Source organism: Molossus molossus, unplaced genomic scaffold (assembly GCF_014108415.1).
Source record: "Molossus molossus isolate mMolMol1 unplaced genomic scaffold, mMolMol1.p scaffold_m16_p_17, whole genome shotgun sequence".
Taxonomy (NCBI): domain Eukaryota; kingdom Metazoa; phylum Chordata; class Mammalia; order Chiroptera; family Molossidae; genus Molossus; species Molossus molossus.
Genome location: NW_023425352.1, coordinates 33235885 through 33380063, shown reverse-complemented (window position 1 = coordinate 33380063; position 144179 = coordinate 33235885). Strand labels below are relative to the sequence as shown.

At 40.8% G+C, this 144179-nt stretch overlaps 2 protein-coding genes, 1 non-coding gene and 2 pseudogenes across 3 annotated transcripts in view; 3 read left to right on the top strand and 2 right to left on the bottom strand.

The window, feature by feature from the left end:
- Window positions 1–15038, bottom strand: part of ACTA2 (actin alpha 2, smooth muscle) — a 17662-nt gene extending 2624 nt beyond the window's left edge. Inside the window, exons 1-8 of the mRNA XM_036265293.1 lie at window positions 15003–15038; window positions 10241–10395; window positions 8773–8901; window positions 5909–6019; window positions 3800–3884; window positions 3304–3465; window positions 1707–1898; window positions 132–313 (exon numbers count right to left, since the gene is read on the bottom strand). Coding sequence (XP_036121186.1) covers window positions 132–313; window positions 1707–1898; window positions 3304–3465; window positions 3800–3884; window positions 5909–6019; window positions 8773–8901; window positions 10241–10369 — 990 coding nt within the window. The 5' untranslated portion in view covers window positions 10370–10395; window positions 15003–15038. The remainder of the gene's footprint in view (window positions 1–131; window positions 314–1706; window positions 1899–3303; window positions 3466–3799; window positions 3885–5908; window positions 6020–8772; window positions 8902–10240; window positions 10396–15002) is intronic.
- Window positions 15039–60673: 45635 nt separating this feature from the next.
- FAS (Fas cell surface death receptor) lies at window positions 60674–87273 on the top strand. Its single transcript, XM_036265785.1, has 9 exons — window positions 60674–61104; window positions 76901–77066; window positions 81159–81296; window positions 82362–82470; window positions 83528–83586; window positions 83999–84064; window positions 85224–85282; window positions 86168–86192; window positions 86936–87273. Exons 1-9 carry the CDS (start codon window positions 61069–61071, stop codon window positions 87271–87273), a joined length of 996 nt encoding a protein of 331 aa, XP_036121678.1. The 5' UTR covers window positions 60674–61068.
- LOC118632574 lies at window positions 63066–63794 on the bottom strand (annotated as a pseudogene).
- Window positions 87274–94507: 7234 nt separating the features above from the next.
- LOC118632720 lies at window positions 94508–114155 on the top strand (annotated as a pseudogene).
- A 6924-nt stretch (window positions 114156–121079) lies between these two features.
- Window positions 121080–121204, top strand: LOC118632830. Its single transcript, XR_004960089.1, has one exon. It is a non-coding gene; the product is annotated as a U4atac minor spliceosomal RNA (small nuclear RNA).
- The last annotated feature ends 22975 nt before the right edge of the window (window positions 121205–144179 follow it).

Here is a 144179-nt window from a genome sequence, read left to right as displayed (position 1 = left end):
CCTGTGGACTCGGACCCACTGTGAGCCCTATACCCCGTGGACCCACGTGGCCAAGGCGGGGCCTCCACAGAGCCCTGCACGTCTGGTGAGAGGTGGGCACCAGCAGGACCAGGCCTGTCCCTGAGCTGTACCTTGATCTTCATGGTGCTGGGCGCCAGGGCCGTGATCTCCTTCTGCATGCGGTCAGCAATGCCGGGGTACATGGTGGTGCCCCCGGACAGGACGTTGTTGGCATAGAGGTCCTTCCTGATGTCAATGTCACACTTCATGATGCTGTTGTAGGTGGTTTCGTGGATGCCAGCCGACTCCATCCCTGGAAAAGAGACACGGGCATGGTCCTGGGTTGGTGGGTAGACCCGCTCAGACATGGACGATCTACGTGGACGATCTCACACTGACTGCAGCTAAGCAGACGTCATAACCGCGGAGGCTCCCATCAGAGACCAAAGGCCCCTGCACTGCTCCGTGGCCTCCCACCTCTTGTCTAGTGCGGAGGCCCAGTGGTGGCACCTCTGGGAGGATAGGGGGCTGCAACATCATGCCGCCGGTTTTAATAGACTCACTACTACGTGTGGCTTGAATCGGGGGCAAAGCCCTGAGACCCCTGTAGGAGGTTCCCACAGAGCCAGCGTTGCAGCCATTGCCCAGGCCCTCTCCCTGCCCCCGGCTGCTGCCTCAAAGCGACATGATGTTGAACCATCATAAAAGCGCTTCTTCATTCGATTTGGACAAAGACTCATTTTTCTTCCATGTTTATAATATTTCTTTATCCGAATGTTTTGTTAATTTCTGATGTGGATCTTTTTGAGAGGGAGTGAGGGAGAGAGAGAAACATTGATGTGAGCGGGACACACTGACTGGCTGCCTCTGCACGACCCCGACCAAGGCCGGGACCGAACCGCAACCAAGGTACGTGCCTTTGACCGGAATCGGACCCGCGACTCTTTGGTCCTCAGGCCCACGCTCCAACCGCTGAGCCAAACCGGCCAGGGCTGATGTGGGTCTTTTGAAAAGAACCTCTTTTTTGCAGTGTGGTGATGAATAATACTAAAAATAGTAAGAGTAATAATAATAACACCTAACTATTCATTGCTGCCAATATCTGATAATCATTGCGTGCTTATTTTGGCCATCCCCTGGGTTAAGTGATCCACACATATAATTCTCACAGCCACTCTGTGACATAGACACTGTTACAATCTTCTTTTTATACATGAGGGCATGGGGCTTGGGGAAGTTAAGTGACTTTCCCAAGAATATGAAAGTAGAACTAACGCAGGCTCAAACCTCCCAGAGCCTGCCCTCTGTAAACAGCTATGCTGACCTTTCCCCCAAGGTCAGTGCTACTGTAGGAAGGGGCTGTTCCATTTTTCTGTCCCCTTCCCACCCCCAGACTCTCAGCATTCAGCACTCCCTCCATCCACCCAGTGGCTCCACTGTGTCCTAAGCATGAATATTTGGCTTTCGACCTAAACCACACGCCGAGAATGCTTCTGGCTTAACTACAACAGGCTGTTTTCTTGGAAAGACTACTCCCTTCCTGGCCTTCTTAAGTCTTCTCACTTGAAAAATGGGGCACCCTCTGCCTTGCCCTGGTGTAGAAATGGGTTTGGTCTTACGGCCCCATCACATATCCCCACGTGTGACCAAAGGCTGGTGGGGGAGGGGCGGCTGGGTGATGGCCCCTTCCCAGGACTCTTGCCTACCGATGAAGGAAGGCTGGAACAGGGTCTCCGGGCAGCGGAAGCGCTCATTCCCAATGGTGATCACTTGCCCATCCGGCAGCTCGTAGCTCTTTTCCAGGGAGGAGGAGGACGCAGCAGTGGCCATCTCGTTTTCAAAGTCCAGAGCTACATAGCACAGTTTCTCCTTGATGTCTCGGACGATCTCACGCTCAGCTGTTGAGATACAAGCATTAGGGTTTGCACAGGTGGTAAAAATCCACCTGTCCTACCTCAGTCCCTCCCGCAACACTGGATATTCTGGGACCACAAATCCTTGATGTAATCAAATTGCGGGTCCGCTAGAACCACTTCTGTTCTGAGCAGAGTCCGCACACACGGTGCACCCTAGTAAATGCTGTCTGCAAACGCAGGACGCGCGTGACACGGGCTAGCAAAGGCCCAGAGCAGGGGGTCCTTTTGTGTGTTGTGTTTTTGCAGGATTAACTGATCACTCTCTGTTATCATCTTTTTTTATAACAGTTAGTTACACTGGATTTTTCAGTTGACCTGGAAGTCTTATGCTAATGCAGCCCCTTTGGGCCCCTCCCAAGCTCTGGAGAGCCGTGTCACCTGGTCCAGGAAGATTCCAGTTCAAACCCTGGGCATATTCATTGCCTTCTAGAGAGAGGCGGGCCCTGGCTCAGGTCCAGTCCTGTCCGGAAGTCTCCGGGTATGGAATATGGGTAGGCAGGTCCCTTTCAGCCTCCTGCATTCTGCCACTGATTCCATCTGGGCCCCTGGGGACCTTTTGGAGGTATCGTGGGGGGTGTTTGTTGAGCACAGAGTCAGAAACAAAATTATTTAACTCCCTACTCCTACAGGAGACTTTAACATCGTCAGGGCTCAGACTTGGAGTCTAGTATAAACCATAGACATACCCAGAAACCTAAACATGTAGACACTAGCAAACGGGCAAGGGGAGGGCAGGCAGCTAGGGCTGAGGGCACCGAGGACGTCCCATCTCCATAACATCTGCCTCTGCCTCTCGTGGGTGGAGACCAGGTGGCACCAGTTCCAAGTTCAAAGACACGTGTATCACTGCCTGCCGGGTTGGTCTTAGTGCTGGCTACTAGCTATCGCATGCTCACTCTGTGCTGGGTATTTCCAGTGCATTATCTGATTTAACACTCACAACCATCATGTGAGAGATGGTCCATGATCATCCCTATTTTACAGATGAAGAGACTATGGCCAGAAAGGTTGGGAAACTTGTTTAAGATCACACAGCAAGTGGGTGGCAGAATCGGTCCCCAAGCCCTGTCTAGATGTCTCCAAAGATTGCCCATCACCACAGCCTACCGTCTTCAGCCTCTGCACTCGCTCTTCTATTTGCGAATGGAGGGGATTAAAAAGTGTTCAGAAAATACAGCTCTGGCTAGCTGATCATACTAGATGGTTCTTACTGTTCTACTCAAGGAAACAGTGTAACTATTTTGCAATGTCATCTAGTTTAAAAAAAAAAAAAAAGCCATCTGCAACACTGCCTCCCATTGTTTCCCTGGCTAGTCACTGCGGTCCTGTGAATTCCTAGGAAGAACACAGGCCCCCGACCCTCTTCCGGTCATTGCCGCGGCCTCACCTGTAGTCACGAAGGAATAGCCACGCTCCGTCAGGATCTTCATGAGGTAGTCGGTGAGATCGCGGCCAGCCAGGTCCAGGCGCATGATGGCGTGGGGCAGGGCGTAGCCCTCGTAGATGGGCACGTTGTGGGTGACGCCATCTCCCGAGTCCAGCACAATGCCTGGGGACAAGTGGGCACAGTAAAAGTCACCATGGCCGCTGGTCACTTGCTGGTCTAAAAGGGGGGATTTCTAAGCTTCTTTTTTGAAAAGAAAGCATTTGGTAGGATAGGAGAAGGGGACAGGGCTTGGGGAAAAGAAAAAGTAGGAAGACAGAATCAATAGAAGTCCTGTTCAAGGGCTCATCTTTAAAGGTGATGAAAGAACTGTTAGGGCTGGAATTAGCCCTGTCAAGTCTCAGTAACCCTCGGTCATCACAACACATGAATTTATAACCATCAACTCCTATAACTGATGGTGTACCCAGTGAAGGCTCCCATTCCTCCCGGCACCTACCAGTTGTACGTCCAGAGGCGTAGAGGGACAGCACCGCCTGGATGGCCACGTACATGGCTGGGACATTGAACGTCTCAAACATAATCTGCAAAGCAACCCAAAGAGCTAAGTTAGTGACGCTGCCGGTCTTACCAAGAATGTTCAAGCCCTGGCTGGTATGCTCAGTGGTTGGAGCATCATCCCATGCACCAAAAGTTTGCAGGTTCGATTCTCGGTCAGGGCACATACCCAGGTTGTGGGGTCAATCCCCAGACAGGGCACATGTGTGAGGCAACCAATGGATGTTTCTTTCTCTCTCCCTCTTCCTTCCTCTCTCTAGAATTAATCAAAAACATGGTCTCAGGTGAGAATTAAAAAGAAAAAGATGTTCAAGAAAGTGTCTTCTTGCTGATAAATGCCAATCTTGACTTCTCTGACATAAGAAAAGAGACGTTTTAACCCGAAGCTCAGATTGGTTGTGATTAGCCTAGTTCTGTGGTTTGTCTGCGGTTCCATGTAGTCGGTTTGATTTTTTTTCATGTAGTTGCTGGGTCATCGCCAGCCCTAGATTCTGAGGTTCTCTGGCTGTGGTGTAAGAAGCCCTGCTTCTTGGAAGATGGGAACTGCCTGCTGGTAATCAAAGACCACATATGAAGGCAGCACCCAGCTCACACAGCCCAGGGGCAAGATCAGAACCAGAGCCCCTCTCGGTCTGTGTGGCAAGTTCGTGCACACTGAGATGCCCACCGACCTCCGTTTCTCCATCTGCAGGCCCTCCCAGCTCTGACTGTTCACTAGAATGTCTGACATCATTGCCAGGGAGCCATAATCTCGACTGTTTTTCTGTCTTGACACCACTGAGGAACAGTAATGCCCATCGTAAAGAACATCTCTTGCTCCACGGAGCGATTCCCGGCACACAGATGCTTCCCTGCAGAGAGTAACTGCTAGTGTGTTGGGGTTGCACCTGGAACTCCTCCCAGGAAAAGGCCTTGCAGTCTTTACATTTATTGTTCTTCAAGCCCAAAAGATTAAGGGTCAATTCCAGGCTCTGCCACCTCCAGCGGTTTGACTTTGGGACATTCACCTACTGTATTTGAGCCTAGATGCCTTCCTTTACATAATTAGGGTGATAATAGGCCCTGTTTCACACATTGCTAAGATTTAAAAAAGATAAGGTTCAGCAGTTAGAACACCAGCCCGCAGACCAGAGAGTCCCAGGTTCGGTTCCCGCTTAGGGCACGTACCTCGGTTGTAGTACGTCCCCGGCCCCGGTTGGGGTCATGTGGGTGGTAACCACTCGATGTGTCTCTCTCACATCGATGTTTCTCTCTCTGTCTTCCTCCCTCTTTCCCTCCCGCTCTATCTGAAAATAAATGCAAAAAAAAAAAAAAAAAATGTCCTCGGGTAAGGATAAAAAAAGAAATAAAAAGATGATGCTTGTAAAATGCCTAGCTCAGTGCTGAACCACGGTGAGCATGAAGTTGATATTAGAGGCTTTGATTACATAGCTCATCCAAACTGGGACCCTTGTCTGGCTGGTGGAATGGCTGGCTTCCTGCTGCGAGGTCCTCGAGCTTCAGTGACAATAACGACAATAATAACTATTACTCATTGAATGTGTATTATACCAAACACGAAGGTGCACATTGAACATTTTCCTCATTAATCTTCACATCAAGCATTTAAAAAATCATGGTACTAACATTCCCAAGTTTTAAACTTGGGAAGCAGGCTCTGGGAAATTCAGAGGACGGTTGAAAGGCACCTGGCTAATAAGTGACAGATCCAGTCACTGAGGCCTGTCTGACTCCAGAACCAAATTCTCCGCTGGACATTGGCGTGCACTTTGAAATGACTTCGCCTTAGAAGTTTTTCACCTAAACGTGTCACTTTTTCAATGAAATCTTTTAAATGTCCTATTGTTCTTGGAGGTCAAAGGCAGTAGCCCCTGCAGGAAGAATGGGGTACCATTAGGAGGTCCCTGTCCTTCGGAATCCCCGAGTTCCTGGAGGGTGCCAGTCTGTGAGGGGACTGCTGGCCGGGCCAGCTCTCTGCTGTTCTGTCCAAGCCCCTTCCAAACGGACTTTCCCCAAACCCGAAGTGCTGGGTCCCGGAGTGGGTATTTACCTGGGTCATTTTCTCCCTGTTGGCCTTGGGGTTCAGGGGGGCCTCGGTGAGCAGGGTTGGGTGCTCTTCAGGGGCGACACGGAGCTCGTTGTAGAAAGAGTGGTGCCAAATCTAGGGGTGACAAAGGAGAAGCACAATGGTGTGATGTTGTGGGGGCACTGCAGACCCCGAAAGGGACCAGAATGAGCCACACCAGACAAGGACCAAATAAAATGGGACAAGTACTTATTATGTGTCCACATTTGTACCAATGCAGGCTGAAGCTCCAATCCTGAGAAAGTTACCCACGGATTTATGGCCACTAGATGAATATACAAAAACCCGAACCCAGGTCTGTGAGGCAGGATGGCGCAGTGGTTAAGGCCACAGGCTTTGGAGTCAAATCTGAGTTTAAATCCCAGCTCAACCCCTTCGTGGTTGTGTGAGCTTAGGAAAGTGTTAACCCCTTCAGCTCCAGTCTCACCGCAGCGAATATGACAATTATTAGTGTGTCTTTGTGAGACTCAAGGAAACCCTAGAGTTACTGGTTAGCCCAGTGCAAAAGTTCTTCTTCTTCTTTTCACCCCTTACTTCTATTTTAGTTTCACGTTCATGGGGAAATAACTATGCTTATTTAAGTAGAAGGACAAATGAATGAAAATATGAATGGATGGATGACGTTGACCTGAAGACCTAGTGGGCATTTTTAATTCTTTAGGAAAATGCCCTGCAGGGTATATATTAAGAGAAGGCAGGTGCCCTGTTTCCAGTCTCCATCCCACCACCACCTGGTTTGCTCTGCAGGCCGGAGAAGTCTGCCCCACTGGCATACGCCGGGCCGTCCATTTACGGGCCCGCGTTTGGCCTTCAGGTGTCTTCAAAGTCAGTGCCTATTGTGTGAATGTACTTTGAACATAAACGTGTTTCACTTCCTCTTTAATCCCTGAATGCCACAAAGAACAAATCATTGTACAAAGGGCTAAGCTGATTAGTTTTAAATGCATGGAACTTCTCCACTGACATCAGGAATATTCGATGTAGCCAGAATTAAAACAAGAACTGCTGGCGAAAGACTCTCGATTAACAAAAGCAAGGACAACTTTATACACTCTTCATTTGCTCCGGTGTCTTTGGTTTTGAATTCGTGGTTTCTGGAAAGGAAATGAGACTTCTGCAAGTTTTTTTTTGTTTTTTTTGTTTTTTTTTTTATGGAGTAAAAGAATGAGTTTGCTCATGAAATACTTCCAGTCATATTACATACTGTGGTTATCTGAAACATCATTTAAAAACATCCTCTCTCTCTCTCTAAAAGACACTTTGAATTTAAATTTTAGAAAAGATGAAATGCTTTATTTGTTCTAAAGAACCTTCTTCAGGGGCATACATTCTGAGATGCTGGCAGCTCCATGGAGAAAAACCTAAAGAATATTTTCGAACTGCTATTAATATCCTTTCCTCAGTACAAATCATGGTATTAACCACATCCAGAATCTTAGACCAAGCAAACCCAATGAAACGCAATTTTTGTAGAGAAGCCGAGGTTCCAGCATTATTACTGATAATTCTAGCACCTCAATTTTTTTAAACCGATAAGCGCATGTTTGTGTGCAATTGTGTGTGTGTGCGTGGGGCTGATAAATAAAAGTCCAGGTGTTGTGGTTCTAATATATTTTGCTGCATTAAAAAAAATTATGTCACTAACCCATGGACACTGACATCAATGCGGTGAAGGTGGGAGGGAAGGGGTCCGGGAGTGGGGAGGGGGTGTCAATGGGGGTAAAAAAAAAAAAAGGGAAGAACATCTGTGATACCTTCAACAATAAAGATATATCCAAAAAAAAATTTTTATGTCACTTTCTCATTATTCCTTCTACTTTTTCTCTAATTGCTTGTGTTTCTATGACGTCTAGGATTTAACTTGTCTCCTCATAAGCTGGGCCTGGGAGATAAAATCTTCACTTAAATGCAACACAGAGAGATACTGTTTAAAATATTTATTGCAAAACTTTGTCAGCTGTGGCTTCAACATGTTGAGGGACATTCAGGAATGTACCAAATCCTCAATGTCACAGCCCTCTTTTCTGCAATGAAACTAAAGAATTTTTTTTTCTTAATACTCAGGTGAGTTCATGAAAAGCTTTCAAGAATGGGTGGGGTGAGGCTACAGCAGCTCTGCAACTGCCCTTTCGCTGAGTTGCACGGAGAGGCAGAGCCATGTAGCCTGTGATGAGAGAAGGGCATCCGCCTGGATGCTGCTCAGACCTTGCGGGTCCTGGGAGGTAACCCACTGCCCTGAGCAATAACTGTTTATTCCCATTGCTGGCAAAGGATGACTGTTCTCACCTATAGAACTGCCTTCTTCTGCTCAGTTTATAATCCCTGTTGGGCAAGGAATTTTTAAAAAAGAAATACTCCAGGATGTATTTTCTCAGGTAGTGGTAATCTAGAAGAAGCATCAACCAGTTGAGACTACATGGAGGGACCTGGAAAGTATCATCCTAAGTGAAACAAGCCAAACAGAGAAAGACAAATTTCATATGATCTCACTGATTTGTGGAATATAATGAACATAACAGTTTGAGGACAATCCCCTAAGGAGTGGGGAGGTGAGAGAGGGATGAACCACAGAACTTATATGCATGTATGCATGAACAGTGGACATGGACAACAATCTGGGGAAGGGGCAGGGAGGGAAGGGGGAGGGGGGAATCAGTGGGGGAAAAAAGGAGAATCATTTGTAACAAAAATTAATCAATAAAAAAAAAAATACAAAAAAAAAAAAAAAAAAAAAGAGGACACTTGGGCCGATTGTAGCAGGTGTTTTGAACCAGGGCCCACAGGCGTTATGCAGCCCGAGGCCTCAGCCCGCAGCACAGTGCCAGTACCTTCTCCATGTCGTCCCAGTTGGTGATGATGCCGTGTTCTATAGGGTACTTCAAGGTCAGGATGCCTCTTTTGCTCTGTGCTTCGTCACCCACGTAGCTGTCTTTTTGTCCCATTCCCACCATCACTCCCTAAAAAGAGACAACAAATTCCCAGTCAGCCTCTGCTACTTATGAATTGATGACAGGCCAATGCCAAAGGGTGAAATTACTGCAGAACAACAATATGCTGGGTCTTATGACCACGATGTTCTTAAGCAACATCCCTCAGTCGGTCAGAAATGGATCCGAATCGGCCTCCAGATGGCAGAGGACCCTGTGGGTAATGCCACTTTACATGTGCCGTGGCTTCTGTGTTTCGCTCTGTTGGGGCAGAGGTTGTGTTTGTCTGGGTTGTCACTATGACAAATTGCCTGGCACATATTTGTCATGCAATATATTGAATGAATGAATGTATAAAGTTTTACATAAAAGTTCAATGGCATCTTGCTTCTCATCAACTGTACTTTTAAAGCTGTTGTCTACTCAAGAGTATATAAATATTATTTTCTAATCTTTATGAGCAAAAGCATTATGTCTACAAATGACCATTCAGTGCTTGATTTCTGATGGATAAACCCATACCAATTAACATTAGGACATTTGTCAGATTTTTTTTTTTAATCAGTAAGGTGATGTTTAAAAAAAGAAAAGAAAGAATCCTCATTACTGGAATTTTAAATTGCACAAGAGTGACTGCTTTCGAGTTGTGTAACAGTCAGCTACTCTGGATCTATAAATAGTGGTTGTGTGATACATCTTCACTACACAAAGTTCCATAAAGAGACAGTTCACTCATTGAGAGAGGCTTCTGTTATCTGTTCTTGAGAATGTACACCAAGCGAAGAGCCATAAATATCAGTGTGCAAAGTATATTTCTGATGTGAAGGAGAATTTCTGAGATGAAACTCTCAGTTTTTACCATGTGGCTGCCACCAACATTTTGTTTATACATATTATGTAAAAAAATTACCACGCGGCTGTCCAGATGTATCTTGTTGACAGCTAACAACATGTAAAATTACAGTTGGTAACAAAGCTTACTTTCATCTAACATCAAGCTCTTTGAGAATGAATGACCTGGGCTTTTAGTGTGGTTTCTCTCTAAAGAACAGGTATGACATGCATCAGGGAACTCAGAAGTATCCCTGATATTGATGATGATGATGATAATGGCAATAATTATATTTACAAAAAAGAATTTATGAAAAAGGGGCAGACATATCTGGTAGAAACCCCCCAGATAATCTATTTTGCATATGAAATTGGCACTTATTCCTTGACATTAATCATCAGGGGTATATTTTTAGCAAGGTTACATAATTTGGGGGCGGCAATCAACAGACAATCTGTGGACACCATTGACACTCAGACATAGAGGGACCTAATCTGTAGCCCTGTTTCTCTCTGTTCCAAACAGGATCGTGCTCACCTGATGTCTGGGACGCCCCACAATGGATGGGAAAACAGCCCTGGGAGCATCATCCCCAGCAAAGCCGGCCTTACAGAGCCCAGAGCCATTGTCACACACCAGGGCAGTGCTGTCCTCTTCTTCACACATCTTGGCTGGGGCTGGGTCACAAGGTCCTGCAGGGAACAGGGAGGAAGCGGCTCCAGCTGTAATCCAGCAGTTGTCACCCTTCCCTGACCACTCCCAGCTTCCAGGCTGGGTTTGCAGGCCCCCTCTGGGCTCCTGGAGCACTCACCGCTGAGCCTTATTTAACACTGAGTCCATCTCAAAGTCCTTTTTTTTTTTTATATACTCACCCGAGGACATTTTTCCATTTTTTTGTTCAGATAGAGTGGGAGGAAGAGAGAGAGAGAGAGAAACACCAACGTGAAAGGGACACATCGAGTGACTGCCACCCACACGACCAACCAGGGCCGGGGACAAACTGCAACTGAGGTACACACCCTTAGCGGGAACCAAACCTGAGTCTCTCTGGACCACAGGCCGATGCTCTAACCGCTGAGCCAAACTGACAAGGGCCATCTCAAGGTCCTTTAATTAGAGGGCTAGCTTCCTATAAATCAAAACTCTGAATTTCCTGTTCATACAACTGGCTTCCCGCACAGAGGCTGGCATGTGTCCTGGGCTCATAAGCACATTAAACACGGACTGAACGAGCAGATGAATGGACAGCTATAGAGCCCAGATGGAAATATCAGACTATGAGGCCAAATCTTCAGAGGGACAAGTCACTCGTCATATGTTAAAGAAGTATTTGACATTTACTGTCAGTATCCACCCAAATTCACATTTTTTTTACATATAACTTTAAAATTCTTTAAATAATGTAGATTTTAAGGGACGAGCAGCACATAAAAATTTGGAAATGTTGAAAGGTTGAAATGTTTAATGTAAAATGTTTAAAAGGAAAATCTATCGAATCCTGAGGACCTTTATTTTATCTTTAGAAAAACATTAGACCAATCACCCTGGCTGGTTTGGCTCAGCGGTTAGTCACAGTCCGTGGACCAAAGAGTCATGGTTTGATTCTGGTCAAGGGCACATACCTGGATTGGTACCTCAGATGTGATTCGATCCCCAGTTTTGCAAGAGGCAACCAATCAATGTGTCTCTTTATCAATGTTTCGCTCTCTCGTTCCCTCCCTGCCTCCCACTTTATCTGAAAATCAATGGGAAAATATTCTCAGGTGAGGATTAAAAACAAAAATTAGACCAATGAAAGCATTCTAATAAGAGGTCCGCAGTTATTCTCCATTAAGAAAAATCCAACAAATGAGGGAGAATCCAATACATTACACATTATGCAGTAGAGCACTTTGCTGCCATTAAGAAAGATAAGCAAAAGGACAAGCTACAGGTATATTCTTATGTAGGAGCAATAGGTTAGAGGAAGTACCATTGATGCTCCCATTGAAGAGTATTTTTATACTTTATAGAAAGATTAATCATATTTACCAAGATGCTGATGGGGGTTATTTTGAAGTAGTAGGTTTTGTAGGTGTTTTTAATCATCTTCCCTGTGGTCTATAACATTTTCTAAATTTAACATGTATTCTTTAAGTAATAAAAATATCTTACTCTTAAGCCCGGATCCTATGATGAACTTGGAAAGGCGGAAGCCAAGGTAACAACAATTTGCAGACATAGGAAATTGAAGGCCTATTAGAGAATATTTTCATCCAGTGCCCTTATTTTTATAAATGAGAAAACCAGGGCAGTGATTTGCTCAAGGGCACATAAGACCTTAGAGGCAGAGTTGAATCAGGGCTACCCCTTGGCTTTCCATCCCAACTCCCTTCCACTTTCTCCACACAGAATTAGGTGGAAACGTCCTGTAGAGAAAGGAACACCCAGCACTCTCTGCCTGACTTTGGGATCCTAGGATTCAAGTTGAGGAAGATTCTTCTAAGTTGGTGAACTCGTTGTACGCCCAGACCTAGATATGAAAGGCAACTCTTGTAAGGAAATTTCTGGGAGGTAAGGAAAGACTAAGCTATGACGACTGGAGTTCCGCCAGGCCGTTCCCACAAAATCAGTGCTGCCTCTTTCCAAAGGCCTAGAAGTTCCACAGCAGGGTCTCAAGTCACATGCCCCTTTGCAAAGAACATGAACCTCAGTCGAGGCATTGCATATTAAAATGCAGGGCATGCACTATTCGTCTCCAACTGACACGCAAGGAAACCAAGAGCCAAGGAATTGAAGTGACTTGTCCAAGATCCTCAAACTGGTCGGGTTAGACTGCAGAGCGCAGTGCAGACTAATGCCTGGGTTGGGGTCCCAGTTTCTCCACCTAGAAGCTGTGCGGCCTAGTAAATTATTCAACATCTTGAAATAACAGTTTCTTTTATTTATTTATTTATTTATTTATTTATTTATTTATTTATTTAGCTTTATTGATGTTATAGAGAGAGAGGAAGGGAGAGAGAGATAGAAACGTCAATGAGAGAGAACATCGATTGACTGCTTCCTGCACTCCCCCCCCTTACTGGGGATCAGGCCCACAACCTGGGCATGTGCCCTGACCGGGAATGGAACCAGTGACCTCTTGGTGCCTGGGTCGATGCTCAACCACTGAGCCAGACAGGCCGAGCAACAGTTTCCTTATCTGTAAAACAGCAGTAATGTCAGTACCTACCACACAGAGTTCTTATGGGGATTAGATTTTTTTTTAACATTACAGTCCTGGCCGGTGTGACTCAGTTGGAGCATTGTCCTGTGCACCAAAAGATGGATGTCTGGTCAGCGTACATACCCCGGTTTCGAAGTTGATCCCTGGTGGGGGGCACATACTCTAAGGCAACCGATGTAATCAATGTTTCTCTCTCACATCGATGTTTCTCTCACCCCTCCTCTCTCTAAAATCAATAAAAAAACATATCCTTGGGTGAGGATTAAAAAAAAAACACACACACATTAAAAATAATTTATGGTGTCATATACATGAAGTTTTCAATAAATATTTGTTTTTATAATTATTATAATTATTGTTATTATGTAATTATTATCATTATCTCGATCTTTTGATTGCTAGTCTCTGCTTCCTTTCCACACTCCTCTGGGCTTAGGATGGACACCCTCAACTTGTGGATTCCACTGGTAAGAATGGAACACCCTTCCCTCTCCTCTCCAGACACTGTGCGGGACATTCCTGCGACCCGGCTTCTTTCCTAGCGGATTAAGAAGCTGGAACCGAGGTGAGAAATGAATGTAAAGGAGGCAAATCAGAAAGGCAGTGAAGAGACCAAGGCATGAGGCGAGGCGCCAGAACCAGGCTCACAGGCTCTCTTTGGATGTGCTAAGCAGACTCTCCAAACCAAAAGAGCTGAAAACAGGATTAAATATGTGGAATAGCGCATTCTAAAAATGTGACGGGTGGTTCAGCATGCATACGCGTCCTTAACGAGCCTTTTGTTGGGCAGAAAGGGCTGGAGGGAGTGTTTGAATACACTGCAGAAAAAGTAGGCTGCCCCTCAGCATCAGCTCGCATGCAGGCAAAGAGGCTCAAAATTCAGTAAATGTACTTGTATTTAGCAAAAAAATGTCCCAGAAGGATTTGGTCATCTCTGGAAGAAGCACTGTCTTTGCAGAAGAAGTCTCTGTGTCTCTCTGTCCCCAGAATGGAGGGCTCAGTGGTTTCCAACTCTTATCTAACCTGCCTGAGCAAGACGGTTTGGAGCACAGCATTTCCTAATTAGGTAAAACACACGCGAAAGTCTGCTTTTGGAACTGCAGCCGGGTCAGGGGGTGCAGTTGCTCCGACCCAGTGCATCTTGTGCCAAAAATGAGTCGCTAGTGGGAGGGGAGTGGGGGGAAGGGGAGAGAATGTTGCAGTTCCCAGCTCCTCCGTCTTGAAAAGCAAACCATATTTAGTCATGAGTTACAAAATGGAAGGGAAAATCTCAGCGTGAAAACTCCCAGTTTTGAGCCGAAGCTGCCAAGCCCTGACTGACAGCGAAGTTCAGCCTGGCTGCACGTCCCCCGGCCCCAGCGGGCGGAGAGGAACGCAGACCAGCGTCCAGCAGTTGGAGGCAGAAGCAGCTGTCATCTGCTCGCTCTGCTCCCTCCCTCTTTCTTTGCAGAAAAGGATTCGGTTGGTTTCCTGCTGCACTCTGCTGCAACCGACCCAGCAACCGATCATCTTCACATCCTGACATGTAAACTCACAGACACACTCAGGAGACATACCTTTCCCACAGAAAATACTACCAGTTAGAGCCAGAGGAACCCAGAGTCAAAGACACAAATACCAAAGACCAGGCAACTAAAATCCACTTCCAGACACCTTCGCTGCACCAAAAACCCACTCCAGTGAAGACTCCCATTCCCAGTCCAAACCCCAAATACTGCTGTTTCCAGTGCCTAAAAATAAGTAAATGTGTAACATATGCAAATTATGAAAATGCAAACAGCTAGACTGCATCCCTGAAACGTGTTACAAGATCTGGGCTGTTGGGTTAGTATAAACAGATTTTACTGGTGACACAGAGACTTCATTTCATTTTCTTTCCCCTCTCCTCCCCCATACCAAGCTGCTTCTTAGCCTTCTTGTTAGTGTTAGGTAATTAGAGCTCAAAGCTACACTCATTTTCAGTAGTACAATCTTCATTCAAAACTTTCAGAGTACATGAGCCCAGCCAAATCCCTGTGGACGACGTCTGATGATACTGGGTAACATCAGAGCTGCTGGAATCTGTAAGTCAACTTCCTGGGCAGTGTCACTTACCCTGACAGTGCTGGCTGGGCTTCTGGGCTCTGGGTGATGTTCCGAGAAGCCCGGCACTGAAGGGTTATATAGCCCCTTGGCCTGCTCCCCTCCCACTTGCTTCCCAAACAAGGAACAAAGACAGACTTGAGCCAGTCGTACATGCTAACACAACCATATAGGGACCTCAGCACAAAACTCTCTAATCTGGGTGGCCAGAGGCCTGGGTCTCTTCCACTGCATTCCACGGCTCTGCTCATGAAATGGGAGGCAGCTCAGCTGCCTGTGGGAGATAAACACCCCAAGCCTTCGGAACAACTGCTGAACCTCCCAGCGGCACCGAGCTGGTGGAAGGGGCAGAGGCAGGCGCGGATTGCACCTTCCCCAGAAATTGCCAGCCTACTGTCCTGCTGGTGTTGTCTAATGAGCCGAGAACAGAAAGAAGTGGCCTTTTAAGAGCTCTCCAACAAAGGTGGCCAGCAATAAAGAAAGTATTGCTTCCATTGTTCATAAACAGATGCAGGGAGTGACGATTTTATGGTAGTCAAGGCTGTGTTTATAGACTGAGTCCGTGAGTAGTGTTTATGGAATAGGAACTGAAGTGGACACAGGGCTGATGGGCTGTATGTTGAGGAGCTTGGCAGTCTGCATCACCAGAACCACTTTAGTCCTTTGATACATTAGATATGTCCACTAATTTGAGCAATTTAGCAGCACGATTAGGGAATATCCTTTGAGTTGAGTGTCCATGCAGCATCCTGTCACAGAAGCAGTTTGAGAGAGAAAAGAGCATGTTTAAGGGAAGTCTCTCTGATCCTCGTTTCTCTCTGCTGACCCATTTGACAGGAGACAGAGCAGGTAAGCCAGAGATTTCTCAAAGGTAGGTATTGAATGAATGCAAATCTGGCCTTCAGCTCTCATTCCCAATGGTCAATGGTCAGCTTTCGTGGTTTTACATTGGTTTGCTCTGCTTGCTCCTCCAAGCTAAGGTTTTAACTCAATTCATGATAAACATACTTTTGATGGATACCTTGAGTATTTTCAGACTGCTGACATCTGACATGTGAAAAACAATCCCAGAAGGAATGGTTTTATTTACAGCTGTGACCATCTATTCATCATGGTACTGCACCAGATGTTTGATTTATGGTACACACACATACACATGCACACACACACATACATGCACACACATACACATATACATACACACACCTTACACACACACACCTCACACACACACCTACCCACACACACATACCTACATACACACACACACAAACCCACACCTACACACACATACACACACCTATATAAATACACATACACATAAGCACGCACACACACACCTACACATACATACACACACACACACACAAACCTGCACATACACATACACACCCACATACACATACACGTACATGTATTTCTCTTGGAGAAATTGTACTGTTGATTATTTAAAAATTTCAAATAGCTTAAGACTAAATGATGACAGATTTCGCTGTGTTTTTCAGAAAGTTGTCAACTGTGTCTAGTTTTTATCAATTGGAAAACACCACTGTCCAGATGTTCAAATATGAAGATGACAGCAATACAACATAAAATTGAACATTTGGGATTAAGCCAATGGTTTTTCTAACAGGGGTCATATGAAGTAAAAACTTTGTATTTTCCTGATTAAGAGGCAATTCGAGTAGAGGCGGGATCCCTCTCCCCCTACTTCTGTCTCAAGTAGTGTCTATGAAGCCCCTAGTAACTTTATAAAGTGAAAGTTCTGCCCAGCTGGTGTGGCTCAGTCGTTGAGCATCGACTCATGCAGTAGGAGGTCACTGGTTCGATTCCTGGTCAGGGCACATGCCCAAGTTGTGGGCCAAATCCCCAGTGGGGGACATGCAGGAGGCAGCCAATTGATGTTCTCCCATCAATATTTTTATCTGTCTCTCCCTCTCCCTTCCTCTGTCTCTCTAATATATCAATCAAGAAAAAAATAAATAAATAAAGTGAATGTTCCTTTAAATACCAAAAAAAAAAAAAAAAATGTTTTGGTATTTACCTCTGTGATTCTTACGTCATTTTCCTCCTTGATTTCAGGGTGTACCCTCAGCCCTGACAGTCATCAGACTATGACAACATACACAGACATACAAGAAGACACCTCAAGACTTAGTTTTCCTTACAAGCTTTTCTCCCCTTCTTCTTTCCTCCCTCCTCCTTTTCCCAATCTTTCTCTCTATTCTCCTTTTCTCCCTCTCTCCCTGTCTTTCTTTCTCTTTCCTCCCTTCTCTCTAAAAATAAATTTATGAGCAGATGATTAAATGGTCTCATTGTCCGGGTTTGAGGTTTATACTTTCCTATCCCATCCAGTGTCTCCAGTGAAAGAAAGCAGCCCTGGATGAGTGTGTGCATGTACAAGGATCCCTTGTCGAGTGGCCAGATATTCTCTGGGGCTGTCGGCCACGTATCCAAGGAGCCGTGGAGCAGTTAGGCAAACAGTAGTGTCTGATGACTTGGTTGCAGTTCAGAAAAACTATAAAATAAATTCTGAACTATAAGCACATAGTCAAGAAGCAGCTCCAGATGTGTTGTTCTACAAACATCATATACCATCTTGGGAACATTATTCAGTGATGATTTATTGTAAATTCCTTGAGATCTGGGACAGTTTTAAACTCTTCTGGGGCCCAGTCCAGAGCTGAGTAAGCAGTGACTGCTCAACAATTGCCTAACAATTTCTTAACCATGCTTTATCCCCAGCCCCTGTACATTTAAATTAGTCCATGCCAAGACAGACACCTCCTTTAATACGAATGTCTGGTAAGGAAAATGATTTGCGGCTGCTGTTGAATATGTGGGCTGTAGGAGTTGTTTCCTCCAGACTGATCACATTCATTCGCTATTTTGCTCAGCTCATAAAATTCATTTTGTCTGAGAAGATGGAGTGAGAGCCCAGGTGTCTTTCCCATCCCCCATTGTTGAAATTCTCCAGGTTCTGCAATTCTCAGAACCAAAGGCTGAGTTCTCCTAAGGGAGCCCAAGCAGATAAACTCATCAAACCCATGTTGGTGCAATGATCACTCGAACCACAGCTGCGAGGCTGTGCCAGGCTCTGTTCTGTTCTTCGCTTGAGCATAACTGAGACTCTTCATGGTGATGTTGATTTGATGCCTCCTATGGGGATGTGAGGACTGGTATTTGGGAAATGTGCTAATTCTCAGTAGATGGTGTTTATTTTCATTTATTTCAAAATCTGAGACACTCACAGAAACCCCGTAAGAGAAGACACTTGGAATGCTAAATGCAAGAGAAACGCGCATATAAGGAAGAAATGCGGCGGCCATTGGCCCTCACAACTCGTCTTTGTATAAAGGCAGAACCTTTTAGATCAATGCATAAAGGATTTTGGTTCAGGGTTCAAGTTCTAGATCTACTACTTACTAGCTTCATATCCTCTCCCTGCCTTAACTTTTTGGAGAAATGGGGTTAATAATTATACCTTACCGCAAGATGGTAATAAGATGTGAAGAGATAATAAGTAAGAAATACTTAGAACACTGCCTAGCCAGTGAGGAAGACTATGTAATTATTACATATTATCATTGAGTATCCTCTAAGAGGAAGTTCCATCTAGTGTGTGAAAAACACTTTCTCAGACAATGAAAGTGCAGAGGTAAACACTTAACCAGAAGAATGTGACACCCCAGCTCATTTCCTGTTGCTGCTGTAACAAACTGCAACAAACTTGCTGGCTTCAAACAAGAAAAGTTTATTACATTACAGTTCTTGTGGTCAGAAGTCCACAGGAGGTTTCACTGGGCTAACATCAAAGTGGTGTCCTTTCTTCTGGAAGCTCTAGGAGAATATCTGTTTCCTTGTCTTTTCTACTTTCTAGAGGCCGCCTGCATTCCTGGGCTTAAGGTCCCTTTCTCCATCGGCAAAGCCAGCAGCGTGGCATCTTCAAACCTCTCTTCCTGACTCTGAGCATTGTGCCTCCCTCTTAGAAAGACCACTGGGCTCTGCTGGATAATCCAGGATAATTTTTCCATCTTAAAATCATTAACTTAATCATGTCTGCAAGTTTCTTTAAAATAAAAAAATCTGTGTTAGATAACACCGACAGGCTCTGGGGGTTAAGATGTTGAGGAGGCTGGTATTCAGTATACCACATATGCCCATCACATCACAACAAATGCATTTCCTGTTACATGTCAAGGCATTTATAACAGTTTCTCAGTTAAAATTTTTTTTCACCGGGGCACTGACATTAGATATGTTTACTAACATTTAATAGACACTTCAGAAATAGCGTACAAGTGCTATCTTAGGAAAGAGATCAGAAAACTAAAACTGTCCATCTGTCCATGGTTTCATACAGGACACACAGGAAAGGAAAGGAAACTTGTTCACTTCTTGAATCTCTCGGAGTGTCTAGAATATGCCATGTATTTCAAGATTAAAAGGGCAACTTTAAGTGCTTTATTTTATTTTATTTTATTTATTTGTACAAGAACAAAATGTGCATTGGATTGCAGAATAGTACGTTGGTAGATTTTGGAGCCAGAAAACCTCTTAGCATCTTTTTTTTTTTTTTTTCTTTTTTTCACAAAAAGAAAACTTGGGAAATTAGATTGAACGGAGAAGAACAGAGAGCTTTGAAAGCTGAGTTAAATTCCCGGGGGACAGGGGCAATATTTATTGTCCTTTTGTTAACAGCGATTACATTTTTGCCTGCTTCTTTCACCTTATCTACTCTCACTCAGTAGATAGAGCATTGGCCCATGCACCGAAGGGTCGAGGGTTCGACTCCTGATTAAGGGCATGTATCTGGGTTGCAGTTGCCTTCCCCTGCCCCAGTCAGGCACATGCAGGAGGCAGCTAATTGATGTGTCTCTCTCACATCCATGTTTCTCTCTTGCTCTCTTTCCCCTTCCCCCTCTCTTCCACTCTCTCAAAAAAAAAAAAAAAAAAAAATTCAACAGAAAAAATATTCTCCGGTGAGGATTGATTAACAACAATAATAAAAAAGTAGTGTGCTCCAACATTTGCTCAATGGTACTGAACAATGGACTTTTGCACTAGCAAATCAGACTAACTCACAGCTTAGGACTTTGCTCATGCCGTTCCTCTGCCTGGAACAATCTTTCCCTGATCACCTCTCTAACTGCTGGCATGCTTCACTCATCCTCAACTCAGTTAGGTGTCACCACCCCCCAGTACGCCTTCCCTGCCCACCTCCACTCCCAATTTTGATTAAGTGGCCCTCTTCTGTTGGCGTAGACCACACTGTGTTCACCTCTCTCATAGAACTTACTACGTTGTTCTATAGTAATACTTCTAACTTCCAGGCTACACTATAATTCATATATTTGAGGGCAGCCCGGCCAGTGTGGCTCAGTGGTTGAGGGTCGATCCATGCACCAGGAAGTTGCCGTTCAATTCCCAGTCAGGGCACATGCTCAATTTGTGGGCCCAATCCCCAGTGGGGGGCATGCAGGAGGCAGCCAATTGATGTTCTCTCTCATCAATGTTTCTATATCTTCTTCTCCTTTCCTTTTTCTCTAAAATCAATAAAGAAATTTTTTTTTTTTTTTTTTAATTTGAGGGCAAAGGCTAAACTGATTTCACCTTTGCATTCCTAGAGTCTAGAATATGCAGTAAATGTTTATTGCACTGAACTGCATCAAACACAGAGAATCTTTAACAGGTGGTTTTTAAACAATAAAGGTCAAGGGTATTCTGAAGAAAGGGTAAATAATACTATCAATTACTATTTATCAAATAGTACCATGAGCTATTCTTTCTACACACAAGAGCTCATTTGGTCTTCGCCACAACCATAAGAGAAAATATTACTCTTTTTTACAGGTGAGGAAATGGAGGCTTGGATAAGCTAATGTCTTGCAAAAAGTGTCATAGCTAGTAAGAGGTAGAGCAGGGATTCAAACCCAGACATGTCTGAGTTTGAGCAGAGACTGAATTCAAGCACAGACACAGGTGTGTGTAGTGGCCTGGGTGTCAACATCCACCAAATTAGCAGGGAGCAAAAGGTTAAACCATCATGCAAAGGCAGGTGACTTCACCTTTCAACATCCCTGCCTCATGAAATTCTAGGCCCACGAGACAACGCTGGCACCAGCTGGCTTAAGTTCAAGAAAACATCCCCAGTATCAGTCCCTCCCTTCTACCCCGACTGGACCCAGACCCCCCAGCTTCCTGCTGGTGGAAGTTCTCCTTCACAAAGGCCTGGGTCTCTACGGTGACGGTCACGGTCTGCCTATGACTGAGGGGTATCCTGGGACATGAGACTTCCAGTGATTGAGGCTAAGTTGGTTATTCTTCACCCGTGATAAGAGTGGCCTGTCCTATGTATTATTCACAGGGGATGTTTAGGGGGTTCTTCCTTTCAGAGGCTCTTGGAGAAGACCATAAATATCTCCTCCACACCGATGACATAGACCAGTTCATAGTTCGTCCAATAGAACTCTCTGCAGTGATGAAAATGCTCAGTATCTGGACTGTCCAGTACAGTAGCCACCACCCACATGTGAATACAGATCACTGCACTGTGGGTAGAATGAAATTTTTTATTTTACTCAATTTTAATTAAACTTATATAGCTACAGGTGGCTAGTGGTTACCATATTGGACAACACAGGTATAGAAAATAATTTTTAAACTTGACTGCAACTCAAAAATCACCGAAGGGGATTTAAAATTTTTCAATGCCCAGGTCACGCTTCAGATCAATTAAATCAGAGCATCTGGGATGGAACACAGGCATCAAAAGTGCACCCAACTATGAGAACCTTCAGAGTAGACCAGGGTTCTCAAATCATGGTCTGTGAATTGATTGCATTGGAATCAACACAAGAGTGTGTTAATAATACAGAAAGCTGAACCCCTCCCCACCCACACCTCCTGAATCAAAATCCCTGGGGAAGATCCCAGGTTAATTTTTTTACAATAGACTTTTCATCTTAGAATAGATTCAGGTTTACAAAAAAGTTGTAAAGATAGTACTGTCTCCACATACCCCACATCCAGTTTCTCCTAATATTAACATCTTACATTACTATGGTACATTTGCCATGAATAATGAACCAATAGTGATACGTTGTTATTAACTGAAGTCCATACATTACTCGGATTTCCTTAGGTTTTTGTTCCAGGATCCCTCCCAGGACACCACATTACATTAGTTGTCATGTCTGCTTAGATTCATCTTGGCCATGACAGTTTCTTAGGCTTTCCTCATTTTTAGTGACCTTTACAGTTTTGAGAAGTACTTGTCAGGTATTTTGTAAAATGGCCCCCAATGGGGAATGGTCTGATGTTTTTCATGTGATCAGACTGAGATTGCATGGTTTGGTGAGGAAGACCCCAGAGGCAAAGTGCCACTCATATGCCTTCATTTCAAGTGTACATGCTATCTACATGAATTACCACTACTCACCCGGCTAAGGTTTGTCAGGTTTCCCTACTATAAAGTTCACTCGGCCCCTTCCATACTGAAATTTGGGCCGAAGGGGTAGAATCACATGATGTCCGGGGGTTCTTTCCAACGTGATGACACTCTGACGCTGAGTGCGGATGCCATGGTGAATGGGTGGATTTGTTGGGTCCCTGTGGAGACTAACTGATAGTCACTTATTTAGTCTAGAAATCAAACTACGGATCTTCTAGACGCGTATCAGTGAATAAATATAGAAATGTTGATATTACCACGATGGAGTGTTTGGGAATTGGAACCCAGTATGTCAGAGGAGAAAAAAAGCCGTACCAAGAAGGCTATATATAATGCTTTGGACCAGAGTCATGGACATAACTGAGGAGTCAGCTAAAGAAGAGAATCAACTAGAGAAGTGATGTTGTGGTAGAGCAAAGGAGCCTGGGATATACAGTCATGTGAGGAGGGTCACATGGCCATGAGCGGTAGGCACTTCAGAGCTACAACAGCATTACTAGAAACAACAATGGTTTATTACTCTGTGAGCACGTGTTAGGCATCAGTTGTACTATAATATATCCATTCTTTAAATTAGGAAACTGAGGGTGACTTATCTGAGGTCATCCCATTACTTAGTGATGGGTTTAGGACTCAAACTCAGGTCTGTATGACTTTGAACCTGATGGTAAAGCGAAGGATTGACCAGCTGTATTCTTAGAGGGACAGTGCATTGCCAAAGGTACCCAAAGGATGTACTTATTGCACATACAGCTGTTGAGAAGCAGAAATGTTCCCACTCAGGAGGGTAGAACAATGAAGGACCTTTATTAAAGTCACTGACTTCAAAGAAACACCATAGGAAAGGCAAGCTGAAGATGAAACCATCAGCAAGCATTTGGGCACATGAACTCTGGAGCGAGTTTATGGTGTACAAGGTAACTCCGAAACTCATTTATCACTAATGGAAGCCTTGAAGTAGTGGCAAAGCTAAAAGGGGAGATTGGTTTATTATTGCCATTTATAAGCCACAGAAAGTCTCTGCAACCTGGACCCCTGTTTGGCTTTAGCAAAGCTGCAGTTCAAGACTTGACTTCTTGGTTTCTTAAGGCATCGATCAGCAGTGTTACATTGTAATAGTCAAGGAAACGGCTGGTGATGTGTGGTGAGGATTGCGAGAGGCCCGGAAGCCTGGCCACACACAGGAACAGCTCTGAGTAACTGAGAAGGTTCAATCAGAAGTAAGAACTGGGGAGACAGGAGGTTGCCCGATGCACTGAAGTGATATGAGGCAGAGAAGTGGGTGTCTTTCATGTTCTTGTGGAAGTATAACTTGTGGGTTACATTCCCAAGGAAACAGATTTCATTCACCTGCACCTAGAAACCTAGGTTAAAGTTTCTAACAACCCAGTGGGAGGACGAATTGCTGTGTGGGATAGAGTGCCTTGTCCACTGAATTAAGTAATTGAAAGCACGATGGTTTCAGAGTTATTAGAATGGCTTCCTGTACCATGTGGGAAGTTTGAAAAGACTGTTAAGTGCCCTTTAATTGTTTGACTCCCGACCTTTTGATACGGTATGAGTGACACCATCCTGTGTCTTGGATGAAGTTACTGCCCATCTCTGTTCCTTAAAAAAATTAGAGACATCAAAATTTGCTATTACAAATGTGCAATATACAGCTATAAAAGTGTGATGCTTTTCCCGATATGGCTGATTTATACACATCAGAGGAAAACTTTATACAGGTCAGCAGAGAACAGCCACAGTGTTTAAGACAGACCCCTGAAGTGGGAATTGAACGGTTCTGGCTCTGCCACTAAGAAGCTGTTGAGATTTGCACAAAACCTTCACATCCTGGGTCTCTACCTTACTTCTAAAATGAAAGTTTGAGCTGCTTTGCCTCCCAGTTGTCTTCTAGCTCTGACATGCTGTGCGAGCTTTCCTTGGTCCTTATCTTCAAACAGTGATGAAATCTCAATGAGAAAGTATGGAGGGTTGGGGGGCTGGGGGGACTGGGTGAAAAGGTGAAAGGATTAAGAAGTACAGATTGGTAGTTACAAAAGAACCACAGGAAAGTAAAGTGCAGCACAGGGAATACAGTCAATAATATTGTAATAACTATGTATGGGGCCAGGTGGGTACTGAAAATATCAGGGGGAACACTTTGTGAAGTATATAATTATCTAACCACTAGGTTGTGCACCTGAAATTAATACAAAATAATATTGAATGTAAACTGTAATTTTGAAAAATTTTTTTTAAAAAAGGAAGTACCAGGCTTTACCACTCAGTGAAAATCACAGTTCTTGAGATCAGGGTTTGGCTGGTGGTGCTCCAGAAATGTAAGTGACAGGATTACTACCACTGGATTCATTGACCGTTCTACTTCTTAACTTTTTTCAGTGAGCATAGCCTACATATGACATTTTTGCCATATGTTGGGCATCTGTATCCCAAAATACAGGGCAAGTTTTGCAAATCTACTTCAGACGCAGAAAGGACTGAAAAGACCAAGTGATATCTAGGATCACCAGGGACCCAGGGACCCCATAAAGGGGTCAGCTGCCATTCAGCTCCTGTCTATGGTTGACATGCTAGTTCAGAGTTGCTCGATTTTTTTTTTTTTTTTATCCTCGCCCGAGGACATTTTTTGATATTTTGTTCAGATAGAGTGGGAGGGAGAGAGAGAGAGAGAGAGAGAGAAACATCGATGTGAAAGGGACACATCGAGTGGCTGCCACCCACACAACCCAACCAGGGCCGGGGACAAACTGCAACCGAGGTACGTGCCCTTAGCGGGAACTGAACCCGGGTCTCTCGGGACCGCAGGCTGATGCTCTAACCGCTGAGCCAAACCGGCCAGGGCCAGAGTTGCTCGATTTTCTGCTTTTTAAAAGAAGGCAGAAATTTCCATTTTTATGTGCAATTCCCTCATTTTTAAATGATGGCAATTATCACATGAAAAGAAACCTAAAGAGGCTAAATCAATCCTTTTCCGTGGGCCGTCAGTTTGTAAACTTTGATGTCCAAATGATAACAATGACAAGTCCCACCACAGCCCCAGTGCTTCCAGACTCCGCCCCACAGCATTTTAGTAGATCATTCATCATAAAGCCGGAGGAGCAGAAATAGCAAGTGTTAGCAAGGGTTACTGTTAAAAAATGCTTTCTATGATATAACAGAATAGGGGCTAAAATGGCAACACATTCAGTGAAGGGGGAGTCTCAGTGAAGAATATTTTAATAATACAAAAGATGTGGATGTGGATGTGGAATATAAACACTAATTGAAAAATAAAAATTAAAAAGAAGAATATTTCAGATAAGCATTCTCCTGCCTGCTTTTATTATCAGTTTTTTTAGATGTGATTCTGCCACTTTTATTTAGGAAGAAAGTAATAACAAAAACTCTTAGGTCAGTGTCTTTGATGATAGTATCACATGTGGTATCCACCCTGAGGGTGCAAACATGAAAGTTTTACACACTAATTTGGTGTCTAAAATAAGGAAAAAAATGACCATTCAACCAGAAAGTGAAACCAATTTTATAAGGAAATCTGGGGACACAGCTAGGAAGTCAGCCCTCTGGGCAGTTTTTGAGGAGCATAGGATTTAAAGCAAATGTTCAATAATGTTTTAGGTGGTATGAATTTAATTCCAAAGATTCACAGGGGAATAGAATTTACATTTAGTTCCTGGCATGTCCTCAAGCATAGTACTTATTCCAGAGAAAATAAGATGCATGAAATAGTTTCTTACCTTTCTGAAGTAAGGGATTAAACAGCCAGTCTGAATTATAAGAAGTATGATTACAATCTAATGATAATTTTTGTTTTTTTCACACTCACCTGAGTTGATACAGGCAAGCAATGTTTGCCCCTTTCCTAGAAGTCACCTTGGAGAGTTAAATTATTGCCTACCATTGCTCAGATCTTCCAGACCTATGAACTCAACCAATAGCAAATTCTTTTGGATTACTACAGTATCGGGAAAACTCTGTCCTTTCAGGGTGGATTTGTCATCTGTCTGCAGCTAAGTGTCATTCTCAGTGGTAAAGAAGGTGAATGAGCAAGCTTAAGTATTACTATTTTTGGTCAAAATGGAGGTCAATTCTGGAGTAATCACACTAATATCCTTGTATGACTTGTAAAGAACAAGGTTGTATAATATACATTCAGCTATACATTTTTGCAGATTTTCTTGAAGGCCTCTCTTTTCTGCATGTCCATACCTTATTACAATGCCGTAGACTCTACTTTCCAGCTAGACTTAAAATTTCTTTCACTCTGCCGTCTCACTTCTGATCTCTGTTTGTTCCAACAAGCCCTCTCTAAGTCTAGACTATGCATTCATCTATTTTGCATATAATATCTACATATTTAAAAATATATATTTTTATTTTTAGAGAGAGAGGAAGGGAGAGATAGAATCAGCTGTTTCCTAAAAGGCCCCTTCTGGGGATTGGGCCTGAAACCTGGGCATGTGCCCTGACTAGGAATCGAACTGGGACCTCTCAGTCCATGGGACAATGCTCAGTCCACTGAGCCAGACCAGCTGGGCTTCTCAAACATTTTTCATGTTGTAACTTTTCCTTTCCCCACAGCACACAAGCCCTCGTGTATCCCATTTCTGGAGCTTGAGGTACTTCTCCACTTATTCTGCTAAACCATGTTCCTGTCTGATTTCAAAAGCCTGCCTTAATAAATCTTCTTAGGTTAACTTTTCCATGTGTAGAACGCTCTAACAATCCAGTGATTTCTTTTTTATTTTTAGATGTATCTTTATTGTTGAATGTATTACAGATGTCCCTCCATTTTCCCCCCTTAACCTCCTCCTCCTCAATCCCGGTCCATTCCTGCCTTCCCCACACTATTGTCTGTGTTACGCATATGTGCATATACGTTCTTTGATTTCTCTCTTGCCTCCCCACTTCCCCCTTCCTATTGAGGTTCACCAGTCTAACAACCAATTTGTACTTCTTAAGCCCTTCATTTTTTTCACCCATTTCTTCAACTCCCCTCCCAACAAAATGTTCTCTGTATCTATGAGTCTGTTTCTGTTCTGCTTGCTCATTTTGTCTGTAGATTCAATTGATGATTGATATGTATTTATTGCCATTTTATTGTTCATATTTTTTTATCTTCTTCTTCTTCAAGAAGACCCATCAACATTTTATATAATACTAGTTTGGTGGTGATGAACTCCTTTAGCTTTTTTCTTGTCTGGGAAACTTTTTGTATGGTCACTGATTCTAAATGATAGCTTTGCAGGATAGAGTAATCTTGGTTGTAGGTTCTTGCTCTTCATCACTTTAAATATTTCTTCCCACTCCCTTCTGGCCTGCAAAGTTTCTTTTGAGAAATCAGCTGACAGTCTAATGGGAGCTCTGTTGTAGGTAACTAACTGACTATTCTCTTGCTGCTTTTATATCTCTTTGTCTTGAAACTTTTGCATTTTGATGATGATGTGTCTTGGTGTGGACCTCTTTGGGTTCATCTTGTTTGGGACTCTCTGTGCTTATTGGACTTGTATGCCCATTTCCTTCACTAAGTTAGCGAAGTTTTCTGTCATTATTTTTCCAAATAGTTTTTCAATTTTTTGCTCTCTCTCTTCTCCTTCTGGCATTCCCATGATGCAAATGTTGGTACACTTGAAATTGTCTCACAGGCTCCTTATACCATCCTAATTTTTTTTTATTCTTTTTTGTTGTTGTTGTTCTGATTGGGTGTTTCTTGCTTCCTTATATTCCAAATCGATGGTTTGCTTCTTGGCTTCACCTACTCTATTAATTCCCTGTAAATTATTCTTTATTTCAGTTAGTGCATCCTTCATTTCTGACTGGTCCTTTATTATGCTCTTGAGGTCCTCATTAAGTTCCTTGACATTCTCGTGAAGTTCCTTGAGCACCCTTATAAGCAGTGTTCTGAACTCCGCATCTGTTTATCTCCATTTCATTTAGTTCATGTGCTGGGCTTGGAGGTGTCCAGGCAAAGCCAAGATGTGAACCAAGGCTGGCTGCTTCTAGTGCCAGGCCTGGGACCACTTAGTGAGAGGTATGGGGCTCGCTGAGACCAGATGCTGCTTGTTTGAGAGAAATCTGAAGCAGGAGCCAAGACAGGCTAATCCTATAGTAAAGCAATAGATTGGGTGAGCCCAAAAGTTGGGCGGGGCAGGGCCTCAGGGAATCACCAGGGTGGGGAAAACTATGTGAGCCAGGTTGCTGGAGTCCCAGATATGGCAGCTGTCTGCCTGCCCCGTGGGGGAAGGGCTCACCAAAGGAACAATGGCCTCCAACATCAGGCCTGTCTGGGAGAAAGCTGCCTCTTCAGCCCTTGCCCCAATGCCAAACAACTCAGTTCTTCCCTGTATGTTTCTGGTGCCTTTCAAACTGCCTCCCCAATGCTGGAGCCCAGAAGGAGCAAGTCTGAGTAAGTCTGTGTGCGGGCCCTTTAAGAGGAGCTGCCTGGGGCTCCAGCTGCCTCAGTCTCCTTCAGCCTCAACTCTTGTTGGTTTTACAGCCAGAAGTGATGAGGATTCTCACCCTGGCACTGGAACCCTGAGCTGGGGGCCTGGTTTGGGACAGAGACTCCTTGCTAATCAGGGAGGACCTTCCCAGATGAGGGCTCCTCCTGATTTTATCTGCCACACGTGGGTGTGGGACCAGCCCACCGTGCCTCCACCCCTCCTACCAGTCTTCATGTGACTTCTTTTTTTTTTTTTTTAATCCTCATCCGAGGACATTTTTCCATTTTTTGTACAGACAGAGTAGGAGGGAGAGAGAGGAAGAGAGAGAGAGGGAAACATCGATGTGAAAGGGACACATCGAGTGGCTGCCACCCGCACGACCAACCAGGGCCGGGGACAAACTGCAACCGAGGTACGTGCCCTTAGCGGGAACCGAACCCGGGTCTTTACGGACCGCAGGCCGACGCTCTAACCGCTGAGCCAAACCGGCCAGGGCGACTTCTTTAATTTCATAGTTGTAGGACTCCCATTCAGCTCGATTTCAGGCGGTTCTGAATCATGGTTGTTCTGTAGTTTAGTTGTAATTTTAGTGTGGTGGTGGAAGGAGACGATACCGCGTTTACCTACGCTATCGTCTTGACTGGAACCCACTCCAGTGATTTTTCTCATCACTTTTCCCTATTGTAAGCGCTTGTATTTTTTCACATGTGCCCTCCACTCTCCATTAGATTGCAAACTTTAGGAGGCAGCTGGTGTGATGGTATTGCCTTAGGACTTACTACGCTTCCACACACAGTGGAAACTCGGGAATACAATTAGTCACGCAGTTTCGCTTTTTCCCCAAACCTTAAAAGAGCTGCAGTGACTGCCCGGCCGATGTGGCTCAGTGGATTGAGCGTCGTCCCATGAACTGAGAGGTCCCAGTTCGATTCCTGGTCAGGGCACATGCCCGGGTTGTGGGCTCAATGCCCACTGGTGGGTGTGCGAGAGGTGGCCAATCTCTGTTTCTCTCTCACATTAATTGATGTTTCTATCTATCTCTCTCTTAAAAAAAGTCAATAAAAACATAAAAAAAAAAAACTGCAGTGACCATCTCAGACACTGTTATGTTCAGGAAGTTTTCCTGGTTTATTTTAAGAAAAGAACGGATAAAATGTACAAAATAAGGAAGTTCTCTGGCTCTAGGCTTTCTTTAGCACATTTCAGAATTATTACAATATGACAGCTTTGTCTTCTTTCCTTAAACAGAGTGTGGTTATCTAGTAGCCTGGCTTCAGTAGGTCACTAGGTATATCAATAGACATCTACTGGCTCTGGCTGGGTAGTCAGCAGGTTAGAGCATTGTCCCAGTATGCTAAGGTTATGGGTTCTATCCTCGGTCAGGGCACATACAAGAATCAACCAATGAATGCATTAATAAGTGGAACAACAAATCAATGTTTCTCTCTTTCCCTTTCTCTCTCTAAAAAAGGGGGCATATACTGCCAAAACCAGTTCACAGACTGAGCCCCTGGCCAGCAGGCTAGAACAGTGTGCAGACAGAGCCCTGGCCAGCAGGCTGAACCAGTGCATGGACAGAGGCCCTGGCCAGCAGGCTAGAACACAGACAGAGCCCTGGCCAGCAGGCTGAACCAGTGCATGGACAGAATCCTTGGCCAGCAGGCTAGAACAGTGTGCAGACAGAGCCCTGGCCAGCAGGCTGAACAAGTGCATGGACAGAGGCCCTGGCCAGCAGGCTGAACCAGTGCATGGACAGAGGCCCTGGCCAGCAGGCTAGAACAGTTTGGGAAATCAGGTGATTAGGCAAAGCAGCCAAGGGTGGAAATCATGCTTCTGTTTGCACTTCTGCAAAGGGAAGATTTTTCTAGCGTTTTTTTTTTTCTTTCTTTCCTTGTGTTTTGTTTTGTTTTTTGAGTCTACATGTTTTTTATTTGTTTATTTTTATAGACTTTATTGGGGTGACATTGGTTCGCAAAACCATACAGGTTTCAAATGTGCAACTCAACAAACATCATCTGCGCACTGCTTCTGCTCCCAAGCAAGGTCTCGTTCCATCCCTGTTCCCTACCCCCTGTGCCCACCTCCACCTAGCCCCTCCCCTCTGGCTATCACCACACTGTTGTCTGTGTCTATGTGTTAGGTAAGTATATTTTTGGTTAATCCCTTCATCTTCTTACATCGAGTCCCACCCCCCGACGGGTGTCAGTCTGTTTCACGCATCTGTGCCCGTTTCTATTTTGTTTGTCAGTTTGTTTTGCTCATTAGATTACCCATATAAGTGAGATCATATGGTATTTGTCTTTCTCTGACTGGCTTATTTCACTTTCTGAGGAAGGGGTCACTTAGAAATGAAATAGCAGGCTCCTTGGACGAGTCTCTGCCTTAGGATATTCTGCTGTTCTGGCGGAGTTTCTGCTAACCTGTTACCAGTCACCATTATGGCTGGTATCTGGGACAGCCTTACAAAAAAAAAAAAAAATTGTTCCTTAAGTGTAATTAACCAATGTTTCCCCCACCCCAGTCCTTGAAAAGAGTGAGTTAGAACAGAGTTTCTTACAACGTGGCCTAAACTTACAGGACCATAGTCATCGGATCATGTGAGCAGTTTGTCAAACGTGGGTTCCTGGGGCTCACCCACGCCAGAGTCTCTGGTGTGCACCCAGGAGATGGGTGTGTAAACAAAAGCCACCCGGAAGCGCCGGAAAAGAGGGCCAGAGGATAATCTGACAGAAGACTCTCTAAAGTGTAGAAAAGAGAGGACTGGTTCACCGTCATTACCATCTTCTCCCAGTAGACTATGGGTCTGGAGCACAGGTCCTCAGAGAGCCAAGTGGATGGCAGACACGCAGGCCGGGGAGGGCAACCGAGCAAGACTGAAGGCCTTGGTTCTACTTTGGCTCTTCCATGAATTGTCTGTGTGGCTTTGGACAGTCCATGAACTCCTCTGGCCTTGGTTTTGTCATCGTAGCTATCAATGTGTGGGCCTATATATTTTATGCCCTTTTACCTCTACCTATCTCTGATTAAAATACTAAATTTGGAACTATAAACTCTCCTGATGGCATCTATAAGGCACCAGGCCAAAGGGGTTGGTAGTTTTCACAAAAAGAAAGGGAGACTTGGATACAGCGCTTGGAATTCTGCCGCAGGCGTCAGCACCTCGTCACGACTGGCTGTGTGTGTGGCTGGCACCTCAGTTTCCCCATTTGCAAAATGACAATGACACCTTCACAGGGTCCCTGAGCTTGCGGGATTTGTAGAAAGACATCAACTTCGCCAGCGTCTTGAAAACTATAAAGTGCCAGTCAAGGGGTCATATGATCAGTTGTTGCCTGAATTATGATGAATCCAGGTGGGTATCAGGTGTCCGGGAGATGCTTCAATGCTTCTTGTCCAGAGTGATGTGGGAAGCCCTCGCGACTTAGGTTTCCGTTAGGAGATTCTGAGGCTCGAGTCAGAAGATGCCACAGAGGCCTGAGGGCACTGAGGGAGGGCAGGCGGTGTGCCAAGTTCGGCCCGGGAGTTTACACAACACTCTCTTTAGCCTCAGACATACTTCAGCCCCTAGAAAAGAAAGGGCCCGGTGAGATATCTTTGGATGCTTCAAGAATTCTAAAAGCTGCCACTTGGAATTTGAGGCATTCACTTCCTTCTCCAATAAAACTGAGACCCTGTAGGGTAATTTCCTACTGAGGAGCTCCCACTTCTTTAAAAGCTGATTGGAATTTGAGATCGTTGGGAGAGGTCAAGGCTCTTATTCTCATCATAAAGTAGGAGCAAGAGTGTCAGCTTTGGAGTCAGGTTGGATTCAGGTGCCAGTTTTTCAACAACTCACTCTGCAGTTGGGCAGCTCACCCAGCATCTCAGCTCCTCCGTGTTCTCATCTGTAAAACGGGGGTGGGGTCACATCTACGTGATCGGGTTGTTGCTGTGGACTGATGAGAGAGCACCGTGGAATACTGAATTCTGGTGGCTTTCAGTATTATGTTCCTCAGCATTGGTCCATTCTTACATGCATTGTACCATAGCACGTATTGCCTGAACACCAATTGCAAAACACAGCACCTCCTGGTTACCTTCAAACAAACACAAATAAGCATAAGAGCCCTCGTGTCTTAAACTTTCAAAGAAGAAAGGCAAACATATAGAGTAGAACATATTGTTTCATACTTTTCTTACTATAAGCCATGTCTTAAGGCCAAATAAAAAACAAAAACAGGCTGAATCTCCATGAATTACTCCAGTCCAGAGCAATGAAGGTTCACACACTTGACCTCATTTTAATCATCACTAAATTAAAAACAAGAGAACAGTTGACAAAGTTTGCCTTCTCCCACCCCCACCCTCCACCTGGGGACACTACTTGGAATAAATATAAATTTGAGGGTTTTTTTTAAATGAATGATATCTCAAGATTTTGTTGGTATGATCATCATACTACAAACTTATATTTTATCCAGAATTAAAACAACTGCAGAGTCAAGATAACAATTGCTTTTCTGCTGTAACATATAATAACAATTGAGATTTTTCAGTTGTGACCTTAAGGTGTGTCATGTGCTGACATTTTCTCAGAAGTAAAATATTCAATTCAGTATATATATATATATATATATATATATCTCACCTATATGTTGTATATTAAATTTGTATTTAAGTCTTGGAAAACTTATAACTCATATATGTTAGATTTAGCAACTCGTACTTATCCAGACCATCTGACTAAGCACCATATTTATGCATTTAATGGTCTTCCTTATTTTGCAGCAAATTTCTGATGTGTAACATAGGTGATTCATTTCAAGTATAGAAACTCAGCAAAACTACATGCAGGGTCTCTGGTCACCTTGGGTTTAAAACTCATAACGAAAGAATTGAAAACATGTTTGTTTTCCCGAATCCATGACGACGAGAACTCTATCCAGAACCCAGCTGGGGCTGCTGGTAACCCGGGCACACCACTGACCTGAAAGAATGCAGGCAAGGTCTGCTCTTTGCACACATATTTGGCCGTGGAGGACTTTTTTTGGTAGAGGAACAGAAAATTCTGGCTTCTTCAAAGAACTGGTGCAGGCAATCCCTCCTCCAAAAGTAGTCAAAATACCACTCCAGAGAACCTTGACTTTATAAGGGAAGGCAGCTTCTGAGTCACAAAAAGTCTGTTCCTGCTTAATTCTCACTGGCTAGCCTGGAATGAGGCTCTGCTAAAAATGTTACAGGCAACTGTTGATTTAGGAATTTCCGTCCTCTTTTCTAGTAACAGAATGTGTGCGTGTTGTGGAGATTCTGGAGGTTCCTCTACCTCACTCGCCCCTTTTAAAGTCTTCTTCTTGGAAAAATGCATGTGGTGGAAAAAGTCCCAGACTTTGAGAAGGGAAAGTTTCAGTTTGTCAGAACTTTGTAGAGGTTTGGTATTTTAGGTAAAACACTGCATTATTTTATTTTTTTCCCCCAGACTACACACAGATGGATTAGGAGTAGATTCTTCTGAATCAAGAGAAACATCCTAGAAAACATAATTGTTAAGGGTTTGGAAAGCTATTTCTGTGTTGTATTAGGACTTGGCTTTTTCCTCTCCCACACTGAAAAGCACTTCAGACGGTTTTAGAGGTAGGACCATGATTGTTGAACCAGGAAGTTTCTCCCTAAGTGGTGGGAGTGGGGAGCATTGGAACATGTTGTTTACATAAGATTAAAATAAATATTTCTAGTGCTCTGTTTGCCTTGCCACTTCTTTCATCTCCCTCCCCCCAGATTTACTGACTTTAGTGTCAATATTCCATCTTAGAAAAACTGCTTTGGAAGAAACGAGCATTTTCACATTCTGGTATGTTTGGGGTATTAGTTGTGCCTGAACCCATGTTGGGACCTGCCTCGTGTAACTCTGATGTCTCCATTTGGAAGGAAAAATCTCGCCCAGAATGGCCTACTGTCTGTCATGTACAGGAGAGTCTCAGAGTTAAGGCTTCATCTGTTGGGATCATTTTGGGGCTGGTTTATTCCTGCTCAGGTTTTTCAGATCTCCTAAAAGAAGCCTTCCCTGCCAGCACATACCCTCTGAGCTAGATCTTGTTACAAATTTTAATAACACTCCACTTTCCCCTTACCCGTGTTTGTAATATGATTATTTCATGACCATCCTCCTTTCTCATTAGGCTGGGGATCTGACCGCTCACCACCGCATCTCCAGTGTCCACCACAATGCCTAGGGCCTAACAGGTGCTCAGTCAACGTCCTGCTTGTGGCTGCTGGTAAATTATAAACTCCACCTGGGCCTTTCTGATGAATACATGCCTCTAACCGTTCAGGAAATCGGCCCTTTTTGAAAAACACTCTACCAGCTTCTTCTCCACTCACAGACAAAGACAACACTCCATTTAAGTAGAACTATTTCTCCAGGAAGTGTCCCTCCAGTCCCCACCCCCGATTCCACTTTCCAGATGCACCCTGAAACCCCAGTAGTCCTGTTGCCCAGCTTGTTCTCTCCACTAAGTTCCCTTTGACTCCCATCACTACCTTTATAACAACGTTTCCTGGGAGCTCAAACCCCAGCTCGTCAGAGAGGGCGTTCAGTTAGCAGTGCCGGGACCATCTGAATAGATCTGGTTCTAGCCAAGCATGCTCAGACCAGCAGTGAGGACGAGGGGGCTAGGAAACGTAATACCAGAACACTAAAATTGCATTTGGATAGTTCAGAAGTTAGTCTGCACAGCTCTAGAATTTCTCATTTGATGTTGATAAATCCAACATCTTCAGAGACACGTGGCGATCTCCTCCTGCCCTTGCTGCACATTTTCCTCTAGGACAGAGCCAAGACGGGGTGTTTGGAGGGCGGCATTTATGTGGTGAGCTGATCTGCAGCGTCTCCAACAGTTTATTTAAGCCAGATCGATAGTTTCTGGAGGACTAGAAAGTTCCTGCCAGTGGAACCACTTATTAATTATCCATTTTTATTGAAATGAAGCAACGTTATTGCTAACAATTAAAAGGGGAGAAATTTAAATTCAGCTACTGGCTGGTCTTCAGCAGAAAAAGAAGGGATTGGCTGGTGTTATTTTTATTTTAAAGAGTTTTAAAATATGTTTTTACTGATGTTTTAGAGAAAGAGAAGAAACATTGATGTGAGAGAGAGACATTGATCAGCTGCCTCCTGCACACCCCCTTCTGGGGACCCAACCTGCAACCCGGGCATGTGTCCGGACTAGAAATCGTACTGGGACTTCTCAGTCCATGGGATGAAGCTCAGTCCACTGAACCACACCTGCTGGGCATCTACTACTGCTGATTTTAATAGTTACTGCTCCGAGATTACAATAAATTTTCAGTCAACTTAGACTTACTATTGTACCACTTCATGGAAAATGTTGAAACCCAACAAGTGTATTTACTGCTCTTTTTTTTGCAATGTACATTGTAAATCCCATACAATGGTATAATCTTTGCATTATTTCTATTTTAGTATATGTGCTGTGGGAATGAGCAGCCCCTTATCTTTTGATCTATTTCTGATCCATTTCCCCAATAACTATTTGAACTGAGAATCCTAAAGGCAATTTCATAAAATTCGAGGTATTTTACATGGCAAAGACTCTGTGTGTGTGTGTGTGTGTGTGTGTGTGTGTGTGTGTGTATGCTGAGCTATTGAAAATAGCCATGAAGAATACTAAAGCAGATTGAACCCATATGGATTTTGTGGTTGTTTTATTTCAAAAGCTAACTTTGTAAGTCTCAAGTCTTTCCAAAAATAAATTGTAACTTCTAAATTTTATTCTTCTATTTTCGTTTTGCCTGGACCTTCCCTTCCATCCCCCTCCTCCTTTCTTCTGGGTGACCTGTAAAGTCAGAAATCCCTTAGCACTGGGCTAATTTCTGGCACTGCTTTGGCAATGGAGGCCATGAAGATTGACCCTGGAGATCCCTGCCTGGACCTAATGGATTGCCACCCTCAGGGACCTCCAGGTCATCATCACCGGCCAAACAGCTTTAAGGGACACAGGAAGTGGAATGTCCTAATGGAGAGAGTGATAGGGCAGTTCCAGGGGTCCATAGGGGGGCATTAAGAAATCTCTTTATAGAGTTCACAATAAAGAGAACATTCTTTTATTAGAAATTCTGTCTTCCTTCCCTTTTCTAATCATCCTGATTCATCAATTTATCGAGAACTCATGGATGCAAGGTAATGATCCCAGTAGGCCCTGTTTGGGGTGCAATGCTGTGCTTATCCCCCATCCCCTTGTCTCAAAGCCTCTTCAAAATGGACCATTCTTTCTTCAGGTACAAAGTGCTTCACTGAACGAATCTCAAATGGTCCTCATTAATTTACAGACATTTGAACAAAATTTGTTCATTTTTGCAGCTGAACCAGTCACTTGGCAAACTAGTTTTTGTCAGGCCAAGTATAAACAAATGTACATACACATGCATACATAATTGCCAGTTTGTTTTTCATATTTCTTTAAGCATACTTTCAGAGCTATACGTTTCTGTTAAATTTTAAAACTAGGACTAAACCAGGCATTGAGATCAACTGTAAATATAGTTTGCATAAAGTGATATTTCATTTGGCTTGAATCTTTGCTAAAGAAGCCAGGCTCTCCAACCCCCTATTTAGGAAACCAACAGCAAATAGAAAAATATCCTTGGTATTTTCCCCCAAAATAGATGTCCAAAGAAATTGCACTTTAAATTGGATGCTTTATGTATTAAAAGATTGAAGGTGAAGCCCTACCCAATTAATTTGAAAATATGGGAACAGCAATTGCCATAGCATGTAATTTGTTAAATATTGGTGATCTTTTTTAAACCAAATTCCTCCGGTAGTCAGATCAGTTTATGGTTATTAAGTTAACAAAAATATTTTCGTGGATTCCACCTGACCATTGGCCTTGGCGCAGCTCACTTAAGACTCTGTTTGGTAAAATAAATCTTTCTTTCTAATTAGGAAACATTCTAGGGAACCTAACTAATGGAATGTGGCCCCTCCTTTAGGTATTATTTTCAGTGATTGGCAGGAGCGGGGCAACCTTCTGGGATAAGCAGCCGAGGGTTATAAATGGTCTAGCACTCGGTCTCTGGAGTTGGCTGAGTGACCTGCAGGCTTTGTGGCCCTGGACAATTTGCTTCACCTCTCAAAACTGCATCTTTAAAGGGGTGCGGGGGGTGATAAGATGATTTTGGCAATTAAATGAGATAATGCAAAATGTTTAGTGCGATGCCCAGCATGTAATTAGTGCTCGTGCTTTTAACTATTATTACAGATTGTATTAGTATCACATTAAGTTAGCAAATGAAGTCAAAGTGAAACAGTGTTTTAAGTCACCAATTAAAAAAGACAACTCTCAAACAAGAGCAAGCAATGACATCGCCTCTGCATTTTCTAATCTTTGATCATTTGGCTATTTTAAGGGTTGTGAAGAAGGTTGCTGAATTGATAAAAGGGTGATAACAAGTCAGAGGTAGTGAGAAGGCTCCTGTGGATGAGCTTTTAGGCTGCAGGGAGGTACAAATGTTCTGTGATTTTTATGAAGGAAATTGATCATATGACACGTGTTTGTTTTTTGTTTGTTACAGAGTAGACATAAAATATTTTCCATCATTTTTAGTTTCCCAGAACTCCGACTCGTCAAGAATCTCAGGTGGACAGGCAGGGAGAAGGCAGGAAGCAGCATGGACAGAGACAAGGGAGCCATCGGAAAACAAATCTGTGGGTTCTGGACTCTGTCAAGCCTGGGCCAGGCCTGCTTTCCCCCTGGACTGTAAGATGCATAAAGATAGGATTTTTTTTCATTCCTTCATCTCCAGGACATAAAACAGCGCCTGGCACACAGTGTGCTCTCAATAAATATTCTAGGATAAAAGCAAGGACATAAACTGGGAGATGCTGAACTGTTCAGGTAGTAAGAGCTTGTCTTCTCCCCTTAGATTTAGTGAATGTTTAGTGTAGTATTAGTGTGCACTTGACCTAATACCACAGTGATACACCCCAGTACTATACAGCTATAATTCAATGAGTGTAATTTAAAATCGGTATTTGTGACAGAGGCCTCATTTAGCCCCTTTGCATTAGATTCTTTAATTAATTATTGCCATAGGCTGTGGTCCCTCTCAAGTGTGAGGCTGGGGCCAAATGGCCCAGCCGGCGCATCTTTTGCCCTTTCTAGATTAGGACTCAATCACAGATTATTATTATGAACTTTTATTAATAAATGATTATAGTAATTATATAATGTGATTGATAATATGTAATTACTATATTAATAGATAATATGACTAATATTATCAAACGTGCCAGAACAAATGGGAGGGCAGTATTTAGTCTCAAACAAAGTGGTTGATAAGGTTGAGGTCAATGTATTGGTTCATTTTGGGAGTCATGCAAAATGTAGAGACAATCAGTCATATTTAAATATTCCTTTCATTGCACTGATCTAATTCAAGTGTTTTTGACTCTCAAATATTTTGTAATTTTATAGCTAAAATCTAATTCCTCTTCAGTGATTTAAAAATGACTAACATGTGTAAATAATCTTACATATAATAAGCAACAATTCAGTGATATTATATTATTGAAAAATATATGCTAAGTATTGAAACTGATTATAATTCCAAATCAATACAGTTGTATTCTATTGACATTTGAAACTGTGTATCTATAATTAAGAAGGCTATGATAGTAAGAAAATGTTGATCAGAATTTCTTAAAAATATTATATTGAATAAAGCAAAATGTAAATGTCCAGGTACTTGGATAAAGCTGAGGTCTTGAAAATTGAAAAATTCTTTCTTTTAGTAAACATCATTAGACGTGATTATGCCAGTGTTTGAAGAGGTTGTTTACATTGTTTCAGGTGCATAAGTCTGGTTTAGGGAATGTTGCCTAGGTCCCAGACTCCTTTGGATAAACAGCAAAATCTATTCCAATGGATCCCAAAGAAGAAATGTAATCCCTGCATATCTGGCATCTAATGAATCGATACTTTTGTGGGCTGGATTATTTAAAAAATCTTTTAAAAAAAACTCTTACTCTTCCTTTCACATGAATAGGTAAAACTGAGAAAACATAACTGTCAATGTATCTGTGGTAACTCGACAAATCTCACACCATCCTGTTTTCTGGGACCCTGGGAGAGCTTCGGTCATGCCTGCTTAAGTGGTAGGAGAGGGACAAGATTCTGTGAACCTAACCACAAAGTAAAGAGGAAATGACAACCAGCCAGGCTCATGCTGAGAGCTGGATCTAGTCACTGGCCATGCTCAGTCTGTACACTGGGGTGCCAGCTCACCCTACTGCCGGGAACCTAGGAGACCACCCTGGGGGAGCAGGTTATTAAAGTGAGTCCTTCTCCTCCATCATGCATGCTAAATTGTCCTAACCCCAGTGACAGCCCTCCATAAAGCCCTCTATGATACTTGAAGTTTGAAGCCACCTTCTTGTCCCTCTTAATAATTTTGCCTCTCACACTAGTAATAACACTAATAGGAACTAATATTTGTCAAGAAATGATTATGTGTCAAACACTGTGCAACACTCCTGCCACGTACTGCTGACACCCTCCTAACAAGCACACAAAGAACATTCTGTTGTTATCATCTTCTTTATACAGATCAGATAAAAATATCAGCAAAACTAAGTAACTGCTCCACAGAACTCATGTGTGTGGAGCCAGAATGTGAATTCCCAAGTCCATGCTGTGAACACACAGATTATTCAGACCTGCCTGTGTCCTTCCAGGGGACAGGACCCAGATCCTGCTCACTTCTGGATCCTAAATCTCCCTTTTCTTCTGTCAGTGCAAAGATAGTGACTTGTCAAAAATCCAATAAATATTTTTAGAAGTAAAGCCCAGGAGTGAATTGCTCCTCAAGTTCACTTCTGGGCCAGGACAGACTGGCTTGCTGTGGCTCCCTCCTTGAGGGATACAGAGGTGGTATGTAGGACTGGGAGCTATAAGAGTTCAGAACTGAAGGTGAAAACGTTGTCTGCATGGACCACATACCTTCAGAATTATAAATCAAGTGAACCGTGATAACCTAGAAGGTTCCTCTTCTCCCTCATCCTGTTTAATAAGCCAAATCTGTTTTCACTTGGCCACTCCACTGTATACACCCAGAATCCTACCATCTTTGTAAAATACCAGTAGAGAAAGATGCTTCCATTCCAGGGAGCCTTTGAAAGCAGGGAGTGGCTCACACAGAGGCGGGTCCTTCGAGGATGCCGGCCCTCACAACCTCCCAGCGGAGACATGTGCACACAGTTCTGACCTACACGCACACCAAACACGTCCCTCTGTCACCTCTGTTTATTGGAGGGGAAAGGAGGGTGACCAGAAGCAGGAGAAACAAAAAAATAAAGAAGAAATGTGTATAAAAAATGGCATTGGTGCAAAAAATAGTAATACCCTGTTGTTTTATATTTAAAGACATGGTCCACTGCTGTTAAGCTGGCTCTAATGGGTTGCACTGGTGTGTGTGTGTGTGTGTGTGTGTAGCAGAGGAAGGAAGGGGAGAGCTGAGATACAGAAAGAAAACTACAAGGTAAGCAGGTTCGCACACTCAGAGAAGGGTTCTCCGGCAGCCTTGGCTCCTAAGGAAACTGGGCCTTTTGATTCATCCCGGCCCAGATTCCTGCTGACTTCAAAGAGAGATATTCACCAGGAGAAGATGCCAGCATTCAGGAGGGATGAGAGTCTGGCCAAATAATTGTCGAGAACTTAAAAAATATATGCTACTCAACTTGGGGTGATATTAAACTCTGGTGCAGCAATAGCCCTGAAAAGAAGGGGAAAACGAACATGATGGTCATAATGTGTGCATCTCTGGGCTGCAAGACCAACAGCTCTTTTTGAAGGAACTGACCACTGCTTTATCCTTTGTCACTGTTGTTGACGGACTTTTGCACAACATGGAAAAAAGGTAGAAAATTCTATTTTGGGTGAGGGCCAGGTTAGTATTCGAGGAAAGAAAAGGAGATTGAAGAGATGCGATCTTAGGGTATGAGGAGGTGCCTGGGAAGGCAAGAGAGAGGCATTTTCTAACTGCATCCCATGTCGCCGGTGTTGCTAGAACCACAGAGAGGTTCACGGGCAGGGGTGGCAGACATGGTGTCGTAGGAAGAGGGAACTGTGAGAGCGGCAGAAAGGCGAGATGGGAGAAAGGGCAGGAGAAGGTTAGGCACGGTATTTAGACCAATTCAGAAAGTGTCCCAGGCCTGGATAATATGCGTTCTAAGCTATGCTCGTGTATGCAAAGGTTTCTAATTGACTCTCTATTTAACAAACAAGAGACACCAGAAAAACTGTCTTATTCACCTAAAAAAGCAGGAGATATCAAAATATTATCTTAAAAAAACACCCAGGCTTTAGATGCAGACACACCTGGCTCCCTTACTTGCCTCAGAAACTTGATCAAGGTAGCTATTTATGTGAATAAGAAAAGTTACTCTTTCCTCATAGATGTGGGTATGAAAATGAAATGAAATAACATGTAAAAAGGTCTAACACATCATGAATGTTTAATTAGCTAGTATGTGCTGGGTCGGAAAGAGGGTAGCACATTGTTAGAAGCAAGAAGCAATTGTTTGGTTTGAATCCCAGCTCTGTAACATACATGCTGTATGACTAAGGCAAGACCCTTCATTGCTTGAAGCCTCAGTTATTGCACCTATGTAATGGGTATAAGAAGACCTACCTCGCAGGATTTTTATGAGCATGAAATGAAATCCTATTTAGAAAGCCCTTACTTTAATGCCTGGCTCATAGTAAGTGCTCTAAATGTGTTTGGTATTATTAAAAGTTCATCAAAAGCTGCATGTATACTAAGTTAATAGCTTTTAACATAAAAGACAATAGATTTTTAGATGAGAGGTCTCACCAAGCTTAATTTCCTTTCTTTCTTTTTTTTTTTTCTGAGAAAGGGAAAGTTAGACATAAAAGGCAGAGTATGTGCACAGGGCTGTAGGCTACACAGCCCCACGACAGAAATAAAGAAGGCAGAGATTCACCGAGGGGGGAATTCATGGACATTTATGGTCACATTATTCTGATTGGCTGAGGGGATCAGCAAGCTTCTGGCCAGTTTTCTTTCTGTTCACGGAAATAAAAGCTCAGTGTGTTTCAAAATGAACCTAGTTTATATTTCTTTTTCCCTGGACAGGAAGAATTTCTTTATGTAGTCAAGGCAGACTTCTTTCTGCTGAGTGAAAATTAGGCCTAAGAAGTAAGCTAAACCGACACTGGATAAAAATGTGTTTATTGTGGCATGATTTAGTTTGTTGACTTTCCTACATTTCCTATCTACTACCATAAAAGAGATGCTTGAATAATCATACAACTGGCCAAAATGTTGAAAGTCGAGCCAGCTGGTTTCTATCTCTGTGAGATTAAACTGGACTGATGCATGGTTTCCCCGAGCTGCCTAGACCCTTGCCAACAGAGTCCTCTCCAGATGGCACCGTCCGCATCACATGGGAGCTCATGAGAAACACAGGCTCTCACGCTTTTCTTCAGACCTACTGAGTCAGAATAGGAACTTCAATAACATCACCGAGAGATTTATCTGCGCATGAAAGCTTGGAAAGTTAGAGTGTGCAGTTACGGCCACACAATCTGAATTATTACAGTCTTTATCTCAATCCAATTTTCGTAGGCGAGATTGTGAGAAGGGAGACTGAATAGAAACGACAGTTGCTCCCTCACTAGGATTGCTCAGTGCAATAAAGAGTTTCTTTAGCTCCCAAAATTACAATCTTAAAGTAAGTATGATATTCATCAATAATAGTAAAGCACATGTTCAATGGGACAACAAAAACAATTAGGTTTGGTACTTCCTTAGGGAGTTTACCACTTCTTATCATAAGGACACTGATGCAATTTTTTTGAAGAGGAAGTGGATTCAGCCTTCAGAAATTCACTTCCGTCGCCTAGTATCTACGGCCTTTGGGCAGGTCGCTACACAGTTTTCATCTGTCAGGTGAGGTGGGGACAGGACCTATTGCATGAGGTAGTTAAGAGGCTGAGATGAGTTAACAGGTATTATATAAGCATTAGCTATTATTATTAAGGATTCTTGATTTGTGTTTGATTTGACAATTCTATCTCCTTAAATGACTCCTCCCAACGTATTTCCAAATAAATTTGAAGAAAAATGTAAAAGAATTTTGCTCTACTCCATGAATAACGTAGACACGCCGAGGGGGTTTCACAGCTGCTTTGGAGCTTCCCTCCGTGTGGAGGCTGCTAGAAAAGTTTCAGTTCCCCTCGTTTACCGTGATCAGAGTCAGGCTGACTCAATATCCTTGTGGCCCGGATTAGACAAACTCTAATCCAGACACAGGTTTGTGAAGGACAAGGGGGAGGTGTTAGATAGCAAAAAATGGCTCTTCCAACTCGGGATTGAGGGGAGAGTGACTGTTTTCCAGGGGCTGTTTTAGTTCTGTTTATAAGCAGTGTTCTTTGCATAGTGAGTGTTGAACCAACACTTGTCAAGCTTCGGGGAGTTATGACATCAGGGAGAATACCTAACCACTGAAAGTGTTACAAGACAGAGTGAACCCCCTTGCATGGCAGTGGGGACTAGTGATGGGGGAACTTAAGCTAAGGCTGGTGCTCGGCTTCGGGGGCTGGTAGAACAGAGTCCGGTTTAAAGTGGGAGGTGTCGAGCTGATGGCCCCAGTGATGTCTCCCCCCCAAGATTCTGCAGTTGTAGGTCAGAGGCTATCAGGAGTGGGTCAGAATGGCTCAGGTCTCACATTCCTGAAGGGCCTTAAAAATAGACTCTAGACTGTAGACCCACATGAGATTTTGCATTGACGTTTTAAGTGTTAAAAGCATCAATTTGCTAAGTGGAGGCACTTAAGACATACCCCACAGTTCTCGTCAACCCATTTGGATATTTGCATTGGGTTTAATGAACCAGAAGAACGTCAAAAGCCAGATCTAGCCGAATTCTCTGAGCCAGGTCTCTTGAGCTCCGGCAGGTCTCGTTCTGAGTGTATATAAATCTCTGAGGTCTGCGGCCTCCTCACTCCATGCTTCTGTTGACCCCTTCACCCTTCCCAAGAAATCCAGTCCAATCAAGTGTATTGTGATTGTCCACAGAGAGAAGACCCTCTCTCCAAACAGAGCACAACAAAGAGCATTTCTTTGGGAAAAAATTCTATAACACAGGTTCTTCCATAAGTCATTCCTCCTGACCCCACATTGACATGACCTCCCTGGCTCCTGCCTCAACCCACCACCCTTACCCCACCCATAGATCTGAATCCTCACTCTAAATCCCCCACCCCTTTCTCAGACAGGGACATTCTGTTCAGCACCAGCCACTCGATACCTACAGTGATGCTTAGGAGAGTCCTCTAGAGAACCACAGAAGGCGGTGTGTATATAGAAGGAGAGTGCTTAGGAACTAAAGACAATTTTAAATTGTATATCCATGCCACGCTCCTTTTGCCGGGTATTTCTTATTATATTTTTGAACAATGCAGTTTGCATTTAGTTATTCTTGAAATCACTGGGCCTATCTAAATGGCCAAGTTATGTATGGAGAGGGAGAGAGAGACCTCACCTTCAGACCACACAACACACATGATCAGAAGCAACAACAGATAATTATGGGACTGAAAAGCTTGATCTAATGATTCCATTTTAGTTCTTTTCCAGAAAAGTTTTAAAGTCCTGTTTTCTTTGTGGAGAAGATGATGCAGCGCAGACGTTGTTTACATGCTCTAACCTAGCACAGGAGGGAAGCAATACAGGTATTGGTACTGATGCTGGTAGCTATGGGCAGGGCCCCTCTGTATCATCATTTATAACAGGTATTGGTGGTTCACGTGGCCTTGAGAGGATCATTTGCAAATTGTAAAAATGAGATAAAATAAAATTATGAAATGCAAGACTAACTCCCAGGCAAATCACTGCTGCTGAGAGGGCTGATGTTTACCAGGCGAGAAAACTGTGTCTGAAGGAGGTTAAGTATTATGCAAAGCTTTTCCCAGCTGGGGAAGTAACTGAACTAGGGTTAAAAATCTGTGTGTCTGTTCTTCTCACTATTCTGTATTAGTTAACTAAGGTCATCTTCTGCAGAAAACTATCTACATCTCTGTTCTATCCAAGTACTCTGTGCTCTAAATCAGCCTCCAGCTCCCTTGCCCTCTCTCCTCCAACACCCTACTCTGCATTCTCTCCTTAGCTCTGCACAAGCCCTCCCCTCTCCCCCACCTACCACCTCCCTTAAGCTGTCACTCAGCCGGTTTGAATAGCGAGAAGCTGGTGTCACGGTGGCGGGCTCCCACCCCCAACCCCACTCTTTCAGCTCTACATGGCGCATCGGAGACAATGACCACTCTGACATCTTCTCTTGCTTTTATTCAGCACCTCTTTTCCATCTCCTGGGAAAGGTCTGAAGCCCAGGTTTGTTGGTCTTTACTCTGGTGGTCATTTGGGGGCAGAAAGGAAGGCTCAAAAGAGAACAGACATGCCTTAAGTCAACCATTCCAGAAGTATAGTGCCCTTACCACTGGTGGCCTGGGAAACAGTTTTAGAGGTTTACAGGCAAATATTTTGTTTCAATAGATGTGCATTTTTTTAAAATACTTTCTATCTTGGGTAAGGAATGCCATTTTTTCATTTACAATTATAATGTAATGTTTATTTAAACATAACATTGGTTAGAAACAAAGTAAGCCGACTTAAATATATATATATATATATATATATATATATATATATATATATACACACACACACACGCCCTGGCTGGTGTAGCTCAGTTGGTTGGGCACCGTCCTGGGCAACAAAAGGTTTGATTTTCGGGCTCATGCCCAGGTTGCAGGCTCGCTCCCTCATAGGAGGTGTGCAGGGTGCACCGCATCAATGTTTCGCTCTCACACCCACGTTTCTCTCTCTTTACGTCTCTTTTTCTAGAAATCAATAAAATAAATAAAATATATTTTTTAGTTAAATGAAAGTACAAGTGGACCACAAAAATTGCAAAACATTGCCTTAAGCACAGCTTTAAATCTTATTTGCCTCAAATGAGCACTTTCTGAAAAGCGGTCCCTGTCTCTTCATGTGTCAGTTCTGAACACCTGGGGAGAGGCATACTTCTCATATGTGGATTCACAGATAATCTGTGTGTTCAGAGCACTCAGGGAAGGGGCACTTAATTGGATTACAATAGCAGGGCCTACAGAACAGCAATTTTATCTAAATCCTTGCTGCTCAGAATGCTCTCTGTATCCCAGCTGCTCCAGTCTAGGTGCTATTCCATCCACTGTCTTCTTCAGGTTCTTGCTCAAGAGGTAGGTTCGTGTACCAGTTTTGACAGTGGGAGAAATTGGGAGATTGAATTTGTTCCACATCTTGGTGGCCAACCTTTGCAGCCCTGGTCAGCCAGGCTTCAAGCCCTTTCCATTGGTAGTAACTTCTGGCCCAGGAACACATTCACACAGGAAGTGGTACAGGAAAGGTGTTGTAAGCTATTTAACTTATCTTTCTTCCCATCTGAACTGTGATCTAAAATTAGCAACCTGTCCTGTGAAGGCACCTTATTTAGGATGAGCAATGCAAAAGTAGTGGCTAACATTTACTGAGTGTGCGAGGTGCTTTGCATGTAAGAAATATATTCTCAAAAAAAAAAAAAGAAATGAAATGAAATATATTTTCAGAGAGATGAAAATGTCTCTGTGATCAAGAGTCACAGATGATCTGCCTGTAGAAAGCTCTTCCTCTTTTCCCTTCCTTTTATTAAGAAGCAAACTATATTTCTATTTGTTGATAGAAATTAAATTATTCCATTTTCTTCCTTACTTAGCTGATGCAGTATCTAGCACCCTCTAGTGATAGAAAAATTCTTTGGTAGCAGTAATGTCCCTAGTTCTTTGCCATCTCTACAGGCTTATTATGTAGGCGGTTACACTTACTTTAGGCTGAAACAGTAATAGTTAACTCGTAACAAATAGTTTTGGTAACAGAGGATTTCTTATGCTGATCATAAACTCTGATGATATGCAAGTTAGGATTCTATTAGTTGTAAGAATGAAGCTTAAGCAAAAATTGAGACTGTATTGAATTGGGTAACTGTAGGAGTCCAGGGTTTAATTTTAAGATGAAAACTATCCAAGACTCAGATGACACTATCAGGCTTTGCCCCTCAGTGAGGTTTCCTCTCAGCAGGGGAGGACTCTGTCTTCAGCAGTGGCAAGTCCACAAACTTTCTTCACAACCACATCATTTTCACAGTTCCCATATTCCCACTTCAGATCCAGTGGAGAAGGATAGTGTCCTCCTGCTTCCAGCAAAAATTGCAATGTTGACTCCAATTGAGTGCAATGTGCTAATTGTATTAACCAAATGGAGCTCCCCGTCCTCCTTGTCCTACAAACAAAAGCCTTAGGATCAGTGCCAATGCTCCTGTCATGGTCAACTTTGCTAGGGCATAGGACCCAAATATTTGGTACTACTTTAGATGTTTCTGTGAAGGTATTTTTGGATGGGATTAATAAATAAGAGCTTCCTTGAGAGAGAGGGAATTCAGGCAGTAGACTGACTTTGGACTCAAACTGCAGTTCTTCCCTAGATCTCCAGCCTGCCAGCCTACCTGGCAGTTATTTACTTACCAGGCTCCACAGCCACACAAACCAATTCCTTAAAATACATCTATCTATCTATCTATCTATCTATCTATCTATCTATCTATCTATCTATCTATCTCTCTCTCTCTATCATCTATCATCTATCTAACAATCTATCTATCATCTATCTATCCATATACCTACCTATCTATCATGCATATCTCTATATCTCTATATTTATCTCTCTCTCTCTATCTATCCTATTGGTTCTGTTTTTCTGAAACTGACTAATACAGTCAGCCACACCAAATAGTTAAAAAGAGGGAAGAGGGGCATTTTTTTCCCCAAAGGCAACTTGGAAGTGCTGTTACCAATAAGAAGGGGAAAAGATGTAGGAAAAACAGTCATAGATGCTCGCCAGAGTTGGGGATTAATAAAGTCAACAGATTGCTATAGAATTGGGTTGACAAAAATTTTAAAACATTAGATCCACGGGGAGTGGAAATAAACACAAACTTGGTGGTGAAAAGATGCTGAAAGTTTTCTTCCCCCAGCTTTTTACATATTTAGACGTGTGTTTCAATGTTTTTCAGAATGAGACAGTCAGTGGCGAGGGTATCTTTAGAGTAGAAGTTGGCTTTAACTTATATGGCATGGTTCGAGTACTATCAGAATGGTTGGGTCCAAAATAGTTCCCACATGTGGTAGAGTGCCTGGAATTCTATTATTAAAATTGTATTTTTGTTTGTTTCTTTGTTTGCCCCGGTTGGTTTGGCTCAGAGGTTAGAGCGTTGGCCCGCGGATCAAAGAGTCTCGGGTTCCATTCAGGCAAAGGGCACATACCTCGGTTTCGGTTCATCCCCGCCCTGTTTGAGGTCTTGAGGGCAGCAACCAATTGATGGTTCTCTCTCACATCGATGTTTCTCGCTCTCTTCCTCTATCCTCCCTCCCTCCTGCTCTATCTGAAGACAAATGGAAAAATATCCTCCGGTGAGGATTACAATAAATAAACAAACAAAAAAATAAATAAATAGTATTTTTTGCTCTTGAAGGATTGGAGTCCTTAGGAATGTGTTATAAAAATTAAAATGACCCTTGCCCTGGCTGGGTGGCTTGGATAGTTGGAGCATAGTCCTGTACACCAAAAGGTTGTGGATTCGATTCCTGGTCAGGGCACATACCTAGGTGTCCGGTTCAGTATGGGAGGCAATCCATGTTTCTCTCTTAAATTGAGGTTTCTCTTTCTCTCTCTCTCCCTTCCTCACTCTCTAAAATCAATAGAAACATAACCTCAGGTGAGAATAAATAATAAAAATAATAAAAATGACCTTTAAAGATGTCCAAACTGTTTTCCCCAGAACACCAGCATTCATGAAGTGATCATTCAATAGGTCCTCTTCAAAAAACTCCATAAAGAAGACAAAGAAGTTTTGGGGAAAACTAATATCATAGCTCCCTATTCACAATGCATATTAGCATATTAAGAGCTCTGAGAGTTTTTGGATTAAGAGGCCCTTTTAATGAAATTAACCCCAAATTTTCTAAACTCATATAATGATGAAACATTTCCCCCAACAAAGCACCTATTACTATCTCATTGAACTTGAGGAAAATTAGGTATCAGAGTCGGGGGTGGTTAGAAAGGCCAGGGCCTCAGGAGCTAAAATATCAAAGTCTAATTCCTGGCTCTGTTGTTTATTAACTAACCAACTTTGCCAGTGTTGCTTAAACTTTTTTGGCTACAATTCTTATTTCTAAAGTAAGTTTAATAGTCCCTCACCTCACTGGGCTAAAATGATAAATATTAAGTAAGAAGGAACCATTTGTGAAAGTTGCTGGTTCATAATTCACTCTCAAGATATATTGATTTTTGTAAATTCTCTCTCTCTTCTCTTCCCTTCCATCCTTCTTTTTCTTTCTTTTATTAAAAATTTTTGTTCTTTATTGATTTTAGAGAGAGAGGAAGGGAGAGGGAGAGAGAGAAAAACATCCATGAGAGAGAACATCAATTGATCACCTCCTGCATGCCCCCTATTGGGCATTTGGCCCACAACCTGGGCAGGTGCCTTGACCGGAGTCAAACTTATGCACTCGGTGCATGGGTCCAAGCTCAACCACTGAGCCACACTGGTCAGGCCTTCTTTAAACATTTGTTTTATTGCAATGAACTTTTAAATTTTAGAATAGCTTTAGATTTACAGAAAAGTTGCAGAGATAATATATCATTAGCCCTATCCCCATTCACTTCCTTTTGTATTTGTTATGTGCTGGGAATGGTAGGAATAGGACTGGCACAGCCAGGGTCTGCCTCACAGCACTTACTAACATCTACCGGAAGAAGAGGCAGAGACAAGCAAATCAACACCTACAAGACTGGCCACACATGCAGTGCAAAACACAAGTCATCACACAAACTTCCCCTTCTCTACAATTCTTGCAAACAGATCTACTTTTCCAAAACAATCGTGAATTTGAGCAGTGTTAACCAGAGCACCAAAGAATTACCTTTTTTTTTCCCCCCCAGAAAACTGACCAGGAAATAAATAATGAATAACAAAGAGGGGAAGTAATTGTACACCTTTAATATAGCTGGAGCTATGTGATTTGTCATAAGCAGGACAGCTCCGTTGTCCTCTTGAGAAATAAAAACTAAGGGGATCCTCCCCTTCCAGATTCCCCATAGCACAATATGTGAATCTTCTCCATTGATAACTGTCACTTCATACACTTGCCGGGACTCCTGCGATCTCTCATGTCACAGCTGCCTGAAGGCCAAGTCTTCCTCAGCAATTGGCAAGGCTCCTCCACCCTGGCAGGACTTGTGCGTTTAGAGCGCCCCCAGAGTCCAACTCCGCCGTCCCATTTAGAACTTCAGAGGAATTTCCATAGGGCCGCAAGCCGCTCTCAGGGTCCTCGTCGGAGCGGGAACCGCAGGCGACTGCGGAAACACCCCTGAATGGGGAATGCCCAAATGTGCAATAAACCCTGACTCTTCACTTGCCACTGTGGCACGTTCACCCCAGCCCCCCCGCAGGCCGAGTAGCTGAATCAAAGGCGCGCTCCCCGAACCCGGAGTTCCCCAGCGGAGCTCCCCCGCCCCTCCACCCCCCTGCCTGGCCCAGGGGGTGCGGGGGTGCGAGGGACGGCGCGGGGAGCATTTCCTTAGGTCGACTCGGTAGTCTCCGAGCTGCAACACACAGGTGCTCAACCTTTCGGGAGAAAGGGGAAAGGGCAAAAGAGTCTGAGTCACCTCCCTTGCGCCCGGGGCGGGCCCTGGCGGGGTGCACACCCAGATCTTCGGGAGGGGCTTTATTTCATTGGAAGCAGCTGACCTGAGCTGCTGGGAATTTAGCTCCTCACTTTGTCGGCTGCATCCCAGCCATGTCCAGGATCTGGGTTCTCCTGGTGAGTCCTCCTCCGCCCGCGTTGGGGTCCTCCGAGCGGGTCCCGGGCGGGTGCTGAGGGGCGGGGGGCGGCTGCGCCCCGGGTTGGCGGCCCCGGGTTGGTGGCTCCGTGATGCGCGCGTGGGGGTCCCTAGCCTCCCCGCCTGCTAGGACTCTTTTTCAGGGCCAGGTCTCAGGAAACCGGGAACTCGCTTTTCTTGGGGCTTGAGGAGGGGCGGAGGGAACAGCTCCGGTGCTTTAGGGGAATCGCTGTGCGCCGCGCCGAGAGGTGGGCGCCGGGAACCGCAGGGACCTGGTGGGTCTGGGGGTTGCTGGAGGGACTGCTGGGCAGGAGAGACGAGGGGATCTTCTGGACAAGTCCATACACGTCCAGCCAGAGGTCCGTTTGTGGGCTGGTGGGTGTGTGCGCGCCCCGCCCCGGAGGCGGCGGACCAGGGGCTCGCTGGGACGACTGCTCCTTTGCCCGCACTTACCAACTGTAGGGAATAAACTGGCCCCAGGCAGCGGTTGTACTTGAGGCTTCGGATAGTACCGTTTCTTTCTTGCAAAACTTACCTTGGTGCTGCTTGGGCCGGAGGCTCCCTCTTCAGTCTTTTATCGCGACACAGAAAAAGAAACTGTTTTTGTTTCCCTTCCGGAAACCCCTGTCCTTAAAACTGCGAAGTCACTGTCTCGGGTTTTTTTCTTTTAATTCTTCCTTTTTCTTTTCCTGCTCTTCGTTTTCTTCTTGGAATCTCTCTTAGCTTGCACTCCTAGTATTTTCTGAACTCCCGCCGCTCGGCGGGTACCTGCTCCCACGGCGCATGCGCCCTGCCGTCTTTTCTTGGCCTGTCTGAGCGGTACCCAAATCTTTCCGAGAGCCCGTTTCTCAGAAAAGCCCGCTTGGCGTGGCTAATGGAAGAATATTGGCCTCAGGAGGCTCGCTGAGTCCCGATGCCTCTGAAAACCAATGAATTCTTATTATATTGGATCCCACCGAAGTTTCAGGCACTGTGTTAGGAGTGTTAATAAATGTCATCAGTCAATTCTCACAGCAGCCGTGTAGGGAGGAAAAAGTCCTCTCATCTCTCCATTTTACAAGTGGCGAAATGGGGTTCAGAAAATTTAAGTGATTCAACTAAGATCACACAGCTAGTAGGTGACAGGGCTGGGATTTAATTTAGATTTAATTCCAGAGCCCTGAAGTTTGTTCATTGCACCCATTTACAGAAAAACCAAGAAATGAAAGAAAACAACACAGTAATGCCTGGCACCATCTTATGATCAGAAAAAAATATTCTCCCTGGTCCCTTCAGAAATAAGGTGCAATAATTGGATTCCTTTAGAAACATCCTTAGAGAAAATTTAAGTTTCAAAACTGAGAAACCATTTATACAGTTCCAAACTACATCCTTCTTAGAACATCATCCGGATACACCAAAGGCATGGGTTTGATCCGCCCTCCGTGCACATAACAAGAATCAACCAGTGGATGCATAAATAAGTGGAACAACAAATCCATGTTTCTCTCCCTTCCTTCCTCTCTAAAGTCAATAAATTAAAAAAACAAAACAAAACAAAACAAAAAACCTCCTTCTCTTCCTTATAATTAACAAAATTATTGCAGTGTTGTTTGCTTTAGAAATCTCTCCTAGCCCTGGCCAGTTTGGCTCAGCGGTTGGAGCATCTATCGGCCTGGGGACCAGAGAGTCTAGGTTTGGCCCCCACTAGGGGCACGTACCAAAAAAAAAAAAAAAAAGATATCTCTCCTTGCTCTAGGGACAGCAATACGAGTACCTGTAGCAAAATTATCTAAGCCAGGAGCTACGCTTATTTAACCTTATACCACAGCACCTTTACCAGAGGTGCATATTTAAAGCATAAGGGAAACCTTGCTTTTCTGAAAGAATGTGTGCACACGCATACACACATTAATCTACATACATACATTTACATATACATATTATAATATCTATAATATAAATACAATTTATTTATTATATTTATATGACATATGGCCTAGAAAATTAAGCTCTATTACATAAAATTTATAAATGCAGATGAGTAAAATGAAAAAATAAAACTGACATAATTCTGTCACCTAGATAATCATTGTTTACATTCTGGAGTCTGTCCTTTATTTCTCCCTTCTAAAGTGACTCTTTTAAATTTAGTTACAGAGAGTCCTGCCTTGCACCTGCCACTTGCTCAGTTAGAAGTTTCTTTAAAAAATTTTTTGTTGTTGTTCTGGGATGAGACTTCTTAGATTTTTATTTGTTATATACAGTTTTATGCTATATAATGTTTTATCTCTTAAGCTTTGTGAATTTATGCTAATTAGCTAATTTATTTGTAACTTTTACTTTGATTATTGTACGGCTGTTAACTCTATATTTTAATTCTGACATTTTCTTTAAAAAAATTCTTTTTTCTTTATTGATATTAGAGAAAGAGAGGAAAGGAGAGGGAGAGAGAGAGAGAGAAATATTGATGAAAGAGAACATCGATTGGCCGCCTCCTGCATGCCCCCCCATTGGAGATCAGGCCCAAAACCTGGGCATGTGCCCTGAATGGGAATCGAACCAGCGACCTCTTGGTGCATGGGTCAATGCTCAGCCACTGAGCCACACCAGCTGGGCATTTAAAAAAAAAAAAAAAAAAAAAAAGTCGCCCTGGCCAGTTTGGCTTAGTGGTTGGAGCATCGGCCTGAGGACCAGATAGTCCCAGGTTTGGTTCCCACTAGGGGCATGTACCAAAAAAAAAAAAAAAAAAAAAAAGTCTTTATTGATTTTAGAGAAAGAGGAAGGGAGAGGGAGAGAGAGATTGAAACATCATTGAAAGAAAAACATCGATTGGCTACCTCCATGAGCCCCTCACTGGGGATTGAGCCTGCAACCCTGGCATCTGCCCTGGAATCGAACACATGACTTCTTGGTGCCCAGGAGGACGCTCTCCCACTGAACCACACTGGCCAGTAATTTTGACATTTTCTGTGTTTATACTTCTCTCGTATCTCCTCAGACATCTAGATTTGCCAGCTTTCTCTCATCTTTGCAGCATTTACAGTCTCTTTTATTCCTTCTACTCTGATCCACAAACCTTTATCCTTCACTGGGAATAAAATACTTTATTTTGTGTTGGCACCAGACCCTAAGCTTCCCTAGTGGAAATGAAACTACTTTCATTAGTCATTTAAAAATAATTTTTCGTGAGAACTACTCAAATATTAAGTGCCATTTTCTCTAGACCTTCAATTTAGTTTTCCTCTTGCATTAAGACAGTGTAGTTGGCTAGTAAAGCATAGACATTTATAATATTAAAGCACCTATAATATATATTAATCTTAACGATTAATTTATACTTGAGTTAGTTTTTTTTTTAGTTGAATTTATTTGGGTGACATTGGTTAATTAAATTATATAAGTTTTACATGTACAATTCTATATATAATACATCATCTGTACATTGTATTATGTGTTCACCACCCCAAGTTAAGTCTCCTTCCATCACCATTTATCTCCCCTTTACCCTCTTGTACCTCCCCCACCCTCTTTCCCTTTAGTAATCATCATAGTGTTGTCAGTGTCTGTGAGTTCTTTTTTTAGCTTAACCCCTTTACCTTTTTCACCCAGCCCCTCCAACCTCCCTCCCTTCTGACAGCTGTCAGTCTGTTTTCGGTGTCTATCAGTCTCTTTCTTTTTTGTTTGTTTATATTGTTCTTAGGTTCCATATATAAGTGAAATCACGTGGTACTTGTCTTTCTCTGACTTCCTTATTTCTCCAGGTCCATCCATGCTTTTTGCAACAGATAAGGTCCCCCCCCCCCCTTTTTAAATCCTTACCCGAGGACATTTTTTCATTTTTTATTCAGATAGAGTAGGGGAGAGAGAGACAGAGAAACATCAACATGAAAGGGACACATCGAGTGGCTGCCACCCACACAACCCAACCAGGGCCGGGACAAACTGCAACCAAGGTACGTGCCCTTAGTGGGAACCGAACCCAGGTCTCTCTGGACCGCAGGTCGATGTTCTAACCTCTGAGCCAAACCGGCCAGGGCAAGATTTCCCTTTTTTTTAAGGCCAAGTAGTCTTCTGTTGTGTAAATGTACTACAGTTATTTAGTTTTTTTATCCACTCATCTACTGATGGGCACTTGGCTGCTTCTAAATCTTGGCGATTGAAAGTAATACTGTAGTCAACATAGGAGTGCATATACATTTTGAATTAGTATTTCAGGTTTCTTCAGATATATTCCCAGAGTAACTCCATACTGCTTTCCATGGTGACTGCACGAATCTGCATCCCCACCAATAGTGCACAAGGGTTCCTTTTCCCCCATATCCTTGTCAACACTTGTTGTTATTCATTGATTTATTGATGATAACTATTCTGACAGGTGTGAGGTGTTATCTCATTGTGGTTTTAATTTGCATTTCTCTGATAATTAGTGATGTTGAGCATTTATTAATATGTCTGTGGCCATCTATATGTCCTCTTTCGAGAAGTGTCTATTCAGGTCTTTTGCACATTTTTAAATTAGATTTTAAAATTAAATTAGATTGTTTGTGTTTGGATGTTGAATTATATAAGTTCTTTATAAATTTTGCATATAGCCCCTTATCACTTGTATCATTGGAGAACATGTTCTCCCAGTCAGTGGGTTGTATTTTTATTTTGTTGATGGTTTCCTTTGCTGTGCAAAAACTTGTAGATTGATATAGTTCCATTTGTTTATTTTTTCTTTTGTTTCCCTTGCCCAAGGAGACATATCAGAGAAAATATTACTATGAGAAATGACTAAGATTTATTGCCTATATTTTCTTCTAAAATGTTTTATGGTTTTGAGTCTTACATTTAAATCTTTAATCCACTTTGAGTTTATTCTGAATGGTGTAAGAAAGTGGTCTAATTTTACTTTTGTGCATATATCTATCCAATTTTCCCAACACCATTTATTGAATAGACTATCACTACCCCATTGTATGTTCTTGCCTCCTTTGCCAACTTATTTCTGGATATTTTTTTGTGTGCCCTGATACTTGACTGAATTCATTGATCAGTTCTAGTAATTTTTTTTGTAGAATCTTTAGAATTCTCTATATACAGTATCATGTCATCTGCAAATAATGACAGTTTTACTTCTTCCCTTCCAATTTGGATGCCTTTTGTTTCTTCTTGTCTGATTGCTATGGCTAGGACTTCCAGTACTATGTTAAATAAGAGCAGTGAAAGCAGACATCTCTGTCTTGTTTCAGATCTTAAGGAAAATGCTTTTAGTTTTGCCCATTGACTATGATATTGATTGAGTTTGTCATATATGGCCTTCTTTATGTTAAAGAATGTTCCCTCTATTTGCACTTTGCTGAGAGTTTTATCATAAACGGGTGCTGGATTTTATCAAATGATTTTTCTGTATCCATTGATATAATCATGTGATTTTTGTATCTTTCATTTTGTTTTTGTGATGTATGATGTTTATCGATTTGGGGATATTATATCAACCTTGCCTCCCTGAAATAAATCCCACTTGCTCATAGTGTATAATCTTTTGAATGTATCCTGGATCATGTTTGCTAATATTTTGTTGAAGATTTTGGCATCTATGTTCATCAGGGATATTGGCCTATAATTTTCTTTCTTTGTCGTTTCCTTTTCTGGCTTTGAATTAGGATAATGGTGTCCTCATAAAGTAAGCTTGGGAGTCTTCTCTCCTATTGAACTTTTTGGAATAGTTTGAGAAGAATAGTTGTCAGTTCTTCTTTGAATGTTTGGTAAAGTTTACCTGTGAAGCCGGGGCTGGTTTGGCTCAGTGGTTAGAGCATTGACCTGTGGTCCAGAGAGACCTGGGTTTGGTTCCCGCTAAGGTCACATACCTCGGTTGTAGTTTGTCCCCAGCCCTGGTTGGGTCGTGTGGGTGGTAACCACTCGATGTGTCCCTTTCACGTTGATGTTTCTCTTTCTCTCCCTCCCTCCCACTCTATCTGAACAAAATATCGAAAAATGTCTCTCTCTTAAGTCAGTGTTTCTCTCTCTTCCTCCCTCTCTTCCTCCCGCTCTATCTCAAGATAAATGCAAAAATGTCCTTGGGTAAGGATAAAAAAAAAAAAACTCCCAACCAAAAATGTCCTGAACCAGATAATTTTTTTTTTATCCTCACCCGAGGACATTTTTCGATATTTTTTTCAGCTAGAGTGGGAGGGAGAGAGAGGAACAGACAGAGAGAGAAACATCGATGTGAAAGGGACACATCGAGTGGCTGTCACCCACACGACCCCAACCAGTGTGGGGATAAACTGCAACCAAAGTACGTGCCCTTAGCGGGAACCGAACCTGGGCCTCTCTGGTCCACAGGCCAATGCTTTAACCACTGAGCTAAACCAACCAGTGTGGAAGAGTTTTGTTTTGCTTTTTCTTTTTATTACTGTTTCAATTTCATTACTTGTAATCAGTTTATTCAGATTTTCTTATTTTGCCTGATTCAATTTTGGAATATTGTATGTTTTTAGGAATTTATCCATTTTCTCCAGATTATCCAATTTGTTAGCACATAGTTGTTCATAACATTTTCTTATAATTTTTTGTATTTCTTTGATGTCAGTCATTACTTCTCCTCTTTCATTTCTGATTATTTATTTGGGTCCTCTCTCTGTTTTTCACGATGACTCTGGTTAAAGATTTATCAATCTTGTTTATCTTTTCAAAGAACCAGCTCTTGGTGTTATTGATATTTTGTATTGTTGTTTTTTTTAACTCTATTTTGTTTATTTCTGTTGTTATCTTTATTATTTTTCTTCTACTTACTTAGAGCTTTGTTTGTTGTTATTTTTCTAGTTCCTTTAAGTGTAAAGTTAGTTTGTTTATTTGAGATTTTTATAATTTCTTGATGTCGACTTATAATAGTAAGGATTTTCCTCTTAGGACTGCTTTCTCTGTGTCCCATAGATTTGGGGTTGTTGTGTGTTTATTTTTATTTGTTTCAAGATATCTTTTGATTTCTTCCTGGATCTCATTGTTAACCCATTCATTGTTTAGTAACATGTTATTTAGCCTTCACGTCTTTGTGTATTTTTTAGTTTTCTACTTGTGATTGATTTATAGTTTCATGCCCTTATGGTCAAAAGAAGATTCTTGATATAATTTCAGTCTTCTTAAATTTACTGAGACTTGTTTTGTGTCTTAACATGTGGTCTATCCTAGAAAATGTTTTGTGTACACTGAAAAAGAATGTATATTCTGTTTCCTTGGGGTGAAATGCTTTGAAACTATCAATTAAATCCATCTGATCTAGTATGTCATCTAAAGTCACTGTTTCCTTGTGGATTTTCTTTCTGGAAAACCTATTCGTTGAGATCAATGGGTGATAAAATCACCTACCATGACTGTATCATTGTTGATTTCTTCCTTTATGTCCATCAACATTTGCTATATATATATTATATATATTATATTATATATATGTTGTATAAATGTTTACAAGTGTTATATTCTCTTGTTGCATTGCTCTCTTTATCAATTTGTAGTGTCCTTCTTTGTCTCTCATTATAGCCTTTGTTTTAAAGTCTGTTTTATCAGATATAAGTATTGCTACCCTAGTTTTTTTCCCTTTCCACTTGCATGAAATATCTCTATCCATCCCTTTGCTTTTAGTCTGTGTATATCTTTTGTTCTGAGGTGAGTCTCTTGTAGACAGCATATATATGGGCCTTGTTTTCTTATCTATTCAGCCACCCTATGTTTTTGATTTGGAGCATTTAATCCATCTCAATTTAAAGTGATTATTAATAGATACGTATTTATTTTCATTTTATTTGCTTAACTATGTTCCTTAGCTTTTTGCTTTTTCCTCTTCGTATTAAAGAAGAACCTTTAACATTTCTTGTAGTAATGTTTTGGTGGAAATGAGATACTTTAGTTTTTTCTTATCAGGGAAGCGCTGTATTTATCTTTCAATTTTAAATGGTAGCCTTGCTGGGTAAAGTAGTCTTGATTGTAGGGCCTGACTTTTATCATCATTGTGAATGTTTCATGCCAATACCTCTGGCCTGAAAAGTTTCTGTTGAGAAATCAGCTGACAATCTTATGGGAACTCCCTTGTAGGTAGCTAACTACTTTTCTCTTGCTGCTTTTAAAATTCTTTGTCTTTAACCTTTACCATTTTAATTATGATGTGTCTTGGTGTGATCCTCTTTGTCTGGGATTCATCTTGTCTGGGACTCTCTGCGCTTCCTGGACTTGTATGTCTTTTTCCTTTACCAGGTTAGGAAGGTTTCAATCATTATTTCTTCAAATAGGTTCTTGATTCCTTGCTCTCTCTTTCCTTCTGGTACCCCTATGATGTGGATGTTGTAATGCTTCATATTGTTCCAAAGATCCCTTAAACTATCCTCTTTTTTTTTTTTTTTATCCTCACCCGAGGACATTTTTCCATTTTTTGTACAGATAGAGTGGGAGGGAGAGAGAGGAAGAGAGAGAGAGAGAAACATTGACGTGAAAGGGACACATCGAGTGGCTGCCACCCGCACGACCAACCAGGGCCGGGGACAAACTGCAACCGAAGTACATGCCCTTAGTGGGAACCGAACCCAGGTCTCTCCGGACCACAGGCCGATGCTCTAACCGCTGAGCCAAACCGGCTAGGGCTATCCTCATTTTTTTAAGTTTTTTTTTTTTCCTTCTCTGACTGGGTGTTTTCTGCTAGCTTGTTTTCCAAATCTCTAATTTGATGCTCTTCATTTCAGATATTGTATTCTTTATTTCTGACTTTTTTTTAATGGTTTGTATGTCCTTTTTCTTTTAACTGATAAAATTTTTTATTTCACTTTTGAATTTTTACATGTTTCCTGATTATTCTGTGTAAGGTGGAAACTAGAACTGTTTAAAATATATACACAAATCTAGTACATCGATAACCAGGGATTTTTCTTTTTTGCTATACTATTTTCACAACCACAGGTGTGCTTGCTAGGCAATATAACCATCACAGAAGCAAACGTGAGGCAGAATACTGGTAAGGAAAAACAAAGCGAGGAGGAGCTACCAGATATACAGACAGGCTCGTTCCACGTTCACTACTGCATTTGCAAGTGCCAAGTATTTAACTGCACATTTTTGTTCAGCTAGAAAGGAGGGTTTTTTGTTTTTCCTTTTTTGGTTTGTTTTCATCAGTGCATGAATGTTTTTCTCATTTCAGCAGATGGACAAACAGATGGATACTACAGCTATGTGGAATGTTAACGAGAATGGGGTATGATACTGTGAGACTGGTAGGCCCGGGTATTCTGGATTCTCCCCATTGTGGTGTTCATGCAACTTCTCTGTGTTATAGGGTCTTGTTTCAATATGTCTGTGAACTTGCCTGGATGAGGACAGCTGGGAGATCTGGTGACAGGTACTAACAAGCACTATCAGGGCTGACTGTAATACAGGGAGAAGTTGTGGATATTTGAAAATATTTTCTTTTTCTTTCTTTCTTTCTTCTTTTTTTTTTTTGGTGGTACATGCCCCTAGCAGGAACCAAACCCAGGACTCTCTGGTCCGCAGGCCAATGCTCAACCGCTGAGCCAAACTGTCCAGGGCTAGAAATATTTTCTGGATTCAGATCTTGTGTGATGGAAGAGCAACAACTGTGCTGAGAACTGGAGGAAGACAGGGCTACAGTGCCGGAAGCTCTTCCTGACTCTACAACAGGGCCTGCTCACCAAAGTGCTCACCAATTCCACTTCTCACCCCTCCAGGCCCTAGCCCTGCCCATGTAGTATTAAACTGTGAACAAAAGACAAATAAAGATAGACTTCAAAAAGAAAAGAAAAAGTAAAGAAGCTGAAGGACAGAAATTGAAAGAGGGAAGAGAAAAAAGTCAACAGTTAAAAAGACAGCAGGAAAGAATGTTTAAATTTCAAAATTCAAAAGCCCCGAGCTAGGAAGAACCAGAGACGGAGTCCTCCTCATGTGAAAGGCAATCTCTGCAGAACATTATTCTTGAAGGTATGACCCAGGAGACAGACAAAGCCATTCATAAATACATGGCTTTCTCTCTTCTTTAGTTCCTGGTCACAAGGAAAATAGATTCCACAACTGAAGCACAAGTCATAAATCAGTGACATTGTTATAGGACAAGAGTTTTAATCACATGTGTTGTATGAGCACTGGACCTTCTCATGGTGTCATAACCCAGTTACTTGCCACAAAGAATTTCAATTTTAGGCTTTGAGTTTCCTCAGAGGAAGACACTGGACATCTGTGGTCATGAACTTTTGAGTGGCAAAGCCCCTACTGGTCAAGTGTCTACAAGCCCTGAACAACAGGCAGAATTACTGTGAATTGCCATCAGACTTAAATGTGAAATGACAGGTGTCTCACTCCAAGTTCCAGCATCACAATATAATCTCTATAACTTTCTGTAGAACTTTACAATGGAGCTGTATTTCAGTGACTGTTTTGATATCAGATTAAACTTTCCCAAAAGTTATAGATAAGTCAGGTCTATTTTTTCTACCAGTAAGAGTTCTGCTTAGTTACAAAACCCCATAATCACAGTGTTCGGTTTTTTAAAAATTAAACACACAGTAATCCTGTCAGTGTTAAAAATCAAAACTTCAGAATGCTGCCCTGGCCGGTTTGGTTCAGTGGTTAGAGTGTCGGCCTGCAGTCCTGAGAGACCCGGGTTCGGTTCCCGCTAAGGGCGCGTACCTCGGTTGCAGTTTGTCCCCGGCCCTGGTCGGTTGTGTGGGTGGCAGCCACTTGATGTGTTCCTTTCACATCGATGTTTCTCTCTCTCTCTCTCTCTCTGTTCCTCTCTCTTCCTCTCACTCTACCTGAACAAAAAATGGAAAAATGTCCTCGGGTGAGGATAAAAAAAAAACAAAAAACAAAACAAAACAAAAACTTCAGAATGCCATGGCATTTATGTGACCAGTTTAAGATACAAATACCAAATGTTTATCCCATGGACCATTTTTGCTAGGCTGAGGCTTTGAAAAAGTGAAAAGTCAACGTACAATTCTTTTCTTTCTTTCTTTCTTTCTTTCTCTCTCTCTCTCTCTCCTTCCTTCCTTCCTTCCTTCCTTCCTTCCTTCCTTCCTTCCTTCCTTCCTTCCTTCCTTCCTTCCTTCCTTCTTTCTTTCTTTCTTTCTTTCTTTCTTTCTTTCTTTCTTTCTTTCTTTCTTTCATCGTGCAGAGATAATGTGGAGGGTACAGAGTGACACCGGACAGAGCACGAAAGACATTAGTTCTCTCCCTCGCCAGCAACTCCTTCATCTCCCTGGTTTTCCAGTGTCCACAGCGTGAGATTGTCCCTAAGCAACTGCATGATCAGCGTGCTGTCTTTGTACGACTCTCCATTCAGTGTATCCAATTCAGCAAGTGCTTCATCAAATGCTGTTTTGGCCAGGCTGCAAGCCTTTTCCGGAGAGTTCAGAATCTCCTAGTAAAAACTGAGAAGTTCAGTGACAGGCCAAGTCCAATAGGGTGTGTCGGCTGCATTTCTTTCTTACTCATTTCAAATGCTTCCTCGTAAGCCTGCTGAGAGTTGACACAGTGTGTGCTTATTGTCTCCAGATGCCACCTCAGAACGATAGCTAAAATAATCTTTCATTTTCAAGTAGAACTCCTGACTTTCTGGTTGTGTAGCGTTGGCAATAAGATATTTGTCCAACAGCTCCAGAACAGCATTGCAGAAGTCCTGCAGTTCTGCCGCTTATCTCCCGGTACTCTGCTCATCTGCTGCTGCCTCTCGGTCCTCTCTGTTTTCTCTTCAGTGCTGGAGATGACAGGCCAGGAAGAACGGCTAGTGCCCCCCACATGCCTGTAGGCGACAGAGCAGATTTCTCTCTTCATTGGAGAGTTCGTGCCCCTGTTCCATGACTGCCTTCATGGCTGCAGCCATGTCATCATAGCGCTCAGCCTGCTCGGCGAGTTTGGCCTTCTATACCAGCTCACTTTTACCCATGGCCATTCCGGTGGGAGGTCAGCAGGGGGCAAAGGCGATGGCGAGCGGAGCTCCGACCCAGGCCCACTCCCCCGGCAGCAGGAGCAGCGGTGGCGGGCGCTGCAGCCGCGGCCCAGCAGCTAACCCGGCTCTGGAATCTTTATGTCCTTTTCCATGCTGTTGAACTTCTCACTAAGTTTTTTGAGCATCCTTATAACTGTTTTTTTTTTTAACTCTATATCTGGTAAATTGCTTACCTCCATTTCCGTTAGCCCTTTTTCTGGAGATTTCTCCTCTTATTTTATTTGGGGCATGTTTCTTTGTCTTCCCCATTTTGGCTGCCTTTTTATGTTTGTTTTTATTTATTAGGTAGTTCTGCTACATCTCTGAGTCTTCGTGTGGTGGCCTTATGCAGTAGGTGTCCCGTGGGATACAGTGGCACAGTTCCCTTGATCAGCTGGGCTGGGTGTTCCAGGAATATTCCTTGCGTGGGTTATGTGGGCCCTACTGTTGTAATTGAGTCTTGATTGCTGTTGCCCCCGTTGTGCATGAGGTCATCCCTCAGGCTGGCTGACTGTGAGGATTGGTCCTGACCACAGTGTACAGGCTGCTGTGCAGATGCTGACCATAGGAAGTGAATACAGGGTCTGCCTGCCAAGATCTCCCTTTGGATATGCCACTTGTGAAGCTTATTTAATCCTGCTCTGATGTTGTCTGAAGCTGGGTGTGCCTGTTCTGGGTCCTTTTCAGAGGGATTCTGGTGCAGGTCAATGTTAGATGCTGCATGTGACTAGCTCTGGGTGACCTGTGTGGAGATACAATGTGATCTACAGCTTGTGGTTGCCTTTGCTGAGCCTTGTGCATGGGAAGGACCAAGCTGAACACCAGTTTGGCTTCCACCAGCACCCAGCCCAATGGCACATCAGCAAAAGGCCTAAGGCTCTCTGAGATCCATCTCCACTGCCTCTGCCTTCCAGGCTCTGTCACTGAACCTCTGGCAGCCCTCGGTTGCATGAGGTATGTTCTCAGTGAGTCACCAGGTAGGGGTGAGTAGTGTTCAGCAGATTGATACAGGTTCCAACTTGGTGCCAGAGTTGAGTCTGAGGCCACTCAGCAACTGTCCCAAGATATACCAAGTCTAGCTGCCACCTGCTGGTGCTCACACACTTTTGTTGTGTGGCAGGGTCTCAGGGAGTCGTCAGTGTGAGGCTAGCAGTTTATCAGACCCAACAGAACAAGATTTGGTCATGTGAAGGGAGGGCTCTGCATGTCTGTCACGTGAAGGAAAAATGACTCTTGTCCTACAGCCACACAACTCAGTCTGTTCCAGATTCTGTCAGCAGTTTGACCTCAGCAGGGCAGGCCATCAGGGCTAAGTACATCTCCTATGAGTGGGAGGTGTCTGTCAGGGTTGGGGGATGTTGGGTGGAGTGGCCCATGCCCCTGAGTCACACAACTCAGTCTTTCCTGGATTCTGCCCAGATCTGGGCAGGGTGGAAGCAACAGGAGTTGGGAGATTGGATCTGCCCGAGCCCGGAGGGTGGGGTTAGCGGATCATCCATGGTGGAGAGGCACCGCCAGTCAGGTTCACGAGAAATTGCGGGGAATTTCCCCTGCCCCAAAGCCACACAACTTAGTCACTGACACCCCCTGAGTCTGCCGGGACCTGTACACGCTGGCTCAGATCGTTGACTGCTCAATAGGACGCAAGCTCCACAGAATGGGGCAACAGGATGTCCAGAGGATGAGGCCATTGCATCCCCCCAGGCTGATGCCACATGGAGGCGGTGCTCTACCCCAGGAAGAGGATGTCTATGGTATGGGAGAATGGCTCACCACAGGGATGCTGGTGACTGTCCTTCAGCTCTCTCCTTAAAGCCATAAATCCAGTCTCTCCCCCAAGTGACTCTAGTCCACTCCTCCCTTCCTCCATCTCTTCCTCCCTCTGCTAGATCCCAGGGTGAGTGGCTGTGAATGAGATTTTGTGCATTGGCCTTTCAGGAGGGTGCTTGTGTCTCTAGCAGACCCCCATCTCTCCCTGGTGGGCAGAATCCCCATTGATTTTCACAACTGGATGTTATGTGGGGCGCCTCTTCCCAGCTCTGGTGCTCTAGGCTTGGGATTGAGACCCAACACTTTAAAGCGGGAACCTTTGCAGCTGAGAGATCTCTCTGGCAAAGAAGACCCAGGACTTGGATGCTGTTTCTGAGTAAATCTCTTTGGGACAGTAGCCAAGTAATTTCCTTCTAAATAATTCTCTTTTTTTCAATTATTATTAATTTATTTTTGTTACAGATGTTTCTCCTTTTTCCCAGTCTAGACACCCTCCTCCCCATCCCGCCTCCCCCCACCCCCCAGCATTGTTGTCTATGTCTATTGGTTACACATACATGCATATAAGTTCTTTAGTTTATCTCACCCATTCCCCCACCCCCCCTCCTCCTCTGAGGTATGTCAGTCTGAACCATACTCCTTTCTATGTCTCTGGGTCTATTTTGTCCATCAGCTTTTTTTGTTCATTATATTCCACAAGTAAGTGAGATCATGTGGTATTTGTCTTTCTCTGACTGGCTTATTTTGCTTAGCATAATATTCTCCAGGTCCCTCTATGTCATTTCAAAGGATACGGAGATCTTTCTTTCTTACAGCTGCATAGTACTCCATTGTGTATATGTACCACAGCTTTTTTTTTTTTTTTATCCTCACCCGAGGATATTTTTCCATTTTTTGTACAGATAGAGTGGGAGGAAGAGAGAGGAAGGGAGAGAGAGAGAGAAATATCGACGTGAAGGGACACATCGAGTGGCTGCCACCCGCACAACCAACCAGAGCCAGGGACAAACTGCAACCGAAGTACGTGCCCTTAGCGGGAACCGAACCCGGGTCTCTCTGGACCGCAGGCCAACGCTCTAACCGCTGAGCAAAACTGGCCAGGGCACCACAGCTTTTTTATCCACTCGTATTGATGGACACTTGGGCTGTTTCCAGATCTTAGCTATTGTAAATAGTGCTGCTATGAACATAAAGGTACGTCTATTCTTTCTGATTGGTGTTTCAGGCTTCTTAGGATATATTTCTAGAAGTGGGATCACTGGGTCAAATGGCAGATCAGTTTTTCATTTTTCTTATAGTGGAAGTGTCAGTATTTCAAAGGAACTCTCTGAAAGCTAGTAGAATCCTTTAGGGCAGCCGGACAACTGCCAGTTGGAAAGAAGAATTGTCTTCTGAGAAATGGTCAAAAACCTGAAGAAGGAAATCCCCCACTTGAAAACCCCTAGTGAGTTAAATACCTTTTGGCAAATTATTTTGGGTCTCAAAAGTCCCTTAATGAGCACATATTTTCTAACAGGTACTAAAGACTATTTACTTATGATATAAAATCATAAAGGGCATACTTTAAAATTTGATTCATAAGATAAAAAATAGTTAAACCAAATTAGGAGTGACTCCCTCTCTTTCTTCTGTTAAAATGGGTAAATATAGAGACATTGATCATATGATGTGAAACAAAAAATAATTCTTGAAAAAGAAAAGTCATTCATTATTTTACCACCTAATACAAGTGTTTTTTATTTTACTTACAGCCTCCTGGCCTTGTGTACACATATACAACATATTTATTCAGTGTTATTTATAATCTACCTTTTGTCACTTTGTGTACACATAAATCTTTTTCTATTTTTACATAATTTTCATTTCACAATTTTTATTGGGTGCATTATAGAGAGGGCATTCACTAAATGACTTTAGATTACTATAATTCTTATATTATTTTATTATAATTTATTATAAAGGAAACATTTCTTAAATGTATATATATTATATAAAATATATATAATCTTATTACCTAAAATTACTTTAGAACTATTGTAGGTACCTTAAAAAGGTTTCTAGATCCTAGTGGACTGTTTTTTTTCACATGCGTGTCTGTATGGATTTAGGCCTAATTTCAGAAATTGGGCCTACACTGCCCCAGACTGTTTTGTTTAATCTGCATGTTATTGACATACGCAATAGGTATGTCTGTGTCTGTATATATTTTTAATATTAGTTGCCACCATTTAAATGTTGGAGGATTGTGGTTTATCTTAAAAAAACAGAAGATGTGGCCCCACATGGCACCTGGCCCCCATACCTCTGAGCTGAATGGCTGCCCCCTTTGCTGGGTGGACCTCTCCTTTAGGACAAACCTCTGCTGTTCATTTTCTGTTCCACCTGAATGCTTTACTCCTGTGTTCCTACTGGGTTCTTCTGGGCATGAGGACTCTCGGGCTCTAGTTTCGGATTTTGTAGCCCTTCCATTATCCTTTCCTTCCACCAAAGATGACTTGTTTTTTCAGGCTTCATTTGGGAGGGTCATTATTTCTCCATGAAAAGTCAAATTCTGATTTGCCAGTGCAGAACACAGATATTGTTCATCTATAAAGCTCTTATTTCCTTATATGTAAATGTAACCTGCTAACCTTTGATTTTGCTTCCCTGAGCCCAGTTGTTCTCCAGCTGTGGTGAGCCTCAAAATAACTGGGGTGCTTGTTTAAGATAATCACAAGGAGGGCCTCATTCTCAGATTCTCATTCTTTGGGTCTGTAGTGGGACCTAAGCACTTTTTTTTTTAAACATCACTACTTGATTCTGATGTCTGTCAGGGTTCTGAGAATTATTTTTTAAATGCTAGCACTAAGGTCAAAATCTAATCCCAGATGAAACTTTTTAGGTTTCTTATTTTATTTATTGCTTGTTCAGTCAGGGGTCTAACCAGTCACTTACTCCCCCTGCCTCAACCATCACTCTCTTAGTCTTCCCAGAAACTAATATTAAGGAAGAAAGAAGACATTATTGGGATAAGATTACCTTGTATCTTTATTTATACATTTAAAAAAAAGAATGAATAGAATCTTTGCTTACCTCTTTCATGTAGAAAAATTTATTTTATTTTTATTTCAATTTTTCAATACTGTACCTACTACAAAATGTCATTAATATTTTCTTATTTTTTACACAAATATGTTAGAGGTGCATTATATAATTGGAAATGGTGCACTATTCATGGTGTTTTGGGAATTTCTTTTTCTTCTAGTGTTAATAAGTAACTAAAAGTCTAGAAAACAAGTGAGCAGAAGTAGTCAGCTGAGTTTCATATATTTTTCCATTTGTGTTCTTGGCAGTGGAGAACAATGCAATTTCAACTCATCTCGTGGGGCCTGGAAGGCTGGGGAGAGGCAGTTCCGATTCCTGTCAGCCCTGATGATTCCAGTTCTAAAAACCGTTTGAAATCTTTTCTTTATTTAGCTCAGTGATTGTGCAAGATGAGAAATGCTTGTGTTCAGCCTGAGGCATCCGAAGCGTGCAGGTAGCATGACATCCTTCACATTCAGAATCTGAGGGAATCAAGAGGCTCTAATTCGGTCCTCGTATTCATTTCCTCGGACTCTGTAACAAAGTACCCTGGACTAGGTGGCTTAAACAACAGAAAATCGTTTTCTCACAGTTCTGGTGGCTGGAAGTCTGCAACCAAGCTGTTGGTCAGGCTGGATCCTTCCAAGGGCCACGAGGAAAGGATCTGTTCGAAGCCTCTCTCGTTGGCTTGTGAATGCCCTTCTCCCTGTCTTTATGCCATCTTCCCTTTGTGTCGGTGGCCAAATGTCCTCTTCTTTCTTACAGGGACACTAGTCATGTGAGTTCAGGCATGCCCTACAGACCTCATTTTTACCTTAACCACCTCTTTAAAGATCTTATCTCTACATATGGTGATATTCTCCAGTACTGGGGAGGACTCCAAGCCAAGAATTTAGAGGTGGGGGGAGATGTCATTCAGCCCATAACAGTCCTGAATCTCTTGAGTTATCAGGATGGCATGGACCAGTCACTACACCAGTTTGGGGCATAGCTTCCTCTATCAAATGAAGGGCTTGGGGTGGGTCATCTCTAAAACCCTTTCTAAACTGGTAAATAAACTGAGACACCACATTTCAGGTTATATGTCTAAGATCTTAAGAACTAGCTTGAGACTGCTGGTGTCAACACTTAAAAAAAGATTCTCACTTTCTGTTTCTACCATCTTCCCAAGTAAACCATTGATGTCTGTTACCTCTTTGCATAGTGGGGGGGGGGGCTTTTTTCCCGGAGAACCCCATTACTCACCTACTTTCATCAGTCTCTTTGAAGTTCACGGCAAGGAGATAAAAATGTCCACCTTCAATTTGAGATATATAACTTTTAAATCACTTTATTAGTATGACTTTTAAGTGACTAAGAATTTTATCTTATTATACTTGTATATTGGGATAAGTGTACTCGTACTATAAGGTATAATTTTAAAAACATTGCATTAAAATATAAAATAATATTCCTGATCTTTTAAAACACAATTTCTAGAACTTATACATATAAATGCATGTCTTCCTCCACCCCCAGAGTAGTCTGTATGGGTGACTATGCAATCAATACAGTATCTCTGCTTTCCTTAGTTATCACAGTCAACCAAAAAGATTAAATGGAAAATTCCAGAAGTAAACAATACATACCTTTCAAATTAAGTGCCATTCTGAGTGGTGTGATGAAATCTTGTGCCATCTCACTCCAACCAACCTGAGATGTGAATCATCCCTTTGTCCATTGTATTCATGTTGTATATGTTATGTTCCTGTTAGTCACTTGGTAGTGATCTTGGTTATCAGATAGACTGTTGTGGTATCCCAGGGCTGTTTTCGAAGAACCCTTATTTTACTTAACAATGACCCTAAAGCACAAGAGTAGCCTAACTATGTCACAATGCCTATGTCGTTCATCTCATTGCATAGGCAATGTATCATCTCACATCACAATAAGATACTTTGAGAGAGACCACATTTACATATCTTTTATTACAGTATATTGTTGTAACTGTTCTACTTTATTATTAGTTATTGTTGTTAATCTCTTATAGTGCCTAATTTATAAATTAAACTGCATCATAGGGATGTATGTGTAGAAAAAACAGTATCCATAGGGTTCAGCACTATCTGCAGTTTCACTGGGGGACTTGGAACGGATCCCCCTTCAAATAAAGGTGGATCACTGTACTGCATTATTCGATTTTTTAAAGTCAGTTTATCAACCACGTAAGAAAGTCAGCCCATGCCTTCTTGAGATGTGTACAAATTGACATTATTTTGAGAAATATATCTGTTTATTCATAGTTCAGCAACAGCACAATGAGATGCTAAATTATGGGATACGTTGTGTTAGTCTTCGTGTTTATCATCTCATTGACAGCCCAGCAACTTAAGTGTTTCATTCTCACCACAGGAATCCATCAGGATGTGCTTAGTCAGGTATACTCCTCTGGTACTCTTGCTTAAGGAAATAAACCAAGATTTAATTAGAGTATGTACCGCATACTGTAGTTGCCATTTTGTGGGGATGTATAATAAGCATTCAATTTTATAAAAAAATTTTTAAGGGAAAGTGTAATTTTATTTCATTTTTTTATTTTTTATTTTTTTAATCTTTATTGTTGAATGTAGAGTGTATTACAGATGTTCCTCATTTTCCCCCCATTGACCCCCTCCTCCCCACTTCCACCCCCCTCCCGCCTTTTCCCACACTATTGTCTGTGTCCATTGGTAATGCATATAAGTTCTTTCGTTTATTTCTTCCCACCCCCCAACCCCTTTCCCTTTGAGGTTTGTCAGTCTAGCAATGAATTTGTGCTTCTTAATCCCTTCACCTTTTTCACCCATTCCCCCAAACCCCCTCCCAACTGGCAACCAACAAAATGTTCTCTGTATCTATGAGAATGTTTCTGTTCTGCCTGTTCATTTTGTTTGTAGATTCCATTGTTGATAGATATGTATTCATTGCCATGTTGTTTGTTCATATATTTTATCTTTTTCTTCAAAAAGACCCTTCATCATTTCATATAATAACGTTTGGTGTTGATGAACTACTTTAACTTTTTCTTGTCTGGGAAAGTCTTTATATGGCCATAGATTCTAAATGTCAGCTTTGCAGGATAGAGTAATCCTGGTTGTAGGTTCCTGCTTTTCATCACTCTGAATATTTCTTGCCACTCCCTTCTGGCCTGCAAAGTTTCTTTTGAGAAATCAGCTGACAGCCTAATAGGAACTCCCTTGTAGGTAACTAGCTGCCTTTCTCTTGCTGCTTTTAAGATTCTCTCCTAGTCTTGAACCTTTTGCATTTTGATGATGATGTGTCTTGGTGTGGGCCTCTTGGGGTTCATCTTATTTGGGACTGTCTGTGCTTCCTGGACTTGTGTGTCTGTTTCCTTCACCAAGTTAAGAAAGTTTTCTGCCATTATTGTTTCAAACAGGTTTTCGATTTCTTGTTCTTGCTCTTCTCCTCTGGCAACCCCATGATGCGAATGTTGGCACGCTTGAAGTTGTCCCAGAGGCTCCTTACACTATCCTCATTTTTTTTGGATTCTTTTTTCTTTTTGCTGTTCTGATTAGGCGTTTTTTGCTTCCTTATATTCCAAATCGATGATTTGCTTCTTGGATTTATGTACTCTACTATTGAATCTGTGTAAATTATTCTTTATTTCAGTTAATGCCTCCTTCATTTCTGACTGGTCCTTTTTGATGCCCTTGAGGCCCTCCCTAAGTTCACTGAGGTTCTCACTAAGTTCATTGAGCATCCTTATAAGCAGTATTTTGAACTCAGCCTCTGTTAGGTTGCTTATCTCCATTTCGCTTAGTTCTTTTCTTGGGGTTTTGTTCTGTTCTTTCATTTGGGACTGTTTCTTTGTCTCCTCATTTTGGCTGCCTCCCTGTGTTTGTTTCTGTGTATTACTTAACAAGCGGTATGGGGCTAGCTGAGACCAGATGCTGCTTGTTTGAAAGAATTTAGGAAAACCTGAAGCAGGATCCAAGACTGGCCAATTCTATGGTTAAGCAAGTGGCAACTGCTTGGGTGGGCCTGAAAGTTGGATGGGGCGGGGCCTCAGGGAGTCACCAGGGCGGGGCTACCAGTGTGAGCCAGGTTGCTGGAGTCCCAGATATGGTGACTGTCCGCAGCCCCAGAAAAGTGCTCACCAAAGAAACAAAGGCCTCTGACAGCACGTTTGTCCTGGAGAAAGCCCCTCCCCAGCCCTCACTACAGTGCTAAACAGCTCAGTTCTTCCCTGTATGTCTCTGGTGCCCCTCGAGCTGCCTCCCCTCCAAGCTTAGAGGGAGAGAGTCCGATAAGTTCGTGCGCGGGCCCTTTAAGGAGCTGCCTGGGGCTCCAGCCACGTCAGCTTCCCTGAGCCTCAGTTCCCGCTGGTTTTTCCAGCCAGAAGTTATGGGGATTCTCTTCCTGGCGCTGGAACCCTGAGCAGGGCACCTGGTGTGGTACCGGGACCCCTCAGTCCTCAGGGAGGACCTTCCCAGCTGAGGTGTCCTCCTGCTTTTTATCCACCACATGTGGGTGTGGGACCAGCCCGTCTGACTCCGCCCCAACTACCAGTCTGGATGTGGCTGCTGCTTTAATTCCGTAGTTGTAGGACTTCCATTCAGCTTGATTTCAGGCGGTTTTGAATGATGGTTGTTCTGTAGTTTAGTTGTAACTTTGATGTGGTTGTGGGAGGACGCCATACCGCATTTACCTACGCCGCCATCTTGACCAGAAGTTCAATTTTATATATTTTAAAGGTAAAATTTTTTAATGTTACACCTCTCTTTGTCCAATTTTATTTCCAAAATAAAACAAAATTCTTTTCATTATGAAACAACTCTGCTGCTATGAGTGGTGATATATTTAGTGTCAGTTGATCAAAGGGAAATAAAATAACCCTGATAACACTAGTTTAAGGAAATATACCAATGAAAGGATATAATGTTGGATTTAGTAAAATTATAAGACTACTTTTGAAACCAAGAACAGCAAAAAATAGAATATTTATATGAAGGACTAAATACCAATGATTCAAAGATTTAGAATATGTTCCACCTTCCAAATACTAGGTTGCTGTTATAAATTGACCACTGTTATTGTCCAGATTTTCCAATCTTAATGGAAGAATAGCACAAATAATAAATCAAAGTTCTTTAGGTTTAACACAATCCTGCTACTTCTAAAGTTGTCCCTTTTGACTTTATTATTGTACAACTAACATATTCCTGTATGAAAAAAAAAAAATGAGTTAAGCACACACGTGCACGCGCGTGCGCGCACACACACACACACAATGACTCATTCATAGTCTCACCAACTAGAAATAAACTCTCTTAACATTTTTTTTTTGTTTTAAAATAACTTCCTCCTGAAACGGTTTTTTTTTTTTTTTTTTTTCCTTGAAATGTTCCCCTTGTTTCTCCCTTCTTTCTATTTTCTTAATCCCTGACCTTTGAGCACTGAACCCTCTGGATGGCCATTATATTTCCTGATCTGCATAGCATTTTTCTGCTGTATGTAAGCACAGCGATTCTCTTGATAAAAACTCCCTTCTGGGCTTTGGTTAGAAGTGAAACTCTTCACCATGATTACTGTAGAGCTTGTAGTCAGCTCTAACATATGTAGTCAGTTTGAAGTCTGCTCGGTACTGAAAAATCTTACTTTTCCAGGCATCTGTCTACTCATTCTTGCCATCTAAAAGGCTGCCATTTTCACTGCCCCCCTCCACTACTTTTTAAAATTATTTTCCTGTTTGCTTTGCACTTCACGAAGAACAGAAAAAGGGTGATTTTTTTTTTTTTTAACTTTCTTTTCAAATTCTAGCTAATCTCTCAGGGACGATTGTTTCACCGATATTTTTGGAATAATCCTAAATGAGATTCTCAGTTTCTTCCAGTAGTTGGTTTAATTCAGTCACAGAGATGTTACTCTGTTTGTAACTGCCATGTCAGAAATTGAGTGTGTACAACTTCTGGGAAAGCGCGGAGAGCTTGTCAGACTGGGGTGATGTGCATAGAGGTACCATCAATTTCTGGGTCTGGCCCTTCTTGCTTTATTTCTTCCGTTCAGTAACCTGTTTTGCTATGAAAAGTGATGCAGATAATCAATGAATGTCCATTTGTTCTTTCAGTGTCTCATCATCTGATACAAGGGACAAACTGTCATGTAGCCCTGTTTCTAAGCATTTCAAAGGGAGCAGATGCAAAGAATCTAGCGTCAGAGGATTTCCGGTTTCTAATTATTTGTGCATTGCAGGTCCCCACCCCTGCCAGAGACCATGGCTATCCTCAGACACTCAGCACCCAGACTGGTCAGAAACTAGGCTTCCTCCCAAGCTGCAGACTGGGGCTGGAAGTTCTGTCTTCTTGCCAGCAGAACCCCAGCCTTGAAGGTCCTGCCACAGTTCTCCAGACTACAGGTCTTGGGATTCTGTTTTGGTTCTCAGAGAATTCCACCACTCTCCCCGCACAGCAACGATATCCAACATACACTTGTTTTAAAGGTTCATTGTTTAAGTCTTAGGTTTCTTGCCAGCCATTGTCTAAAGACAAATTGAGTTGTTTATGTGCCTAAATTTAGAAAAAGTGATTAGGACATTAATTTGTGAACTGGAAATAGAGCCCAGATTTGGGCCAGAAGTGCCAGGTGCTCCCTTAACCACTCCTCATTGTGGATTATTGAGCACATAGTTCATGTACTCTGCGCTCAGCTTCTTTGACTGTACAATAAGACAGTTATAGTTCTTAGGCATAGGTTTATTATAACCTCCACAAACAGATATATGTGAATGAACTTTGTAAAAGCCTAGACAAATGTCATGAAGGAATGGGTAAACAACTCTGTGTAACCAGAACCAAAGTTTGGCTGCCTGGTGACACAGAAACCAAACTTGTGAGACAGATGCTGGTGAAAAAGAGCGCCCTGCCTTGGCCGGTTTGGCACAGTGGTTAAAGCGTCAGCCCACAAACCAGAGAGTCCTGGGTTCGGTTCCCACTAAGGACACGTACCTCGGTTGCAGTTTGTCTCCAGCCCCGGTTGGGGTTGTGGGGATGGTAGCCAGTCAATGTGTCTCTCTCACATCGATGTTTCTCTCTCTCTCTTCCTCCTTCTCTCCCTCCTGCTCTATCTGAAGATACATGTAAAATGACCTTGGGTGAGGATTAAAAACATTAAAAAGAAAAAACCAAAAAAGCATGCCCCAATCAGGGATTAACCCTGCAACCCGGGTATGTGTTCTGATCAGGAATCGAACCTGAAACCTTTTTAGTTTATAGGATGCTGTTCTAACTAACTGAACCATCCAGCCAGGGCTCAAACATTTATGAGGGTTCATTTTTCTAGGAAACTCTGGTCTATAACATAAATTTGACACAATGTTACTTAGACTGATGGGCTTTTATCTCTAGAAAAAGGAAGCAAAAATTGATTAAAGATTGGTTCTCTATTAAGTAAAGTTCATTTTTACTGAATAAAGGGAAGAAAATTCTATTAGATTTATTGTATGGTTTGATAACCAGAGGATTAATAAAAACTGTTGATTCTATGGCTATTATATAAATAATATAGCTGTAAGCTAAGTGCAAGGTTTGGAAGAAATGATCACTTTCTATCTTCACAATAACCCTTAACCCTTCAAGACAGGAATACAGATCAGGAGACTGAGCATCTGTGAAGTTATATAACTTGCCTAAAGTCACAGTGTTGGTGGCAGAGCTGGGATTCAAATAGCAGTCATTTCGAAATTTCATGTTTTTTCTTATTCCTCTATGCTGCCCCTCAGTGGAACTTTACGATAATAATAAAAATAATAATTAATAATCCTGCTTACTGAGCACCTATTTATTATGAGCCATGGATTGTGCTATAACCTTTAAGTGCATTATTTTATTCAGTTAACAAATCCAGGAAGAAGAGATTATTTGTACTTTATAGATAGAAAAAAATGAAGACTCAGAGAACTTAAGTGACTTAATCCTCAGTCACCAGACTAGTAAGTGGGAGCCAGTGTTTACTTTTGAGCCCAGAGCCCTGGCTCTTGCCATTCATAATGCTGTGTCTAGGGTAGTTTGGAGAACCAGATATCTGGACTGACCTTCAGTGGGTCTGCCCCTTTTTTGGAGATGAGTCAACAGGAGGAGGGAACCCATACTGATTTTGCCTGTGTACCATGGCAAATACAGCCACTGGGGCAGTTTATCCTTGCTTACCGAGTTGGTTAGTTCAGAAGTCAATAAAGTTCTCTTCATGCTTTTCTTTTGCAGATACTTAACTTCCTAGCTGGATCATTGTCTGAAGGTGACAATGCCCAAGTGACTAATACCAACTCTGAGCTGTTAAAATCCAGTAAGAACATTACTAAAAGGGAGTCCGGGTGCCCGGAAGGCCAAGATCGTCAGGGCACATTCTGCTGTCTACCATGTCTTCCTGGTATGTTACACACACCTCCAGCAATTAGAGTGAGAATCAGGGTGAGGAATAGCATATAGTAATGATGAAGAAAATGTGGTTTTACCGCATTTGGTTCTCCTGCATAATTGCATTACTGAGAAAAAAAACCAACTATGAAATTATTTTCCCAAGACCAGTTTAATTCATCTTTATCACACTTGTTTGATGTGGGTATAAATAAATATACTTTACAAATGAAATTTACCTCTGTAATGAGAGGATTTAGCTATTCCGTTGCAGTTTTTGTTAGCGAAAGAAGACTCATTTGTGGATATGAAAGCTCGTTGCATGGGAACTGATTACATCATAGTAACGGTGGCACTGAAAGCAATGCCTCAGTACTTCTGCTCAGTTAGGACACACTGAAGCCTGCAAAATAAATTTGCATTTTGCAGCTTAATAACTAGCTGAGCTAGAAAAGCAGCAGACAAAAACAAGGGTTTTTTAAAATCAGGATTTTGAAATGCAAAACAGTTTCAGATCGGAAATCCTTCAGATACCAGCAAATTGGAAGCTATAGAGAATGCAATTGTGCAAGCTTTTTTTCCACGTGGAGTGAACTGACTACTGTTTCATACAAATAGGAATCTCTCCTTGATGCTTTGTGAAGTAAGACAGGAAGATAAATGACAACAATTGGATTTATGTGACAGATTACTAGAACCATAAAGGTTTGTAGTAGGGCTTTATGGCTGGCCTCCCGTGTGAGCACTCCGGCTGCTAAACAAGCATGGGTCCCGTTTATAAGAAGGTTCTACCAGTCTTCCTTGACCTCCTCTTCAGGTTTTAATAACTCTTATTAAAAGATCTCGCTTATAATTAAATCATTTAATACTTAAGCCCATTTACTCTTCTCCAAATGGGAATAAAGAATGGCCTCCTGACTTTCTACAACTTTCTAAACACAATCAATGTGTCTTGTGGATGCAGATCTTTCATATTTTTAAAACCTAAAATGCAAATAGAAACAAAGATAATATGCTTTGCTTATCAAACTGTTGAGGATTTTTGTCTGTTTGCTTTTTTGTTTGTTTGTTTTGCTTTATTTTACATTCATTTAATGAGTGATTTCAACCCTGATGAGTTTGGTTATGAGCTAAGAACTCTCATATACCACTATTTCTTTTTAAGAAAGAAATTTGGATATGTGGGTCAAAAACTTGAAAAAGTGTGACCTACTGATACAGTAATCATTTTATATGAAAATGTCTTAAGAAAATTGTCAAACTGAAGGGAAGCACTATACGTGTGACATTTTATGATACCCAATGAAGTAGAATTAAGTAAATTTTGAAGTAGCCTAAGGCTGGAATATTATGTTCAATCAAAGTCTTGTTTGCTGATATATTTCTAATATAATCCTCAATGTACATAAATCCCCTTACGGGATTTCTAATGGCTCTGCTGGCTGAATTAACTGATTCTCTCTGCTCTGTCTCTGAAATAGCCTGGATATCATCCAACACATGCTTAATACTCCCCCCACTTCTATTTCCTCTTGTTGAATTTTAGGCTTTATCAGTATTCAAATTGCTTCCAAATTTTTTATGCTTATTGGTGTTGTTATATACACATGTGATTTAATTAAATATTATATAATCAATGGTACGTAAATACAGATTTTATTTCTGTGAAAACTAGTTTGAATGCTTTGAACAACTTCAGTAAAGCTGAGTTGCTAAACTGAGTTGATGAATTAGGTGAGGGCAAAATCAATGGAAAAATCATAAAAATGTTGAAAACCTTTCATACAGAAGGAGGGAGGGAGAGAGAGAGAAGCCATAGGTGATGCATTTTGGATGTGACTTTAGTGAGAAAGAATCTGGAATTCTAATAGCTGTTCTATATCACAAGATTGGCAAATAATTATATAGCTATACTTTATAAGCTAAAATAAATATAGCATTTTTAAAATGATTCTCTATGTGAACTGACATTCTTGATTAATCAATCAAAAAGTCCTTGCCACATTACCATATCCAATAAGACTTTACAGTATACTGCATATATCATATATACATGTACAGATTACACATGTATAGAATCATATGTATATATGTGTATATTGGTATTATAGGAGTCCACCGAAATGATAACAATGAATATCTCAGGGTAATTGATGTGTACATGCTATTTGTACTTCCCTGCTTTTTCCAAATTTTCTACAGTGAGCATATGTACAATTATACTCAGGAATAAAAAGTATTGTTTTCAAGAAAACAACTACTCATTTTTTACATTTTGATAAATTTAGGTTGTGTACATTGGAGGAAAGAAAAAACCTGTGGTTTTATTCCTGTCATGCCATAGGCCTTGTGCTAGGCACATTCTGCAAAGTGGTTTATCAATTCATTTAGAAACCAGGATGATACCACTGGCTAGCAACTAAAATTGTACTTTGGCTTGGTTTTCTTTTAAGTATTGCCACATGTTATAAAACCCCAATGCACTGTATTTGAATTAGATTTCAGGTTTCCTTGGTTTGCTTATTTTTTATTTTTATTTTTTATCCTCACCCGAGGACATTTTCCCATTTTTTTGTTCAGGTAGAGTGGGAGGGAGAGAGAGGAACAGAGAGAGAGAGAGAAACATCGATGTGAAAGGAACACATCGAATGGCTGCCACCCGCACGACCGACCAGGGCTGGAGACAAACTGCAACCGAGGTACATGCCCTTAGCGGGAACCAAACCCGGGTCTCTCAGGACCGCAGGTCGACGCTCTAACCGCTGAGCCAAACCGGCCAGGGCTGCTTATTTTTTTCTATCGACAAAATAGTGTCTTTGTCTATTAAAATATCATATATGTTTAAATTAATTTGATTATGTAGAAAGTGTTCTGTTTTATCAAAAAGAATGCTAGGAGGTTGTTGAGAAAGTCATGTACCTAGAAAGACAGCATCAATTATTTTTGCTGTGCATGTGTGTAGAGCAGATTAGACTTTGCTTATTCCTTTTAATTACTTACACCATTAGTAACTGGAGTCACTAGTCACGCTTTCTCTTAGATTCTCCCTTATATTTTCTGTCACTTTCTTGTTTATTCTTTGTCTAGAATAAACACTAGACACTCTTTTATTTGCCCTAGTCTGGCTTTCCCCATAGCACTTGTCACCACCTGACATCTTATATTTATTTGTGCATTGTCTGCTTCTACCCTGAGAATGTGGAGTCTTGGACACCCAGGCTTTGTTTATTTCCCATACTACCTCCAGCTCAGTAGCCTTTAATAAACACTTGTTAAATGAATAAAATTTCCAGGAGAAGGCATCATTGTATAATGCTTACTAATAGCAACAGGATGACTTGTTTTATTTCTAAAGTAAATGAAAACAAATTGAATGTTATTTGAAATTGTGTGCATTAAAATAGCAAATCTGATTATCAATTTTGTTATAAATATGTTCATACGTGCCCACCAAAACATACTCTAACCCTTAATGGCAAAGAAACAGGGTAAAAAAGGGCTATGAGCATTAGTAGGCAGGTCCTGTGCAGTTCAGGTAGCAATGCAAGAGAAGTGCTATTTTCTCTACCACATGCATAAAGACATGTAGGTGCAGAGGGATTAAAGCTCATGGGGCTACTAAAGAGTTGACCGAGGGCTTTAGAACTTCAATGTCCTTTTCCTTACACTCTGCTCTTATCTGGATCTATGGACTTTGGAATATAGAATGAGAAGCCAGAGCAAGGTGAATGCTTCAGGTCATCTCAGTGGCCAGTGGCAGCCATCTCCACCATCTCCACTCTTCCCTCCCCTCCCCCACCAGAAAGTTAGTAAAGGCATTTTTTTTTCAGTGCATTTGGTGATTCTAGCCTCTTTTTTTCTTTTCTTTCATATCACATGTTCCTATTGTTAATCATCTATTTCTATAGGCCTATTCCTTCAGTCACTCTTTCAGCTTTGTCTTGGGAGACTTTCTGTCTCTTGACATGATGTTTACAATAACCATGTCCCCTATTTTCTTCATAGATCATTGGCCTATTTCCCTTGCTTTAGCAATGTTTTACTGCTGTCCCTGCGTACACCCCATGCTGTTGTGTTCAAATACTGGCTCCATTTTTTTTGGCAGGCGAACAGAAAATTAGTGACTGCAGAGCTGATGGGGAGAAACTCGTCTGTGTGCCCTGCCTAGAAGGGAGGGAGTACACAGACGTGAAACATTATTCTCATAAATGCAGAAGATGTAGAATTTGTGATGGAGAACATGGTGAGTGTCTAAAAAGCAATGAAAGTGACCATTGTAGTATTCCATGTAGAATCATTTCTTACATACCTGTAATTGGAAATTGGGACCTCTCTGGTGTTATGTGGTATACAGGAAGGGACAGGAGGGGCTGACTGGGGTGAAGCAGGACCAGGGACTGAGCTAATCACTGGTCTAGATGCTTATGAGCCAAGTCTAGGCGATCTCCCACACGTAGGAGATAGACTGAGTAGGAGCCCTGTGAACAGGGTTCATTAGCTCCAATCAAAACTGTAGAAACTTTTCTTCCTGCCTTGGCTTATGCTTGTGTAATGGCTCTTGTTTATGGCCAGAAAGAGCTCAGGAACCTTCATATCCAAGGACAGAGGATCATGAGAGGTAGGTGGGATGCTCCACCTTCTTTGGGGATCTGGTTTGTCCTGATACTTCCAATTGGGGCCCTGAATTTTCATGAATATTTCTATCTATTTTGAGAGCCCGGGTTAAAATATAACAGTACTTCAAATTTTGCTTGACATTAAGAAATCTTGGGACATATGTTTTTCTTGTCTCTATTTGAGCTCTAAAGCAGTGTTTCTCAACCCCGACTGTACATTAGAACCAATAGGGGGCTATGAGAAATGCCAACATTGAAGTCCGACCTTAGATCAATTAAATCGGAATCTCTAAGTGTAGGCTTCGGCATTGGTCTTCTTGACTAGGTTGGGGTGGGGCCTGACAATCTGCATTTCTAACAAGCTACCGGATGATGCTGATGCTGTTGGTTCACAAGCCACACTGTGAGTAGCCCAGCTTTAGACTAGAAGAACAGGGGAGCTATTTAAGCAAAGGTAGGGTTGTCTTGGTTGCTGGATTGTCTGTCTACTTAAAATTCTGCTAAATGATTTCAACTATTTCAACCCGGGCTTGCTCGTTTTGTATTTAAACACTAGTTGTATTCCCAATGTCATGGTGTGATTGCTCATATAAGTGGTGGGTCTCAAAAATCTCTGCAGCTCCTGCCCAACATTTTCAGAGCCCATTGATAACTAGCTACTATAATTGATTGTCTTCAAATTGGATTTCTAGGCTTAGAAGTGGAAGAAAACTGTACCAAGACCCAGAATACCAAGTGCAGATGTAAATCAAACTTTTTTTGTAACAGTCTACCATGTGAACACTGTAACCCTTGCACCAGGTAAGTTTTAGTCATTTTCTGACTAAAACACTAGATGTACCTTGAAAGATATGGCTTCTGAAGGGGAAGCAACACTGTCTGAGAGTCAAGAACTTGAGTTCTAGTCTTGTTTTGCCTCCAAACAACTAGATAATCATTTATTCATTCAGACATCCAGTCCCCAAATATGTGTGCTTGACACTGCTGGCCACTTAAGCTAACCAGATGAGCAAGACACATTCCTGGCTCTAAGGCTAGAGGCAGAGAGAGTCAGAAAAGGTGTGGTTTTTGAGTCAACACCATGTGGCAAGCATCAGAAGAGACTCGTGCCTAGGGTGTTATGAGTTATTTAGAACTTTTCGACCCTGCTTGGGGAGATGCAGTGATAATATGACACTTGGCTTAAGACTTGAAGGTAAGCATATGTGGTTCTAAGGTGCATATCAGGCAGGGAAACAGCAGCTGCAAAGACAGAGAAGCTCCGAAGAACAGGGTACCTGGCTGGAGCGTAGGAACGACTGAAAAGGAGCCAGGGTCAGATCATGAAGGGCTTGTCTTTCATGTCGAAGAGCTTGCTTTTGACCCAAGGTCAGAAGAGTTGATTGTGCATTTCACTTTTCATCTGATTAACTGAGAGAGTTTGAGCAGATCACTTAACCTCGCTGAATTTCAGTTTCTTCACACATTAGGATGGGCCATTTTTATTGTTCTATGGAACTGCTTTGAAATTGCTTTTGGTAGTTTATGATTCTTTCCTACTATTTTAAGAGCACAGCTTATTACCAATTATAAGTTTAGTTTAGGGTCTGTATTATTCTTTGTTTTACATGTCAATAGTTTGTTACCTTCCTTTAACTCTGGATACTTTAAAACATAGTCATTCTTTGTTCATCCAAACACCCAAATTATGTTCCAAACATTTACCAGCTTTAGATGCTAATCTAGAAACCTTTGAGGGAATATGTTTGCCACAGGTGCAAAAATAAGTTCAATGGCCAGAGACTTAGAGTGTGTCATTGGAAATGATCAAGGAATCAGCCCAGCAGGCTTTTTGAATTTTCTCTATATTTCTTTCTAGTTGTGAACATGGAATCATTGAGAATTGCACACCAACCAGCAATACCAGATGTAAAGAAGGTTATTATTTTATTTTATTTATTTATTTGTTTGTGTTTGTTTATTTATATTCTTTATTGATTTTAGAGACAGGAAGGGAGAGGGAGAGAGAGAGAGAGAAACATCAATGAGAGAGAACATCAGTTGACCGCCTCCTACATGTCCCCTGACTGGGGATTTGGCCCACAACCTGAGCATGTGCCCTGACCAGGAATCGAACTGGTGACCTCTTGGTGCATGGGTCAATGCTCAACCACTGAGCATCACTGGCCAGGTCATTACTATTATTTTTTAAATGAGTATACTCTCTTTTCTCCTATTTCCACAGTAAAATATGAAGAAAAGTCAATCCCTTTTGATTCTTTGAGAATACCTTGTTTAGTCTTAACGACTGCTTATTTTCTTGTAAAATGTACAATATTCCAATCTACAGGATCCAGTGCTAACCTCCAGTGGTTGTGGCTCCTCCTGTTTCTCATGATTCCAGTTATATGTTGGTGTAAGTTCTTATTTTGTTCAAATTGCACATTGAAATGAAAGTACGTGTTCAAAGAATCCCCTTCTGTCTCCTACCTATAAGAAAGCTTCTACCAGGTAGTTAGCTCTGTTATATTTTTTAATTCCTGCCACAAAATGCATTAATGAGAGCTGATAAGAACAGATTATATTATCCCTCAGCTACTGTTTTTGAGCAACCACTCTGGGACAATGAGTAGGTATTCCACCCTCCCTATGTTCCCATCCAGGCAGCAGAAGTAATCCTTCATTGTTCATCAAGGTTGCCCCATGCAGTAAGATGCACACGAAGGAAGGGCCTTCCTGGGAAAGGCATTGCAGTGCACATTTGATAAATGCATCCCTCTCTTTGCCTCCTCATCCTTGTTCAAACTCCAGGATTTTTTTTATTAATTCTCCACCATAATTTAAAATACTGTGCAGTACATTTTGTGCAAGGGTTACCTAGTAAAATCAGCAGATAAGCCAAATTGGGGATAATCATAATTACTCTAGAAAAATCCCTTTAAACCATCCATAAAACACAGTGTGGTACAACTTTCAATCACTCTGAAGCATTAACTTTTTCCTTCTTGGTTGGAATAAGTTTCTGTTTCTTCAGTTCAGCTGAAGTTAAAGAGGTTGTCTTGCCTTTAGAGGTTATTCAGCTAAAAATACATATAGTACTCTATGTTTAAACGCTATAACCATGCTTGCAGATTTACAGATTTCTTCCTTCCATCTCATATGGACTTTAAGGTGTATATTCACTGAGTATGTATACTTGAGTTATTTGTGAGTGCATGTACTTCAGCTTCTGGGCTTTAAATGTCACTCCATGGCAAGCTGATGTTAGCTTTTCATATCCTATGCTTCTATGTCCTGCTGTTGCCATGACATTGAGAGGGAAGGTTATATCATAGAGTAAGTCAAAAGCCAGCTTTAGGCTAGGCCAGTGTGAGGTAATTGGATATCTCAACATCTCTAAAACACTTGAACCGGTGGGGTGGGTTTGTCCAAAATTAGAAGAGTGCTGTCTCTTGGAGTGTTTGGTCACTTTAAATTTTAATGAATGTCTCCTTTCTCATGCTTGTCTAATGTTAGAGTAGTGCTTCCTACAAGGCTGAGACCTGAGTCTGATAGAAATTTCTTTCATCTTCTAGATGTGAAAAGAAAATACTATAATAAACATGATCCCCATACATCTACACCTCCAAATACTGTAAGTATTGAAACATGCATCAGCGTTCTTAAACACATAGAGAAGGCAGTAATTCAACGTTTTATTTGCTATTGTCTTAAAACAAACATTTACTGTTTGTGTGTGCATGGGTTAGAGGGCATCAAAAAGTAGTTAAGATATGATGCCCAGCTTATAAGTAAGCTTCCCACAACGTGAGAGTTAATAAGGACTTAAATGGGAGGGTGCTCAAAGTGAGTTGGAAAAAGGATGTGGTCAAGCAACATGTTTCACGTTGGTGTGATACTCGCGGAGAAACCACAAAAACATCCTTTACCAGAGCACGGAGTCAGTATCCACGCCCAGGCACAGAGATAGCTCTTAAAACCCATTATGAAGGTACAGCTCAACTTTCTCCAGCCACTTGTCACCATAGCTCTCCCCACATGGGATCAAGGCATTTCTAATAGCAAAAGTTATCCAGGGAAGAAAAACCAGTTCACTTCATGAATAATGATTTCCTCATTTGGGGCCAGGACTCAGTGGGAGTTATAGAGTTTATTAAATCAATAGAGTACAAAATAATTTCAATTTAAACCCTTTTCTCATGTCAAAAATAAGAATAGTTACATTCAAGAGAGTTTTGGAATGATTACGTTTATTATGTTTGTTTTGGGGAGTCTATATGAGAAAATCTCCACACATTCCGTGAACTCCGGAGGTTCCTTGGCTGTGTGAAATATAAGCCGATATTCCTTAGTTTCTGGTAATGCTGGAACCTTTCACAGTAAGTTTGAATGACTCTAATTTTATATATCGAGCAACTGATTGTACTTCTTTCAGTATTAAGGAAGAATTAAAAGATTACATTTAGACTATTCTAAATAGTTTTATTTTTTTCCCCTCTTTCCCTCCATTCCCCCCCAGGAAACGGCTGCAGTGAATTCAGCAGGTAAAGCTTTTATCATTGTGTTTCATAGAGGTGGCTTCCATAAGAGTAGCAGGCTGATTTTTGTGTAAGACAATGTTGCTCATTTCAATCACATATAGTGGGGTCTTGCTACTCCTTGAACTCACAGTTCTTCCCACTTACCATCAAGGGTTTATCAGGCAGTTGTTTACATTTATAACTAATGTTCCTAGTTAAAAATAAATGAGGTAGCAATAAGACACTATATTCTGAGACTTAGGAAAACTTTCCTTTACAAAAATTTAGGTATATTATAGAACTGCCTAAATTGACTTAAAAGTTAATCTGAATCGTAGACTCAGTTATTATTGGTGTGTTCCAGTTCTGTAACAGCATTTATGATTCTACTCAGTTCTCTTTCTCGAGCTGTGATTCAGAGATAAAATGATCATAAACTCTTTGTCTGCCTGTTTAGTTTGTAGGTCATTAAACACCAGATCCGTAGGGGATGTTAGAGGTGACCTTTTCTAACCATTTCATAGGTGAGAAAAGAAGACACGAAGATGTTATATATTTTGCTCAGGTCATAGAGCAAATTACTGGGGATATAGGAGGAGTTGGGATTAGAAGGCAAGGTTGTTTCTGTTTTTGTTTCCCTGTCAACTCTTTAGATCTCTAGAACTTACCTGTATTCTTAAGTACTATAGGAGGAGAAATAAATGATTTTCAGTCATGGCAATTTTGTTTAGAAGAACACATTTTCAGAGACAGTTCTTTTTTTTCAGACATTGACCTGAGTAAATACATTATCACTATTGCTGAGCAAATGAAAATAAATCAAGTTAAAGAGTTTGTCCGGAAGAATGGTATCAATGAAGCCAAAATAGATGAAATCAAGAATGACAATCTCCAAGATACAGCTGAGCAGAAGGTCCAACTGCTCCGTAACTGGTATCAACTTCATGGGAAGAAAGATGCATATACCACTTTGATTGAAAGTCTCAAAAAAGCCAACCTTCGTGCTCTTGCAGAGAAAATTGAAGATATAGTCCGAAGGGACATTACTAATGAACATGAAAATGCTAACGTCAACAATGAAAATGAAAGCCAAAGTTTGGTATAAAGAGAAAAACAATGAACTCCGTTTATTTTATTTTATTTTATTTTTTAAATTTTATTTTTGTTACAGTTGTTTCTCCTTTTTTACTTGAAACCCTCCGCCCCCTCCCACCCGCCCCATCCCCGGCTTTGCTGTCCACATCCATTGGTTATGTGTACATGCATATAAATTCTGTGTTTATCTCCCCTCCATCTCCCCCTCTTCTGAGGGTTGTCAGTCTATACCCTATTTCCATGTTTCTGGCTCTACCCTATTCCTCAGACTGTTATGTACATTGTATTCCACAAATAAGTGAGATCATGTGGTACTTCTCTTTTTCTGATTGGCTTGTTTCACTTAGGATAATACTTTCCAGGTCTCTTCATGTCATCTCAAAGGATAAGAGATCTTTCTTCTTACAGCTGCATAGTACTCCATTGTGTATATGTACCACAGCTTTTTTATTTATTCCTCTACTGATGGACACTTTGGCTGTTTCCAGATCTTAGCTATTGTAAATAAAGTTGCTATGAACATGGGGGTACATATATTCTTTCTGATTGGTGTTTCAGGCTTCTTAGGGTATATTCCTAGAAGTGGGATCACTGGGTCAAATGGAAGTTCAATTTTTAATTTTTTGAGGTAACACCATAGTGTTTTCCATAGTGGCTGCACCAGTCTGCATTCCCACCAGCAGTGCACTAGAGTTTCCTTTTCTCCGCACCCTCGCCAACACTTGCTGTTTGATGATTTGTTGATGGCGACCATTCTGACAGGTGTGAGGTGATACCTCATTGTTATTTTAATTTGCATCTCTCTGATGATTAGTGATGTTGAGCATTTCTTCATATGTCTCTTGGCCATTTGTATGTCCAGTTTGGAGAGGTGTCTATTCAGCTCCTCTGCCCATTTTTTAATTGGGTTCCTTGTCTTCCTTTGGTTGAGTTGTATGAGTACTCTATATATTTTGGAAATTAACCCCTTATCTGATGTATCATTGGCAATGATGTTCTCCCATACAGTGGGTTGCCTTTCCATTTTGATGGTTGTTTCGCTTGATGTGCAGAAGCTTTTTAGTTTGATGTAGTCCCATGTGTTCATTTTTTCTTTTGTTTCTGTTGCCTTAGGTGATGTATCAGTGAAAATTCTGCTGCATATGATGTCTGAAATTTTTATTTTTTCAAATCTTTATTGTTGGATGTAAAATGTATTACAGATGTTCCACATTTTTCCCCCATTGACCCCCTCCTCCCCCCTCCCGCCCCTTCCCACCTTTTCCCACACTATTGTCTGTGTCCATTGGTTATGCATATAAGTTCTTTCATTTATTTCTTCCCACCCCCCCAACCCCTTTCTCTTTGAGGTTTGTCAGTCTAGCAATGAATTTGTGCTTCTTAATCCCTTCACCTTTTTCACCCATTCCCCCAACCCTGCTCCCAACTGGCAACCAACAAAATGTTCTCTGTATCTATGAGAATGTTTCTATTCTGCCTGTTCATTTTGTTTGTAGATTCCATTGTTGATAGATATGTATTCATTGCCATGTTGTTTGTTCATACGTTTTATCTTTTTCTTCAAAAAGACCCTTCATCATTTCAAATAATAATGGTTTGGTAGTGATGAACTCCTTTAACTTTTTCTTGTCTGGGAAAGTTTTTATATGTCCATCGATTCTAAATGACAGCTTTGCAGGATAGAGTAATTTTGGTTGTAGGTTCTTGGTTTTCATCACTCTGAATATTTCTTGCCACTCCCTTCTGGCCTGCAAAGTTCTTTTGAGAAGTCAGCTGACAGCCTAATGGGAACTCCCTTGTAGGTAACTAGCTGCCTTTCTCTTGCTGCTTTTAAGATTCTCTCTTTGTCTTGAACCTTTTGCATTTTGATGATGATGTGTCTTGGTGTGGGCCTCTTGGGGTTCATCTTGTTTGGGACTGTCTGTGTTTCCTGGACTTGTGTGTCTGTTTCCTTCACCAAGGTAAGAAAGTTTTCTGCCATTATTGTTTCAAACAGGTTTTCGATTTCTTGTTCTTTCTCTTCTCCTTCTGGCACCCCCAAGATGCGAATGTTGGCACGCTTGAAGTTGTCCCAGAGGCTCCTTACACTATCCTCATTTTTTTGGATTCTTTTTCTTTTTGCTGTTCTGATTGGGATTTTTTGCTTCCTTATATTCCAAATCGATGGTTTGCTCCTTGGATTTACATACTCTATTATTGAAGCTGTGTAAATTATTCTTTATTTCAGTTAATGCCTCCTTCAATTCTAACTGTGTATCCATGATTTCTAACTGGTCCTTTTTTATGCTCTTGAGGCCCTCCCTAAGTTCACTGAGGTTCTCACTAAGCTTATTGAGCATCCTTATAAGCAGTATTTTGAACTCAGCCTCTGTTAGGTTGCTTATCTCCATTTCGCTTAGTTCTTTTCTTGGGGTTTTGTTCTGTTCTTTCATTTGGGACCTGTTTCTCTGACTCCTCATTTTGGCTGCCTCCCTGTGTTTGTTTCTGTGTATTACTTAATAAGAGGTATGGGGTTCGCTGAGACCAGATGCTGCTCGTTTGAAAGAATTTAGGAAAAACCTGAAGCAGGATCCAAGACTGGCCAATCCTATGGTTAAGCAAGTGGCAACAGCTTGGGTGGGCTTGAAAGTTGGGTGGGTTGGGGCGGGGCCTCAGGGAGTCAGCAGGGCGGTTTTACCAGTGTGAGCCAGGTTGCTGGAGTCCCTGATATGGAGACTGTCTGCCGCCCCCAGGAAGGGCTCACCAAAGGAACAAAGGCCTCTTACAGCACGTTTGTCCCCGAGAAAGCCCCCTCTCCAGCCCTCGCTCCCATGCCAAACAGCTCAGTTCTTCCCTGTATGTCTCTGGTGCCCCTCGAGCTGCCTTCCCTCTAAGCTTAGAGGGAGAGAGTCTGACAAGTCTGTGTGCGGGCCCTTTAGGAAGCTGCCTGGGGCTCCAGCCGCTTCAGCTTCCCTGAGCCTCAGTTTCCGCTGGTTTTTCCAGCCAGAAGTTATGGGGACTTCTCTTCCTGGCACTGGAATCCTGAGCAGGGCACCTGGTGTGGTATGGAGACCCCTCAGTCCTCAAGAAGGACCTTCCCAGACGCGGGAGCCTCCTGATTTTTATCCACCACACGTGGGTGTGGGACCAGCCCGTTGCGCCACCGCCACCGCCACCACCACCCCTCCTACCAGTCTGGATGTGGCTGCTGATTTAATTTCGTAGTTATAGGACTTACATTCAGCTTGATTTCAGGCTGTTTTGAATGACGGTTGTTCTGTAGTTTAGTTGTAACTTTGTTGTGGTTGTGGGAGGACGCGATACCGCGTTTATGTACGCCGCCATCTTGACCGGAAGTCCTGATGTCTGAAATTTTGTTGCCTACATTTTCTTCAAGGATTTTTATTGATTCACAGGTCACATTTAAGTCTTTTATCCATTTTGAGTTTATTTTTGTGTATGGTTTAAGTTGATGGTCTAGTTTAATTTCTTTGCATGTAGCTGTCCAATTTCATTTATTAAAGAGGTTGTCTTTACTCCATTGTATGCTCTTACCTCCTTTGTCAAATATTAATTGAGCATAGTATCTTGAGTCCATTTCTGGGTTCTCTATTCTGTTCCACTGGTCTATATGCCTGTTCTTGTGCCAGTACCAGGCTGTTTTGATTACAGTCACTTTGTAGTATAACCTGATATCTGGTATTGTGATCCCACCTACTTTGTCCTTCTATTACAAGATTGCTGTGGCTATTCGGGGTCTTTTTTGGTTCCATATGAACTTTTGAGGTACTTGTTCTAGTTCTGTGAAATATGTTGTTGGTATTTTGATGGGATTGCATTGAATCTATAGATTGCTTTGGGTAATATGTACATTTGAATGATGTTTATTCTTCCAATCCATGAACAAGGTATGTGCTTCCACTTTTTTATATCTTCCTCTATTTCTTTTTTCAGTGTCCTGTAGTTTTCTGCAAATAGGTCCTTTACTTCTTTGGTTATGTTTATTCCTAGGTATCTTAATTTTTTTGCCATGATGGTAAATGGATTTTATTTTTCAGTTTCTCTTTCTGTGAGTTCATCATTGGTGTATAAGAATGCTGTTGATCTCTTGATGTTAATTTTGTATCCTGCTACTTTGCCAAATTCATTTATTAAGTCTAATAGATTTTTGATGGAGTCTTTGGGGTTTTCTATGTATAATATCATGTCATTTGGAAATAATGAGTTTCACTTTCTCCTTTCCAATTTGGATCCCTTTTATTTTCTCTTCATGTCTGATTGCTGTGGCTAAGACTTCCAGTACTAGCTCTGGTGCAAGTTGCATGCGGGGAGGGATCTTTGGGACAGCTCCCCTCATGGGTGGTTTTTAGGCATAATTTTATTCCGAGTGGGCTCGGTTTTTTCTTCCTCATTATCACTATCGAATGACATGAGGTCCTCACATTCTTTACTTTCATTTTCATTCCCTTTCTTTCTTTCTTTTTTTTTTTCTGTAATATACCCTCACCATTTTCTACTACATTGGCAAGGAGAGGATCAGAATGTCTCTGAGACAGAATCTCATCCATTAAATTCCAATAAGAAAAAGCAGTTACCGAGACCTTCTCGGGTCCATAAGTCTTATAGCAATCTCTAAGAGCATCACCAACTATTTCCCATCGTTTTTGATCTATAGTTCCCTCTGTAGGAAACCAAGGGCAAACTTCTTTAATATAATCAAAATATTGACACAAATGCTTAATTTTCACCTTTACTCCTCGTGCCTTGATAGCCTTTTTTAGTCCTTCAACGAACATCTTATCTTGGCTCAATGCTTGACCCATAATCGCCGTTCACTTACCCAAGGGGTGCAGACGTAGCAGGTTCCCACGTCGTTCCCTCTTTTCTTTTACTTTCTTTTCCTTTGCTTTCCTTTCTGCCGGCCACTCGAACGGCGTCCTTCACTGGATCCCCCGTGCTGGAGCCCCACGTTGGGCGCCACATCTCCCCAAAATCAACAATAATACAATTTCCATTCCTCAAGAGTGCCCACTCTAGCATGGAATTTTATTCTGGGTTTGTCAAAAGAAATTGCCTCTGAAATGAAAATAACTGGTTTCCAAAAAACATCAATTGGAATGCAGATTCTAATAAATAGATCTTATCTGAGCCTCAGTTCACCTGTGAATTTCGAAATGGGTTTTGCTGTATACCTGTCCCCGTGGAAGCATGTCTTTTAAAGTGTCAATGTGTTTGCCAGTGAGGAAGCCTATGTTTCTAAAAATTATAGAATGTGTTTGCCAATCAAGGGAATGATAATTGCTCACTTTTAGCTTTTTCTCTCTACCTAATCCCTCTTAATAAGTGATAATCCAATAAGACCAATTCTAAACTGTGTGGTCTGATTAACCACGATTTTTCCTGGAATGCCATGTCTAAGAGAGACATGCCTGGATTCTGGATGTCATCAGAAAGCCTTAAGGAACTGAGATCACCTCTCAAAGCCAATCAAAAGCCACTTGCAGAAATGGCCTAGTACCTTTCTTGGTCACATGGTTTATGGCAGTCTTTCCAGGGAAGGAACAAAGGATGCAAGATGGAACAAAGATGGCAAGAAAGGAACCTCAAGACACCTTGAACATGGGACCTCAAGAACATGACCCAAACCTATAGGTATTCCAAGCAACTGTGGCCTTGGTTTCTCTGCCCTGAGGGGCTAACTGCTCCCTAAAGCTCAATCTGAAAATTCCTGTAAGATTCCAGCAAAACAAATTTGAGAAAGCCTATGTGATCAGTTTGATCAATTTCTATTCTTGTTGTATTTATGCAAATAAGCCAAACTAAAACTGAACATAATACAGTTTTTTTAACATAAGGGTAATCTTGGGGAGAAAAATTGTTTCAGTGTTAACCACAATGCCCAATTGTGGGTATTGAACTCCAGTGTAGTTAACTGTCTTCAAAGTTTTGTTTTTAAGACTGTGTCTATGTATGCCATAGAGGCCTCAGCATCTAGTGACATCATCAGAGATTTTCTAACTATAGACAATCAGATTGTTACTGCTTGCTTTTACTCTAGCCAAAGCCTTGCATCTGGAATCTTAGCAACTGGTTTATGATTTGCTTTGTGCATTAACCTTTGTGTTTTGTTTTCTTGCTTCTGTTTTCATAGAAAGTATGCCTATGTTCTTGTATACCTGATTGCATGCTCACACAATATAGACCTAATTATAGAAACCATCTGCATGATTGTCTCCTGAAATAAGACTCAAAGGATTGGACTTATTGGCTGACTAAATAAGTAAATAAGGTTGGGTCAATGAAACATGGATGGTCTATCAGCTTCACTTGAAACTGCTTTTTTTTTTCTGCCCAAACAGATCAGACGGAAAAGGCCCACAGTTTCTCATGGGTGAAATCTTAGAATATTTCCCTTAGCTTAATTTAGATTAAGTATGGTAGACAAAAGGATTTCAGACAGGTGCAACACAACCTGCCACTCTTCCAACCTAATTAGGGACACTATAAATTAATCTTTCCCTTTAACAAATGGATTTTACCTCTCACTAGACCTTTAGTTGTTATAAGTCTCCTTACTTTTGAATTGTTCCTTCTAACCTTCTTGTCAAGTTTGTCATTTCTAGAATACAACAAGGATGCCAGCTTGTCCAATGCATCCTCTTCCAGGACATGTCCCATGTCACCTCCCAGAGACACCAGACTGACTTGGACTCTGTAGAATCCCTCTTCCCTGCATAAAGACTCCTTTCCCTTTTTACTTTCTCTTCTTCTGTCATACAGGGAGAACCTCTGCTTGGAATAGGCAGGCCTATGCTTCTTGACAGCAAGAAGCAGTTCCTAGAAAATATAGACCTTTGTCCATTTCTCTTTTGTAAGATTACAAGAGATTCCTTTTCTCTCAGGGGGGGGAATGATACAGTTGTAATTTAACCTAGTTATTAATAAGAGGAAAGGAGCAAATGGAAGGCCAAATAATATAGGCATGCCATTTGCGCAGCTTTGCCAGGAGGCTGCAATTTAGACACATGCCTAGTCAAGTCTGGGTGAAATAGGGAAGGTCCTTGCCTGTCAGCCATACTTGGGAACAGGTCATTGGCCAGAATCGGTATGGCCACTGCAAGCTCAGGAAGATTTGGAATACTCAATCTCCTAAACAAAAGGGTTTGCTCTCTTTTTTTGCACTCTTGGGGCACAGCCATGTGGACCCCACACAATGGACTCATGGACGGTAACAAGTTTAATGCTGTGCCAGACCCAGCTCCGCCATGGAATGGAAACTTTGGACACTGGTTTTGCTTCTAGCTCTGTTGAATCTTCAACTGCACATCTTTCAGGACTGGATGAGAGAAAATGGAACTTTTGAAACAGAAAATGGAACTTTTGAAACGGGGGGATATAATTCCACACAAGTAAAGCTTTCTACCATAACCAATCCTCCCATGGGGGCCTCTGGAAATTCTTATTCCAGTGGTAGCCCAAAGACCCCACTCCCACTAGCAATGGAGAAAGACCATCCACCAGAAAATGTACATTAATGTGAATTTTAATAAATAGTATTTATATTTGTATAGACATTAATTGAAGATAGTTATTCACCGAAAGAGCTACTTAGAACTACCTAAATAGCTTCAACTGATGCAAGATTTTTCCCCTCTTATGTTTGGAAATATATAGGTAAAAATGTTTAATTAAAATGTGGTGTGTTTTTTTCTTTTTTTTTTTTGGTGGTATTTCTGGTTATCCCTTTTTTTGTTAGGGCCTTGCCTTTTTGTTTGTTTCCATTTTCTCTAACTACTGCTAAATGTAACCTGTTTATGAGTCTTCAATGCCATCTTTGGTTTCTCAGGAAGTATTTACCTTTTAAACTCCTTTTAGTAGTTAGATAATTTCCTTCATAGACCATTACTGCCAAGGAAACCTTTCCTAAACAACAATTATTACTTATTATGTGAGGGTTTATTATGACAGGATTATATGTAAGGGCTTTGGAAATGTGGATAAGAAAGTAAATATTTCCAAAGGTAGGTTTTATTTGTAAAAAAGTTAAATAGGGATTTTGAAATATTCTTTCCTGCATACTTTCCATTGTGGCTACTTGGTGACCACTAGACTATCTCTTTTTAAAAATTGAACTTTAATAATATATTTTTTAACCCATTATACCCAAAGTATTATTTCAATTTATAATCAATATAAAACTATTAATGAAATAATTTACTTTTTTTCATACTAAAGTGTTCAAGTCTTCAACATCTGCTTTGTATTTTATTTTATTTATTTTATTTTTTTTTATCCTCACCCGAGGACATTTTTCCATTTTTTGTCAGATAGAGTGGGAGGGAGAGAGAGGAAGAGAGAGGGGGAGAGAGAGAGGGAGAGAGAAAGAGAGAGAGAGAGAGAGAGAGAGAGAGAGAAACATTGACGTGAAAGGGACACATCAAGTGGCTGCCACCCGCACAACCCAACCCGGGGACAAACTGCAACGAAGGTACGTGCCCTTAGCGGGCACTGAACCCGGGTCTCTCTGGACCACAGGCCGACATTCTAACTGCTGAGCCAAATTGGCCAAGGCACCATTTGTAATTTATCTCAGTTTGGAATGGCCACATTTCAGAGGTTCAATAGCCACATGACAGGTGGCTACCACATTAGATGGTTCAGGTCTATACCTTTGATAAGGCAGGTTTAGCAGCCTTGACTCAATGGTGGCTGGTTTAGCCATGCTACAAAAGTCCAGTACTTTCTAGTTCTGTTCAATGAGGTCTCTTCACTCTGGTTGGTTGGAAAGTCAACGCCTCTCACCCCTACATTAGCTTTGGGAATTGTTTTGCCTACAGAACCCCATAGTTCTTTGCCTGGCTCTTGGCATTTTACTTCTGCATGTGCACATAGTATTTTGTCAAAGGCTCCAGAGATACTCTGTACAGATTTCTGGAGGTCTTTTTCTGCATAGCTTCCTTCTTTTCAGTACTTTCTGAAAAGTCTGGCGTCCTGGCCAGTTTGGTTCAGAGATTGGAGCGTCAGCCCATGGACCAAGGAGTTTCAGGTTCCATTCTGGTCAAGGTTCCTTGGTTGCGGTTCCTCCATGCCCTGGTCAGGGTCCTGCAGGAGGCAACCAGTCCATGTGTCCCTCTGGTGTCGATGTTTCTCTCACCTTTCTCTCTCTCCTTCCCTCCCACTCTATCTGAAGATAAATAGAAAAATAGCCTCAGGAGAGGATTTTAAAAAAAAAGTCTGGCAGCCTCGGTCTCCTGAACTTGACCCTTTGCTCCTCCACTCAACAAGATGTCAGCGCTCTGCTTAGGGTCTCCTCCTGTGCCAGGGTCTGGAATGTGCCTCTGGGCAGAAAGTTGGAATGATCATAGGGCTCACTGCATTAGTTTCTTTTCTCTGAAGGATCACAGTCTGTGCTACCCACTGTCCCGTTTTCTAGTGGTAGACAGCAGGGGGCAGATGTCTCACTGGCTCTTCGTCATGGCCAGAAGCATAAGTTGAGTTAGAGAACATGCTGTGCCCACCAGTGAGTTTCAGCCAAGAACTTGGGGCTCCTTTGGGAGGGGGACAGAAGTTGAGAAGGTCCTTGGACGTGGTGGTGTGGCTCTTTCCCTCAGTGTCGCACCTAAGTGACACTGCTCCCGTCAACAAACATAGCCATGTTCCCAAGCCTGAAGTTCTTAACTGATCTTCTGCCTTTCACTCTTGCCCCTCCAATCCATACTCCAAACAGCAGCCGCCATAATCTTTCCAAATGGCAAGCTTCATGTGTTGCTTCTCTGCTTAACATCCTCTGGTTCCCATTGCTCTGAGAATAGTCTACACTGGGTTTACAAGGCCCTGTGAGCCCTGGGCATATGTACCTTTCTAGCATCCTCTCTCAACACTTCCCTCTCTCCCAGTCTAAAGCCATTTCAAACTATTTTTTTTTCTTCAGTGCTGCTGTCCTGTTCTTCCTTGCCTCTGAGTTTTTGCTTTCTTGCTTCTTCCTCCATTTTGCCTTGTTACTGCCGATCTATCCCTCGGGTCTCAGCTTTAAATGTCACTTTCTATGGGACGCCACCCTGGTGTCTGAACCGCATACTTCCGACGTGTTCACATATAATGCTATTTTGCATATAGTTGTTTGTCTCTCCCTTGCTAGGCTATAAGCCACCTGAGGGTAGAAACCATGATTAACATTGGGTAGGTGCTTATTCAACCAATATTTCTTGAATGAACCAGTTAATGAAGGAACAAGAGTGTGCACTAGATGTTTGTGTTGGTTTGTAACTGCTTTCTGGTAAGAAAGTGAATAGTGAGTGGCTGATCACTCCCTAAATGGGGAGCCTCATCTTTTTTGTAAAAACTGATCGCGTCATTGAAATTATCACATATATTCAAGGCCCCTCAAGATGCTTCCTCTCGCTCTGTGTCAGCCCAGCCGTATTTCCCACTGCTTCCTGGATGCCTAGACTCTGTTTCTCACACCGTTATTCTCGGTCCAAATCCTGTCCTTGACTCCTTGCACCCTGTGCTCTCCCAACCCCCCGGAAAAGAACATGTAGCCAAATTCCACCAAATGTCACTGGATCTCCCAAGAAGCCATCACCAACTCGGAAAGCCTTGAGTCTCCTCTGAATTTATTTGTGACTGTCTTCAGGACCTCCCTTGGCATTTCAGCAAGCACTCTGCACTATGTGATTTGTCGTGTGTGTGTGTGTGTGTGTGTGTGTGTGTGTGTGTGTGTGTGTGTGTGCAGGACTGCAAGGTCCTTCAAGTCAGGAAAGGAGTCATAAAGAAGTGGTTAAAAGGGCTGGCTCCAAAAACTATACATTTGAAGCTCTGCCATGCTGATATTTGGGACTTGGCCACCTTGGGCAATTCACTTAACCTCCCTAGGCCCCGGTCTCTTTCACTTCTAGAAGAGGGATATTAATAGCAGCTGCTGTGTAGAGCTGCTCTGAGGTTAAAGGAGATATCCACCTACAACAGTGGGATAGTGCTAAATATAGCTTTCCTATAATTACACTGATCTCCAGCCTTCCACAGGCACCAGAGTGATATCTAATACCGATATGTTATCCATGAAGTTGGATCATTGAGGAGACCACTTTGGATATACATCAGCTTTCATGCAAAGCTCTGGCTACCTGCTTTAGAAATAAAAGTGATGCAGTGAATTGGCCACGAGAGGGCAGTCAAAGACTATGACAGATAAAATGGTAACAAGGGAAAAGTTAGGACTGCCCTCCAGTTCTGCTTTCCCTTCACTCTTTTCTCCATGACGCAGCAGCTGCTGGGACAAGATTGTTTCCACACTAGGCCATGCTGGCCAAGCAGATAATAAGGGAGTTATGAGGAAAGAATGGACATTAATGCAAAAAACGTGTTCTAGCCACTGAAGTGAGAGTAACCAGAAAGTATTTATTTTCTGTGTGTCACAAACCCGCTGTGTGAAGTATGCAGCTCAGACTACGGATTGCAAGAATATAGATTTGTCTCCTAAATCTGGCACCCAAAGCTCTCTTCAGTGGGCTCCCAGTCAAGCACATATCACATGAAAGTCTCCCCAGTGATTCTAACAAATGATTCAGCCACCAGACGTAATGATTGCCTTTGCTCTGCACCTGTCTTTGGACTACTTTTGACCTGAAATTCTGTTGTTCCCATCTACAAAGGTCAAATGCCACCTCGCTTTCCAGGCTTAGCTGAAGGCCACCTCCTTAATGAAGCTTTCTCTAGTATCTCAGGCCAAAGACTCCTTTCTTACTCTAGCATTTGTGGAGCAGAGCGTGTGTCCTGTCTGTATGTCAGGGCTCATATGCCCCCATGACTTGGTGTGGTGTGGACGAGAGGTGAGTGTGTAAGTTACCTACCACAGTGCCTAGTTCACACAGGCATGGAATCTGTTACGGTATCACCCGAAAAGCAGGAGCTTTCATGTAAAGTTTGCTGCACAAATGACCCCAGAAATCAGTGAGTTAGTAAATTCCTAACTCATTCCCGAAACATTAGGAGCAAATGACTCCTTGCGTTTTTGTCACTGTAATTCTGAAGAATAACCCATCAAATACTTTCATTGCTTTCCTTCCCTAATTATGAAGCCAATATATAGTTATTTAGAAAATTCAAGCAATACAGAAAAGTTTAAAGAATAAAGTGCAAATTAGATAACACAGACAAATCGACGGAAAAAAGCAACAGAAAAGCAGCTTGTGAGGACCATATAACCAGGGACACTGACTCGATCCTGGTAGGACTGCAAAGGCACGAGATGGGGGCTGGGAGCCCACGGACAGCAGCAGCCTTAGCTGGGAGCAGCGCCCTCCGGTTAAACTCCCAAGCGGCTCCACAGCGCAGAGCCAGGGCAGAGACTAAAAAATCCACAGCCACTCACCTTGGGCTCTGGCAGAGAAAGGGCAGACTGGACTGGAACTGTGTGGGGACACTCGGGATTTGGAGGGCACTCAGCTTTTGCTGAGTTGCTGCCACGCAGGACAATGGCCATCTTGCTCCTTCCCAGGGCTCTGGGGAGAGGCAGCAGCCCCTCCCTCGGAGATCCAATCCCACCCTGTGGGCCATTGAAATGCTAATTGAGGCTCATTAACAACCACCATCTGCCCCACCCTTGGGAAATTCCCTTATGCTGAGCACCTGAGGGAGTTTTTCAATCAACTGACAACCCAAACCTCTTCAAGTAACCTCGACTGCTAGCCTCCAGGCAAAAAGCTAAAGGATAACTGTACCATTCCTGGGCTAGCAACTCTAACCAGGAAAGTAAGACTTGACAGTGGGTCCTCCCTCGCTCATCCAAACCCAGGAGAGGGAGCCTCAAACAGCAGAACACCAACACCCACAGGGAAAACTTGACAGGCTCCAAAGCCCACTGTGAGAGCCAAAATGGTGAAACACAGAAACAAAAGCCAAATGAAAGAACAACAGACCTCCACCAAAGATGAGATCAATGTGGAGCAGTTAGGCAAGTTAACAGAGCTAGAATTCAGAGACATGATCTTGAGGAATCTGAACAGCATGAGTAAGGACATAGAGATGCTGAAAATAAACCAATTGGAAATTGAAAACCACCAAGAAGAGATCAAAAATGACATCAGAAATGAAAAGCACATTGGAAAATCTAAAAAGCAGTGTAGAGGAAGCTGAGGAGTGGGTCAGTGAATTAGAAGACAGGGTAGGAAAAATCAACCAATCACAAAACCAAAAGGAAAAACGATTAAAAAACAGGAAAACAATTTAAGAGAACTGTGGGACAACTGAAAACGTAATAATATTCGCATCATAGGAGTCCCTGAAGAAGAAGAAAATGAGCAAGGGTTAGAGAATATATTCAAAGAAATAGTGACAGAAAACTTCCCTAATTTGGTGAAGGAAGAAGGCATTCAAGTTCAAGAAGCACAGAGAGCCCCAAGTAATAAGAACCCAAACAGGCCCACACCAAGACGCATAGTAATTAAAATGCCAAAAATTAAAGACAAAGAATCCTAAAAGCAGCAAGAGATAAGCAACAGGTTACCTACAAAAGAAACCCCATAAGGCTCTCAGCTGACTTCTCACAAGAAACACTACAGGCCAGAAGGGAATGGCATGAAGTAATCAAGGTCATGAAAAATAAGGATCTGAATCCAAGACTACTCTACCCAGCACGGCTATCATTCAAAATAGAAGGTCAAATAAAGAGCCTCCCAGACCAAAAAAAGAAAGAAAGAAAGAAAGAAAGAAAGAAAGAAAGAAAGAAAGAAAGAAAGAAAGAAAGGCTAAGGGAATACATTAGCACCAAACCAGCACTACAAGAAATGTTAAAAGGACTGCTGTAATTACCAGGAGAAATGGGAAGAAAAATATAACCACACTAAACAAAAATTGCAATAAACAAGTACATATCAATAATCACCTTAAATGTAAATGGACTGAATGCTCTGATAAAAAGACAGAGTAACTGATTGGATAAGAAAGCATGACTCATCTATATGTTGTTTACAAGAGACCCACCTCACAACAAAAGACTCACATAGGTTGAAAGTGAAGGGATGGGGAAAAATTTTCCAAGCAAACGGAAAGCAAAAAAAAAGCTGGGGTAGCAATACTCATATCTGATAAAATAGATTTCAAAATGAAGGCCATAACTAGAGACAAAGAAGGCCACTACATAATATTGAAAGGATCTATCCAACAGGAAGATATAACCTTGGTAAACATATATGCACCCAATATAGGAGCACCAAAATATATTAAAAATCTTCTGGAGGACTTCAAAGGAGAAATCGACAGCAACACAATCACAGCAGGGGACTTCAACACCCCGTTGACACCACTGGATAGATCCTCTAGACAAAAAATTAGCAAGGAAACAGAGACTCTAAATGAAGCACTAGGCCAAATGGATTTAATAGATATCTACAGAGAATTACACCCCAAAATTACAGAATTCACATTCTTCTCAAGTGCACATGGGACATTCTCAAAGATAGACCACATGATAGGACACAAACTGAATCTCTCTAAAGATCTAGAACATATTGACTCCAGAAAGTATTTTAGCAGGGTCCTTTGTTTGGATCTACTGGCACTAATGATCAGGTGGTCCCTGACCTAGATGAGTAAATTAACTTCAGGTAGGAAAAAAAAATCTCAGCTACAAAACCAAAATTTTAAACTAAAAGACCAGTCATTTGCATCAGTGGAGACTGAGGATGGTTCCACACAAATCCATCAGTGAAAGATGCACCGTGGTGAAACAAGAGGAAATGACACCTTGTTCAATAACAAGGCTATACTTTGCTTCCAGATGGCCACAAGATGGCAGTGTTTCTCCTAGTACTAGCTTTGCCCCTACTGTGTAAAACGCTCCCCATGGAACTATATCCCTGTCAAAATATTCATATTTTGATTCTTTTTTTATTAATTAACTTATTTTTGTTACAGATGTTTCTCCTTTCTCCCCACTGACACCCTCCTCCCTATCCTACCCCGCCCCCCAATGGTAAAGCATTGTTGTCTATGTCCACTAGTTATGCATATATGCATATAAGTTCTTTGGTTTATATCATCCCTCCCCCCAGACCCCTCCTGTGACGTTTGTCAGTCTGAACCATACTCCTTTCTATGTCTCTGGGTCTGTTTTGTTCATCAGCTTTTTTTGTTCATTATATTCCACAAATAAGTGAGATCATGTGGTGTTTGTCTTTCTCTGATTGGCTTGTTTTGCTTAGCATAATACTCTCCAGGTCCCTCCATGTTGTCTCAAAGGGTAAGAGATCTCTCTTTCTTACAGCTGCGTAGTATTCTATTGTGTATATATACCACAGCTTTTTATCCAGTCATTTGTTAATGGACACTTGGGCTGTTTCCAGATCATAGCAATTGTAAATAGTGCTGCTATGAACACAGGGGTACATACGTTCTTTCTGATTGGTGTTTCAGGCTTCTTAGGATATATTTCTAGAAGTGGGAACACTGGGTTAAATGGCAGTTCAATTTTAAATTTTTTGAGGTAACACCATATTGTTTTTCATAGTGGATGCACCAGCCTGCATTCCCACCAGCAGTGTACTAGAGTCCCCTTTTCTCCACACCCTCACCAACACTTGTTTGATGATTTGTTGATGGCAGCCATTCTGGCAGGTGTGAGGTGATACCTCATTGTTGTTTTAATTTGCATCTCTCTGATGATTAGTGATGTTGAGCATTTCTTCATATGTCTATTGGCCTTTGTAGGTCCTGTTTGGAGAGGTGTCTATTTAAGTTCTCTCCCCATTTTTTAATTGGGTTCTTTGTCTTCCTTTTGTTAATTTGTATGAGCACTCTCTATATATTGGAATTAACCCCTTATCTGATGTATCATTGGCAATTATCCTTTCTCATATAGTGGGTCCCTTTCCATTTTGATGGTTGTTTCTTTTGTGGTGCAGAAGCTTTTGAGTTTGATGTAGTCCCATGTGTTCATTTCTTCCTTTGTTTCTGTTGCCTTAGGCATTATATCAGTGAAAATTCTATTGCATGTGATGTCTGAAATTTTGATGCCTACATTTTCTTTTAGGATTTTTATGGATTCAAGAGTCACATTTAAGTCTTTTATCCATTTTGAGTTTATTCTTGTGTATGGTGTAAGTTGGTGGTCTAGTTTCATTTTTTTTTTTTTGTATGTAGCTGTCCAATTTTCTCAACACCATTTATTAAAGAGGCTGTCTTTAGTCCATTGTATGCTCTTTCCACCTTTGTCAAATGTTAATAGAGCATAATATCTTGGGTCTATTTCCAGGTTCTCTGTTCTGTTCCATTGATCTATATGCCTGTTCTTGTGCCAGTACCAGGCTGTCTTGATTACATTGGCTTTGTAGTATAACCTGATATCTGGTATTGTGATCCCACCTACTTTGTCCTTCTTTTTCAAGATTGCTGTGTCTATTTGGGGTCTTTTTTTGGTTCCATATGAACTTTTGGAGTATTTGTTCTAGTTCTGTGAAATATGTTGTTGATATTTTAATGGGGACTGCATTGAATCTATAGATTGCTTTGGGTAGTATGAACATTTGAATGATGTTAATTCTTCCAATCCATGAACAAGGTATATGCCTCCATGTTTTTATATCTTCCTCTATTTCATTTTTCAATGTCCTATAGTTGTCTGCAAATAGGTCCTTTACTTCTTTGGCTAGGTTTATTCCTAAATATCTTAATGTTTTTTTTTGTTTTGTTTTGTTTTTTGCTACAATGGTAAATGGGGTTGTTTTTTTTTAAGTTTCTCTTTCTGTGAGTTCATTATTGGTGTGTAAGAATGCTATAAATTTCTTAATGTTAATTTTGTATCCTGCTACTTTGCCAGATTCGTTTATTAAATCTAGTAGATTTTTTATGGTGTCTTTAGGGTTTTCTATGTACAATATTACATCATCTGCAAATAATGACAGTTTCACTTCCTCCTTTCCAATTTGGATCCCTTTTATTTTTTTCTTCATGTCTGATTGCTTTGGCTAAGACTTCCAGCACTATGTTAAATAAGAGTGGTGAAAGTGAGCATCCCTGTCTTGTTCCTGTTCTTAAGGGAAATGCTTTTAGTTTTTGCCCATTGAGTATGATGTTGGTTGTAGGTTTTTCATATATTACCTTTATTATGTCAAGATATGATCCCTCTATTCCCACATTGCTGAGCATTTTTATCAGAAATGGGTACTGGAATTTGTTGAATGCTTTTTCAGCATCTATTGATATGATCATGTGGTTTTTATTCTTCATTTTGTTTATGTGCTGTATCACATTTATTGATTTGCGAATATTGTACCAGCCTATCATCCCTGGGATAAATCCCACTTGGTCATGGTGAATACTTTTTTTAATGTATTGCTGGATCTGATTTGCTAATATTTTGTTCAGAATTTTGGCACCTATGTTCATCAATGATATTGGTCTGTAGTTTTCTTTCTTCGTAGTGTCTTTTTCTGGTTTTGGAATTAGAGTTTTGCTGGCCTCATAAAATGAGTTAGGAAGTCTTCCTTCTTTATGAGTTTTTTGGAATAGTTTGAGGAGAATGGGTGTTAGTTCTTTTTTGAATGTTTCTTAAAACTCCCCCATAAAGCTGTCTGGGCCTGGGCTTTTGTTTTCTGGAAGATTCTTGATTACATCTTCAATTTCTTTAGTTGTTACTGGTGTGTTCAAGTTTTCTCTCTCTTCTTGGTTTAGTTTTAGGAGACTATGTGTTTCTAGAAATTTTTTCATTTCACCTAGCTTGTTAAATTTGTTGGTGTATAATTGTTCATAGTATGTTAATCCTTTTTATTTCTGTGGTGTCAGTTGTTATTTCTCCTCTTTTGTTTCTGATTTTGTTTATTTGGGTTTTCTGTCTTTGTTTCTTGGTGAGTCTAGCTAAGGGTCCATCATTCTTGTTTATCTTTTCAAAGTACCAGCTCTTTGTTTCATTGCTCCTTTGAATTGTTTTTTTAGTCTCTTTGTCATTTCTTTCTTTCTTATTTTAATTCTTACCTGAGGATATTTTTGTATTTATCTTCAGATAGAGCAAGAGGGAGAGAGGGAGGAAGAGAGAGAGAAAAACATCGATGTGAGAGAGACACATCGAGGGGTTGCCACTCACACGACCCCAACTGGGGCCCAGGACGAACTGTATCCAAGGTATGTGCCCTTAGCTGGAACCAAATCTGGGACTCTCTGGTCCGCAGGCTGATGCTCTAACCACTGAGAAAAACTGGCCAGGGCTATGTCATTTATTTCTGCTCTGATCTTTACTATTTCTTTCCTTCTACCTGCTCTGGGTTTTCCTTTTTGTTTGCTTTCTAGTTCTTTAAGTTGTGAAATTAGATTATTACAAATGTTTCTTGTTTCCTAAGGTAGACCTGTAGTGCTATGAACATCCCTCTCTGGACTGCTTTTGCTGTGTCCCATGTCCCATAGATTTTGTGTTGTTGTGTGTTCATTTTCATTGATTTCCAGGAAGTTTTTAATTTCTTCCTTGATCTCCTTGGTAACCCATTCATTGTTTAATAACATGCTATTTAGCCTCCATGTGTTTGAATGTTTTTGCTTGTTTTTGTTGTAATTGATTTCTAGTTGCATGCCATTGTGATCTGAGAAGATGCTGGGTATGATTTCAATCTTCTTGAACTTGTAGAAACTTAGTTTGTGTCCTAACATGTGGTCTGTCTTTGAGAATGTACCATGTGCACATTAGAAAAATGTGAATTCTGCAGTTTGGGGCTATAATTCTCTGTAGATATCTATTAAATCCTTTTGATCTATTGCATCATTTAGAGTTTCTGTATACTTGTTAACTTTTTATCTAGAGGATATATCCAGTAATATCAGTAGTGTGTTGAAGTTCCCTGCTGTGATTTTATTGCTATTGATTTCTCCTTTGAAGTCCTCCAGAAATTTTAAAATATATTTTGCTGCTCCTATTTTGGGTGATATATGTTTACCAAGGTTATATCTTTCTGTTGGATAGATCCTTTCAATATTATGTAGTAGCCTTTTATTTGTCTCTACTTATGGCCTTCATTTTGAAGTCTATTTTATCAGATATGAGTATTGCTACCCCAGTTCTTTTTTCCTTTCTGTTTGCTTGGAAGATTTTTTTTCCCCATCCCTTCACTTTCAACCTATGTGAGTCTTTTGTTGTGTGGTGGGTCTCTTATAAACAACATGTATAACTCACGCTCTCTTATTCAATCAGCTATTCTATATCTTTTGATTGGAGCATTCAATCCATTTACATTTAAGGTTATTATTGATATGTACTTATTTATTGCTATTTTTGTTTATAGTGGTTATATTTATCTTTCTATGTCTTCTACTAATCGCAGCAGTCCTTTGAACATTTCTTGCGGTGCTGGTTTAGTGGGAATATATTCTCTTAGACTTTTTTTTTTGTCTGGGAAGCTCTTTATTTCACCTTCTATTTTGAATGATAGCCTTGCTGGATAGAGTAGTCTTGGATTCAGAGCCTTGTTTTTCATGACCTTGATTACTTCATGCCATTTCCTTCTGGCCTGTAGTGTTTCTGTTGAGAAGTCAGCTGAAAGCCTAATGGGGTTTCCTTTGTAGGTAACCTGTTGTATATCTCTTGCTGCCTTTAGGATTCTCTCTTTGTCTTTAATTTTTGGCATTTTAATTAGTATGTGTCTTGGTGTGGGCCTGGTTGGGCTCTGCTTACTTGGGGCTCTCTGTGCTTCTTGTACTTGTATGCCTTTTCCCCTCACTAAGTTAGGGAAGTTTTCTGTCACTATTTCTTCAAACATAGTCTCTAACCCTTGCTCATTTTCTTCTTCTTCTGGGACTCCTATGATGCAGATATTGTTATGTTTCATATTGTCTCACAGTTCTCTCAGGCCGTCTTCCTGTTTTTTAATTGTTTTTGTCTTTTTTGTTCTCTGATTGGGTGATTTTTTTCTAGGCTGTCTTCTAATTCACTGATCCTTGGCCTCCTCTACTCTGCTGGTTATTTCTTCCAATGTGTTTTTTTTATTTCTGGTATGTCATTCTTCATTTCCAGTTGGTCGGTTTTCAATGCTTCTGTACCTTTACTTGTGCTGTTGAGCTTCCTCATGATTATTATGCTGAACTCTCCCTCTGATATCTTGCTCAATTCACTTTCATTTATTTTCTCTTCTGTCAAATTATCTTATTCTTTCATTTGGGATTTGTTCCTTTGTTTCACCATTTTGGCCATCTCAGTGGGTTTTGGAGTCTGCCAAATTTTCCCTGTGGGTGTTGGTTTTCCGCTGGTTGTGGCTCCCTCTACTGGGTTTGAATGAGTGTGGGAGGACCCACGTTAACACCACTGTCAACTCTTACTTTCCTGGGTAGATTTGCAAGCCCAGGAACAGTTCAGTTATCCTCTAACTTTTTGCCTGGAGGCTATTAGTCTCAGTTACTTGATGAGCCTTGGTTTGTAGTCCTCAACTGAATGAAAAAAATCCCTCAGGTGCTCAGGGTAAGAGGATTTCCAGAGGGTGGGGCAGATGCTTGCTGGCTGTTAATGATCCTCAATTTGCATTTCTCTGGCCTGGCCAGGTGATGTTAAATTCCTGAGGGAGGGGCTGTTGCTTCACCTTGGGGCTTTGGGAGGGGCTCTTTGAGTTAGATGGCTACTGTCCTGTGAGGCAGTGATTCAGCACAAAACTCCCATTGCCATCCCAGCTCTCTAAGCTCCTGAATCTCTCCACACAGTTCCAGTTCAGCCTGCCCTCCCTCTGCCAGAGCCCAAGATGGGTGGCTGTAGCTAATTTAGTGGTCTATCCTGGCCCTCTGTGCTATGGAGCTGGCTTGGGATTTTAACCCTGACAGAGCTGCTCACAGCTAAAACAGCACACCATCCTGTGCCTCCACAGTTCCTACCAGGCTCAATGTAGTGCCCTCTTTCTGATTGTGGTTATACGGTCTAGCTGCTTTTCTGTTGGTTTTTCTCGATGATTTTTCTTTATTTAGTTGTAATTCCAGTTTGATCCTGGGACATGGTCTGTTTAGCTTCCTTTCATTCTGCTGCCATTTTGGAATCCATATTTTGATTCTATTTTTTTTCCCTAGCAGAGGAGCAGCTCAGCATAGGGTAGGTCAAGGGTTGGATATAGAATCATGAAAACCTTGGCTCCAATTCTAGGTCTGCTATATTTTTGAACTGTATAGCCTTGAATTTCACATCTTTGAGTTTTTCTTCCCATCTATACAATGAAGACCATGTCACCTGCCCCTTCTTATAATTGTGAGGAATAAGAAACAATACCTGTGCAAGTATTATAAATTATAGTGACACTGGTCCTTAACCATTAATGTGTGTAAGAATCACCAAAGGACATTTTTAAAATGCATATTCCCAGGTCCTTCTCCTTAAGATGTTTCAGTAAGTCTAGCACTTTACCTTGGAAACCACATATTACCAAGCAGCCATGATCAGTGTGATGCTGACGGCCCTTGGACCACAATTTGAGAAACTGCACTCTTCAAATACATTTCAGTAGAAGGAGAAAGATTAAGACACAGAAGTGACTTTTAGCTTCCCACATAATGGAATTTATTATATTCTTTTTTGAATAAAGTTTTTAAAAAATCTCCACTATTATGGATTGATAAATGAGGACAGAAATCTGTATTTTGATCACCTTTTAATGTTCATAGCAAGTACTTAGAAATATTTCTTGGGTGACAGCCAGACCTGGGACAACCTGCAGAGCATTTCTAAATGTTTCACTTCATTTGTGGGTACATACGGATAATAGGACTTGGCAGATTCAACAGAACTGTTCTGAGCTTTGTCTTTGTACCCCAGTGGACTCACTTTTGCTACCAAATAAGTGACCTAGTGTCTTCTGGCAATGGCAGAATCATGGGCTTTGCCCTGCTTAGACAGGCAGCTGTGCAGGACCCCCAGAAGCTCCCCATCACTATGGCTCTCACAGACCACCAGGATTTTTTGACCAGTATTGGCAGGGTTTTAATAATTTCTAAGCAATGACTCGCCCCTCTTATTCCTCAGAAGATGCCCCTCCACTGGGCTGTTTTGCCATCACAGAAAGTCTAATTCAAAGGGTAAATATCACAGCAGAGATACCCAGTCTGGCCATATGGACTCGTGGCTAGGGTTCAATAACTTGGATGTCATAACCCCAACACCTGGATGTGGGTGTTCTGCTCTCCTCTTAGGTAACAGCAGACAGCACTGCTAGCAACATTTTCAAAAACAGCTGTAGAAACTTGCTTCACTTGGACTGTGTTCAAACTTTACACTAATAGAGAAAGGAAGGTGTTTAAATGGGATTGTAGGATTGTTAGTATTTCTGTAAATATTTATTAAACAACTGCTATTTTTTTTTTTAATGATTTTTTTTTATCCTCACCCGAGGACATTTTTCCATTTTTTGCACAGACAGAGTGAGAGGGAGAGAGAGGAAGAGAGAGAGAGGGAAACATTGATGTGAAAGGGACACATCGAGTGGCTGCCCCCCGCACGACCAACCAGGGCTGGGGACAAACCGCAACCGAGGTACATGCCCTTAGCGGGAACCGAACCCGGGTCTCTCCGGACCGCAGGCCAACGCTCTAACCGCTGAGCCAATCCGGCCAGGGCAACAACTGCTATTTTTTAAGCCAGGCATCATTCTAGGTTGTTTTGTTTTGTTTCTGAAATGTTAATAAAATGTCCAAAAATTGCCATTATGAAACTGAGAGTCTAACAGGCAACAGACAATAAACAATAGATGCATTTGATTGCACTTTGGAGGGTTTACAAAGACCATTTGTTGAATTAGCTGAAACCCTGAATCAGTAAATGAGTGGAGGTCTCAACACAGTGTTTCCTACACCCCACCATGCCAAATCTTTCCTGTGCAGAGCACATCTTGTTTGTCACATTCTCCTCACTCCTCCAGCACTCAACTTTCCCACTGATGGACCTATGCATCACACCTTACTCATACTTTCACTTACATAGGACTTGCTTAAGAACCAGGAATTTGGAAAGTCCCTTTCTCCTCACTCCCTTTTTGGTTTAAATGGACATGTAATTTACATAATAATTAACCATTTTAGAGCATACAATTCAGTGGCATTTAGTATACTCACAATGTTGTGCAATCACCACCTTATCTAGTTCCAAAACATTTTCATCACTCCCAAAGACAACCCTGTATCCATTATCAGTCACTTCTCACTCCCCTCTCCCTCAACCCCTGGAAACCACCCATCTGTTCTCTGTCTTTATGGGTTTAACTCTTGTAAATGTTTCATATAAATGGAATCACATAATATGTGGTTTTATATGTCTGGCTTCTTTCATGAAAATACATTTCTTAACACTAAAAATATTCCAGACCAATGAGTCGCGGGTTTGATTCTGGTCAAGGGCATGCACCTTGCTTGCGGTTCATCCCCAGTCTTGGTCAGGGTTGTGCTAGAGGCAACCAGTTGGTGTGTCTCTCTCACATTGATGTTTCTCTCTCCCTCTCTCTGCCTCCCTCCCACTCTATCTGAAGATAAATAGAAAAATATTCTCGGATGAGGATTAAAACAAAAAATTAAAAAAAAAATTCAGGTAAAGCTGCAGATTTTAATTGCCGCACAGTCAGAAAAGGAAATGCCATCAAAGGCTTTTCCAATTTCTTCAGCTTTAGCAGGTGATACAAGGAAAATGAAATATACATTGCTTGCTAGACTTCTATTTTCTATGGTTAGTTTGCTTTTGATAATGATTCAGAATAAAATAGTAATAGCTTTGCCCGGCCACTGTGGTTCAGTGGATTGAGCATCGTCTCATGGACTGAGAGGTCCTGGTTCGATTCCTGATCAGGGCACATGCCTGGGTTGTAGGCTTGATCCCAAGTAGAAGGCAGTCGATCAATGTTTCTCACACTCTCCCTCTCTCTCTAAAAAATCAGTAAAAACATATTTTTTAAAAAAGAAATATATATTGAATATTTATCCAACTATACTTACACTCAATTAAATGCCAGGGAAATAGCAATGAATAGATTGATGCTGCTCTTACCTCACTGAGCTTATCTCGTGGTGGAAATACATAGCAGAGAACATCTATACTAGTGAACTAAGTAATGTATCCTTCAACAAAGGATACCGAGAAAAAATACAGATGCTATAAACTGGTATTAGAGAAACCTAATCTGGAGTGGGAAGGGGGAAGAAGATCAGGGGAGATGACATCAAACTGTGTAGCCATCTATATCTAAATGTATCTCTATATAAATATGAAGAGATATTCATGAACACTTAAAGACAGTTATCTCCAGGGGGTGGACATTGGAATTATGTGGAATTATTAATATATCATAAATATATGCATAATAATATATATTTAATTATATATAATTATATATATATTTAATATATATTTATATATTAAATAAATATATAAATTAAATATATAGTTATATATTTAATTATATAATATATTATAATATATATTTAATATGTAAAAATATATAATTATAACATATATACTTACATTATATAATTATATTATATAATAATATATAATATATTATATATTCACAAAAGTTATTTTTATGCAGATAAGGTACATACACACTTTTTGAAAGTTAGATGTGAGAAAAATCAAATCAAATCTATAGCTAAGTTAAACTTTGCTGATTTTGTATCTTCGATCTTGTCATCACTGGAATTTATTCCTAAATTCTGCTTAGCCCTATCATCTGCTGCCTAAGTCCACTCAGCAACTTGTCCTGAGTCTGTTATCTCTGCTTTGACCGGCCACCTACACATTTGGAGTTTCTGGTTTAATCATCATTTCTGGGTTTAGACAGAACACCACATACCAGAGTTTGGGACCTAACATCCCAAGAGATCTCTGAAGAGACTGGATGACACAACCCAGGAGTGTCAGGCGTTATCTCCTTGTGGGGAAAATTTGACCATTGGGAAACATCAGTTGGGAGAAATCTGGACAGATAAATACTCTCTCCTTCCTCTTTTCTCAAAGTATAATTTCTCCTTAACACTAAAATGGAAAAATACCCAAGTGTCTATATAGGCCTGCTGAGCAACCCTCTGTGTCTTTTCATGACTTGTCATGAAGCAGTAGACAGCGTCATCCCAAACGATTTCACACCCCCCTTTCCAGGAATTCTCACACACATTTCAGCTGAGTTCAGATCTCTATTTTATTGCCACCACTTCCTTTCTGTCAAAGGGTGTGTGTGTGTGTGCAGACTTTGGGTAAGAAGTTGCTAAGACCTTTAAGACATTACAGCAGTTAGTTGGTAAACTAACTCATGCTTGCATATGTTCCTGTCAGCGTCTTTTGCAGAAGAGCAGGCTCTTTGGAAAGTTAGAAATGGTAATTCAAGAAACATCCCAGCTGTTTGTTCCATCTCAGTGAGAAATTGTTTAAGTTAAAAAACTCAAGCATCCTCACCTTCACTTTCTCCTTCATTTTCCACATCCTATCTATCACCCATGCTGGTCAATGAAACTCATTAATATTTTTTATTAACCACTTCCTTGCTCTTTGTCTGATTATCAACCTATTCAGATTCCACTTACCATTCTTCTAGACAAAATCCTCAGAACTGCTGGTCAGCCAGCGTGCAGGCTCACCCCACTTGAATCCTTAATCCAACATGCTTCTAGCTCAGTCTTTCTAAAACATCAGGCAGATTATTTTGCTCCTCTGGTCACACATCCTGAAGAACTCCGCTAGACCTTTTAGAGAGAGCTTTCAGGTTCAACTCGCCTGGTGACACCTGCCCCTCCTGCACTAGTGGAGGACAGTCAGTCTCACTTGACATCATGGATAGGTTCTTGGAAACCAGGACTTCAAGTGAAACCACTGTACCAAAACCACTTTCACACAGGACAGTTCATAGAAACAAGAGTTAAGTTCCTACCGCATATTTCTGGTCACAAAAACACCAAACTTCTAAATAGACCCCAAACACTTCTACTACTAAACACTGAAATAAATGTGAGCTACTGAGGCAGTGGAGAAAGAAGAATCCACTGAAGGCGAAGGCCAGCACAGCGCCATCTCCTGGGCGGGAGAGTCCAGAGCCCGCAGCCCAGCGCTCCTTGCTCCTTCCTCCCCTGCAGCCGGGAGGCGGGGCAGCCCAGGACTGTGTTCCCGTCTTCCCCGCCCCCCTCCCCATCCACGGCCTGCGCCCCAGGGCTCCCACAGGATGCTGCTGCAGGCCCAGCCTGGCGTGGGTGGGCGGAGGAGTGGTGCCTGGAGGCTGCGACCGACCGGGAAGTGCGACTAGACAGGGGAGTGAGTAGGCGGCTGCAGGTAGCGAGGGCTCCAAAAATTTTACAGAACGTGCTCAAGAGGTGAGCATTGAACTATGGAGTCTACAGATCTGGTAGAAAGTGAAGAAGAGGAAAGCTAGGAAGCAGTGATAGGTCTCTTACTGAGGAAGAAATTGTTGACCTAAGAGAGAGGCATTGTGATTCTATTGCTGAAAAACAGAAAGATCTTTTATGTATTCTTTTGAGAGAGAGAGAGGAGAAACATCAATTTGTTGTTCCACTTACTGATGCCTTCATTGGTTGCTTCTGACCAGGGGATGGAGCCCACAGCCTCCGCTATCCAGACGATGCTCTAACCAACTGAGCTACCAGGCCAGAGCCCAGGAAGATCTTGATAAAAAATGTCGAAAAGAGCCTTCCAAGAGAAGTTAGGAGAAGCAGCAGCTTTATACGCTGCGCAGTGTGAAGCCAAGACAGCGAAGCAGGGGAAGCTGTTGGAGGAGAGGCCGAACGCTGTGCATGGATGCCACCCCTCCACCAGTGCAGAACGTCCAGGTTCAAGACCAGGAGACAGCTTTGAATCTTTCTGAGAAATACAAAGTTACAGTAGGAAGTTTTTCGAAGTAGTAGACTCTCATTGGATGCCACAGTTTGACACCAAGCAGAGAAAGCAGCTGTGATTTAATGACCACAACTAAATGAGGACAGCATATCTTTGATCTAGGGCAGTGATTTTCCACCTTTTTATCTCATGGCACATAAACAAACGACCAAAATTCTGCAGCACACCAAAAATTATATTTTTTGCTGATCTGACAAAAAAGAATGTAGGTATAATTTTCATTCATTCATACCAGATGGCTATTGTTGTTGTGTTGGCTGCTGTCATTTTTTTACTTGACAACCTAAGAGAAATGAGGTCAGTGCCCCTGACCCCGGAGACTTGGAGGTGACACCTTCAGAGAGGAGAAGTGAGACAAAGTCTCAAGGGAGAAAGGAGAACCAGATCGCATCTTTCCAAGGACTTTTTTTTTTTTTTTTTTTGGTACGTGCCCCTAGCAGGAACCGAACCCGAAACTCTCTGGTCCACAGGCCAATGCTCCAACCACTGAGCCAACCTGGCCAGGGATCCCAAGAGACATGGGAGAAAAGCTGTGAACACACGTGAGTCCCAGGTGTCCATGTGGACTCCTTTTAATTCTGCCACTATGGAGGTGTTAGGCATAAACTCGAAGTTTATTACTGTCATTTCAGTCTGGGACAGGATGAACAGCGGACAACATGCAAAGCAAGTAAAACACACACACACACACACACACACACACACACACACACACAAGAAGTCAGTGCCCCTGACTAAATATTCAGGTATTGCGTGTTTTAAGAATTCTTGAGGCACACAGGTTGAAAATCGCTGATCTACAGTGGGAAGATGAAGGAATGATGAGAGCTTCTGAGGCAGAGTCAGAAGCAATCTGGCAGCACTCAAGGGTAGCAGCAGGAAGCCCGGAAATCATCCTGTCTCAGCCTCTGATGACTCCAACCAGCTGGAGTGGGAGAGCGATTTCGTAAGTAAGTGCCGACATGGGTGGTAATGGCAATTCTGGGAGCTTTGGATTTGTAAATCCCATACTAGAAGTGACTCTGGTATGAAGCAGTATGATGGAGAACAACAGAAATGAGAAGGTAAAATCTGTGACCCTACTTAGCAGTTATGACCAAATGCTAAAAACCAACTAGAATGTATAAATTGTTGTGCTGAGACTTTTCACAGGGAGGTAGAAAACATGGTGTAAATGCTATTACAAAGGACTAGGAATGACGGACTGTATCTGAATGGCTTTGGAATTAAGTGAAGATTCATCATCTGCTTTCAGTTTTTCAAAAACAATGTAATGGGCCCAACTGGTGTGGCTCACTGGTTGAGTGTCAACCCATGCACCAAGTCGTCACCGGTTCGATTCCTTGTCAGGGCACATGTCCAGGTTATGGTCCAGATCCCCAGTGGGGGCATGCAGGAGGGGACCAGTCAATGTTCTCTCTCATTGATGTTTCTAGCTCTCTCTCCCTCTCCCTTTCTCTTTCTCTAAAATCAATAAAGAAAATAAAAACAATGTAATGGTCTGTCATGTTATCAATGAAATTTATTTTAACTCTTTTGTAGCATTCTTGTTGACTATTATTACATTTTCATTTTTAAATAGTTTTATTAGTGTTACTGTGTTTTCATGAGCTTATTTTAGCAGCTAACTATCGAAATATTAAGGCATTTTGTGTTGATGCTCAGCAGATGTGAGAAGCATGAGAATAGATGGCCAGATTTAGGTTTAGAGTGGTGTTCCCTTTCCGGTATTACCTATTTCTACAACTTATTTAAACTTTATTATCTAGAAGTATGCACAATTAATTTTAGTAGATGATCCTAAAGAAATGCTCAAGTATAATTTTCTTTCTACACTTATTGCATATCCAAGTGTGATAAAGTTGATTCAGTCTGAAACAAAGATATGATATGATATGATAAAATAACTTTCTGAGTTTGGACACTTACAGTTGATAATGAAAAGTAATATTTAAGAAAATAAATATAGCCTGGCCAGTGTGGCTCAGTGGTTGAGTGTGGACTCATGCACCAAGAGGTCACCGGTTTGATTCCCAGGTTGTGGCCCCGATCCCAAGGGCGGGGCGTGCATGAGGCAGCCAATCCATGTGTCTCTCTTATCGATGTTTTTATCTTTCTCTCTCCCTCTCCCTTCCTCTCTCTCTAAAAATCAATAAAGAAATAAAAATAAGAAAGAAAATAAATATACTTAGGTTTTTTATTTTTATTTTTTACATGCACTGTAAATGAATATTGATTTTAAGTTAATTGATATATTAAATTTCTAGATGTCATTTTAAAAATTTTATATTTCCAATGACTGGTCTTGGAAAGATTTTACACAACATATTCTCTGTGCCTTATTTAGTAATAAAGGAAAACCTAAAAAGGTAATATGGGTATTTCAAAGTACATAAAATCCTTTCTGGTATGAAAGAATCTGTTGATTTTTATTAAGCTTTCCTTTGCCTTGTAATACAAGATACATTAATGGGACAGAACTACATATATATGACATACAATGAACTCTTCTTTTCTCTAAAGTTTAGGTATCACTTTAAAAGGCCAAGGATACAAGACACTCCCTAATTGCTTGTCTTGATTTTGCTGAGGATTAATATGATTTCAGTAAGCAAACTCTTTTGATTTGTTCCTTAGTGTTTTTTTTTTTTTTCCTTTTTCTTACAACAATGACAGTGCATGTTCTCAAAAATATAGGAAGGTCTAGATATAAGTAGTAACTTAAAGTTATTTCTGTACTTAAAAAAATATCATGTGAGCCGGGGCCAGTTTGGCTCAGCGGTTGGAGCGTCAGCCTGCGGACCAGAGAGTCCCGGGTTCAGTTCCTGCTAGGGGCATGTACCAAAAAAGAAAAAAAAAATCAGTGGTCCTTTCATTATTTGAACTGCTAGGCAATGACATCTATAGTTTCATCTTTTTTTTATCTCATAGAAATAAATATGACACTTTAAGTATGTAAACCTTAGATCATGATATTATTTATGTCTAACATAATTTTAAGGTGTAGCTATGTCATGGGAAATATTTTAAAGGTAATCTATATTCACACAGCCTGTGTTATGCTTTTTAAAGCCTGTATATATCAGGTGTATATTTTTGGTTTGGCGTAAGCTACTATTGTAATTTGGGGGGCATTTTGTTCATAAAGAATTTTTTGAAGGAATGGTAACTTCTCAAGGATTGTGAATAAATACATTTACATATGTAAAAACTAAAAAAAAAAAAAGATGATAAAAAAAACAAGATGATTATTTTCCAGCCCACTGATTCCAGTTCAGGGTGATGGGGGCCAGAACCTTTCCCGGCAGCTCAGGCAGGACCCAACCCAGGAAGGACGTCTTTCCATTGCAAGGCCGCGCACACTCACACTTAAGGCATGAAGAGTACCCATATCAACTAGTTGGAATTGCTTTTCTGCACAGACTTGTCGCTTCACCCCTATTTATTTATTCTATCATTTGTTTATATCAGTGTGAACTGTGCATGGTAACTTTCGTCCCAAGGGCAAGGTATGGAATGGAGGCAGGAGTAACTTTACAGTGGAGAAACTGGACAAACACTGTCTCAGCAGCAGATGAACTAAACATCACACTTATTAAGCATATTGATTGTATGTAACCTTGATGTCCTGTGATAAAATGGCACTTTGTCTATGTGATCCTCCTTCCCCAAACTCATAATCCCTGTTTAATCATGAGTCAACATCAGACAATTCCCAGTGAGAAGCACCCTACAAAATACCTGACTAGTACTCCTCAAAACGATCAAGGTTATCAAAAAAGCAAGAAATTCTGATAACTGCCACAGCCAAGAGGAGTCGGTGGAGACATAGGACTCAATGTAATGTGATATCCTGTATGGGACCCTAGAACAGAATAAGGACATTAAGAACTAAAGAAATCTGCAAAAGGGTGAACTCTAGTTAATAATGATGTATGAATATTGCTTCATTGACATTGTCTCAATTTTTCTGTAACTCATTCTAAAGAACAAAGTCTATTTTCTTTAAAAAAAAAAAAAAAAAGACTTCATTGTCCTTCAAACACAAAAACACAAATGGCAGCATTTCCATCCACTATTCTAAAGGAAGCCGGGGTCCCACTGCACACACAGGAGAGCCTATGTGCTATGATCTAGGAGTGACACTCATGGAGTCTGCGCCCCCAAACTATTATGCAGCAAGCCAGTCACTTAATTTCTTGAGTTATAAGTGTCTCCTTGATGTGTTTGGAAGCCTTAGAGAAAGGTGCAAAAGAGAGGCAGCAAAAAGTGTGGAATTACACCATTGTTTCTGTTTGTTCTCCGGGTGGCGCATTTTTTCTGTACAGCAATTTGATTTTGTTAAACTACAGTTAGAGCTTTGCCTTCCCTTTTATAGTAGAACCATTTTGTCAAGTTGACAGATTAGCTTGTCAGCCCAAGCTCATCTTTCTCACCTTTCTTCTTCTTGCTGGGTTGGTTTTAAGTTATCCTGGGGTTTGTGTCCTATGTTGATGCTGGATTTTGGGTTGTAACTGTTACCAGAGTTCCTGGTGCTGAGAATTTGGCTATAACTAGGCAGAAAGTTTGTTTTTATCTTGAAAATTTTAAATATAGTACAACACTATATTATATATTGTATATACCCAGTACATAGAAATATAATACAGCATTATAAAATACAACACAACAATAGAATATTCATGTGTTCACCAGCCAAGTGTAACAAATATCAACAGGTTATCATATGTGTTCCAGATATTTCAATACATTTTTTTAAAAAGTAAAATATACACCCAGAACAAAAGCACTACAAAAATATTCACACACACACAAAAATTCATTCTAAGAATTTTTCACTGTACCTTGAATCAAGGAGGAGGTTAGGATGCACAGTCTTAGAAAAGGAAAACTAAAAATTACAATACAAATCTCTTAGAAATAGGAGGACATTTATAGAAATCTGTGCCCTTAAAAGAAGGGGGAAATATCACGAGTTTCCTCTTATAGTGTCAGGAAGTAATTTACTTAAAAAAAATATGGAAAGACGCAACCACACCTTGAGTCTATGTTTCCTGGAAAAATACAATCACACACACGCACACACTAATCCAGTATTTTTTTCTTCATGGAATTTCCAAAATCACTGAGAAGCCAAATTACTTCACTTCTGACTTCTTTGGCTCTTACTATCTAAATAACAATCACTTACTATCATATTTGCTATCATTTACTATCATATTCTTTGATTCAGACGGTTGAGTGGTCCATTACATCACTCCATAATGCTGTTAAGCCTTTCACTAATCATTTTCTCATTTCATATCTCACCCCACCCCCAACGGGGTTGTAAATTCCTTAATAAGACCTTGTGCGTTAGTATGATGTCGGAGCTCCAGGGCTTTGACTGAGAAGCTGTGCACACTGTAAATCTTCAATAAATACATGTGGCTTGATTGAATAAACCAGTATTTTTTGATGTATGTAATTAGGAATTTGTTTGTATTTTTAAACTCCCTGCATTAACTCAGAGTTAATGCCCTCTATTTCTGAGACCATCACTAAATTCTATTCATTTTAAAAAGCCCACCTCAAGTCCCTACTTCTGTAAGAAGTCTTTCAGGCCCTCCAAACCACAGACATGGACATTTTTAATTCATACAGTTCCTTTGGAAAGTTTAGAGATAACTCTTGTATTTTTCTTTATGTAATACACAATAAAAGAAAAATACAAAAGTAAACTGTGCTTTGAGTACTCACAAAATGTGGACCTTCTTTGGACCCTTGCTGTGTGAGCAATCTGAGAGCAGAGGTCACAGGAAGTCTGCATCCTGACATCAGGGGCCAACCATGACTGATTACAAGACCCCAGTGCCATAAATGTTTCTGAAATAAATGAATAAATAACTTACATGCTTCTACTCTCAGGTTCTTTACATATTAAACAGGTGCCATTGCATCTAACCTAGAGGCATATTGTGAGGACTAAATGACACCATGTGTTAAACGTCATCGTATATAATGTAAAGATTTGTTTCAGGACATCTCGTTGGCATGTGCCTGCCTTTTTGATTCTCCCAGATTTAGTGTTTTCTTCATTTCGATTCCCAAGATATCTTCCTCTTTGCCTTTGAAGGAAAATAAACCCGATTCATCGATTCCTTCTCTCCCTGTACTTCATTTATTTCCTTTGTGGCACTTAATGGGATGCATATTTTGGGTCTGCCCACCACTGTATGGTTAGAGTCTTTCTCTGGACATCCAAGCTCACTGTGTATCGTTCACCTCTGTGACCCACCTGCACCCACACTGAGCCTGACAACTCATCTGGACCTTCTTCTGAGCACTATCACATACATTCGAACTGCATCAATACAGGCTGCTCCTGCAGCACTTTCATTAGTCACCTCAGAACAACAGGAAACCATCTCAGCTCCCACTCCATCCTACTGGAGAGAGAAGGAGAATGAACTGTCCTTTCCTCTGAGGTGTGTTGGAGGAACACTGGCAAGAATAGGTGGGAGATTCTTCCCCTGGGCTGGGAAGTGCATTGGCTCCTCAGGAAGGTCTTATTAACTCCTTCAGGATAAAAGGGCTCATTTTTTAAGACCCTTCTTAAGTGGGAGTTTTCTAATATTTGAGTGCATAAAAATCACAGAAGGAGTTTGTCAAAAATGCCGATTTCCCAGGCCCCACCTGGTAGGAGACTAATTTGTTATGTGTAGTGCCCAGGAATCTGCATTGAATAGTTACGGCTGTCTCCCCCCCACCCCCACCCATTACATATGTTGGTGCAGATGATCCTCTGCTCCTAATTCAGGAAGGACTGTTAAACTTCCAAGAATTCTTATCTCTAAATTGGTCAGCACCTTCCTTGGCAGATCCAGGTCAGTCTACCTACACAGAATATTGATTGAGCTGGTAGGATGATACCTTTACTGCTTTGGCAACATGAATTCTAGTAGAATCAGAAGCAATAAATATATTTAGTCGTTTAAATCCTCAGCAGTTTAAAAGAAGATCTCGTCATCCTCTTCTTGGGGTTGTGCTGCTGTTCGATGAGCATGTAGTGAGGGCAGTCCTGCTAACTCCTACACAACACGTTCACCTAGGATAGAGCTCTGCTTACCTTGGTGCAATTTTTTGAAAAAATAATGTAAAAAAAAGATAAACTCAAGACCCCCAAATTCTGTCCAGGTCTAGATGACACACTTTTAGAGTTTTGCATGATAGGTCCAGAAAAAGATCAAGATGGTAAAAGGTTTAAAAACGATGGCATGTGTGGGGGTGGCTGAAGGACTGGAAGGCTCTGAAGGCCACAGGCAAGGAGCTGTCTTCACACAGTTGCAACATGGGTGCCATAATTTGGGATGGGTAGAGGAGCATTCATTCCACATGGCTCCAGAGACACAACATAGTCATGCCCCCAGAACGGGATCCTGATCTATATCCCACCATTCAGTGCATTCACTTCAAGGATTTGTCTCACGATCATCACTGGGATCACAATGACATGAATTATAGCATAAATAAATTTAAATGATGATCAAAATTTGGTTAAATCTTTGAAGTTAAGAATAATAGTTTACTCTGTAGGAATTCCAAATTGCCCTTGTGCTTTCCTTATTCTATCTCCAGGTCTTCTTTGCTCACTCAGTTTCCATTCTCTAAAGTATCTTTCTTCCTATTTCTCGACCTGGTGTTCAATTTATTCTTAAAATTAGGCAACTCCTCTAGGAAGCCCTCCTTGATTTCCAGGCAGAGCTGTTGTGTTTCTGCATGTCTTGTGAGTGAGGCACTAATAATCCTTTTGTTTCTGGCTGTCTTTTCAAGGACATTTACAGGGGAGAGCAGCCTTGGAAACAGATATAATACCTCCCTCTGAGGAATATGGCAAATCTGTTTTCTGTGTAGTATGAAAGATGAAGGTTTCCTAAACTCAGGGGCCTCAGCTGTGAAGCATGCCCACTGCTTGTGCAGCTCCCTTTAAGTCACTTTTGTAGGAATTTCTGGGTAACAGGAAGTTCCCGCACACTCATGTTTGCGTCATAAGTAATAGAGTTTTTTGTCATTGATCCAAGAGTATGGTGTCTTCTGCCAGTTTCCATGAAACAATGTTAAGCAAGTTTGTCAGCTTGCAAGGAAGATAAAATCTCAAGTAATTCACAGTTCTTGATAAATAGTCTTTGTGATTTCTTTTATCATAGTATTTTTCATCTCTTACATTGAAATTATCAGCTTCTATTAAAATAGCCTCAAGAGAAATACGTGACTATTCCTGCTTCATCGTTGCTCTCCCAATATAAGCACCTGAAAAGACACTTTGTAGAAGAACATATGAAGTTTCAAAAGCTTGTATATCGAAGGCTATTTGCTTCAAAGTTTAAAGGGACACTATTAGCTGAATAATTACAGTATGCAGTGAAGGATTTTGCATAATCATTCAACAGCTGGATGATCTTGAGGAAGTAGTTGGACTTTCAGTTCAGCTTGTTTGCCCTGGGCAGCCTGGTGGTACGTTAGGGGTTGCCATGAGAGTTTAAAGATGATGTTATCCTCAAGATGATGCCTAATGAGAAGAATCCCAACATTTTCAGAGAGTCCTGATAGCCAGACATAAAACTAATATCTATTTACAAGAACCTTTGCTCCTGTATTACTCCGAATAGAAGAAAATCTGAAAAAACAAACAAACAAACAAAAACCCCAACCCAAATTACCAATAATATTCAATAGTTTATTTGATGTCACTACACCAAATAGTACAATTTAGTTTTAGAATTGGGTTTAAATGAAAATGTATTCAAGAAAGAAAATCTCTCTAAAATATTGTTAAGAGACAAATAAATATACAGAAGAATATATATAATATGAGCTCCATTTCTGGCATAGCTGAAAGATATTTACACCAAAATATATGTGGTGATTATACAAAATGGTTGAGATCATGAACAAATTTTTGTTGATTTTTCTTCTCTTTTTTGTAGTTTAAAATTTTTTCTACATGAAATAATTATTACTTACACAACCAGAAAAAATGTATATTATTAAAATAGTGATGATTAAAAATTAAAATAGTGATTATTTTTTTTAAATCTCCTGGGAAGGATGATATGGCCTTTTTGAGAAATATAAGCAAACTTAAATGCAGTCCTTAAAACAGGAACTAAAATCATGTTAATGGATAAAAAGACTCAATATTATAAAAATGTCACTTCTCCCCAAATTGATCTATAAATTTAATGCAAATCTAGCCAAATTTCAATAAGTTTATATGTATGTGTAGAAATTAACAAAATTCCTCTATAATATATGTGACAAATGCAAAAACCTAAGAATAACTAAGACAATATTGAAGAAGAAAGACAGACCTGAAAGTTTTATACTACTGGATGTGCAGACATCTTATAGAGCAGTTAAGAACTTTCAGTGTGAAACTAGTTCAAGAATAAACAATTGACTAATGGAACAGAAAGGAAAGTTCAGAAATAGACAGGCTCACATGTAGTCACTGGATTACTGTGGTGCAGTGGGGAAAGGAAAAGGATGGTCTTAATAAATCACGCTGGGCCAAGTGGATATCCATTTAAAAAATGAATTTTTAGCTCTACTTCTCACTATAAACAAAATTAATCCTCCCAGATGCACAGATGGTATTATAAATGAAATAACAAAACTTCTGTTATAATACAAAATTTTTTTATGACATTGAAATAGGCAAAGATTATATATGTAAAATACACTCTAAGGCGCTATCCATAAAGAAAAACAAAGATATATTGGACCACATTATAATTAAGAATGTAGTTCATGAAAAAAACACACAAAAAAAACAGCTCCAACTAACCCTGAGAGAGACCAGTAAGGTTAACTTACTGGGTTGGAGTTACCAATCAAAGAAAGCAGAAGGAGAGTTAGCTATGAGCATAGCTAATCCCTGCTATACATTCTTTACATGCCACAAACAGCACTGAGAACAAGACTATAAGGCAGGCATAGAAATGAACTCTCAGGCTGAAAAGTTCAATGTACAGAAAATTCCAAAATGGTGGTGGAGGGAATGGAAGCTACATAGACCATCTCCAGGACAAAACTGGAATTAAAAATAAAGATAAATCATCAGGAAAAAAAATAACAGAAAAGCAGCCAGAGCCCTGGCCAGTTTAGCTCAGCGGTTAGAGCGTCAGCCTGCGGTCCAGAGAAAAGCAGCCAGAGAGGACCCATATAACCACAGTCAGAAAAGGGACGTGAAATCAACCTGGAAGGAACTTCAGAGGTATGAGAGGGCAGGCTGGGAGCCCACAGACAGCAGCTGTTTTAGCTGTGAGCATCTCCCTTGTGGTTAAATTTCCAAACCGACTTCACAGCACACAGGGCCGGGACAGAGCACTACATCAGTTCAGCTACTCACCTTGGGCTCTGGCAGAGGGAGGGCAGGCTGGACTGGAACTGTGTGGAGAGATTCAGGAGCTTAGAGAGCTGGGATGGCAATGGGAGTTTTGTGCTGAATCACTGCCTCACAGGACAGTAGCCATCTAACTTAAAGAGCCCCTCCCAAAGCCCCTGGGAGAAGCAACAGCCCCTCCCTCAGGAATTTAACATCTGGCCAGGCCAGAGAAATGCAAATTGAGGATCATTAACAGCCAGCAAGCATCTGCCCCACCCTCTGGAAATCTTCTTACCCTGAGCACCTGAGGGATTTTTTCATTCAGTTGAGGACTACAATCCAAGGCTCATTAAGTAACTGAGACTAATAGCCTCCAGGCAAAAACATAGAGGATAACTGAACCATTCCTGGGCTTGCAAATCTGCCCAGGAAAGTAAGAGTTGACAGTGGTGTTAACATGGGTCCTCCCACACTCATTCAAACCCAGTAGAGGGAGCCACAACCAGCGGAAAACCAACACCCACAGGGAAAATTTGGCAGACTCCAAAACCCACTGAGATGGCCAAAATGGTGAAACAAAGGAACAAATCCCAAATGAAAGAATAAGATAATTTGACAGAAGAGAAAATAAATGAAAGGGAATTGAGCAAGATATCAGAGGGAGAGTTCAGCATAATAATCATGAGGAAGCTCAACAGCACAAGTAAAGATATAGAAGCATTGAAAACCAACCAATTGAAAATGAAGAATGACATACCAGAAATAAAAAACACATTGGAAGAAATAACCAGCAGAGTAAAGGAGGCCAAGGATCAGTGAATTAGAAGACAGGGGAGAAAAAATCACCCAATCAGAGAACAAAAAAGACAAAAACAATAAAAAAACAGGAAGACGGCCTGAGAGAACTGTGGGACAATATGAAACATAACAATATCTGCATCATAGGAGTCCCAGAAGAAGAAGAAAATGAGCAAGGGTTAGAGACTATGTTTGAAGAAATAGTGACAGAAAACTTCCCTAACTTGGTGAGGGGAAAAGGCATACAAATACAAGAAGCACAGAGAGCCCCAAGTAAGCAGAACCCAACCAGGCCCACACCAAGACACATACTAATTAAAATGCCAAAAATTAAAGACAAAGAGAGAATCCTAAAGGCAGCAAGAGATATACAACAGGTTACCTACAAAGGAAACCCCATTAGGCTCTCAGCTGACTTCTCAACAGAAACACTACAGGCCAGAAGGAAATGGCATGAAGTAATCAAGGTCATGAAAAACAAGGCTCTGAATCCAAGACTACTCTATCCAGCAAGGCTATCATTCAAAATAGAAGGTGAAATAAAGAGCTTCCCAGACAAAAAAAAAGTCTAAGAGAATATATTCCCGCTAAACCAGCACCGCAAGAAATGTTCAAAGGACTGCTGCGATTAGTAGAAGACATAGAAAGATAAATATAACCACTATAAACAAAAATAGCAATAAATAAGTACATATCAATAATAACCTTAAATGCAAATGGATTGAATGCTCCAATCAAAAGGCACAGAGTAGCTAATTGGAAAAGAAAGCATGACTCATATATATGTTGTTTAAAAGCAACCCACCTACCAACAAAAGACTCACATAAGTTTAAAGTGAAGGGATGGAAAAAAATCTTCTAAACAAACAGAAAGAAAAAAAGAACTGGTGTAGCAATACTCATATCCAATAAAATAGACTTCAAAATGAAGGCCATAACTAGAGATAAAGAAGGCCACGACATAATATTGAAAGGATCTATCCAACAGGAAGATATAACATATACGCATCCAATACAAGAGCATCAAAATATATTTAAAAACTTCTGGAGGACTTCAAAAGAGAAGTTCACACCAATACAATCATAGCAGGGGACTTCAGTACCCCACTAATATCACTGGATAGATCCTCTAGACAAAAAATTGACAAGGATACAGAGATTCTAAATTATGCACTATAGCAAATGGATCTAATAGATATTTACAGAGAACTGTACCCCAAAACTTCAGCATTCACATTCTTCTAAAGTGCACATGGAACATTCTCAAAGACAGACCACATGCTAGGACACAAACTAAGTCTCTACAAGTTCAAGAAGTTTGAAATCATATCAAGCATCTTCTCAGATCACAATGGCATGAAACTAGAAATCAATTACAACAAAAACATGCAAAAACATTCAAACACACAGAGGCTAAATATCATGTTATTTAACAATGAATGGGTTGCCAAAGAGATCAAGGAAGAAATTTAAAAATTTTCTGGAAACTAATGAAAATGAAGACACAACAACACAAAATCTATGGGACACAGTGAAAGCAGTTCTGAGAGGAAAGTTCATAGCACTGCAGGCCTACCTCAGGAAACAAAATAAATTTCTAATTAACTATCTAACCTCACAACTTAAAGAACTAGAAAGCAAACAAAAAGAAAAACCCAGAACAAGTAAAAGGAAAGAAATAGTAAAGATCAGAGCCAAAATAAATGACATAAAGACTAAAAAACAATTCAAAAGATCAATGGAGCAAAAAGCTGGTTCTTCAAAAAAAATAAACACAATTGATGAACCCTTAGCTAGACTCACCAAGAAAAAGAGAGAGGACACAAATAAACAAAATCAGAAACGAAAAAGGAGAAGTAACAATTGACACCACAGAAATACAAAGGATCATTAACAAATACTATGAACAATTATACCAACAAATTGGACAATCTAGGCAAAATGCACAAATTTCTAGAAACACAGTCTCCCAAAACTGAACCTGGAAGAGGTAGAAAACTTGAACACACCAGTAACAACTAAAGAAATTAAAGATGTAATCAAGAATCTCCCAGCAAACAGCCTAGATGGCTTCACGGGGGAGTTTTACCAAACATTCAAAGAAGAACTAACACCCATTTACCTCAAACTATTCCAAAAAATTCAAGAAGGAAGAGTTCCAGACTCATTTAATGAAGCCAGCATAATTCTAATTTCAAAACCAGATAACAATACTACAAAGTAAGAAAACTACAGGCCAATATTCCTGATGAACATAGGTGCCAAAATCCTGAACAAAATATTAGCAAATCACCATGACCAAGTGGGATTAATCCCAGGGATGCAAGGCTGGTACAATGTTTGCAAATCAATAAATGTAATACACCACATAAACAAAATGAAAGATAAAAATTATATGATATATCAATAAACACTGAAAAAGTATTTAACAAAATCCAGCACCCATTTCTGATAAAAACGCTCAGCAATGTGGGAATGGAGGGATCATATCTCAACATAATAACATCCATATGTGAAAAACCTATAGCCAACATTATACTCAATGGGAAAAAAACTAAAAGCATTTCTCTTAAGAACAGGAACAAGACAGGGATGCCCACGTTTGCCACTCTTTTTTAACATAATACTGGAAGTCTTAGCCACAGAAATCAGACATGAAGAAGAAATAAAATAGGTGCAAATTGGAAAGGAGAAAGTGAAATTGTCATTATTTGAAGATGACATGATATTGTACACAGCACACCTTAAAGACACCATCAAAAATCTACTAGATTTAATAAACGAATCTGGCAAAGTAGCAGGATACAAAGTTAACATCAAGAAATTGATGGCATTCTTATACACCAATAATAAAATTACAGAAAGAGAAACTAAAAAAAAAATCCCATTTTCCACTACAGCAAAAAAAAATAAGATACTTAGGAATAAACTTAACCAAAGAAGTAAAGGACCTACTGGCACAAAACTATAGGACATTGAAAAAAGAAATAGAGGAAGATATAAAAAAGTGGAAGCAAATACCTTGATCATGAATTGGAAGAATTAACATCATTCAAATGTCCATACTACCCAAAGCAATCTATAGATTCAATGCAATCATTAAAATACCAACATATTTCACAGAACTAGAACAAATACTTTAAAAGTTCATATGGAACCAAAAAAGACCCCTAATAGCCACAGCAATCTTGAATAAGAAGGGCAAAGTAGGTGGGATCATAATACCAGATATCAGGTATGCTACAAATCTACTGTAATCAAAACAGCCTGGTACTGGCACAAGAACAGGCAGATAGATCAATGGAATAGAACAGAGAACCCAGAAATTGACCCAAAACATTATGCTCAATTAATATTTGACAAAGGTGGCAAGAGCATACAATGGAGTAAAGACAGCCTCTTTATGGAGCTGGAGGGAGAGAGGGGGAGAAAGAGAGAGAGAGAGAGAGAGAGAGAGATTGATTGGTTGCCACCAAAAAAAAAAAAAAAAGACAGCCTCTTTAATAAACGGTGTTAGGAAAATTGGAAAGCTACTTGCAAAAAAATGAGGCTAGACCACAAACTTACACCATACACAAGAATAACCTCAAAATGGGTAACAGACTTATATGTGACTCGTGAATCCATAAAAATCCTAGAAGAAAATGTGGGCAACAAAAATTCAGACATCACATGCAGCAGAATTTCCACTGATACAACACCTAAGGCAAGAGAAACGAAGGAAAAAATTTATACATGAGACTACATCAAACTGTAAAGCTTCTGCACAGCAAAAGAAAAAACCATCAAAATGGAAAGGGAACCCATTATGTGGGAGAGCATAATTGCCAATGATACATCAGATAAGCGGTTAATTTCCAAAATATATAGTGTACTCATACAACTCAACAAAAGAAAGACCAAGAACCCAATTAAAAAATGGGCAGAGGAACTAAATAGACACCTCTCCAAACAGGACATACAAATGGCCAAGAGACATATGAAAAAATGCTCAATGTCACTAATCATCAGATAGTTGCAAATTAAAATGACTATGAGGTATAACCTCATATGAAAAACATGCCACTATGAAAAACAATATGGTGTTTCCTCAAAAAATTAAAAATTGAACTTCCATTTGACCCAGTGATCCCACTTTTAGGAATATATCCTAAGAAGCCCAAAACACCAATCAGAAAATATATATATACCCCAATGTTCATAGCAGCACTATTTACATTTGCTAAGGCCTGAAGCAGCCCAACTCTCCATCAATAGAAGAATGGATAAAAAAAAAGCTGTGGCACATATACACAGTGGAACACTGTGCAGCTGTGAGAGAGATCTCTTATCCTTTGAGACGACATGGAAGGACCTGGAGAGCGTCATGCTAAGTGAAATAAGCCAATCAGAGAAAGACAAATACCACATGATCTTATTTATTTACTGAACATAATCAACAAAAAAAGCTGATGAACAAAATCAGACCCAGAGACACAGAAAGGAGTTTTGTTTAAGGCTGACAAACCTCAGAGGAGTGTGGCGGTGGGGGAAGGTGTTCAGGGAAATGCCAATGAAAAACATTTGAAATACCATTTCACAATGACATGAATGGTTGAAATGAAGAAGACAAGCAACCGCAAGTGTTGGTGAAAGTACAGATCGGGCAGCTCTCTCCTGTACGCTCGTGGTGGGAGAGCATGCTGGCATGAGTACTTGGGCAGACTATTTTGTGGTATCTAGTACAACTGAACATGAGCGTTCTCTACGACCCAGCAATTTCATTTGTGAAAATATACCCAGAAGTAATGCATGAAATATGTACAAAAATGTACGTCAGAATTATTTTTAATAGCTCCAGACTAATACCAACTCAAATGTACATCAAGAGAACAATGAATATATAAATTATGGTGTTTTCATAAAATAATGTCATATGAAACAATGTGGATGATTTTTACAAATATAATATTGAACAAAAAAGCCACTATGTACTGTATTATTCCACTTATATAAAATTAAAAACATGAAAAAATATATATATATACACACACACATATATGTTATATATCAGGATAGCAGTTATCCAAGAAGGCTAGTTCCTCCTAAGGAGCATGAAGGTAGTGTTGGTAATGTTTTATTTATTTTTAAAGCAAGTGTTTATTTAATTTACAAACCAATCCAAAGACCCAGACAATGTACTCTGTGTTTTTAAAAAAGTGATAAGTGAACAAAGGAAGTGTGGAAAAACCTAAATCACTTTTTTTTTTTTTTTACTTCTCTAGAAGTAAGAATCAAGTTTTAAGTGACAAGTCATAGATAAAAAGTGAATAACTCTGCAATGAGTATAACTGGCCTTTACCACAAATGGAATTCATATTCATTTAAAAATTTGTAGTGACAAAAAAAGTAAACCTAGTTAAAAAAAAAAAACAACACCAACTTAACCTCCAGCTTCTATGTGTATTGAAGTCTTGAACCTAGGCAGGACATAAGCTCCAAATATGTTTTCCTCTTTGAGTTTCCTGAACTCTGACTTTGACCTTCCAGTAAATTCTTCACTTGTCCCCTCTTGGTCGCTGCCTGATTGATGCTGGAGCTCCAGTCCTCAGCTTCTGCTTGACTCCAGCTTGGCTCAGCCTCATGTGTGATCCCAGGTCCCCACCCCATGGACCGGCTTTGTGTCCAGTCTGTGGCTCCAACTTCTCTATTTTTGCCTTCATACCAGCAGTCCCTAATTAGCTCACTGTCTGAGTTGATGAAATCACTATTCAGATAAACCTTGGTAGGAGGAATAAAAATATTAAGGAAACTTTATTTTGCAAGCAACAAGAGTTCTCTCTCTCTTCGTCCTGGCTTTTATAAAGCTTCCAGAAACAAAAGGCATAGAAAAAAGACAGTAAGGCAAGAGTGGTAAACTCAAATGCCCAAAGGGGCCAGGTATATTTTTGTAAAAGTATGTTTTCCAATTAAAACAAAAGCATATGCCTTTTTTAAAAATTTCTAAAAGTATACAGCTCTCAGCCTAAACCTGTGGTACAGAGGAATATGTGTTTACTACACATATGAAGAGTAACTGCAAATAAAATCATCAAGGGCAACTCCTCGTAGGACAGACACGTACTGTAGTAAACCGTAGAGCTCATGCCTTGCTGATACTCTGTTCCACCTGTGTGGAGCTGTGGAGAAGCAGAGACCTAGTGCAATAAGAGATAGAATCTGTATTTTTAGGTAAAAATTTCTTTCTGGTAAATTTTAATTAAAAAAGTTAAAAGGCTATGGAAATCAAATAAAAAATGTTTGGGGCTGGATTTCGTCCATGGGTCATTGGTTTGTAATCTCCCCTATGAACTAGTTGCGTATTCATCGAATTCATCCCTTTATTTAAAAATTCCAGAAAAATACTTGTGATGAAAATAACTAGAGATCCTGGTGCTGCGTACATGTTTTGGATCAAGCCAGGAAGAGTCGATGTCAATCACTTTTTCTCAGATTCAGAGACAGAACCAGGTTTAGGTGGGTAAGCCAATTCATTCATTTATTCAATTTACTCAATAAACACTTACTAGGCAGCTGCTTTCCAGATGTACTTCCACTTGGTTCAATTGGAATTATTTAATTATTATTAAATGGAGAACCAAATCTAAGCAAATCCACAGTCCAAGAAAGCTTTTCGTTAAATGACAGGCCTGGACTTAAGATTCAGGAACTATGACCCCACTCTGGGAAGATGTTTTTGGCATCAGTTTTTATGGTGGTTACTCAGGAGTCAATTGAGAAGTCTAGAGGGAAATTAAAAGCCTCTGAAAACTGACCTTTCAAACTAAAGTCTTGTCATTGCCAAATTCAAATTTAAGATAGAGAAACAAAAGAGAGAAAAGACTCACTAGATACAATGGAATGTTGTGCAGCTGTAAGAAAGATCTCTTACCCTTTGAGAGGACAAGGAGGGACCTGGATAGTATTATGCTAAGTAAAACAAGCCAGTCAGAAAGACAAGTATCACACGATCTCACTTATATGTGGAATCTAATGAACAAATTAAACTGATATATAAAATAGATCCAGAGACATGAAAGTAAGGAACAAACTAACAAACCTCAGAGGGAAGGGAGGTGGGGCGGGGGGAGGAACTTATATGCACATACGCACAACCAATGGACACAGACAGCAATGCAATGAAGGCAGGGAGTGGGGGATTGTGGAGGAGGGTGTCCATGGGGGGAAAAGGAGGATATCTGTAATACTCTCAACAATAAAGATACATTTTAAAAATATTAAATTAATTAATTCATACAGAATGATATTTGGAAGCGTAAATAACAGTTAGGGCTAAGATTCTAAGAGCTAAGGACAGACCCAAGAGCAAAATTTGGTGTATACTTAACTGGTCCCCCTAGTCTACTTTTCAGTTTATTTTTGTTTTAAAGAGAAAGGCACAGAGAATGAAATTCTGTGGTCCCAATAGCTTTTTATTTTTTCCCCACTAAGGTCACTAGTCTGTTTTTTCTTCTCTTTTTTGTTACTTTCTCTGGGGTCTAATTTTTCCTTACATCTACAGGCCAATCTTAAATAAATATTTTTCTTCTCACAATATCACCCAAACTACTCAAACATTAATTTCTCCAATGACAGCAATTACCCTTCTGTGTAACATCAGTTCTACTCAGGGGCTTCCCAGAGAGATGTTGAAGTTGCCAACTCAACCCATATCGAATGCAGGGCCAAAGCAAATCCTTTCCTGGAACCAAAGTGAGTCTTTCTGAACTTTGTTTACAGAATCCAATGTCTTCTCTTTTCGCTTCTAGCAGAAATTGTGACAAAGACATATGAACACATTCTTTAGTAATTCCAAGGTCAAGATCATGGGACAAAAGGGCTCTATAGTTGTTCCTTCTTATCAACATTTGTACAGATGAAAAAGGATTACTAAATTTCCTTGTATTAAGGTAGTCAAAATCATATCTGATTCGGAAGAAAAAAAAACCTTGGACTGGATTTTGTTTGCCTAGCCCTCAGCCTCACAAAATGCAACGGGAATGCTTGGCAAACTATCCCTGTCTTCCCGTAACCTTCTGAGGCCCATAGTCCTTCCTTCAGACCTGCTTCTTCTAGCCCAACATCCGCCAATTTGGGTCATAGGATGGTGCCTTGATGCGCACGGCATAAGGCTTCCTGCCTCCTGTATTTCTCAGCAGTGACATTTTCTAGAAGAAGATGGTCTCTGAGGATCACTAGTATGATGGAAAATTCCCAGATTTGGAAACAGAAGTCTAGCTGAACAAGTTCATCTCAATAACTTCAGTTTCCTTATCCATTTAAAGGAGATAAATATCCGTATCATGTCATTGCAATAGAAATTAAATTAAATGAGGAATAGGAACTATCCATAATGGTACTTTGTGCAAAAAGAGTTCCTAATAAATAAAGGTTAAATTTGAATTCCTGATAAAACTGGCATCTTGAATATTTATCACAATGATTTTAAGAAGCCTGAATGTTCTAGAAGTTTACTGAACTAAGCATTTTTTTTTTCCTTTTTAATAGACACAGGCTCTAAGTTGTGCCGCTAGGAACACCACTGCAGAACTCAATGCCCCCCCACCCCCAAAGGAACAGATAAAGTTTTGAAATTCCAAATCCAACTATCCAGAAAATTAAAAACAGGACATTTTTTTCTAGTTAAAAGTCCTGTTTATTTTTTTTAAACCAAACATTTTCTAAATCTAAAAAAATAGATGATTATATTTTAAATATTCACTTTGGTCTATTTAGTTCTGTTTGGTTAAAGGGTTATGGGATCTGGCCAGGCTCTTTTATTTATTTATTTTTTTTCTTCTCAGAATCAAGGGTCATTCTCTGTAGAAGATCAAACTCACCTACTCTCTTGACAAACTGACAGTCTACACTATTCACTGAGACTCTGCAGCAAAAGTGCACCCATGTACTTTATTTAAGAAAAACAGTATTGCCATACAGCATATCTACAGAAAACTGTATACATCCTAAGTGTACAGCTCAAATAACTTTTACAATCTGATCACACCCATGTAACAAGTACCCAAATAAAAAAACAGAATGACATCAGCATCTCAGAATCCCCCTGGTGCCCCCTCCCCAGCACTGTCCATCCCAGGGTAATCTGATAGCGTAGAGGAGCGAGTGTTGGCAGTTGTTGCATGTTATATAAAGTGACTCATACAGTAGGTCTTCTTTTTGTGGTCTGGCTTCTAGTTGAACATAGATTTCTGAGACTGACCCCATTTTTGCATTTATCTGTAGATCAATGCAGTATTTCACTGCGTGAGTATATCACAATTTGTTTACGTATTGTGTTGATGGATATTTGGGGTTTTTTTCTTCCAGTTTTTGTCTTGTATTGATAGTGCTGCAATGAGCATTCTAGTGCTTGTCTTTTGGTGAGTATATGTGTATATTTCTGTCGGTTATAGACTTAGAAATGGTATTTAAAAATTTTAAATACGCATATCTCTGGCTTTAGTTGATGATGCCAAAGAGTTATCCTAAATGATTGTGCCAAAATATACTCAGTATATGAGAATCCTGATTTGCCACATTTTCATCAACACTTGGAATTGTCAGTCTTTTTCACATTAGCCATTCCTCTGAGTTTGTAGTGTTATTATAGGGAAAACATGTGTATTTTGAAACAAATTTATTTGAATAAAGAAAACGATGATATATCATTCTGGCCTTGCAGAATTATTGTCAGAGAAGTAATTTTTAGGAGGAGGAGTCAAACTCCTACAAAAATGAGCTTCCTACATATTCTTCACGAAGTACAGACACACAGCTTAGAGTTTTTGAGACCAAGGCTCCGAGGAATTGAAGCCACAAATGAGCTGATTAGCTTTCCATAAAGTAAAACTCTTCCTGTCCAGAAGTGGCATACCTAATGTCTGCTGGCAACCTTGTAAATAGAGGTGAGTCATTCCCAAAGCCTGTGAAATAAAGTGGTTGGAGGGATCACCACAAAGCCATCAGGGAGAGCAGAAAAACTCAATTTTGGGTTTTGTTGCTGTTGTTGTTGTTGTTTCCCTAATAGTACCTCTATAAAATTCATCATTATACAATTGATATAAAAATTTCTTTTACTATATTAAGGTACTAGTTAAGCATGGAATCTGGAACCAGGCAGCTAGGATCTGACTCCTGCTTCTGCTACGTAGTAGCTCTCTGAAGTTGGCCAAGTTTCTTTGCCTGAAAATGAACTGTATGTAGAAAGACTGCTACAGTAACGAGTGAGCAGAAAAATCACATATTTGTTTCAAACTGGGCAAGGGCTTTTACAGTTTAACAAACATCACTCAAATTGTCCCGAGTATGCCAGACTCTTTCTAGGCTCTGTGCCTTTATGCATGGAGCTCCCTCTGTCTAGAATTTCACCCCCGCCCACCTCTCCTCTTGGAAAACTCCCTCTCTGCCTTTAACACCCATTTTAAATGTCATCACTCATATAAAAACTTTTTTTGTTTTCCCAAGGAGAAATAGTTACTTCAGCCTCTGCGTTTTATAGCAATCACCATATGCCTCTAACGTAGCATTGAGTTTACATATTGAAATTGTTTACATAGTTGTCTCCAGGGCCTAGATTTGCACTAACGACTGCCCACACGAGGCTATTTAAGTTAAATTAATTAAAATTAAGTAAAAATGAAACTTCAGCTCTTGAGTCATATTGCTCATATTTCACGTGTCCGACGGCCACTCGTGTCTAGTGACCATTGCGTTGGCCGGCTCAGAGATACACGCGATGTCCTTCATTGCAGAAAATTGTATTGGGCAGCACTTCTAGACTGTAAGCTCCATAAGGGTGTGAGTATTGTTTTATTCATCTCTGTATACACAGGGCTTAGCACCACATCTTGCATATGATATATCCTTAAGACATATTTTATTGATTGATTAATTGATGGTTAATAGACATAATACTAGTTAATATTGTTAAGTACTAACTATATGTTAGGCACTGTAATAAGCACTTTACAAAAGCCATCTAATTAAATGTAAGCCCACAATAATCATACAAGGTAAGTACTACTTGTATTTTATAGATAAGGAAATAAGCTCAGAAACAATTGATAAAAGAATAGCCTAAAATACAAACAAAAGAAGTTTTTATTTTGGAAAGATATAGCTTGACAGTGATATAACTCTGGTTTATGAAAACCATGAAAGGAATGGATAATGTAAAGAGAATCTATTTCACTAAATTAGTCTTCAAGGTAATGTTGACACTAGAATTTCAAAGAACTAGCCATGGGCAATACGAGTACCAAAAAGCCCAATAAAAGAATATGAATGACTTAGTTAAAACTAACCACATAGTTAGAACTATCACTCAAGATCTTACCAAAAAGGAGAGTTAGTCATATTTTAAAGACACAACAATTATTAATCATTTGGGACAAATAAAACAAAAGACAACCTGTCATGGCAGGTAGTATATATAAGAAATCTACTACACTCAGGGGATAAAAAGTAAAATGAGAAAGAAAAAATAAATTAATGAATAATACACAGGTTTAAAAGTATAAACATATGAGAGGCATTCCTTGTTCCGATATCTGGTCTACAGTTAGGACTGGATGAATCAAAGCCTTGAACCATGGTGGCATTTCTTTTTATTACTTCCAGTTTGATCATCTAGAAGCAGTGTGAACCTAGTCTTCTTACCTGTAAAATGATGGCTATAATACCCATTCCATCGGTCTGTGAGGATTCAACATAAATATTACAAATGATTTAAACAACACATTTTTTAGTTTTGTAGGTGAGGGAGAAAAATTAATAGTCTTTGTGGATTGGTTATGTTTGAAACTAGATAGAAATAATATATCTATGGGGGAAAAGGGGGGGACATCTGTAATACTTTCAACAATAAAGATTTAAAAAAAATAATGTAGCTAAAGTCTTCTTTGAATATAAGCCTCAGAAAAGACAAATAACTTGTGCAAGGAAAAACTCCTGCAAAAGGTCAGAGACTGCAGCTTCAGTACCTGCCTGGAACTTTGAAATGCTCAACTTTAGCCACACGGTCTTCAGGTGACAGAAAGTTGATGGATTAGCACAAATTCATTCCCATCTAACAGAGACCAATCTGTCTCACATCAGACATATTTCTCTTGACAGACTCATTAGATTGGACTGACAAAACTTAGATACACTGGGGGCCAAGGCATGACTTGAGAAGGCAGGTTCAGCGCTCTGCTGGGTTTCTCCTGAACACAGCTGCTCAATTTTGAAGTTGCCCATGGAAGAAGGTTAAGAAGTGGAAGAGGAAAACCTTCAAAAAAACAGGGAGGTATTTGGGCAGTTTCCAAGTTTTGACAAAATAACTAGAATTCGGGATCCAGCAATCAGAAGTGTCCCAGGGGAGTGAGCCTTCTCCTATTTGGCACTTAACCTCAGGGGTTAAGAGGTTGCCATAATCTCCTGGTTATTTAGGGTCTTAGTCCTAGTGGCCAGCTGTGATGGTTAATTCTTTTTAAATTTTATTCTGTATTGGTTTCAGGTGCACAGCTTAGTGGTTACACAATCATATACTTTACATAGTATTCCCCTCTATACTTCCTGGCACCGTACATAGCTATTGCAATATTATTGACTGTATTTTTTTTTTTTTTTTCCTCACCCAAGGACATTTTTCCATTTTTTGTTCAGGTAGAGTGGGAGGGAGAGAGAGGATCAGAGAGAGAGAGAAACATCGATGTGAAAGGGACACATTGAGTGGCTGCCACCCGCATGACCAACCAGGGTCGGGGACAAACTGCAACCGAGGTACGCGCCCTTAGCGGGAACCGAACCCGGGTCTCTCAGGACTGCAGGCCGACGCTCTAACCGCTGAGCCAAACCGGCCAGGGCTTGACTGTATTTTGTATGCTGTACTTACTTCCCTGTGACTGTTTGGTACCTACCAATTTATGCTTCTTAGTCCCTTCACCTTTTTTACCCAGTGCCCTAACCCTCCCTTTCCCTTTGGCCACTACCAGTTCTCTCTCTGTATCTATGAGTTTCAATTTTGTCTGTTCATTTATTTTGTTCTTTAGATTCCACATATAAGTGAATGGTAGTTGTCTTGTTCTGATTAGCTTATTTCATTTAGCATAATACTCTCCAGGTCCATCCATGCTCTCAAAAAAGGTAAGATTTGATTCCTTTTTATGGCCAAGTAACATTCCATTGTATATATGTACCACAGCTTTTTTCCTACTTATTTATTTATGGACATTTAGGTTGCTTTCATATCTTGACTATTGTAAATAACTCTGCAATGAACATAGTGGTGCTTATATTTTTTCAAGTTAGTGTTTAGGGTTTCTTTGGATAAATCCCAGAAGTGGAATCACTGGATTGTAAGACAGATCCATTTTAAATTTTTTGAGGAAACGCCCTTTTACTTGTCAATTTGGCTAGGTTTTGGTGCCCAGTTGGTCTAGGTGTTGTTGTAAAGATATTTTGTAGATGTGATTAACATATATTTATAATTAGTTGACTTTAAATAAAAATTGCTCTCAACAATGGTGATGGGCCTTATCTAATCAGTTAAAGACTTTAAAAACAAAAACTGACGTTTCCTGGAGTAGAAATTCTGTCTCAAGTCTGTAGCATAGAACTTTTACTCAAGTTTCCAGACTGCTGCTCTGATCTATGGATTTTAGATTCAAGACTACAACCTCAATAATTACCTGAGTTTTTACCCACCAACCCTACAGACTTCAGACTTGCCAGTTCCCACAATTCCATAAGCCAGTTGCTTAAAATTCCCTCCTCTCTCTCTCTCTCTCTCTCTCTCTCTACACACACACACACACACACACACACACACACACACACACAGAGTATTCTGTTTCTCTGAGGAATTCTGACTGATACACCCAGTCATCAATCCTAACAGGATCCACACTCAAAGCAAATTCCTCCAAAAAATGTCTGAATTCTTAGGGTGCATGAATAATAGAACCTCATTTTGGGAAACTCAATATATCACTTATAATTTGTAAGCTCACTAACGGTAAGTTTGCTGGATGATACTGAAAATGCCACCATTTCAGTCTGCGGTTGTTTCAGGCTGTGATTAAAGAGATTAACACAGTATTTTTACAGTTGAGTAACTTAATTGATTAATTTATTGCAGCAATTAAAGGACCAGATGTAGACACCATCTAACATCACTGCCTAAACAGCTGCACTACTGCAATGGTTATTTTCGGACCAGATTGCTTACATTTCAGTCTTAGTTATAAACCATTTTTAAGGTCTCAACCTGTATTAAAGACAACATTCTTTTTTGTGTGTGTGTTACAGCCCACAGAACATATTGTAGGGACAGATTCCATTTAAGTTAAAAAGTCTTTAATGACTACATAAGGAATGTCCATGTAGAGTGTGGAAATTGTTTGCCTTTTGTAGCCAAATTTCCATGAAAATTATGAATAATATAAAAGCTCCAAATAAATGTCAATAGTTCTTTATCAAACCAAAATTTTGTTTTGAAGTCATCTACGTTTTTGTCTTAAGCACCCCTTCATCTGTCTTTGTAGCTATTATACAAGTATGTAATTCATGACAAGACCCCTTTGGGCCACTGCCCTATCTTTTCTCTCCTTACTTATCCTTTTCTCTTACTGTCTCCCCACCAGTCTCACATAGCCTTTCTCATCGTTACTGTGGGATGGGTCCTTCTTAATAACATTTTTCAAATTAATTAAAATGAAAGTTATACAAATTTCAAACAACACACTGAATTATGAACTGTCCACTCTGAAAGACTATGTTCAAGAAATGGGGTGTTAACTAAAATATAGTTTCATTAATAGGCTGTCAATTCTTCCCAGTTAGAATGAGATTTGGGGCTCTGGACAACATGTAAGTATTCATGAGAACAAGGAGTTGTTATTTCTTACTATCCGGTGGATATTTGAATTTCCTCCTGCAATTCAAATACAAATTCATTATGGATTTTAACGATGGTACAGAAAACATTTGTACATTTATCAACATTCACAAGTCCTTCTAGAACATTTCATGGGCCAGGTAGTGCACAGCACACTTTGTGATGTTATAGTTATAATCCCTTTATGAACGAAGAGACAGCCCCAATATGTTAGTGAGGGGCCTGGCACATACAAATAGAATGAAAAGCTTGGAGGTATACTGTGACCTATTTAGAACAGATACATATTTGTAAATTCATGAGGGAGAATATAGAAACAGCCTTGAAGGGCTAATGCAAATATGAACAATTTGAATTCATCAGAGATGAATATAATGTGACCTCAAGCAGTGGGCAGCTCCAAGCTGCACAGAAGAGGTTCTGAGCCTTAGGGTGGGGGCGGGGGGCAGTTATTGTTTAAAGAACCAGTAAAAATATAGTGGAAAACCAAGAAGTAAGAAGTGAAGAGAGAGAGTAACCCATTTTCCTAAATGGCTCTTTCTGGAAGGCTCCCCATGACTAGTTTGACCTCACCCTTAACCCTCTGATCTTTGCTCTGCTACATTGTTTATATCAACTATCACACTTAGCATGATGTGAAATTATTACATCTACATCTTCTATTTGGGTCTGTCACTGTGCTGGGAGCTCTGGGAGGGCAGTGATCTTGTTCATTGCTCTGATCCTCAGAGTGATGGTGAGCACATTATTGTTGAATGATGGATTGATTGGTTGACTGAATAAATGAGTGAAAAACTGGAAAAAAAAACTAATTTGTGTCTAGACACAGCAATAGAGCATAATGGATGAGCGGGCAGACAAGAAGATTTGTATTCAAATTTGGACTCTACCACATACTAGTCATGTGTGGTCAAATGACTTACCTTCTCTATTGTTCCATTACCTCATCTCTAAGTTGGGCTTACTACCTACCAGGAAAAAGTACTTTATATATATATTATCTATTTAATTCTCATACAGTACTGTGAGGGAGATACAATTAGTAGTCACATTTAGTGGTTGAGGAAACTAAAGGCAAAGAGGCTAAAAAAACCCCATGAAAGTTCTACAGTTAGCACGTGGCATCTTCAGGCTTCAAAACATGATAATCTGACCCCAGGACCACTGCTTTAACCTCAGGCTAAACTTCCTCTTAGAGAAGACGCCAGTATACGGTGACTATTGTCATTAAATTCAAGGACAGCAAGTATTGCACAATACTCAAAAGGCAGAGTAGGGAGACAGAACCCAGGAGATGGGTAGCTTGGCTCAAGAAATTGAGAAAGAAGCTGAAATCTCACATCCAGGAGAAAACACAGCAATTTCCTGTAGGTTAAGCCCAGGGGTTAGGGCCATCTAGGGAGCATCTTGGAGGTTACAGAGCATGAGTCTGACTCAGAAAGGAAAGAGCCTTGCTAAAGACAGCATCATAGCCTTATCTTATGAGATAGCTTCCTGGGCATGGATGCCGGGCAAAATTTGTAGAGCCTTGGACAGATTAAGTGATCGTCTTTTTGCTAGAGGAAAAATAAACATTAAAAGAGCATTTACCACACTGACATTACCCTTTTATCTGTTTCTCTGTATTTTAAAATATTTTTTCCAAAAACAATCCATGACTCAAGAGCCCAGAATTCATGACATCTCTGGAAAGGAGTAACAGCTCTGCACATGACACCTGGCAAACTTTCCTACTGCTCAGGGCCTTGGGAACACTTGTTACGGGTTTAGCCAAAAGGAGTTATTAAAGAGTGAAATGGCAGCCTATCTCTTCTAAGCTAAACATATGGTCAGAACATTTGGTTAGAGGACAGGAAACAGTGAATAAAGGTAATTTATTTGGATTCATGCTTGCTACTTGTATCCAAAAAGAGAGTTTCAAAGGAAACCACAACTGGTGTTCAGATAATTGGCTAAGAGTATAGCAAAGCCATAACAGACAGTGATGTGAGTCAGTGAATTTTTCAAGGAAAGAGAAAAAATTGATTTCTTAACACTTGCTAACACTGAATAATGACATGTAATAGCTCTTTTCTTTAAAGAGTATGACTCACTTTGAGAAATGCAGTGTGCATTTTTAAATTGAAGAATGAATAATTTGAGGGTGATTGTATTGCATTCATAAGTATTGCTTAATTTCAGAAAGGATTCTGTTGAAACTTCAGACTTCTGTTCTTCAGAAGTTTGCTTACAATCATGGCATGGAAAATTTTGGAGCTGAAGAAGACATTGCAGGTCAGAGTCAATCTGAGAAGTGTTGTTTGGGGACTAGGGACAGGAAAGGAGATCACTTTGCTTCTAGTACAATAAAGTTTTACTTGGTCATGGTTCTGCCTGGGCGGAAATAAGGTTGGGACAAGGAGCGGGCTAGATGTATCATGGGATTTTCTTCTTTCCCTAACCAATGGTTGTGGTTTGGAAAAAAGATGCACAAGAAAATTCTCTTTCAGGAGTCCTCAGGTTACATTTACTGAATTTCCTTGATCCCAAAGCAATTTGGATGAAGCTTTTTATACCTAAAGAAAGACTGGGTCAAAGTCCTTGTAAAAAAGTGTGATCTCAGAGATGTTGAAAACTGTGGAGTTCTATGATTTTCTTTGAGGACTATTACATCACTAGTTCACACTTCACCAAATGAGTCCGTATAAGACATCTAAATATAAACTCTTTGAGGGCAGGGTTCAGTCTACATCATCTTTGTATTCCACACTCTGCCCAAGGTATTCAGCAAGTTGCCACGAATATGTTTTTGACAATTTTTATAAAAGTTTATCTGATGGTTTGGGTAGAGGCTGGGTGGAGGGGGATGTGGTGGGAGGGTAGGGTACAGCTTTAATAATGTCAAAAATAAATTTTAAAAAAAGAGTTTACCTGTGTAAACTGATGACATATAATGAGGAGCAAAATCTCAAATGCTTCCACCATGGATATTAAATAGTAATTAATAACATCTCCTAGAATTCCATCTGAAGGGTCAGGTCAGCATGTCCATGGTCTGATACCTACACCCTCCACTTCTCACAACCCGAGCAAATCATACCCTAATACACAAGTCAGAAGTATCCAAGGAAGGTTCTTTTGGAGTCCTGGTCAATTCATAAAAGCATGTATCTATCAATTGATTAACTAATTGTTTATTGAGCACCTTCATGTTAGCCTCTGTGCCACGTGCTTGGTATAAAAAAATAAACAAAGTGTAATACCTTCCCCCAAAAGGGCCTCTGTTTTGGTTTGTTTTTTCTTTTACAAGAAAAACATGATTCAATTATAAAATGTCTGTACATTTCACTTACCAGAAATATATCTGTTCCCTATAGTTACATACATCTATAATCAAACCAAATAAAAAACAAAATCTTATCACTTACTTATGTAGAGAGTATGGCTCATCTTTGCAAATGAAGTACATATAACAAACAGCCATAGCACAACTGAAACAATAATGCAGACACTTTTCAAAAAACGGCGCTAAGACTGCCGGGCCGGTGTGGCTCAGGTGGTTGTGCACCATCCAGTGCACCGGAAGGATTCCTGTTTGACTCTGGATCCATGGTAGGGGGCATGCAGGAGGCAGCCGATGGATGTTTCTATCTCCTTCTCCCTTCCTCTCTCTTCAAAAAAAATCAATAAAAAAATTTTTTTAAAGGCTCGAAGACTAAAGACTGGGATTCTAGATCTATTTTCTCACTTGCTAGAAACATCAACTTGGACAAGTCACCTGTCAAATGGGTGAATGAAAATTGCTCCATGTTACTATAGTCTCAGCACTCAGCCTACACAAAATAAACAATAAATACTTCTTGAATAAATACTTATCTCATCTGTGTTACAAAATGTCTTTTCATTCTCTTATAAGATGAAGAGTCCTGACTGATCATCCTTTGGAATGATGCATTTGAAATCAATTATTCATTCAACAAAAAACTTTTTCAGTACCGATCGTATGCCCAACCCTGTGCTGGACACTATGCATCGAATGAGTGGTAAGCAGATACCCACTCACTC

Excerpts from the sequence above, each read along its gene's own strand:
- FAS (XM_036265785.1), top strand. The coding sequence starts at position 61,069 with ATGTTAACGAGAATGGGGTATGATACTGTGAGACTG. Across the intron at positions 82,471-83,527 it reads CACTGTAACCCTTGCACCAG|TTGTGAACATGGAATCATTG; the intron begins GTAAGTTTTAGT and ends ATTTCTTTCTAG. Across the intron at positions 83,587-83,998 it reads CAATACCAGATGTAAAGAAG|GATCCAGTGCTAACCTCCAG; the intron begins GTTATTATTTTA and ends TCCAATCTACAG.